Below are 133,477 nucleotides of genomic sequence, written 5' to 3'. Positions count from 1 at the left end.
CTTTGCTGTATTTCACGCTCTATATGATAGTACATGCTCGCCTGTGACGGTTGTGTCCTTGCACCTGCACGTTCGCATGAGTTCACAATAGATTGTGTTCCGTGACCTCACGGGTTCTGTTTTTTCTCTGAGATGGAAGACCACTCAGCTCACGTCACCACTGCAAGTTGTAATAAGTAATGTAACAGGCTATATAGTCATCCCATCAAACTAAGAGACATAGTCTACTGTCTAGCCAATACTCTTTCTGCTGCACGTCCAGTGTATCTCTCTCTGTGTTTAAACACAGGCGAAGCAACTGTCAAAATATTTACTCCACACACTGTTTACACATTGTACACAAATTGTAATGGTTGGTTATGTACCTATATCAATGTTCAGTGCAACACAGTTTATATTGCACCCATCTGACACAGATGTTCCCATCACAGCGAGGAGGCTGGCTAGAAATAACCTGCTGCTCTTCACTGATTAAAGAGAAAGGACTTCAATTTGACTTTTTATACTTGTCAGACTTTCTCTGGACTGGCAAGTGTCTGAGTAAGGACCAGGCTTAACCCATCCTTTGTTGTTAAAGGTCTCCTGTCTCAGGTCCTATAGCAAAGGGACCAGGGTCCGCATAAGCCCATTGATTTTCTGGACTGGTGGCTAGCCGTAATATTTGAAAAGATTCATTCTCAAAGATTCTCTGCTTCAGGTTTGAGAGAGGTCTTATACGACTGATAAGACCACATCACTCTTTCTTTGAATGTGTGTGTGTGCGCGTGCCAACCAGGTGAGGCACGTGTAACATCAGCGCTGCTAAGCAACGGAGTGACGGTGTTCCTGTTCTGAGACATAAGCCTAGATAATGACTTTGGATGAGGTGTTCCTCCAACTAGAATTTCTTGCTTGTCTACCTTAAAGAACCAGAGAGTTTACGTTCGAGCGGAACGAAAGATGGTTACCGGTTTTAACCGGATATGTGGAATAAGATGGCAGAGCAAACAGAGAGAGCTGTTAGAAGGGTAAAGAGGTTTTGAGCTTCTCATTCAGTTAATGAAGAGCTCCATTAGACCACATAAATGGTCCTGATTGACTGCCATGTTGCCAAGGCATATCAACATAGACGGTGCGAAAACCGTTGTCGTCAGAGCACTGACTGTATATTAACACATTTGACGAAGGCCCGTAGAGTGGACAGACAGCCTGGTGCTGATTGTTACATTTACATTTAGTCATTTAGTCATTTAGCAGACGCTCTTATCCAGAGCGACTTACAGTAAGTACAGGGACATTCCCCCCCGAGGCAAGTAGGGTGAAGTGCCTTGCCCAAGGACACAACGTCATTTGGTTGGCATAGCCGGGAATCGAACTAGCAACCTTCTGATTACTAGCCCGATTCCCTAACCGCTCAGCCATCTGACTCCATCAGACTTGAAGGACCAAGGTCAGTGGGGGGGGCTGAGGACAGTGATGCAGCAACAGAGGCACAATGTAATTGCTTAGTGTCCAGCTGTTCATCTTCACCCTCCTGGGATGATCGGTCTCTGGGAGATGATTAGCCCTGCAGAGAGGTAGGCTTCACTTCTACTGAGAACGACGACACGACGAGTTAGCTGCCCGTGTAAAACAGGATCCTTTTTTTTTTCCTGATCCTTCTTTCTCCGATTGGTTTCCCCCCCTCTGTGACAGATCGCAAGTTCCTGATTGCCAACGCACAGATGAAGAACTGCGGAATCATCTACTGCAACGAGGGCTTCTGCCAGCTCTTTGGATTCTCCCGAGCAGAGATCATGCAGCAGCCATGTACCTGCCAGTTCCTGGTAGGGCCTGGCACCATGAAAAGTGCCCTGGCACAGTTGGCACAGGCCCTGCTGGGATCTGAGGAGCGCAAGGTGGAGATTCTCTACTATGCCAAAGAAGGTATGGAAAGACAAAGGGAACAGAGGCAGACAGCAAATCATGGAGGGAGGTTGGAAGAATTAGAAAGAGGGGGGAGTCGGGAGAGGAAGTGGATGTGTTGCACGGTGACAAGGAGAGCAGTTGTGAATAGAGATGCATTCCGTTCATCTCGAGGTTGGGAAACCTCACTTCTACATTGTGACACATATAGATAATACACAGAATGTGTCCCCTGTGGCTTGATAGAAAGCATCTGAAGTATAGTATGTAAATTCACTATTTTGTCTTGGTCAATACATTTGTTGGGGGTAAAACAGAAAAAAGAAAGAAGCTCTATGGGTCAAACAGAATCTGCTGTTTACTTCTCTTAGTCCTCTTTGGTTCACATTTGAATGTAGTGATATCAGTGGCCTGCTGTGAAGCCAGCCGGAGACTCAGTGACCGCTGACCTCTCTGGATGTCAGCAGAGCCGACATGGTTGAGCTGTCTTGGCCTGCTCACCTGTGACGTGTTTATTCCTCCCTCGATCCTCTTCTGTCACAGACAGACAGACAGACAAGCAGGCAGGCAGGCAGGCAGGCAGGCAGGCAGGCAGGCAGGAAGACAGACAGACAGACAGACAGACAGACAAACATAACCAGGCAAGCTGGGCCACACACTCACCCCCGCAAACGCACACACACCCACGCAAACATGTACACACGCAAACACACCTCTGCTACTTTGGTCATGTGGGCACGAAAAGGACAGTCTCTGAGAGCCCGTTGTCATGGTAATGTTACCATTGTGCCAGCTCAAATCCACTGAACACCTATTTATTCTCTATCCCGCTGCTAAAACAAACACACACACACACAAGAGTGCACACACACACACACACACGCAGCACGCACGCACGCACACAGTTAAGAGGCACTGTTCAAACTCCGATTCTTGATTTGTGACTCTTAATGACTTGTATGATCCTCCTAACTCTACAATTCTATTAATAGACACCGGTATGACTTCACAAGGAGATTCAAGGGAGAGGGTAGAAGCTTCATCTAAAGAATGTCTCATAAATGTAATGGTAGTGATAGTAATGGCTTTTTACTATTGTTTGAAAGCTTTCCCCAAATATATCTGAAATAGGATACACCACTTTTCCATGGACCCCAGTAGTATGTCCTTGAAATGTATAACGATGGGTGTCGAGACAACAGAGAACCCATGACATGAAATAGAAAAACCATAAAATAGACATATAAATGGGTTAGGGTCAGACTGTTTGAGGACATTTCTAACTGAAAAACACGACCCCCCCTCTTCTTACTCCCCCCCCTAACCGCACCCCCCCTTTCTCTACCTCTGTCCACATGGCTGTATTGCAGGGACTTGCAGGCCATGTCTGATTGATGTGGTCCCTGTAAAGAATGAGGAAGGGCAGGTCATAATGTTCATCCTCAACTTCCAAGAGCTTATAGACCCCTCTCTGAAGAAAGGAGGCATCAGGCAGAGAATGGCTCAGGGTTGGGTATGGGCAGGTTAGTGAACTTCAATGTTTATTAGTCTGTATCTTTGAACACCCTATATAGTTTGCCAAAGTAATTTATTTGAATATATGTGTGCGTGTGTGTTGTGATACGTGCGTCAGGTCAGAGTCGCAGACTGAAGATGAGATTGCCTACGATGCGCGCCATGCGACAGGCCTCTCTCTCCAAAGACCAGTTCGAAGGGGTGGTGGTAGACTACCTGCAGGTGAGGTGGCTTGTCAGTTCTGTCAGTTCTGTGGCACCTTGCCTCTCCCTACGTCTCGTGAGCTAGTCGTGCATTGGAACTGTAGTGGTGCACAGTGTTTGGCCTTCAGTATTACATTTACATTTAGTCATTTAGCAGACACTCTTACCCAGAGCGACTTACAGTAAGTACAAGGCAAGTAGGTGAAGTGCCTTGCCCAAGGACACAACGTCATTTGGCACGGCCGGGAGTCAAATTGGCGACCTTCAGATTACTATCCCGACTCCCTAACCGCTCAGCCACCTGACCCCCCAGTCCTCCCCGGCTTTTTTCCTCCACAGCCCAACAGCGACGAGGTCCCGCTGAAAGAGTTCCGCATCCCCTCCAAAGAGAGCTGCATGCAGTCGGAGACGGAGGCCTTGATAGAGCAGGACCTGGAGCCGTCCTCTCCCGTCGGCCAGACCTCCCCCAAGCGTCTGTCCCTGCTGGTGGAGCGACTGGACCCTGGCGGCGTCTTCCTCAGCGGGGCTCTGCCCCACAGCCGCTCCCGGGAGAGTGTCCGCAGCCTGCGGCGGGCTTCTTCCCTGGACGACATAGACAGCATGAGGGCTGAGTGGACCGGTCGTCATGGAGACCCTCAGTCCAGCAGCAGTGAGTGTGTTTGTGTTTGTGTTTGTGTTCGACGTGTCGGGGGGGGGGGGGGGGGGGGCTGGGGCATGGGGATTGGGAAGTCATGTAGTGTGTGTGAGGGTATTCATCCAAGTGAACCTGCAGACTGTCGAGGAATGATTTAAAGCTGTCATAGGTAACATGAAAGCCAAAGGCGATTGGCTAGAACAGTGAGTGCTGGAACATGATTGGCTGGAAAGCAGTGGAATGCACAGCCACTGGCACTGAGCTTGTCTGTGTTGCTAAACAACTCTCAGAGGACCTCATTAGCTTACACAACATGTTTATAGGGGACAAACCTTTCTTTTTTTGACTGAAAAAATACTACATTTTCTACCTACATCTCATCTCCCCCACTAGAAAACTAAAATCTCTTTAGCTCTCAGAGGTTAGCATGAACACATTGTCAGAGCCCGCGTATGTGGCGATCCCTGTGCTTGTCCCTTACCCTCGTCCCCAAGCTCAGACTGAGCACGTGCAGCAGCCTGATGGGTATTTCAACAGGGACACGCTAATCAATTAAATTGCCCTACAGCCACTGTTGCGTGTGCCGAGTTTTGCTTTTGTGTGTTTGTTTGTGTGAGTGTGTGTGTGTGTGTGTGTCTGTGTGTGTGAGAAAGTGCATGGAAGGCTGTGAAAGCTCATTCGTGTCCCCCTTTTGCTTCCGCTGAGCTAAAGTGACGCTCTTACAGTAAGAGGAGGATGACATGCACCCACTCCACCACCCTGGCCTGATCACATCTCCCAGCGACTAGGTTGTGAATGTTTACAGTATATTCCACTGTCCGCGTCCGCAGCCCTGTAACATTCCCGCGGTTTGTTTGTCCCGTGTGCAGACCTGAAGCCCAGCACCCTGAACTCCACCTCCGACTCGGATCTGATGCGGCCCAGGACCATCAGCCGTATCCCCCAGGTCACTCTCACCTTGAGACCTCCGTCTCCCACGGAGATCGAGATCATCGCGCCCAGCAAGGTCAAAGACCGCGCCCAGAATGTGACAGAGAAGGTTACGCACGTCACGCAGGTACAACACCGGGGGAGGAGAGATGGGGGAGGAGAGGAGAGATGGGGGAGGAGGAGAGATGGGGGAGGAGAGGAGAGATGGGGGAGGAGAGGAGAGATGGGGGAGGAGAGATGGGGAGGAGAGGAGAGATGGGGAGGAGAGGAGATGGGGGAGGAGAGGAGAGATGGGGGAGGAGAGATGGGGGAGGAGAGGAGAGATGGGGGAGGAGAGATGGGGAGGAGAGGAGAGATGGGGGAGGAGAGATGGGGGAGGAGAGGAGAGATGGGGGAGGAGAGGAGAGATGGGGGAGGAGGAGAGATGGGGGAGGAGAGGATAGATGGGGGAGGAGAGATGGGGGAGGAGAGGAGAGATGGGGGAGGAGAGATGGGGAGGAGAGGAGAGATGGGGGAGGAGAGATGGGGAGGAGAGGAGAGATGGGGAGGAGAGGAGAGATGGGGGAGGAGAGAAGAGATGGGGGAGGAGAGGAGAGATGGGGGAAGAGGGCTCACGGTCCTGTCTTGCTGTCACACCACGATGCCCATCCTTCTCATTAGGATACAGACACCTGTCAGGTGAGGTGTCACACTGTCCCACACCATTTTGCAACATCTGGAATGTGTGATACTTTGCACCATGCATTATTTGACAAGTGTTTGACCCGATCTTTTACGCTTTTCAAAACGGGTGAGACAGAGCAGGAAAAGGACTAAAATAGCATTTTATTATTGTTTGCAAGCGTGTAGATGTGAAAGAAGGATCTCACCTCGGTTAGTGTGGTGTCACTGCAAACTCCGTCCCCCTCGCAATCCCAGCATGCCATAGCACGCCCGTCCAGCGTGAACCTGTCAGGTCATGGAAGCACGCCTGTGTGACCTACAGGGCTGCAGGACACTGGGGATAGATGTCTGTCCTCTCTGCTGCACGCCACACTGATCCAGATGTCTGGAGAGAGCTGATGTGGGCTGCGGTCAGAGGGCTTTTACCACGGTTTGACACAGGAAAGATCAATCAGAATATGGATGCGTGTCATAGCCTTTATTTATTTTTGTACCGTACATGTTATGTTGTTGGCTGTGTTGATATGTTGATGGTGACTCTTCTGGTGAGATATGAGTGTTCAAGGAATGTAATCTAAACCTAGTTCTAATAATTCAATCTTAGAATCTAGATGATAAGCGCTACCACTGATACATTCTTTAAAGGGCACAGTGGAACATGTTTTCATAGGGCCCAGCATTGCTGCCAAGCTTCAGCCGATGCACACACACACACGCAAACTCTTACACACTCTCACACACACACAAACACACACTCTTCAGTCCTGAGTTTCACACCATCAATGCCCTGTGCTAGGTAACGCCTGAAACAAAAAAATAAGAAGATGTAAATAAGATGTAAATAGAGTGAAGCATTGCGAGTTTATGTTGGGAATGAACTTTAATAATTAAGTTCAGCTCAGCATGAAATTATGATTTTATCCTGTCATCTCTTTGTAAATATCTAATGTCTGCACTGTTTGACATCTGTGTCTGTACTGCAAGAGGTGTAAAACATGCCCTCTGGTGGTCTGGCCGATGGTGTCCTGTACGGCGTTGTGTTGATGCTTTGCGGTGTGGTGGGGCCAGGAAGGAATAACTGGCAGTTAGGGCTGGATGTCAACTGAGTGTACATACATGTATGAGTATGTGTGTCTGGGGGGAGGGGAATTAAGGGAGGCATAGTTATGAAACATAGTGAAGCTGGGAGGGCAGGAGTTGGTTGGTGGTGGTGGGGGTATCGAGCGGGCCGCTCTGGGCCTTGACGCTGTCAATGACCTTGGCCTCTGGGGCTAATGGAAGTAGAGGGCAGTAGAGGACTGGACACGCTCTCTCTGTCAGCCTGTCTGCCACCGTCTCTGCCCTTTAACCACTTGTGTCGTTCCATCACTTCACTCGCCTTCCTTTTACCTTCTCACTTCCTGTCTCTCAATTGGTCGTCTGTGTTGGCGGCCTGCTGTTTCTCTGCACGTTCTACACATGATGAAGTTTCCTAGACAGGGCATCACAGAGCAGTGCGACACAAGGTGCTTTTCCAGGTCACACAGATCAGTACCCCCGAGGGAGCATAAAACTTAAGCCAACTGCACGACATCACAAGATCCAAACAAGTCCTACAGATATACTGTCTGTCAAAGTATTCATGGTAGTTAGTGTCAAATATGATTCATCACATATAGCCTAAATTATACGTACATTTTGGTTCGGTTTGCGTCCTATTACACAACTAATCTTCTCGGTTATCCACGCTTTATAATTGGATTTCGATTGGCGCCTTTGCAAAATGAGGGAGGGAAATGATCACTCCCATTGATCGATGTTTGTATTGATTAGACTGCGTAACATAGCAGATAACATGATTCTCTGTAGAGTGGTGTTCAGATGATAGTGAGACAGATCCCATACCACAAGTAGGGTGGGAGGTGGCTGCTTTGGTGAGGAGAGAGAGCTGATATGGCGCCCCCTGGCTCTGAATGAGCTAGTGCAACTGGCAGGTAGAACTATACCCTTCTGATACTTGATCTTTCTGCTGTGCATTCTATGGGCACTGTTTCTAAAGTCCGCTTTGGATAAAAGCGTCTGTTAAATGAATAAGACAAAACTGTATGGAAATGTAGCAGGCTGCCAAAATAATCACAAAAATGGCCACCTGGTGTGGAACCAGAGGGCTTAAACCAAAACGCCGTCCTCTGCTCTTTGTATTTACGGTTACGCTTGTTCGTGACAGGTGTGTCCAGGTGTAGATGTTTTCCCGCTGTGTAGATGTTATTGTATGGATGTACAGTGTGTGTGTGTGTGTGTGTGTGTGTGTGTGTGCTGGGGGAGGTGTATGGATGAGCATTTGCATGCCTTACTTCCTTATGTGAGGGCTGGGCTGAATGCTGCCAAGGGAGAGGGAGGGCAGTGGTCGCCTCCGGTAGCCTTCCCCTCGCTCAGTGCTCTCCCGCGCTCTCCCGGCAACACTCCTCACCATGAGCTTCAAAGATAAACTTAAACCAGTAAGTACTCAGCCCTGAACCCTTCCTCTTTCTCCTGTAATTTAGATCATTATCTGCATTTACTGTCATTACTCCGTCCCTGTCTCTTTACCTGTATCTCTCTCCTCTCTCTCTCTCTCTCTCTCTCTCTCTCTCTCTCTCTCTCTCTCTCTCTCTCTCTCTCTCTCTCTCTCTCTCTCTCTCTCTCTCTCTCTCTCTCTCTCTCTCTCTCTCTCTCTTTCCCTGGCCCACCTGTTAGACCTGGTGAGGTGGGGGCCCGAGTGGAATGACATATTTATTCATTGAATGCCATACTGTTCCATTTTATTCATGTGTAGTGTAACATCATTCTACATACATACATGTTTGTTGTATATATATATATATATACACACACAATATATTTATATATATACACAAACATATCTGTTTGTTTTCGTGTCAGAGCTCTGTTTGACCCACAAGGTGCTTTGAGTGTACCCAAACTGATGTTTAATATGACCCTAACTGGATTTTTTCTGGATTTGTTGTTGTTGTATTTTGTACCATATCACACTAAATTTAGTAGTTCCATGCGTATTAGTTCCATCTTATTATAAGCACAGTAGAGTTGGTGAAAGGCATTCCGTGCAGACAGTACACTGGGGCTTTCATTATGAAACCAGACCACAGATTATATCAATACCTTCACATTTCAGTTAGCATATCAGAGTTGCTTGCTTGTGCGCATATGTGATGTGTCTGTGTGTGGGTCGGGAGAAGAGGGAGTGGAGGGGGGGGGGGGGTGTTGTGATTGTGTGTAGATGACTGTATGTGCTAGGGTTGTGATCCTGCATGTGCTACAGTTGTGAACATGCTTGACATACAAACACGCATGTGTACATACACACTCCCTCCTATGTTGACCCCCCTCCCACATGATAATGTACTGCTGTGACCCTCAGGGCAAGTTTTTCTGCTGGGTCCTAGAGAGCATCTGTCAGAGAGAATACTCACATCCAGTATTGAACTTACAGAATTTACCAACAGCAAGCTCAGAAACGATTTCAGTAGCTTTAGACTAACTTGTGGTTCTAAAGTATTTTGCTTTAGCTTTGCATATCATTGATTTGATATCTGGTGTTCTTCTGGTTGAAAGGAGACTACTCTTTTTCCATTTAATTTATTTTTAATTCAGACATAGGTAAAGTAGTAGGGAGGGTTAGGGAATTCACATGTTGTACCCCCGTGTGACTATGGTCATGTATGTGTTTCCCTGTGTTTTGAGCACCAGTTTCAGGCAAACAACGTAGATGTTTCATCTTTGACTGTTTAACTAGTCAGCTTCACGGGTTCTTTGATAACAAATCAAGTTACCACAGACTCTCTTATTTCTGGGCCGGGAGAAAACAGGATCATGCAAATCCGAAGGGGTGTCGCCCACACAGTGCGTGCATGACCAGCCCATCCTGACTAAGGAAAGCCTGAGTAGAATGTGGCGTGAAACCAGATTAAATTGGGGAAAAGCACTGAGAGCATTCATTCATGACCAGCTAATGTGAGTGAGAGGCCAGAGTGGAATGTGGCACTGACACATGCTTTCAACTGTGTCAGAGAAGCCCTTTCAGAACAGGACCAACTCTTAGTGCTGCATCAACAGCACAGCGAGTATCGACAAGGTGTTGATCCCCCCCCATAATCACACTCTAGAAAGTGTTAATGAAAATTAACCAAAACCAACCAACCTTGGTTGACCGCTTTGTCGATACGTGTGTAAATAGGGGCACTTACCCCTCTCTGCCATTGGCAGAGAGGGGGCAGGGGGTGGTCACATGGTGTGGCAGGTGTGGATGCAGCGGGGGAGCTTTAAAAGCCCGGGGAGCTAGTTGGATGGTGGGAGACCTGTGGAGACAGACAGGGCTCGACCAGAGAGAGTTCCTATCAGCTAGTCAGTCAGTAGTCCACTAGGGCTTGGTCTGCTGGCCCTGGGCACAGTACAGGATAACCAGGGGAGGGATGCAGCGCGAGAGGAAGTGTATGTTCCGAGGAAAGCAGGACAGCTTCTTGATGCGGGCGATGAGGACCAGCGTTGGTCGTCCCAGCTGCTGCTGCTGCGCTCGGGCCCAGGATGAGCTGGAGCACCTGGACATGGAGGCTCTGATTGTCGTGCCGGTCAGTAGGCTCACTCTCCACTCACTACCATCCTCAGGCTCTCTCGACTGGGCTTCGGGGGGGGGGAGCATGATGGTTGTGGTTGGCTTGGTTCCTGTAGCTGCACAGGCAGTGCTGAATGTCGGTTATAATGTGTTCCATCAACCATATGGTCGAGGTTTTGGCTGGGTTACCAGGACTGGTGTACGCATCAAACGTTCCTCGAGGCAGCTGTCGTTTGAACTGAATCACAGAACTGTGTTTATAACAACTTGACATGATACATCTCTCAACAGATGACACACTCACACACACACACACACACAATCTCCTCCTCAATGGACTATAAATTAGAGCTTATTGATTTTTGAGCAGCTAATGGAGTTATTTTTGTAACCCCTATTCAATTCAGACTTGGGGGTGGGAGTGATGTGTTCCTGGATGTCAGTCTGGCCCTGGATGTCTGTCTGACACAGTCTGGCCCAGTGTGGGATGAAACAGATGCACTATGGAGCTGCTGCCTTTCCCCAGAGAGCCCGTCCAAGACAGGCTCAGGTCCTGTGTGGTCTCTGATAGGCCTGTGGTAGCAGGAGCAGTCCTCTACTTCAATCCACTGCCAGACTCATTAGCTGTGGGTTGTTCGTTAGTTACTTTTCTCTATTGTGACCCTTTATTTAGAGCCTTTATTGAATAATGTTTTTGGTCTGTACCCCTGTACCAGGTTCTGTACCACCACAGCTGATTTTTGCTGAAATGTTAAAACAATTCTCATCACTCCCAAAAAATTTTGGTGAGAGTGTTAGCACCACGACCGCTAGGCTTTTCCCCACGTGTTCATGTGTCGTTTCTGCTCCGTAGGTGTTGTCCCTGGGGGCAGATGTGCTCCCAGAGTATAAGCTCCAGGCTCCACGCATCCACAAGTGGACCATCCTCCACTACAGCCCCTTCAAGGCGGTGTGGGACTGGCTCATCCTGCTGCTGGTCATCTACACAGCCGTGTTCACCCCTTACTCCGCCGCCTTCCTGCTCAACGAGGTGGAGGACGAGCGCCGGCGTACCTGCGGCTACACCTGCAACCCGCTCAACGTGGTGGACCTGGTGGTGGACGTCATGTTCATCGTGGACATCCTCATCAACTTCCGCACCACCTACGTCAACCACAACGACGAGGTGGTGAGCCACCCTGGCCGGATCGCCCAGCACTACTTCAAAGGCTGGTTCCTCATCGACATCGTGGCGGCCATCCCCTTCGACCTGCTCATCTTCCGCTCTGGTTCTGAAGAGGTAAGGGGCCAGCAGGGAGACGAGGCGTAGGAAAAATGAGTTAGAGAGAAATCAAACAGGGTCATAGTTACTTAGACTTTTTTTTTTATCTGTCTATGAAGTCTGTTAATGTGGGTAAGTCCTTATAATGCAATGTCACAAACCCCTCTTCCTAGCCCCAGACAACCACTCTGATTGGCCTGCTCAAAACAGCACGGCTCCTGAGATTGGTACGAGTGGCCAGAAAGCTGGACCGCTACTCGGAGTACGGCGCCGCAGTCTTGTTCCTCCTCATGTGCACCTTCGCCCTCATCGCCCATTGGCTGGCCTGCATCTGGTATGCCATCGGCAACGTCGAGCGCACCGGCTCTGCCCGCATTGGAGAGATGAAAATCGGTTGGCTAGATAACTTGGCTGACCAGATAGGTAAACATTACAACGACAGCGACGCTGGCTCTGGTCCCAGCATTAAGGACAAATACGTCACAGCGCTCTACTTCACCTTCAGTAGTCTGACCAGTGTGGGCTTTGGCAATGTCTCCCCCAACACAAACCCTGAGAAGATCTTTTCCATCTGTGTCATGCTTATTGGCTGTAAGTAAGCTACTACATCTTTTCTGTGTGTGTGTGTGTGTGTGTGTGTGCATGTGTACGTGTGTAAGCGTTTTGTGTGTTTGAGCGAGCGAGAGAGGAACACAGAGCCCTAAAGTGCTTTAAGGGTTTGCTCTGATGAACGATTCCTCTTTGTTGTCCTCTGTAGCTCTGATGTATGCCAGTATCTTTGGAAACGTATCAGCCATCATCCAGAGGCTGTACTCTGGCACGGCACGCTACCACACCCAGATGCTCCGCGTCAAAGAGTTCATCCGCTTCCACCAGATCCCGGGGGGACTGCGCCAGCGGCTGGAGGAGTACTTTCAGCACGCCTGGTCCTACACCAACGGCATCGACATGAACGCTGTAAGTCATCCTCAGTCACGCACACACACAGAAAATATTCATCCATCAGCACAAAGAAACACAGACTTTTTCCATCGAGTCTGCAGCCATTTGTTTGGAAGATCTACCAGTGGAAATGTGCGTCATGTCCTGCCTGTTAGTAGACACATAGAAGAGAAAGCCTAGGGCTTTTCACAACCCAGGAACGTGACGTAGCAGAGAACACAGAGCTAGCCTGTCAATTCAATCTGAACAGAGTTCATCACATGTCTGAGTGAGTGAGTGTGTGTGTGTGTGTGTGTGTGTGTGCGCCCTAGGTCGATACTGAGCTACCGATGGATTGATTTTCTTTTCCTTATCTCGCTTTTCCCCTATTTAAGAATCAGAATTAGCTTTATTCTCCATGTAAGTTCACACAAACAAAGGAATTTACTGTGGCAGGAAGGTGCATACGATAAACATACACCAATCTTAAAATATAAAAAGTAGAAAATATTTCTGCTCCAAAAACACATTTTTATCCTTGTTTCTTCCTCTCTGTTTACCTTTCTCTATATTTTCCTCTCTCTGTCTCTAGGTGCTGAAAGGGTTTCCTGAGTGTTTGCAAGCGGATATCTGCCTGCACCTGAACCGCACCCTGCTCCAGAACTGCAAGGCGTTCCTGGGAGCCAACAAGGGCTGTCTGCGTGCGCTGGCTGTGCGCTTCAAGACCACCCACGCCCCACCAGGCGACACTCTGGTCCACAGCGGAGACGTCCTCTCAGCCCTGTACTTCATCTCACGAGGATCCATAGAGATATTGAGAGATGATGTGGTGGTGGCTATACTGGGTGAGGGTCCCATCTTCCTTCTCATGTGACTTTGTCTTTCCCTCTCTCTCTCTCTGTGTCTCTCTCTCTGTGTCTCTCTCTCTCTCTCTGTGTCTCTCTCTCTGTGTCTCCCTCTCTCTCTGTCTCTCTCTCTCTGTCTCTCTCTCTCTCTATGTCTCTCTCTCTGTCTCTCTCTCTGTGTCTCTTTCTCTATGTCTCTCTTTCTCTCTCTCTCTCTCTGTCTCTCTCTATGTCTCTCTCTCTCTCTCTGTCTCTCTGTCTCCTGCTTTCTTGAACATACAGACATGCACACACACACACACTGGCATGCTACACACACTACTGTGTGGTGGTGTGCTGTCTTGCCGGAGGTGTTTAGGCACAGCTCCACTTCCATTTCACAGTATCATTGATTGCCAATAGGCCAACCGCTCAGAACCAGGCTCTCTAAGCTTACCCGCCACTTTCTGATTGGTCTCTCAAATGCAGCTAAGTAGACATGAATTCAGACTTCATTTGATGATATTCTATAGTGTCACTGGCCTTCCATCTAAGATAACCAAGGTAACTAGGTTGATCCAAATCAACTGTCATTTAACTCCTCTTCCTCTTGCGGACTTGCTTCCAATTATTTTTATTTTTTTAATGAATGTTGAATGAATGAATTTCTTTATGATTATCATTCCTCAACCTCACCACTTTCTGCAGTAATTACGTTATACCCTCTTGTACTTACTCTATATCTTTCTCTCTCTCTCTCCCTCTTTCCCTCTCTCTCTCTTTCTCTCTCCCTCTCCCCCTCCCTCTGTCTCTCTCTCTTTCTCTCTCTCTGTCTCTCTCTCTGTCTCTCTCTCTTTCCCTCTCTCTCTCTTTCTCTCTCCCTCTCCCCCTCCCTCTGTCTCTCTCTCTTTGTCTCTCTCTGTCTCTCTCTCGTCTAAACGATGCAGGTAAGAATGACATCTTTGGGGAGCCCATCAGCCTGTACGGTCGGCCGGGCAAGTCCAGCGCAGACGTGAGGGCGTTGACCTACTGTGACCTCCACAGAATCCAGAGGGACGACCTGTTGGAGGTGCTGGACATGTACCCCGATTTCTCAGACACCTTCTGGAGCAACCTGGAGATCACCTTCAATCTGAGAGATGTAAGTGTCCCCCATCTGGAGGGTTAGACGAACTGCAGGGATGTTTTTAGCGTGGTGGCGTCCGGGGTCGTTTGTGTATTAGGTGTTGTGTGCGTGTCAGGGAATGTGTTGTGTGTAACTGAATGACTGAAGCTGCTGTGTCTCAGGTAGATAGAATAAACCAGGCAACCCCCAGCGAGGATTCTGAATGTGGATACCGTCGGCCACGACGCAGAAGAAACTCACTGCACAGACGCAACCGCCCAGGCAAGTGTTGGTGTATGTCTCTGTGTGTGTCTCTGTGTGTGTGTCTCTGTGTGTGTGTCTCTGTGTATGTCTCTGTGTGTGTCTCTGTGTGTGTGTCTGTGTATGTCTCTGTGTGTGTGTCTGTGTATGTCTCTGTGTGTGAACCTGTGTGTGTGTCTGTGTATGTCTCTGTGTGTGTCTCTGTGTATGTCTCTGTGTGTGTCTCTGTGTATGTCTCTCTGTGTGTGTCTGTGTATGTCTGTGTGTGTGTCTCTGTGTATGTCTCTGTGTGTGTGTCTCTGTGTGTGTCTTGGGGGGGGAGTTATAACTACATGTTCACACACTTTTAAACAACACATAAACACAAGGTGTGACTTAGTCCTGCTCCTCTGTCCATCCTGTCTAGACGGCATGGACCGCGAGGACTCATACCCGGACCAGTCCTGTCCGATGGGGAACCATCGAGACCCGAACTCCAGTTCCCAGTGGGACGACCTCTGCAGCAGCACCAGTGCCTGCTCCAGCGACGATGAGATTAAGCCCGTAGGACACAGCAAAGCTGAGTTGAGATGCGACACCCACGACTACCGCCCTGCCGCGGTGAGACTGCTGGGCTCCAGCGGGCCCTCAGCCAGCCTGGGAGGGGCCATGGAGCGAGGAGGACATCACTACACAGGTGAGAGACACGCCGCCCTGTCTCTGTCTCTGCTCCCTGGGCACTTCACTATCTGTACAAAGACGCTGCATACACTGTACAGAGCTGCACATGGTTGTCTTTTGTAAACAGCATTCACGCTGGCCGTGTGTCCTCTACTGTCTTCCCAGTGGCAGCCCCCGTCAACATGCCAGGGTACTACGGCATCTGGCCGGAACGGAGGCCCAGCCAGTTCTCAGAGAGCCAGCGACGCTCGTCCTCAGTGAGGGCCACGTACCACCCTCCCCCCTGCACAGAGAACAGGCCCAGCGAGCTGGAGTCCAGGCTGGAACTGCTGCAGTCTCAGCTCAACAGGTGTGTAGGTGTGTGTGTGTGTATGTGTGTGTGTGTGCGTGTATGTATGTGTTTGTGTGTGTGTGTGTGTGTGTGTGTCAGAAATAAAGAGATGCGTACGGATGTCAGGTCTGAAAAAGCACAGATGCAATTCATATCGTTCCCTCCCTCCTTCCTCCTCTGTCCAGACTGGAGACTCGGATGACTGCAGACATCAACGTGATACTGCAGCTTCTACAGAGGCAGATGGCCCCGGTACCTCCTGCGTACAGTGCTGTGTCGCCGAGTCCCCATCCGCCTCACCCTCCAACGCTGTACGGTACAGGAGCCCCCGTTATCCATAGCGTCCCCCCTATCCCACCAGTCGAGATTGACAGCATACCCTCCACACTGCCGGTGAGTTCACAATTTGCTATCGCAAACGATTGTCTTCAGTCATTGGTCGTTGATCCGAACCTACTAGTGAGCACGTGCACGAGTGTGATGTGGTTGTGTAGAGATCTGAAGAATTGAAGAGGGTCATGATCAGAGAAGCCGTTTTCCATCCTACCCAAACTCTCTGCCTCTATTTGTTTTCGCAGAGTTCGGATTCAGACAAGCACAGGTCCAAGGACTCCCTGTCCAGTGGAATCCACCTTACTGTGGCCTCTGATGACACCATGTCCATGTCCCCAGAGACTGAGCCTCATCCAGGCCCCCCAGTGGGCCTCCCCCAGCCCCCTGGCCCTTCCCAGGGGCCCCCCAGACTGCTGTGTGGCAGCCAGCGCTTCCCCTCCCTACCTGAGAACCTGGAGACCTCCACAGACAGCCAAGGGATCCATAGGCACGTGTCCGACCCGATCCTGCCAGGCAGCTAGACCCGCCCCCCCCTCCGCCCTCCACCGAGCATCCCCTGCCCCACCACAGGAGGGCAGCCATACTGTGCTCGAGACACCATGCTAATCTTCTTCTTCTTCTCCAGCCTTTTCCCATCCCTGACCCTGATCTGTAAAATGCTGCTGAAGAACTTGGATTGCCTTTCACACTGCAGAGGGGGAAGATCAGCAAAATGCCTCCTCTCTCTCTCCCAGACTCACAGGCCAGTACCACTGGCTCCTTTCCTCTCTCTCTCTCTCTCTCGCTCTCTCTCTCTCTCTCTCTCTCTCTCTCTCTCTCTCTCTCTCTCTGTCAAGGCCCAGTTTGGTTATTAGAGGGTCTGTGTGCTAAGCCTAGCCAGGCCAACCTCTTCCTGAGGAGAACTGATCTGGCACTGAGCTGACTATGATCATCCAGAAACAAAAACACGTCACACAAATACTCACAACACGCCCCACATACCTTTTAAGCTGTAGCAACAACATACCATCCTGATGTTTCTTTTAAGTGATGAGGTGAGATGACAAGCATGGCCGCTTCATGCTCCTCTTGTGGAGAGAGATACCTTTTTTGTCTGCCTGTGTGTAACAATCACACTGTAGAAGACATGCACAATTAGCCCGTCCATTTAGTTTTTTTCCCTTCTTAGAATTAAAAGAAAATATGAAAATGTGTTGAATTCAGAAAAAGGGATGAACAACTAACGTTTATGCACAAAATTAACAGTCACAACACTTTGGTTTTTGTTGATCTATAAAATATCGAGATGAATTGAGATGACAACTAAAATTAATTATTAACGGTTGGTTATTAGCCTCCCTGGGAAAGTCTATTCAGGGGTGCTGGAGAGGAGGGTCCGTCGGATTGTCGAACCTTGGATTCAGGAGGAGCAATGTGGTTTTCGTCCTGGCCGTGGAACTGTGGACCAGCTCTATACCCTCGGCAGGGTTCTGGAGGGTGCATGGGAGTTCGCCCAACCAGTCTACACATGTTTTGTGGATTTGGAAAAGGCGTTCGACCGTGTCCCTCGGGGGCTCATGTGGGGGGAGCTCCGGGAGTACGGGGTACCGGACTCCCTGATCGGGGCTGTTCGGTCCCTGTACGACCGGTGCCAGAGTTTGGTCCGCATTGCCGGTAGTAAGTCGAACTTGTTCCCGGTGAGGGTTGGACTCCACCAGGGCTGCCTTTTGTCACTGATTCTGTTCATAACTTATATGGACAGAATTTCTAGGCGCAGCCAGGGCGTTGAGGGGGTCCGTTTTGGGGACCTCAGGATCGGGTCGCTGCTTTTTGCGGATGATGTGGTCCTGTTGGCTTCATCGGGCCGTGACCTCCAGCTCTCACTGGAGCGGTTCGCAACCGAATGCGAAGCGGCTGGGATGGGAATCAGCACCTCCAAATCTGAGGCCATGGTTATTGACCGGAAAAAGGTGGAGTGCAATCTCCGGGTCGGGGAGGAGATCTTGTCCCAAGCGGAGGGGCTCAGAGTAGAACCGCTGCTCCTCCGCGTCGAGAGGGGCCAGTTGAGGTGGCTCGGGCATCTGATAAGGATGCCTCCTGGACGCCTCCCTGGTGAGGTGTTCTGGGCACGCCCCACTGGGAAGAGGCCCCGGGGAAGACCCAGGACACGCTGGAGGGACTATGTCTCTCGGCTGGCCTGGGAACGCCTCGGGGTCCCCCAGGAAGAGCTGGTGGAAGTGGCCGGGGAGAGTCTGGGCCTCCCTGCTTAGGTTGCTGCCCCCGCGACCCGACCCCTGGACAAGCGGAAGATGATGGATGGATGGTTATTAACCAGTTATTTGAGATGGAAGGTTGGTGTTGGTGTGACAACAAGTAGCTCAACATTTCTGATGAAGGACTACAAACCAACCTTAATGCGGCATGGTGTACAACACAACAAACGTTGCGGCCATTTTGTGCAAAGAAATATAGCTTTTTGTCATGACCAGATAATCTGATTTACAATGACATACTATATGCTAACATTAAAAGCCATCTTTGTAATCATGTAATTTGGCCATTGCCATGGTTCATGACAATGAATTGCCGTGTGAATCAAGCAAAAATGTATGTATTTTTCCTTTTAGTTATAGCAATTGTGTAAAGCATTATAAAAGTACTTTTTTTTTTATAATGCCAACTGCTTTGCCTGTTTCCCCTATGTGTGACTATGTATCTGTACTGTTGGACATGACTGTGGATACATCAAAGTTGTCATCCGTTTTTCAGGGGTGTGTGTGTGTGTGCAGTGTGTGTTGACTATGTTAACACTAAGTGATTATGATCACAGTTACATATTCAACATTGCACCAGTGATAAAGGAAAATATACCTAAATTGTGTGTAATGATGGTGCCAACATCCGTATGTGTGTTGGTGTCTATTGGGTTGAGTTGGGGGAGGTTTACTGTCGATGGAGACTTGGTACTGACTTGGGATAGTCTTCCTCTCTTGTGCTGGAAAGTTTCAAAATGAGGGTGAACGTAATTATTTTTGTAAGCCTTTGTCACTCTGTAAAGGTTTACTGAAGCACAAAATAACTTAGTATTATGTTTTTTAGACAAAATATTATTTATAACACAACGGAAAAAGTATCTCTTCATGGATTTTCCACTTCAGTGTGGTATTGATCTGAAATAAGCAGGGAACTTGATGCAGTGAAACAAAGATCTACATGGCATAGGACAGACATTCAGGTTTATTTGGGTAGAGCAAATTCGGTAATACAAACTTTCATGAAAAAAGGTACTACATGAACATTTGTCTTATCAATATCTTAGTTCATATATTTATATGTATGTACATTTTCCCTTGTATAGACATGCTACAAGAGTTTGACATTGGAGTAAAGAACATTAAAAAAATAAAGGGAGTGGTCTACAAGTACAGAGAAAGATTAGTACAAGGAAATCACTCTCCTTCAATAAACGGCATATCACAGTCATGACTCAAGATAGGAACTGCAAATCCTGGCACATCTCTATTTAAACTATAAAAACGTATGACATGGAAGATGAAATGACTGGTTCAGTCTGGCTCTGTTCTGGACGATGCTTCCCACACAGGTAGGAATGACCACTGACATTGAGAACATTTAATATTCTTCCTAGTCCCTTAACTGATATTACATTGCATCTGTCAACACAGACCACACCAATCTCAGTACTATCATGGGTAGCTGGCATTAAATACAGTGTACTAATCTTTTCTATGTGTATGGAAAAAAATGAAACACCAAGGGTATTTAAAATGGTTGTGACCCAAAATGATAAGTGCTGTGGCACTGGTTCATTGTCCATATTCACTCGCCATACGTTGTTATAATCAACCACAAGACCTCAACTGTCCCTTTATAATAATATATTGGTTGGCTTTTCTTTTTGACACGCAGAAGCAGATCAGTCTGAAATCTGTGTTTCCATTGACAACTGATCAGCAGTAACAGTTGCACCAAACTGGACACTGATGCATGTTAGAGCTCTACAGACACTGAACACCACTACAAACAAAACAAATAAATAGTGCACACTCGACTTGAAATAAAGGTGAGATCAATAAAAAACAGTAAACTAAGATGTTGTGGAGTAGAACAATGGAAACCCCCAAGAGCTAGGGAGATTTCCTAGATTCTCCATTCCAAAGGCGTGTCCATGTGGAGAGAGAATTGTGTTGAGGCAAAGAGTCTGACTATATTTCACTCTCAAAAAAACCCAAACAAGTCCAAGTTTTGTATACTTTCACCCCAGTCCACTGTGGTTGGGTTTACACACGCAAAATCTCTAGGCAGTTGTTGTAGCAGATGGCAATCCAGTCAGGCTGGGTAGAAGCCCACTGGACGTTGTTGATTTCCCCCTCAGCAGTATAGGCCAGGATGGGATCCTCGATGGCCCTAGGCATCTGCTGGATGTCCCAGATCAGTGCCTGGTGGTCATCCGCTAAAACAGGAAAAAACAGGAGCCATTAGGGCATTCAACTGAAGGTTAGAAGAGAGGCACTTTAGGATCCAGAGTTGATTTTTTTTATGCAGCAGTGTTGGTGTAACAGGGGGGAGGTCAGGAGTCAGTCCTTCCAATCTTTCCCCTCACTGGTCCTCGATCCCTGGACCTCTGACTCGCAAGTGCGACTCCTTACCAGCTATGCTGAAGAGAAGCTAGCTATTCGCTGGCGATGGTGGCCTGTAAACATACATAGAGGAGAGGGTTTACCAGCCACATGGGCTACACCTGTGCAGCCTTACCTGCAGTGCAGATGTGGCAGGAGGAGTGAGGGGCCCAGGCGATGCCGTTGACGCACGCCCGGTGGTTGTTGAGACGGGCTACAGGTGTGCACGGAACGCGTACGTCCAGGATAACCACCTGACAGACACAGAGGCAGAAAAAAAAAAAAAACATTATCACACAGGAAAAGACAACGAAAATATTAAAAAGACTGAATACTATACTGGGAAAATCACACAATACCAGAGGTGACAAGAAAAGCAATAGTGCTAAACATGCAGACCTCCATGCCATCCATCGCCATGGTAGCCAGGTAGTTGGGGTCCTGTTTATTCCAGCACAGACGTAGCAGTGGGTGGTGTTGGGGGTCTTCATAGATGATGGTGCTGTGTTCCAGATGACGAAGATCAAACATGCGCACAGAGCCATCAGCACCCACTGACGCAAACATGTCCCTCCCACCGCCGGCACGACTAAAAGCAATATCATACACCTGCAGATAGAGAGGAACCTCATCAGCACAACGTTTAATAGATATTTACATTTAGCAGACGCTCTTATCCAGAGCGACTTACAGTAAGTACAGGGACATTCCCCCTGAGGCAAGTAGGGTGAAGTGCCTTGCCCAAGGACACAACGTCATTTTAGCACGGCCGGGAATCGAACTGGCAACCTTCAGATTACTAGCCCGATTCCCTAACCGCTCAGCCACCTGACTCCCTAATAGGACTACAAATACAAAAACCTACAGCTACACAGATGTCCACAACCATGCAATTCCTTCAGTGAGATGCATTGGAAATCTTTTTTCCAATGACAAATTTAACAAACTCAGCACACAAAACAGGAACTTTGTTTCTTCACACAAACACCCCACACACCTCTTTGTCGTGAGCGATGAGCTGGGTTTTAACGTGACCAGACACCAGGTTGACACGACCTAACACCTGGCCAGTCTCCAAGCCCCAGATAGTGCAAGTTGTGTCAATACTGGAGGTGCCTGTGAAATAAACACACAACACAAAACACAAAACTTGTTTGTGTGGCCAGCCAGGTATTGGGTACCGTCCAAACATGTACAAGTCGACCCAAAGGTCGTAAAATCAAACATTGTTTCAAACTGGACCAAAAGCTGCAGTCTCTTACCAAGTAGATTCGGATCCACTTCGTTCCAGTCAAAAGAGGTGAGTGGGGCGCAGAAATCTGAGTTTTTATTGTTGTTCAGCAAGCATTCCAGGCGTGTCTCTGTGTCACTGACCTAAGAAGAAAGATCAAACAAGCTTGCAATTATAATGTATTGAACCCCCTTGTGATGATTTTGCTTTAAAACTTTACTCTGATTATGTGATCTTGTCTGGATCCAAGACTAACCCTCCAGATACGCAGGTAGTCGCCACTGGTGGCAAGCAGGTCTGGGTATACGCCTTTGGTGTCGGGAATCCACATAATCTTGGTGGTTGGGTAGGGGTGGTCAAAAGTATTTCTGCAGATGAACTCTGAACTCTCCTCTTCCAGGCCCACTAGCTGCACCTGAGGAAGGCAAAACGGCTAAATTTTAGACAGTAAAATAATTGATCGTGCTCTAATTTAACTGACCACGTAGGGATTCTGGATAGTCCTTCAGAGGTGCCGTCTTGATGGATCTTGCATGAGCTACTTGCTTTGCTCACCTTGTTGTTATATTCTTCAACGAAACTTCCAAGAGCCAGGCGAAATCGTTTGTCCGGTCGGACGCTCCAGTTCATTGCGTAAACCGTCCATGGCGCCTCGTATTTGTAGATCTCTTTTCGCTTGCCGTGGAGCGACATGGCAGCTTGGGTTTTAAATTGCTGAAGTGCCCGGGAATAAATATTTATAAATAGTAATTACTGTTATCCGAAAACGGCAACACGGTCTCAAGGCCTGCAATCAACGTACGACAATGCCTAAGACAATGCCACTAATACTTCCTTTCCTAATAGAGATCTGTGCAGATCAAACAACAAAAGCTGTAATTGCTAACGAATGCTAGCTACTGTGTTAGTTCTTGTAGTGGTAGCAGCTAGCCTTCTCGCTAGCGTCGCCACTACTTGGTCTGTCAAACAAAGAAACAACGTAGCATGTTAGCTAGCTCCAGTCCAAAACCAATATTTGCCGACCAATACGGGTTAAATTGCTTATACGGATTAAGTTTACGATACAAACTAAATATTTCTTAGGTCCACCCGGCTTGACACTTTTTAACTGATCCCAGCACAAGCTCACGCACTAGTGTCCTATTCTGCAAATTACCTACACTAGCTGTACTGGTACTGGAGCGCTGCAGCTACAGTGTGAAGTACGCAAGCAGTCTCCTCCTCCCGAAGAAAATGTCGGTGGACAGGCAACTCCCCAAATAGTTGCAGAATAATACTGAGAATAACTTTGTTCATTTAATTATTTAAGTATCACATAACACATTTTACTTACAGCGAGACAGAGATTGGGTTTCGGATATGCAATGACCGCGTAGCTTTGAGCAAGCCAGCTAGTTTAAGCTTGTTGTGTTGTGAGGGAAGGGGGAGGAGTGTGCAGGGCAGAAGCTGTCTTTATGAAACCAGGCTAGAAAGTTCAGGAGACTCGGAGCTGGGATGAGAATTAGGTGTTTATCTTATTATCTGTCTTTACGGTTTCTATGTTTATTTGAGTTAATGTAGACCGCCGGTGTTCCGGAGAATTCAGTTCCCCTGTTCCCCCTTCCTTGCGCGTGCGCGAAATCATGAAGACTGATGTGTAGATAGGATGGGGGAGCCTCTTTCCTCAGGCCTCCAGGTAAATCTGTTCCCCACATCATGATACATCACCAGCATCACTGTATCGCGTCCAAAATCATCACACTGTAATATACGGGGGAGACATTTTCCTCAGACCTTCTGGGAAATCGTTTCCCCACATGTGTTCTCAGTGTAAAAGACTGGTGTATAGATGAAACTTGTTGTACATAATGATCAAAGTAACATACATCACCAGCATCACTGTATTGCTTTATAAATGGCCAGACTGTATGGCACAGATCCCCCACATGATGGCAGGACAGACCCTTTGCATGTTAGGGGAGGGGGTACACATTATATCAGGTGAAAAAACGACCTGATATAATGTGTAGCCACTCTGTAACTTTAGCCAGAAAAGAGCAGACATCTCCATATTATCTCAGGTTGTTCATTGTGACCAAACGAACACACACATGATGGCAGGACAGACCCTTTGCATGTTAGCATAGGGGGTACACATTATATCAGGTGAAAAAACTGATATAATCTGTAACTCATATGGTAGACAGGTGAACAATGTGATTAATTAAAAAGCCATATTAAACTAAATTACATTAAAACAGAAGAGGGCAGGGAGGGACAGGTTAGCAAAGACGGGGCATCCTTGTCAGACCACACCCGCAGAGTATGGACAGATGGAGGTAGCCTAGATTAAAGGAAAAAATATTGTTCATAAACCTGCATGTGATGTCGAGTCACATAGATAGGCCTATCAGTCGGCCTATGTAGCTAAGGTGCATGGCAATATGGAATTTTGGAAAACACTGTGGATTAATCCACAATACTAAACAACGCATTAAACAATTCACACGTCGCCTTAATGTAACAGACAAATAAACTTATTCATGTAGATAAATGAGTTCCTTGTTACTATGGAAACCCTGTCCAGTCTTCCACGTCGCTATTTGTTTCATTTAAGAGGTGAATTCGAAGTGCAGCAGTTAACCTCCACTTCTCTTACTGCACGCGCGCTCCCGCGGCCAGGGGATACAAATCCTGGTGGGGATAAGTGCCTTGGCACGACACCTGTCCTCACACTTCCAAACAGTAGGTGGCGGTGATGCACCTCTTAACGTTGGTTGCAATCTGCCGTAATACCAAAAGAAGAAGAAGACTGCTCTGTCGAATACTGTCACCTGGCTAGCTCAGCGTAGTAGCCAGCTAGCTAGTTATATTTGGAACCACGGGACAGCGGGTGTGTGCTTCTCAACAGTTAGGCGAACGAAGGACCTGTCAGCGTATCCCCGAATATACTTCCTTCTAGCCATTCTTGCTAGAAAACACTCCAGAGGTATCGCTATCACTAAACTTGCTTGGTACTTTTGTTTGACTAGTTGGAAATGTATGGCAGTTTGGTCGCCGTCACCTATTGCCACATTTTGTTGAGAAAGGGATATGCTAATGAATTAGCGTAGCAAGCTAACGTTAGTAGTACTAGTAGAGTATGTGACTAGTGTGGGGGGATGGGAGTCAAACTCAAATCTGCAATCTAGCAAGTTACTTCATAATCTTTGCCTCCCGGGATGCTTAACAAATATTACATATTATTGTTTGAATTCATCGACCGTAGGTTAACAAGCATTACGGTAGTCATCAAACTATAGCCATAACTGTTTATTACGGTCAAACTGGTGAAATGTTTTGTGAGAGTTGTTGCTAGCTCTGTAATCTCAGCAAGCCGATTGAAGATGGAATAGCATTAACGTTAGCTACCTAGCTATCTTAGTATATGCCATGCGAGAGATTTGTTTTACCCACTTTGCTAAGATGGTTTCTCAGACAGGTCCTAACAAGCTTTATTAACTAGGCCGATGTTGTCTTTATGTGAAAAATTAACGGGGCTAGCAATGGTATTGGCTTTGGTAATTCTTGATCTGAACTTGAGATTCTCAAGGTGACGGATGATCCGGTTCTCTGACAGCAGTGCCTAACTAGACCTTTAAATGATTGACTGATTGTTCTAAAATCAGTTTTATCTGTCATTAAAATCATGTGTACTCTACTCTTGTATTAGTATTGGAAAGTTATTGTGGGCACATTCCAAGTAAGTAATTATACCATAAATGCCCCACTACCTTGAAATCTAGCTTTTGTTTGTTTACTCATTGACTCATCTCTCTCTTCCTACTAGTAGTAAGCCATGCAGCGTCTGTACCTACTCCTGCTGCCTGCACTGCTGTTGCTGCTGGTCCTGCCAGTCTCCAGGGGGCGCTACAACGACGACTTTGAGGATGGAGAGGACCAGGCAGAATTCGATGACAACGACTTTGCTGAGTTTGAGGATGCAAATGAGGACGCCACAATTGAGACGGAAACGGCTCCTCCGCTGCGGGCTTCCCCGTCTGCGCTTCCCGCTGAGGACGATGAAGACGAGGCCACGGTGGAGCTTGAGGATGGCCAGGACGGCTTTGAGGACTCAGAGATACAGGTGAATGAGGGTGTGATGATCAGATGGCTGAGCGGTTAGGGAATCGAGCTGTTAATCAGAAGGTTGCCGGTTCGATTCCAGGCCGTGCAAATGACATTGTGTCCCTGGGCAAGGCACTTCACCCTATTTGCCTTGGGGGGAATGTCCCTGTACTTACTGTAAGTCGCTCTGGATAAGAGCGTCTGTTACATGACTAAATGTAAACGTGTGAGTTTTATTAGTTGTTCCACTGTCATTCAAATTCAGGCATAGCCAAACTAATTCACATCAATGATGTCTTATTCTCTTATTCTGCCCCAGGACCAAGACATATATAGCAAATATGATCAAGAGGAGTTTGAGGGCATCGAGGACATGGAGAAGACCAGCCCTTCGTTCAAGGACCCCCTCATCATTCATACGGTGTGCTTGTTGTTGAAAGTAGACTTGACATACTTAACACACCGACCGCTATGCAAAGACAATCTACATTCATGTTCCTTTTAAAACAACTACATGCAGCGCTTTCTAAAGATAAGTACAATCGGAGTGTCATTGTTATGATCCCCCCCCGCGCGCAGGTTCCCGCCCATTTGCAGAACAGCTGGGAGAGCTACTACATGGAGATCCTGATGGTGACAGGCCTGCTGGCCTACATCATGAACTACATCATCGGCAAGAACAAGAACAGTCGTCTGGCCCAGGCCTGGTTCAACTCCCACAGAGAACTTCTAGAGAGCAACTTTGCCCTCGTGGGTGAGTCATCAAGGGTTCAGATGGCTGAGCGGTGAGGGAGTCGGGCTAGTAATCTGAAGGTTGCCAGTTTGATTCCCAGCCGTGCCAAATGACGTTGTGTCCTTGGCCAAGGCACTTCACCCTACTTGCCTCAGGGGGAATGTCCCTGTACTTACTGTAAGTCGCTCTGGATAAGAGCGTCTGCTAAATGACTAAATGTAAATGTTAATGTTTCCTTGCCTTGCTTTATAATATTATAACGTGGCTGTGCTGAAAATATGATCAGTCGATGTAAAGGAAATGAATCGTGATCTCTCATGTGATTGTAAAGGAAATGAATCATGATCTCTCTTGTGATTGTGTATGTGTGGTCAGGTGACGATGGTACCAACAAAGAGGCTGTGAGCACTGGGAAGCTCAACCAGGAAAACGAGCACATCTACAACCTGTGGTGCTCTGGACGCGTGTGCTGCGAGGGCATGCTCATCCAGCTCAAGGTATTCAGCTTTGATTGTCTAAGGGTCAGAGGGCTGAGCGGTTAGGGAGTCGGGCTATTAATCAGAAGGTTGCCGGTTCGATTCCGGCTGTGTCCTTGGGCAAGGCACTTCACCCTACTTGCCTCGGGGAGAATGTCCCTGTACTTACTGTAAGTCGCTCTGGATAAGAGCGTCTGCTAAATGACTAAATGTAAATGTAAGTACCTCAACAGTTTCTGTCCTGAATCGCCTTCTGCTAATGTTTCTGTTCTGTTGCAGTTCCTGAAGAGGCAGGACCTGCTTAATGTGCTGGCCAGAATGATGAGGCCAGTCTGTGATCAAGTGGTGAGTACAGCTGAGGTAGTGCTAGTATAGCAAAGTATCTTTCTGTGTGTCTAACTATTCCTGTTTGTTTTTATGGATTTGTCCCGCATTTTGTAGCAAATTAAAGTAACTCTGAATGACGAGGATATGGACACGTTTGTGTTCGCTGTGGGCACCAAGAAGGCCATGGCGAAGATGCAGAAGGATATGCAGGACCTGGTAAGGGGGTTAACCCTGACTGTCGAGTCTTCCAACATTTTGCAAGTTAGTCACCTATGCGTTTGTCTCCATGGGGTTTGTTTGCAAGTCCTGTGTCTTTCTATCCACAGAGTGAGTTCTGCAGTGACAAGCCCAAGTCAGGGTCTAAGTATGGCCTTCCTGAGTCCCTGGCCATTATTTCAGAGATGGGCGAAGTCACAGATGGTGTGATGGACAGCAAGGTGAGAAGACTTGATCTCTAGTGTCCCAATCATAGAATCAGGGAAACAAACGTTCACAGTGCGGGCATATGTTGTAAGTGGTGTTGCTATAATATACAATATTTTATTGATACAGTATTTACATACATATTTCAAATGGTTAACTTTGTATAAACCGTGGTGTAATTGTTGACGATGTATAAAGTGACCATTTCCTCCTGTTTCTCAGATGGTACACTATGTCACCAACCATGCTGACAAGATCGAGTCCATCCACTTCTCGGACCAATTTTCTGGTCCAAAAGTTATGCAAGAGTAAATATTCTGCCTAGAACTTTTTTTGGTCTTTTCCAAAGGTTTTATCTCAGATCACATGAATGAACATTGTCCTTATGTTGTGTTTCAGGGAGGGTCAACCCTTTAAACTGCCTGAAACAAAGAAGACTCTGCTGTTTACATTTAATGGTACGTTTTGGTTCATGCTTTCAAGCTGTAAGTACACTGTACAAAAAATATACCTTCCCACCACAATGACTACATTTCGATTGACATGGATTGTGTTTTGAATGTTTTCCTGTAGTGCCTGGCATGGGCAACACGTCTCCCAAAGACATGGACTCTCTGCTCCCACTCATGAACATGGTGATCTACAGCATTGACAAGGTCAAGAAGCTCCGCCTCAATAGGGAGGTGAGTGGGACTTAAACACAGACACACACACACACAAACACACACACGCACAGACACACACACGCACAGACACACACGCACACAGACACGCACACAGACACACACACGCACAGACACACAAATACACGCACAGACGCACACACAAACACACACGTATACTAGCCCTGTCTTCTCGTTACTCTTAATTTACATTTAGTCATTTAGCAGACGCTCTTATCCAGAGCGACTTAAAGTAAGTACAGGGACATTCCCCCGAGGCAAGTAGGGTGAAGTGCCTGGTGGTTACTAGCTCTTCTTCTGTCTCTAGGGCAAGCAGAAGGCTGACAAAAACCGTGCCCGTGTGGAGGAGAACTTCCTGAAGCAGACCCACACTCAGCGTCAAGAGGCGGCCCAGACTCGCCGGGAGGAGAAGAAGAGGGCGGAGAAGGAGCGCATCATGAATGAGGAGGACCCGGAGAGACAGCGCCGTTTGGAGGTCAGCCACACAGCAGGGAGCTCCTGTTTGAACCCCCCGGCAAGAATGCAAGCCATGTTTGTACTTCCTGGCCTGCAACTTCTCACCTTCGCCTGTCTTTGTTTTGTTTTTTCCCAGGAGGCTGCTCAGCGCCGTGAGCAGAAGAAAATAGAGAAGAAGCAGATGAAGATGAAGCAAATCAAAGTGAAAGCCATGTGAAGAGAACTAGCAGACACACACACACACAGACATGCAGATACAGGGATACAAGCACACACACACACACACACAGTGCTCAGCTCAGATGGTTTCTACAGCTTCTATACATCTCTCTCTCCAGCAGCCAGCTCTTCACTCTTCATGGGCGTGTCAGGCTGAATGGGTTATGTTCCCATGGAAACGCCTGTTCCAATCAGGGTAGATTGTTGTAGGTGTTGATTGAACTGCTGGGGTGGCATTGAAGATAAGTTATATTTCACATCTTTAGCCAGGACAATTAATGCCAACTTCCTATGCTTGATTTCATCTTCCTCCCAATTCTGCAAAGCAACACTGCTCAAGGAGCTTTTTTTAAATTGAATCTACAGGGATGGGATTCACCTTTTTGTGGTAATAAAACAAAAACATTATTTTACAGGAATGAATCCATGCCAGGCTTTTGTTTATTGAAAATGTATTTAACACTTTGCTGATCATGCTGAACATTTTGTGAACATTCAAACATGTTTTAATTTATATCTGAAGTGACTAGTTCCTAACAGTCTGTTTCTCTGCTGTTTTTTGAGAAAACATAATAAATGCACTAGAAACTTACAAAGTATTTTTCGTTATTTGATTATATAATTTTCATAATGTTTTAAGTGGTCTGATCATGATCTGGCAATGTCTTATGGTTGCGTCCAGACGAGGATATAATCGATGCGTTTAGGAGTCATACGTCGTTTGAGGAGATCGAGTTGGTGAAGATTGAACTCGGACACTGACCTTACTCTGACACGAATCAGAAAACCTTTTATTTATTTATATTTTTTACAGATACAACCGCGTATTTCCTTCGGGGAATTGCATAGCAGAAACATGTTTTTTCTCTTTCCTCGTAGATAAGTTGAAATCATGTATTCAAAGACCACTTTGTTTGCTCGTGAAGCTGTGACATGCTGCCGACTAGTGGTAATAATAAGCACTCCAAAAGCAGTCTACCTAAAATAAATGACTCGAATAAAAAAAATAGAAAATAACCCAAAAAAGCTTTACAGACACTCCGTTCATTGAGCATAATGACTGGGTAATATATATATATCGACGAAATACATAACTAGTAAGCTAGCTATGTAGCAGAAGTGTACAATAATAATATGGAACTCACATTGGTGGCAAAACCGATTAAGACCTAAATATTCCTCAAAAGAATCCCAAATTATCAAGTACAGTACACTCTCAAGTAGAACATTTACTGCGACTTTGTGACAGTTAGCCTAGCTAGCTCTACCTATTTACATTCGCTGTCAGCAGATTCGCTGCATTTATAGCAACGTCACATAGGAAAGCAGGTGCACACACGACATATTAAGTCACTAAACCTCAAAGAATACATTTGCTCACATCTAATCATTCCAATAAAATGAAACCTATATTTTTTAATGTTTTCTATTCAACAGTGGTGTGTTCAGTTTCGCAACCATAGTCTGATTGTGAAGAAAGTGCTGACCCTTAATGACTTTCTTTATTCGCCAAGACTGATGGAGAACAGGCGAGGCTTTCAGGTTGGTTACGCGATGGCCGCTCGATATACATTATTTTGATTTCAGATGTAAACAAAGAATTCGGTGAATTTTAGGGGGTCGTAACGGAAGTACTTGATACCCGAAAGCTAGCGACGCTGTTTTAATTTAGTTATTGTCCTCACAAAAATAAACGGAGATTCCTTTTATGTCGGGACTGTTTTTCCCGTCCGTCCTAGGCCTAGCTACACTTGAGCGGCGGGTTGGTAGTTTCGGATGCAGCGGGCAATTGGTAAGAAAGAGGCGGGTTCAGATGGACGAGTTGGAAGGAAGCATTGCAAGTGAAAGTCGCAGTATCGATCAGAGCAGTAAAGTACACAATGCTTGTTTACCAAATTATAGCATTGTTATCAAATTTGCTGGCCGGCTAGTTGAGGTTAAACAGTCTGTTAGCTTGCCAGCTAGTGAGCTACTTGCTAGCTAGCTAAACAACATGACTGCTAAGCGGCATGCATTACCAGGACCTAAATGGTATGCTAGCTCTGTTTAGCATCAGCTGTTGTTGCCAAGGCTGTCGATGTAAACACCAAGCTTTAACGGCAGATAAATTAGCCACGTCTCTGTACATCTAAAGTAACGTTGGCTAGTTAGTCAACGTCGACATAAATGTGAGCTAGTCATCTGTGTTAACTGAGCTACACAGTCTGGTGGTAGTTAGTCAAAAATGCAAACCACTCCGGCGTTAGTTTGATTGCAAACGAACCATTGTTTGTTTACTTTTGCTGTCATATCCGCTGCCATCCGTTTTTGCAGACAAAATGGTGTATAATTGAGTGGGCAAGTTTGTGGCCAAAATGTACCGTTTTGAACGGTCTGATTGTAATGGTAACATGGCTAATTAACTGTCAGCTAACATTGAGACGTGGTATCTTAGGACAGGCTCAGAGGTGACAGACTGTATGAGTAGAGGGCTTATCGCAGGGTTCTCACGTTTCAGTTGCTTTTTTCACAAAAATCACTTAAGGGGTGAGCCCAATGGTTTTTAACTGACAATTGTATTTCTCACTCTGCGTATCCGTAGTGATAGCATGGATCCAGAAAACGGAGGGGAAACACAACGAGCTCTCAGTTTGCAATGGAAAAGCTATAAGCTTGTCCAGGACCCTGCGATCCGAAGGGTTGCTCAGAAAATATACAGATATGATGGAGTGCATTTCAGTGTGCCGGTGAGTGTGGACTATATATTGTTATATTTGAATCCTGTCATTTGAATCACGGGTATCTGCTGTGGAGTCAGTGTGACATGTCAGTAACAGTAACCTGTGTTTTCACAGGACTCTGGGTCTCCCCCAGTGGGAGATCTGCGTGACCCAAGACCTCGAAGGATCTGGTCCAGGCACACAGAGCTATCCCTTCCAGTACCTAAGTTAAAGGTGATAAACCCTGCTTCCTGCTTTCAATTATGATATAAAACACTTTTACCACCATGGTTTGCACCAAAGAGGGATGGCCGAACTCCCAATCTGCAATGAGTGTTTCTTCCATCTCACCCGTTGTTCTTGATTTCCATCAGCTGGATGAGTTCTACGTGGGTCCTATCCCCCTCAAGGAGGTGACCTTTGCTCGTCTCAATGACAACATCAAGGAGCCCTTCCTCGCAGAGATGTGCTCCAAGTTTGGAGAGGTGGAGGAGATGGAGATACTGTTTCATCCCAAGACTCGGAAGCACCTGGGTCTGGCCCGAGTGCTTTTCACCAACACCAGAGGCGCAAAAGACACAGTGAAGCACCTACACAACACTTCTGTCATGGGCAACATAGTACATGCTCAGCTAGACATTCAAGGTATTGAAATACATGTATATTGTTACATTGTCAATAATGTACCTTAAATAATAAATGTATACAAGTGTTTCGAGGAGAGATTTAGAGGAGAGATTTCAAGCTGACCTTCCCCTGTACCTGTTGGCTCTGCTGTTTGTCTTCTTGACAACTGACACGGTGGTTGTGAATGTGTGTTCTTCAGGCCAGCAGAGGACAAAATATTACGACCTCATAGTGAGCGGATCCTACACGCCGCAGACTGTGCCTCTCGGAGGAAAGGCTCTGACAGAGAGACTCCAGCCCGCGGCCCCCCCCCAGCCTGACACGGTAAAACACCTCCAAAAGTGCTCGCATATAATCACGTGTCATCGACCTCCATCTTTTTTTCTTCTCTTACTTGAGTCTCTTCCTGATGTCTCTCTGCAGTCGTCGGACATCAGACGGAGGCTCTCCTCAGATCTTCCCGCCGTGACAGGTGCTCCAGCCCTCACCCCTGGCAGTGTCACTCCCTGCTCTGTCGACACTGGCTTTAGCGAGCAGCGCCTGGACACGCCCCCTTCCTCCATGGGCGGACCCTACACCCCTGGTTCCTCTGTGTCTTCCCAAGGCGGCGGAACGCCCTACACGCCACGCTCGGGGACGTCTTTCTCACAAGACTCAGGCTACGCTGTGTCCAGGTCTGTGATTGGTGTCTGACAGCCTGCAGCTGTCTATGGCCTGTATATAAGCATTCTAACTGCTCTGACTTAAAAAAAAAAAAATACAGTTAGGTCCATAAATATTTGGACGTTGACACAATTTTCATCATTTTGGCTCTGTATACCACCACAATGGATTTGAAATGAAACAATCAAGATGTGCTTTAAGTGCAGACTTTCAGCTTTAATTTCAGGGTATTTACATCCAAATCAGGTGAACGGTGTAGGAATTACAACACATTTTATATGTGGCCCCCCCCTTTTTAAGGGACCAAAAATAATTGGACAAACTAACATAATCATAAATCTAATTGTCACTTTTAATACTTGGTTGCAAATCCTTTGCAGTCAATGACAGCCTGAAGTCTGGAACCCATAGACATCACCAGACGCTGGGTTTCGTCCCTGGTGATGCTCTGCCAGGCCTCTACTGCAACTGTCTTCAGTTCCTGCTTGTTCTTGGGGCATTTTCCCTTCAGTTTTGTCTTTAGCAAGTGAAATGCATGCTCAATTGGATTTAGGTCAGGTGATTGACTTGGCCATTGCAGAACATTCCACTTCTTTGCCTTAAAAAACTCTTTGGTTGCTTTCGCAGTATGCTTCGGGTCATTGTCCATCTGCACTGTGAAGCGCCGTCCTATGAGTTCTGAAGCATTTGGCTGAATCTGAGCAGATAATATTGCCAGAAACACTTCAGAATTCATCCTACTGCTTTTGTCAGCAGTCACATCATCGATAAATACAAGGGAACCAGTTCCATTGGCAGCCATACATGCCCACGCCATAACACTACCTCCACCATGCTTCACTGATGAGGTGGTATGCTTTGGATCATGAGCAGTTCCTTCCCTTCTCCATACTCTTCTCTTCCCATCATTCTGGTACAAGTTGATCTTGGTCTCATCTGTCCATAGGATGTTGTTCCAGAACTGTACAGGGTCTTTTAGATGTTTTTTGGCAAACTCTAATCTGGTCTTCCTGTTTTTGAGACTCACCAATGGTTTACATCTTGTGGTGAACCCTCTGTATTTACTCTGGTGAAGTCTTCTCTTAATTTTTGACTTTGACACAGATACGCCTACCTCCTGGAGAGTGTTCTTGATCTGGCCAACTGTTGTGAAGGGGTTTTTCTTCACCAGGGAAAGAATTCTTCTGTCATCCACCACAGTTGTTTTCCGTGGTCTTCCGGGTCTTTTGGTGTTGCTGAGCTCACCAGTGCGTTCTTTCTTTTTAAGAATGTACCAAACAGTTGATTTGGCCACACCTAATGTTTTTGCTATCTCTCTGATAGGTTTGTTTTGATTTTTCAGCCTAACGATGGCTTGCTTCACTGATGGTGACAGCTCTTTGGACTTCATATTGAGAGTTGACAGCAACAGATTCCAAACACAAATACCATACTTGAAATGAACTCTAGACCTTTTATCTGCTCCTTGTCAATGAAATAACGAACTCCCATGAGGGAATAACATACACCTGGCCATGGAACAGCTGAGCAGCCAATTGTCCAATTACTTTTGGTCCCTTAAAAAGGGGGGGGGCACATATAAAATGTATTGTAATTCCTACACCGTTCACCTGATTTGGATGTAAATACCCTGAAATTAAAGCTGAAAGTCTGCACTTAAAGCACATCTTGATTGTTTCATTTCAAATCCATTGTGGTGGTATACAGAGCCAAAATGATGAAAATTGTGTCAATGTCCAAATATTTATGGACCTAACTGTATATATCGTTTTGCTTTCTCTCCTAGGCATGGCTATAATGCTGGCTATCCTTCCCAGGACATGTTACCCTCTTCCTCGTGTTCCTCCTCTGCAGTGTCCTCCTCAGTTGGGGGATACAAGGTGTCTCGTTACCCAGACGATCCTCAAGATCCCTCAGGGTACCACAAAGGTCGGTCCACGTACGCCCCCTTCCGTCCCAACGAGCCCCCGGGTTACTCCACGCACCCCAACGCTGGGGGGGTAGGACACTTGACTCACCATCTGTCGATGCCACCCCCGCCCTCTGGGCCGCAGTATGAGCAGCCCTCCCTGTCAGACAGGGAGAGGGACCGGGACAGAGACTCTGGGCGCTACGGCGCGGGCGGGATCAGTTCCAGAAGGTCGTCTTACCACGGCCACACGCAGGACGCCAACGCCTCGTCCAAGTCCTCGTACCATTCCCACCACTCCCACCACCACTCTGAGCGCAGGGAGGAGAGAGGCTACAGGCGGGACAGCCTGGGCTCCCGCTCCAGCGACCACGGCCACCAGAGACACCGCAACCACCACCACTCTCACAATCATCACAGCGGCAGCGGCGGCAGCAGCGGCAGCGGGGGGCGGCGGAGAAGCAGTCACGACAGGGACAGGGAGCGCGACCGAGACAGCGACTACTCTGGCAACTCGGACCCCAGGTTCAATTCCAATTCCCACCGATCCTCCTCAAACAGCATGTCCCCTCCTCCCTCCTCGTACCCCGCCCACTCCTCAGCCAAAGACCTCGCCCCTCCGCCCTCCCACGACCCCCCCGTCTCCTCCCGCCTGGGGGGCGCCAGCGCGGGGGAGAGGGCCTCCGGGCCGGGGGTGGGTGCCGACAAAGACTATCAGACACTACACCACACTCCTCTGCCGCCTCCCCCTCCGCCCCCGCCGCCTCCACTCCCCCCAGCCTCCGTCATCGCAGCGGCTGTAGCTGAGACACTTGGTGCCCTGGACTTTGGCCAAGAGAGCCCAGTCAGGGAGGAGCAGTGGACCAAGCCCAAACGCCGGCCCAGCACCCCACCCCCACCTCCTCAGACCCCTCCTCCGTCCTCTCCCCCCCATTCCTCCATCGCCTCCTCCTCAACCTCTCCCTCGTCCACCTCCCTCCCTCACCATCTTCCGGCCTCCTCCGTTTCCCTCTCTCCGCCCCCGGTGCAGCGGGACTCCTCCTCCCCGGAGCCAGACACTACCAACGAGAGCCTGCCGTTTGTCTACCACAGCAGCAGCCTCGACTCGCGTATCGAGATGCTCCTGAAAGAGCAGAAAGCCAAGTTCTCCTTCCTGGCGTCGGACGAGGACGAGGAGGAGGACAGGAAGGAGGAGCGGCAGAAAGAGAAAGCCGCGGCGAGAGAGGGAGGAGAGCGAAGGAAAGGGAAGGGAGAGGCGGCGGCGGGGGGGCAGAAGAAGAGCGGCGAGAGAGAGGTGGACGGTGATAAGGACAGGCGTCGGAGGCAGGGAGACTCCGAGGGAGGCCAGCGGAGGAGAGGAGAGCGAGACCGAGAAGGTCGCAGAGGGAGGAAACACGGAGCAGGGGCCGATGGGAGGAAGAGTCCTCCTGTAGTCGCGCCACCCACACCCTCCTCCTCAACCTACTCCCCTCGCCTCCCTGCCTCAGAAGACCCCCTGGCCCAGAACAGCCTGCCTGGGCCAGGCCAGCTGCAGGACCAGTCTCCACAGCCACTGTCAGGTGACCCACGCACCAGGCATGGGGCACGCACACCCCCCCACAACGGACAGGTAAGATGGCAAGACTCCACTGGTGTTATCATATTACTATCCTCATTTTTGTAGTGTATTATAGTTACTCACTGTCCAGGCATCCGCTGATATGTATAGATACCTGTCTTTGTTTGACTAGACAGGCGTGAACAGGTAAGGTCCTCACCTGTACACCTCTCTGTCTGTCTCTCTCTCTCGCTCTCTCTCTCTCGCTCTCCGTCTGTCTATCTCTCTGTCTGTCTCTCTCTCCGTCTCTCTCTCTGTCTCTCTCTCTCCGCACAGACGTCTCCACACTCCTCAGGAGAAGACATGGAGATTTCCGACGAGGAGGACGAGAACACCATCACAGCTGTGAGCACCCACCTCCCCACCCCCTCGTCCGCCTCCTCCCCGTCCTCGTCCCAGGGTGCCCTGCCCTCCAAAACGGCCGACCCCTCATCCTCCCCGCCGCCCATCTCCGACTCCACGCAGCACTTTGGCACCTCGATGCCCCCACCGCCCATCCCCTCCTACCTCCCCCCTCCCCCCGGGTTCTCCCTCCAGCCCCCGCCGCCACCGGGCATCCCCCCACCTCTCGCTCACATGGAGCTGCACTCGGAGTACCCCCCTCCCATGCCCCCGCACATGTATGACTACGCCAGCTCCATGGAGCTGATGAACCAGTACAGCGGTGGAACCCCCATGTCCTTCCAGATGCAGACCCAGATGCTCAGCCGACTGCACCGCATGTCCTCCGCCAACGGCACCGCCGCCCCGGGCGAGGCCCTCCCAACGGACTACTCCTCCTCCTACCACCTCCACGCCATGCCCCCTCCCCCACACCCGCACCACCCGTACATGGACCAAGAAGGAGGCGGGGCTGCTGGCCACTACGACCAGGATCACCGCTACATGCCTCCTCACATGCCCTACACCTACCCAGACCCCCACGGCTCTCAGATCCCACCCCCTCCCCACCACGGCATCCCCCCTCCGCCCACATCCTGGGCTCACCACTACCCGTACCCCTCCTACCTGCCCCCGCCCGGCTACGGGACAATGCCGCCCGGGGAGGGAGATGCACCCTATGGGGAGGCAGGTGACCAGATGCCTCTGCTGGCAGAGAGCCCCCACGAGGCTACTGTTCAGCTGGTGCTGGCCACTCTCATCCAGGAGATGAAGAACATCATGCAGAGGGACCTGAACCGAAAGATGGTGGAGAACATCGCCTTTGCCACCTTCGACGAGTGGTGGGAACGCAAAGAGACCAAGGCTAAGGTAAGGCAGGAGGTTGTGTGTCATGGTGCACGGTCGAGATCAAGCGCTTTTGAAAACGTATTTATTTTCCTTCTGAAAAGCCATCTTACAAACCTCCCTAAACTCTCTCGTGAACTCATCTCCTGTGTCTTGGTCCTCCAGCCCTTCCAGACGATGGTCAGGGGGGTGTCGGCTCTGCGGGACGATGAGAAGAAGGAGGAGAAGGACAAGGCGAGCAAGCCCCGCGAGCCTCTGCTGTCTCTGGTGGACTGGGCCAAGAGTGGAGGCATGGAGGGCTTCTCCCTGCGGGGGGCGCTACGGCTGCCCTCATTCAAGGTGCGGACACTCAGAACACCGGCAGCCTGGGCCCATTCTGTACCAGGTCGTACTTCTCCGGGAAGGTGTAAAATGTTATGTTTGTGTGTGTTTTTATTCTGTAGGTGAAGAGGAAAGAGCCTCAGGAGCTGGGAGACGGAGGAGAGATGAAGATGAAGAGGCCTTCCACCCCACCGGAGGATGACGACGAAGGTTTGCCAAGATTTCCTTTTCATTTAAAGCCACGGCAACGGTATTTTACCAGTGCTGTCTGCCTCTCTATCAGTGTTTTAATGCTGACCTTCCGGCGTCTTCCCTTTGTGTTCAGGCGCAGACTGCAGGAGGGCAGAGGGAGAGGGGCGCAGGACGGAGAGAGACCGCAGGAGGAGGAGGAAGAAGCACAGGAGCAGGAAGCCCTGGGACCTGGACAGTGAAGGAGAAGAGACCTCGGACGGATCCTCCTCAGAGAAGGTGTGTGTGAGAGAAGGACCAAGTGTTTCTGTGTGTGTTTCCCGTCTCCATGGGTGTTGTTGTGTTTCACCTCGGTGTTGGGTAGATGGCAGCATTTCACTGTGTTCCTGTACTTCAGGATTGTACTTACCAGTCAACATGAGTTGCGCAACATTTTGTGAAGCAAAAGACAAGTTGGTGTGGTTTTTAAACGCAATCCAAAATTTCACACTCACCAGCTGAGTGTGAAACTTAAACAATGACTCAAGATTGGAATTTTCACACAATTGTGTGTGACATTTTCTTTGTCATTGTTTCCCTTAAATCTTTTAATCAAAAATGTATATAATATAAACTTTTATGACAACATATTTCTTTCTTACAATTCATTGGTAACAGTCTAGGCTATCATTAGTGTCGTTTTAAATTGGACATTTTCATATGTTCATGTACTATTGGTTAGAAAACAACAGCTGCCTGCGGTTGCTAGGGAAATATAAAAATGCCTCCCACGGTCTAGACAATGACGTTGAAGTGCGTATAACCAGTTCTTCTTTTTTTTATTACTTTAAAGGTTCTGCTTCTCTGGGTTTTTTTTTTAATCTTGGGGAGTATTTAAACCAAGTTGGTTTAAAAATATCTAACTTGCTCACTGACGTGTTCACTATATCCTTCCGTTTCTCACTTCTCAGGACGATGAGAGCGGAAAAGAATCTGAAGGTACCTATGTCATTCTCACGTTTGGAACCAGCCCAACAAGTTTGCCAGTATCCACAATAATAATTACTTCTGTCTCCATCGTGTTCTCATGTTGCCTCTGACTTCATCTCACTGTCGGTTCTGACAGATGAGGCGCTGAGTGCAGACAGCGACGATGAGAGCCTCTCCTCCTCCTCTGGGAGTTCCTCTTCCTCCTCTTCCTCCTCTTCCTCCTCCTCTTCATCCGACGAGGAGGAGGATGGAGAGTTGGCCGGGGAAAGCGAGGGTTTGGACACCATGGATGAGTCGACGATGGACAGCACGGCCCTGGACGCAGAGAAAGAGCATTACAGGTATTTTATTCTTCCTTTTCATGAACACAACTTGACAATAATGAGCAAAATGGCAAACGAATATTCACTCCAGCCACTTGTGTTGTTCTCTGTAGAGAAAAGGGCCGCATCCGTTTACCACCCTCAAGTGCTGTTCTCAAGGATCCCCTCAGCGCACAAGTCAAAGCAGGTCAGTCAGGATCTCTGTTAGGAATCAAAATGTCATCAGAGCTTGGACTCGATACAACTTTTTTCTCTTCTCACAGGGGACAATTTGGACAAGACTGGAATAACAAAAGCAGCCAGCATTCTCCCTCCATCCCCTCCAGGACCGCGTCCTTCCTCCCCCATTGTTCTCCTGCCACCACTCAAGAAACGCAGGAAGACCGTGTCCTTCTCCACAGAGGACGGCGACTACAAAATGCCCATGCCAACAGCAGCCCCCCTCTCCCCATCACCCTCCGTGCCAGCTCAGTCTCCCCTCCTCTCCCCCATCAAGCCCCTGCCTCCAGACTCCATCCTCACTGCCTCTCCTCCGGCTCAGTCCTCCAAGTCCATCCGCCTTCTCCCCTTCGCCTCCAAACCGGGCGAAGGCAACGCCCTCTCCCCGTCCTCCCCTGCTTCTGTCCTCACTGTGTCCCCTTCCCTCTCCGTACGCTACGACGACTCCAAAAAGAGCCCCAAGTCCCCCTCCAGACGGGGGGCGGGCAAGGACTCGGCCAAGCCCTCTGCCCCTCCCGTTCTGGTGTGCCGCACAGTGCAGAACCTCCCCCTGGACCACGCCTCCATGGTCAGGATGGCCTTCGAGGAGCCCCCTCCCCCGCCCCCCGTCCAGAAAAGACCCAGAGGCCGTCCTCGGACAGTCAGCCTGTCGGCTCCCTCTTCCTCCTACCCTCACACCCTCAACGAGGAGGATGAGGATGAGGAGGAGCGGGAGCAGAGGCTGAGACTCAGGGAGCAGCTGGGGGTTTCCAGCCTGCTGCAGCTGGCCTCCGCCCCCACGGCGGACCTGGCCGTCCTGGCCAACGTGGCCCTGAAGCTGGACCCCGAGGCCGGCGACTCAGAGGAGACGGAAACATCCGACGAGGCTGAGGAGCAGAAGATGGAGGAGGACATGTTGCTCTTGTCCCCTGAGCCCTTCTCCCTGGTCATGGACCCAGAGGGCCTAACCGTCCTGCACGAGCACAACTACTCCAGAGGCCCCGCCCACCTGGCCCCTGCCCCGAGGAAGTCCTCCTCTGTGCTGCTGCCTGCAGACCTCAACCACCCCGCCATCTCCGGGGTGCTGGAGGCTCCAGAGGAAGTCATCGGAGAGGCCGTGGCCCCCAGGGGAGAGGCTGCAGAGCTGCTGTCTGGGATGGGTCTGCTGTGCGAGGCCGGGGACGCGGCCAAGGCCTCGGCTCTGGCCTCGGCTCTGGCCTCGCCGCACAAGAAGAAGGGCGTGGCCGCCCGGGAGCTCGACCTCGACAAGACGAAGAACAAGAAGCGGAAGAGGAAAGATAAAGAAAATGTTGAGCTGCAACCCACGAAAAAGCAGAAGGAACAGCAGGGCAAGAAACCGAGAAAGAGGAAACCAGAGGTGGGTTGTTTTGAGGCCGGCCTGTGTGTAGCAGGGTTACAAACAACCAGTTTGGTTACTCGTCCAAAGTTTACTGTAACCAAATGAGAAATGAGAAACCACATTGATTTGGCCAACTAGCACTGGCCTTTATTAGACCTCTAAGATCTCTAATGTCATCACATTTAGTCATTTAGCAGACGCTCTCATCATGACGCGTGAGCTTTGTGCCTGTGTTCTAATGTCAGTGGCCGTGTTTGGGTGTTGCTCAGGAGTCCGATCTGGAGGTAGACGTGGAGGAGTTAGAGCCAGGAGAGCTGTCCAGCACAGACGAGGAGGACGAGGACTTCGACGACCTGAGGAAGAGCGAGCGCCTCTTCCTCCAGGAGGCGGGCTTGACGTCGTCCCAGCGCTGGCCCAAACCCATCCCAGCGCCCCAGACCCCTCTCATCACCTTCGACCAGCGCAGTGAGTTTGAGCAGATGACCATCCTGTACGACATCTGGAACTCTGGCCTGGACATGGAGGACCTGAGCCTGCTCAAGACCACCTATGAGAAACTGCTGCAGGACGACCACAGCACGGACTGGCTCAACGACACCCATTGGGTCCACCACACTGATATCCTTTACTACTATCTCTGTTTGTGAACATATGTCAGGTTGGGTGGTGGTGGTGGTGGGGGGGGGGGGGGGGGGGGGTGCATGTAGTGGGAAGGTATCACACTGTTTCATGTCAGCAATATAGACTTAGGCTAGGAATCAGTACACTTAATTATGTGATACCCGTTACGACACAGTACGACTGTGCTCAGAGTTGTTGGCCTTGACCTTTGCCCTGCACTTACCAACCTCCCGAACCCTCGCCGTAAGAAGAAGAACCCTGACGGGCAGCTGCGTGAGCACGTGACGGGCTGTGCCAGGAGCGAGGGCTACTACGCCATCAGCCGCAAGGAGAAGGACGTGTACCTGGACCTGGACCTGCCAGAGCAGGCCATCCTGGAGGCCCAGGAGAACATGGACAGCTCTGTACGCACCCACCACACTGCCTCTGTTCTCTCTGCCTCTGTTCTCTCTGCCTCTGTTCTCACTGCCTCTGTTCTCTCTGGCTCTGTTCTCACTGCCTCTGTTCTCACTGCCTCTGGTCTCACTGCCTCTGTTCTCACTGCCTCTGTGCTCACTGCATCTGTTCTCTCTGCCTCTGGTCTCACTGCCTCTGTTCTCTTTGCCTCTGTTCTCACTGCCTCTGTTCTCTTTGCCTCTGTTCTCACTGCCTCTGTTCTCTTTGGGTGTCTGTTTTTTGTGGTTGTAGTTGACCTTAGGTCATCGTAAAAGCGTGACCAGATTATTCCTGAAACTGAATTTAACACCTTAACCCTTGTGCTGCCTTCGGGTCACATGACCCAAAGGTTCACAACGAACCATCGCTGTGTTTACTCAATTTTACCCAATACAAAAACAAATAAATAGCATTTTCTTTTAACCTTTGCAATGTGGGGGGTCTGAGACAGCCCGACAGTTAAAAGAAAATTCATCACTTTGTTTTTGTATGCGGTAAAGTTGTCGCAATACGACGGTGGGTCAGAATGACCCAAAGATAACACAAGAGTTAAAAGGGAAATGGGTTTTGTTTAGCTGAAACATGTCACATCCCTTCCAAACATAAAACAGCCATCAGTGCGTACAGGAAATGCTTCTGGTAGGCGTGAACACACTCACCCGTTGTGCTGTCCACTTAAGTTCATGTATTTTGGGGTGTTGTTTATTCATACCAAGTTGTTAGTCATCCCAGATAAAGTTGCTGTTGCTCATATAGGACAAAGAGCGCTTGTGCCTTATTTAGTTCAAGGCCGTAAGATAGTGTGAGTGTGTACAGGTGATTCACTGCTCCCTCCTGTTTTCTCAGGGTACTAACCGGCTGCTCTCTGAGAGGCGCTCTGAGCAGCGCCGTCTCCTCACAGTTATCGGCACGCCGGCGGTGATGGACTCCGACCTTCTGAAACTCAACCAGCTCAAGGTGAAACACAGTCCCCCCCCCCCCCCCCCCCCCCCGCAGCAGGCCTGCTCTGTCTGCCAACTGACGTTATCACCAACTCTCTAGATGTTATTTAACTGCCGGTTAAGGTCCAACCTGCCCCCTTCACCCTAATCACTGTCGGCAGCCAGATATTTATGTTCAGTGGAATTGGTAAGGTCACTGAAAGATGTAAATTCTGGAGAAGGCAGGCCGGAAGGAGTCACGACAAAGGAAAGGAGTTGACTTTGGTTTATTAGTCGAGCAGCCCGGATCAAACAATCAGTTCAAGACGAGCTGATGGCATGAGTGAGAACTCTGTCTCTCAATTGCGCTTAAATACATGAGTTGGACAGTACATATATAGAATGACACAGAATTGCTTCCGTAACGGTCTTCAGTGGTCAATGTATTGACACCCTAGAACGTTCAACAGGTGAAGTGGTCGTTAATCACATAAGCCTTATTTGTACATGATTTTCCTCACTGTCTCCCCACTGTCTGGACTGCATGCTATATTCTGCTCAGAGGGGGCCTCGCTGCATGACCTCTTGACCTTACAGAGACACACGCTGTGCATGTACCCAGAAACTCTGCCTTACAGTCACAGTGGACTGACTTCATTTTCCTTCACAGTTCCGTAAGAAGAAGCTTCGCTTTGGGCGCAGTCGGATTCACGAGTGGGGCCTGTTTGCCATGGAGCCCATCGCTGCTGATGAGATGGTGATCGAGTACGTGGGACAGAACATCAGACAGGTACTGGTCAGCGTGTGGGATTTACCGCTGCTATGGTTACCGGAGATGAACCTTAACATTCATCAGAATTCTGCCTGTTTTTATTGGCTTGCAAATTGGCATCGATGCTTATGCCTCATATATCCCATGTGCCTCATACCCCCTCCTGCCTCATACCCCCTCCTGCCTCATACCCCCTCCTGCCTCGTACCCCCCTCCTGCCTCATACCCCCCTCCTGCCTCATACCCCCTCCTGCCTCATACCCCCTCCTGCCTCATACCCCCCTCCTGCCTCATACCCCCTCCTGCCTCATACCCCCTCCTGCCTCATACCCCCTCCTGCCTCATACCTCCCTCTCTTTGCTAGATGGTGGCTGACAATCGAGAGAAGCGCTACGCCCAGCAGGGCATCGGAAGCAGCTACCTGTTCCGAGTGGATCACGACACCATCATCGACGCAACTAAATGCGGCAACTTGGCCCGCTTCATCAACCACTGCTGCACTGTAAGTCACTACTACCAGCCCACAGACACATGAGCAAATGCACACAAAGCAATGGTTTCAGTTGAATAAAATGTATTATATACATGGGGACAAACAATAAGTCTGTTTGTATAAAGGTTTGGTGTATGTGTAATTTTAACGTTTAGCTTGATCACTTAATTTTCGTCACCGCTCCTCTCCCAGCCTAATTGCTACGCGAAGGTGATCACCATCGAGTCCCAGAAGAAGATTGTGATCTACTCTAAGCAGGCCATTGGCGTCAACGAAGAGATTACTTACGACTACAAATTCCCCTTGGAGGAGAACAAGATCCCCTGCTTGTGTGGAACTGAGAACTGCCGTGGGACCCTCAACTAAAAGCGATAGCGTTCATCACTTGCACTCTTGCACCAATAGGATGCCAGCATTTCCACTCAGCCCCCCCCCCCCTCCCCACCCAAGGTTTCCAAACACCAATTCAGACAAAACTCATCACCACAACATCCTCCATCCGGCTGTCTTTATCATATCCAGGACAACGGACACAAACTCATTTGCACTGTTCTCACACATTCAATATACTGGCAGTTCGATGGGTCCGTTGTGTGAGGCCTTTGACAGTTTGGAGAGCTTTTATTTGTTCTAGGATGTAGGGTAGAGTAACTCATTCAAGACACCTGTTGTTTTTTTTCCATGCCGACCGCCTTTCCCAGAAGAGAATGCAGCCTACCAACGCTAGCATAGTGTCGACTTCGCCGGTGTCAACCAGCTGCCCACACAGAGCCGCACACAGACGCACAGTAAAACAAACATATTCAGGGTTTTTAAGGCGCTCGATCAAAGCGCAGTTTTAGTTATCACGCTCTGATCCATTCGGGACTTCAGTTATGCAAGATTTCCAAAAATGAATATTGTTTAACCTTTTTCATTTTATAGTATTATATATTATTATAATTGTTGTTCTTGTTATTTAGTTGTGTTAGCTGTAAGTATCTTACAGTACGGTGTGCTCGCCGTCATCAGTGGCTTTGTGATTCACCAACCCCTTACTGCATCCTACGTCATGTGACTCCCCCTCTCGCCAGATTCTGATTGGATGAGAGACCAAAGACCTTTGAGAGTTTGTTTTTCAGACCATGCTACATTTGGACAAATTATTTGGTGTCACCTTCTACCACGAGCACCGAGTGTTAAGTGTTCAGAACTCACGCAGTTTGGAAGTTATTTTACGTTCTCCCTCCCCTCTTGATGTTCTGTAATGAGCCTAGTTTTATCCAATAGGTCAGCAAAGAGTGGCTGTTTTTATAGGACTACGGTAGCTAAAGTTCACCTGCCGCCTTGTCACAAAAAGTGTGCATGTTTTATTTTTTTTAACCCCATGGTATGAATGTGCTCTGTACACTTGTGTTCTTGGGTCAACCAGCAAATTATGTTATGCTTCATTGGAAAGACATGGTCGGGACGTTTTCTATAAAATGGCTGTTCATTTGATTATCCTTCAACTTATTTTATGGGATATCCTACAACTTTCGAAACATGCCTCCCTGTACCACTGAATTCAATACATGTGAGTTAATCCAGTTTGTCACTGTATATCCTGCATGTTTTTAAGGCATATTTATTTGTATAGATCAGGTTTAATAAGCAGTTTGTATTTTTAGTCTCATTTTAGTCTACCTTTCACCCCCCCCCCCCCTCTCAAAAGTAGTTCATAAATCTATTGCTCATTGTATTTAAAGACAAATCAACAAGGAACATGGGAATTTGCGACGTTGAGCTCAGCCCATCCAATCAACTACTTTATATGATGAACTCCATAAGCTTAACTGTTTCCCTTACTGGCGGCTTCCTTAGTATGTCTGTGTGTCTGTGTGCGTGGCTGATAGCCAGGCGTCTGGATCAACAATGGATCGGTTAGTGTGGCCATTTTTCTCTGTGTCTTGTTCTTGGGTCACCAGCATTCGGATGTCCCAAGGTTTATCTTTGATTTTGTATTTGTCACGTTGTGTTCTGTTCCCGACGCAACAGGAAACTGTAAGATAATTCTTCTTGCAACTCATGCCTTTCAGTACAAACCAACCCTCTTAACTATAAGGCAGGAATACGGAAAGAAAAAAGTTCAAAGAAATTAATGTATATATTGTAGTAGTGTTTGTTTCTCGTAGAAACACACTGGTTCCAATCTGTAAATAAGTTGTTAATTTCCTTTTCCCCAAGAGGAGGATAACTGTACATACTTTCCCTTCAGTAATTTTTTTTATTATTGTTTTTCCTTCATTTGATGATTTATTATTTTAATATTATTTGCAATATTTCTCTTGTATTAATGCGTTGGACCCTTTATTAATGGTGCATTAAAATATTTTTTAAATAAGGTCAGGCTTTTTATTGTGTAGTCGGCTGAGATCCTTCGGTAGTTTTGTACACCTCATAATTAATCTTGAGGTCACAGGTCGCACACTAACGACAGCCACGTGCATACATTCCAACATTTCTTACTAATGGATTGGAAGAGGTGAAGGCTAGTGCTTACCATATTAAAGGTGTACTTCCGGGTTTGTCGTTTTCGACCTGAGATCAACCTTTTCTACCAACGCATTTTGGGTGCTGGTTCAGAGCCAGTGCTTAATCGAACCAGTTCTTTGCATTTCGACAGAAACATTTTTTTCTCCCAATTTAGCCGCAAATTACCCCTTTTCCATCAACGTGAACCGGCAGCTAGTTCGGGGCTGGTTTAACTTGCGAAAGTTAAGTCATCACAGAGCCACGTCATTAGCTACGTCAACCCAGAATCGTTAGTGGAAAAGGGGTAAAGGTGAGCGGGTGAGTGGGGTCGGTTCAGGGGCTGGAGTGTAGCGGCAAGGACAGCGGATGGTAAAACATAATTTAACTCTTGCCCAGGCTATAGAGCTAGCTATAAACTGTTTGCACTGCAATTACGCTGGCCAAAGGAGTGTAAAAGGGGAGGAGAGAATATAAGGGTTGTGTGAGGCTAGGAAGGCATTCTGTAGCACTGTTGGCTTACAAACTGTCCGTTCGGTCTTGTAAGCAGGCCTGTATTCTGATACAGTCCAGGGCAATGCACAGTAGTCTAGCCTAGCTCCACTGAAACGCTAATGCTAGTCTACAAGACAAGTAGGCTAGACTACACAAGCAAGGCAATTGATGAATTTAAACCAAAACTGTAGTTTTTATTATTATTCAATGGCTATCCCATAACAACAATGGGTGTTGTGTTTCCAAGGCTACGCACGTTTCCATTCAAGGCTACGCACGCTTCAAACCAAAGGCTACGCACGCTTCCATCCAATCACACGTTAGGGGGAGTTGCTGGATAATCTTTAACTGCAGCACAGCTGCCTGAACAGTTGCCCGCTAGCTATTCAACCGTTCCTTCTCTTCTCGAGAACAACCTACCTTCAGCAAAGATAAAAAGTAATAATTGTAAGAAAACCATACCTTACATGATCACGATGTCTGAGCAGAAGGATATCATATATTTCGTTACTGGAGGTTGCGGTTTTCTTGGTCGACACCTGTTACAAGTCCTACTTGAGAAGGAGGATACAATAACGGAAATCAGGTTGTTCGACAAACACATCGATTTAAGTTTACAAGATCAAAGCACAGGTAAGCCTAGTAATTTCCGTTGCAAAATTACAGCAGGGTAGTCTATAATAGATAGCCTATCGGCTAGACTACAAGTTAGGCTACTTGTTTGTGACCTAGATAGCTACAAGAAGTGTATTGGACAGTTAGCCTACTCTTGTTTATCTTTATTTAAAGTTTATTATCTTGAATTAATCCATAGGCTGTCACTGTAGGATGAGGGACCCCGCGACAGACGCTCTCAGTAGGTAGAGCTAGCTCTAAAAGTTAAACCGTCTGTCCTTCATATTGTAGGCTACCCATTTGATAATATGGGTACAATATTAATTTATACAGTCGTACAAAGTCTAAAAGTTCTTATTTGCTCCATAAATTGTAAAATTCTTATAATTACTGGTAAGAAAATGGTAATAATGGAATGAACACAAATGGGGTTACTATCGGCTACAGATGCGATGCTGGTTTTCGAACATGAAATGTGACATTTCGAGAATCCGTGACATTGTGGACGTCACTGAATGGAAGTAGCCTACTTAACCCCCAAAACGTTGCTTACTCTGGGTCAAGCAGATGCATCCTAACGCAGCATGAGGTCATGGCCGAAGACCAGACAATATCCAATTTTCCACACACCTCTCACATCTGTTACAGATGGTTTTGTGCAGATCCATAAGATTTAAATCAGGAAATAAAAATACCATATGATGTAACCCATGAGTCCCTGTGTTTATACGTAGCAACAGGCTGTTTAATATTTGGGCATTCAAGCACAGATTGATATAGCTCTTGGGTTGTAAGCAATCAGTGGACCAATATGGAAATATGGTCCAAATATTCCTTCACTTCAGAAGGAATCTCAAGAATGTGGGCTTTTTGGGTCTACTAACTAGTAGTAGTCAGGTGGTACTAGTTAGTGTGTCCTTATGTGCTTTTCATTTAATAAGAGTTGATAGTATCCGTTGATCAGACTGAACAGATCTCAGAAGGAAGTGACCCAGAGCCCAAAAGTGTCCACCTTGTAAACTTCCCGATCTCCAGATTGATAATACTTTATAAAATCCAGAACTTACTTAAATTTTGTAAATTGAAGAGACAGAGTACGTGTTTTTCATGCTCATTTTAAAAATACATTTGGATTCGGTCATCAACCCCAGTAGTTGCATTTAAGTAGACAACTGGAGTGCCTCAATTTGTGTAATACATGTCATTACACAGGTAATGACATGTACTCCACTATGGAATGTGTTATTTTCATCTAAGGCACTGTGAGCCAATGCAGAGCCAAATTACCAGGTCTGTGTCCTTGACAGGTTCCAAGGTCCACATAATGTTTGTGGTTATCTCAGGGCAGTTTGTGTACTCTTGACTCCCTGGATAATTACATTTGATAAATATGAAGGCCACAGCCTATGAAACAGCATACTAAGTTGCTTTATGTATAGTACACTATCATGCATGATGGGGCACAGTAAAAAATAAACGGAATGTGTTTTTTTTCTTTTTTTCCCTTGTCCCCATTCCCCCCCCCTCCCTGGTCTGTCGTCAGAGCGGATTAAGGTGGTGGTGGTCCAGGGGGACATCACAGATTACTCCAGTGTTGTGGAGGTGTCGCAAGGAGCAACGGTGGTCATCCACACAGCCAGCCTGGTGGACGTATGGCACAGAGTTCCAGAGTCTGTCATTGAGGCCGTCAATGTCAAAGGTATGGAAACGGGTAGACAGGATGGGAGGGGAGGAGGAAATGAAGTGGAGGACATTCTTGATGGTTGACGATTCTGCGTGAAATACATAACCACATGTATTTCACAATATTCAACAATATTCAGCCCATGGGTTTCAAATTGAACAAGGCACTGTTCTCGAAAACAAAGAACACTTTTCCCAAGAGTTGGATGTCCTTGAAAGATTTAAGTGAGGGTGTAACTCGTGGATGCCAACTCGATCCTGTCATTTGTTTCCCAAAACATTTCCTGGAATGTAGAATGTAGGCTTGATTTACCAGTTGGAGGACATATACATGTGGAGTCAGGTGGCTGAGCGGTGAGGGAGTCGGGCTAGTAATCTGACTGAAGGTTGCCAGTTTGATTCCCAACTGTGCAAAAATGACGTTGTGTCCTTGGGCAAGGCACTTCACCCTACTTGCTTTGGGGGGAATATCCCTGTACTTACTGTAAGTCGCTCTGGATAAGAGCGTCTGCTAAATGACTAAATGTAAATGTAATACATAAAAACCTTGTTCAGTGAATGTGGTTTAATCAAGTGTTCAGAACTTGTCTCCATTGTGTGTTCATATGTCAGGGAGTCGCTCTGGATAAGAGCATCTGCTAAATGACTAAATGTAATATGTGGAGAGTCTTGTGTAACGTCTGACATTTCATAACAAGGACTTGTTGCCTGTGTGACAGATGGCAGGTTTATATCCTACACACTCAAATAACTAAAACAACTTCAAGATCTGTTTTACAAAGCTGTTTGTAAAAGAATTGCTGTTGTTTTCATGAATCAAACATGGGTTGGAGGGTCTTAGGTGTCAGATGGCTGAGCGGTTAGGGAATCGGGCTATTAATCAGAAGGTTGCCGGTTTGATTCCCGGCCTGCCTAATGACGTTGTGTCCTTGGGAAAGGCACTTCACTTGCCTTGGGGGGAATGTGCCTGTAATTATTAAAGTCGCTCTGGATAAGCGCGTCTGCTACATGACTAAATGCAAATGTCTTAGGCAGGGTGATGCAAGCAAGACAGAATTGTTAAGACTTGCATTGGTGAGACATCTGCTGTTTAAAAATGATCTCATTGGCAAAACTTATCTGTGTGGAATCTGATACCAGCAGTCCTCCTGTGTTAATAATGTGTTCTGTTTTGTGTAAATTAGCATTTGGCTTCGTCCATCTAAAGATTAATATGAAAAATGGCATGCAGGGTGAATGCTAGCTCTATGCTGAATTCATCTCATGTTTATAGACTGTCCCAGATGTTTAGTTTGCAACATATTATACTTCCTTTGAACCTTATCTCTGTTTGCATTTTACCCTCCTTCCTCTACTGTAACTCTTGTTAATTAATATTGTCCACATAAAGGCTTCTCTGTTAAAGTTGTAACATTTTGCATCTCACTATTTGCTTTTTCCATCTTGATTTAACAGGAACTGTGAACGTCATCAATGCCTGTATAGAGAATGGCATTCAGCATCTTGTCTACACTAGCAGTATGGAAGTGATCGGCCCAAATGTCAAAGGGGACCCCTTTGTCAGGTAAACTTCTTTACTCAAAGTTTTAATCATCAGTTTCCCCCTCGAACCAGACATGTAAATCTCTGCTACATCTTCAGCTTCTCTGTTCTTTGTCTTCTGCTGTCTGATCTTCTTATTATTTTTCTCTCTTTGTCAGACCACAAATATGTATGAGATGTGCAGCATTCCTGCATGTTGACAGAGTTTGAGGTACACATGCAGTGGATATTAGGACACATGTTTTTAGTTGCTCCCTGCCATCCTTGATCCCTGGATACTTGTGAGAGGAACTACATAAAAACATCTGTCGTAATCTCCACTGCATCTTTTGCGTGCCTGACACATTATGTAATGTGTGCTCATGTCTTCTACGTGTTCATACTGACTGGGATTAGAATGTCCATTACCGTACTAACTGCTGTTTATATAAAAGGAACAAGTCAGTGCTATGCATGATCGAACAAAGATCTCCTGAAATTTGAGTCTTGCTCATCTAAATGCTGATGATTGAAGATAAAGTTGTGTAACCACAAATCTCTGTGTTAGTTAACAAGGGGTGAGGGAAGCTGCAAATAACTTAATGACATAATTATTTGGGGGTCAGATGGCTGAGCGGTTAGGGAATCGGGCTACCAGTCAGAAGGTTGCCGGTTCGATTCCCGAACCGCAAAAATGACGTTGTGTCCTTGGGCAAGGCACTTCACCCTACTTGCCTCAGGGGAATGTCACTGTACTTACTGTAAGTCGCTCTGGATAAGAGTGTCTGCTAAATGACTAAATGTAGATGTACATTTGGATTGAGGGCCTGTCTGACCTAAACTTTACCTAAACTATGGCATGTTGAGAGCTGTTTTGAGTTTCCTTGACATACGCTAGAAACTGTTTTTATGGAGGTACAGTTGGTTTTGCAGCTACATTCTTTTACGCTGTCAGTTTTAGCAGGAATGGAATTGGATGCACTTGGATTGGATTTGCCAAAATATTCCAAATATTTTACTGAAATCAAATCATCTGCACATGCATGTGTCCTGCTGTTCCAGAGTTGCTGCGTACATTTGTTACATTTCCCTTTATCCTCCTCTTCATCTCTACTTCCCTCTCTTTATCTTTCCCTTTTGGTTCTGCAGAGGCGATGAAGATACAGTCTATAATGTGTGTCATGAGATGCCATACCCCAAGAGCAAGTCTAAGGCTGAAAAACTTGTTATCGAGGCAAATGGCACGAAGGTACTGGTGATACTCATGTGTGCCTTGCTTAACGGCAAGATACACAAGTCAGCCATTTATCCGAATTCACATAGTTTATTGACGACTCACTCAGTGGTCTTATGAAACAGAAACACTCAGAAATGATCCATGAAAGAAGCATTCTAAAATATCACATCACACAACATAGAGTGAGGGGGGCTAATCAGGGGGTCAGAGGGGGACAGCTCTGCTGGAGGATCTCATGTTACAATGTGTAGTTGGTTGCCTCCTGGACATATTTGTGTTGATAAGACATGCTTTCAGCTGTTTTAGTCACAAGACAAAAATTGCATACACAACACGTTTGGCATTCTGAGTTTTTTTTTTTCTTCAAACCAATTTTCTCCTCCTCTTCCTTCTTAGCTTAAAGGAGGGGCATGTTTATACACATGTTCCCTGCGGCCCACGGGCATCTATGGAGAGCAGCACCAGCTGATGAAGGACTTCTATATGATGAGTGTACGAACGGGGGGGTTGGTGATTCGAGGTGTTCCCCAAAGCACAGAACACGGACGTGTCTATGCCGGTGAGCCCAGGCAACCCCTTTCAGTCACAGCTAGAAATAGTCATGGGAAATACATGCAGCAACTCTTCATCAAACTCTTTTGTAACGAATCTTTAGGAAACAAGTATAAGTAAACTAGTCAGTCTGGTGTCACATTTGGATCAAGAGTCCTTACAGTTTAGGATATCGATGTAGGTACATTTTAAACAATAATTGACTGTGTTTCCTTTTAGGAAACGTGGCCTGGATGCATGTTTTGGCAGCCCGAGCACTGCAAGAGCACCCCCGCAAACTTGCAGGGGAAGTGTATTTTTGCTACGACGACTCGCCGTACAAGAGCTATGAGGATTTCAACATGCAGTTCTTGTCGGCATTCAACTTCCGCCAGATCCGTATTCCCCTGCTGCTGTTGTGGTTTCTGGCATGCTTTAATGATCTGCTACGCTGGGTCCTGAAGCCTGTGCACAGCTACACGCCACTGCTTAACCGTTACACGTTGGCAGTTGCAAGCACGTCCTTCACTGTGCGCTCAGACAAGGCCCAGCGTCACTTCCAGTACCAGCCACTCTACAACTGGGACGAGTGCCGGGACCGCACTCAGAGATGGGTTGACACCTTTCCTGTAGACTGCATTAAAGATGCTGTAAAGAAGAACTGAAAATTAGTTTTAAGTTTCATCACACCACAGAAGAATGTGTTGGTAACAACCCATCCAAATTCGAAAAAAAAAAAAAGCTCTGACAAGTATGTTAAATGAGGCTTAGAAATCGTGCGAAAATCAGCAGTCTTCTCTGCTTGATACTGGGGGGGCGTGTCGCCTGAAGGAGCTGAAGCTCCGCCCCCTCGAGTTTATTGAATTTAGCAACAACAGCAACAACTAGCTAAATCAATTGCAGATATCAGAACAGACTTACCTGCAGTCTCTGATATGTTTTATGTGTTAATTACCTTGTCTTTTAAATAGTACCAGCTGAGTAACAGAATTCAGAATTCATACGTATATAGGTTGGGTTTTGCCCCGCCTAAACAAAACCTGAGCTGAAAACGGATGAGAAACTGTTCAACGATCCCACTCTACATTTTAGTGCAACTAAGTTTTAGAGCTTTGCACATGCTTTCAGCAACTAATTTCACACGTATAATGTACTGAGAAGCAAATCATGGAATTTGCTTTACAGCATCTTTAAAGACTCTTAATCTTGACTGATTCATTAATAACAGACCTCCAACTGTATAATATAGGACCTGAGATAGTTTTACTCTCAAAAGCAGTATTATCATTTTTACAGACATTTACAAACTGAAGACTACAGTACTATTTTCTATAATTGTGTCTTTGCCATGTAATACAACATGCTTCAGGTAGGCTATTTTATACAGTATAGTAAACGCTGAAGACACTTTCTTGTCTTTATAGGGAACATTGCAATATCCATCATGATTCAAGTATGGCAGAGACAAGTTAATTATGAGGATTGACATATTTTGTTAATTACACACCATGTGTGTGTGTGTGACTGAAATGTAGATTTGGCTACATAAAACAAAATTGATTAGAGAAATCATTTATTAGAATGATTAAAGTAATGGGCTCATTCAAGAAAACAATAGAACTAGCTTTGATTTGTTATCTAGAAATGCCATTACAGTATGTGCAATAACATTGTATGTTTACTTTTGAATAAATATATTAATATATTGAATACTTTTTTTTCCATTTGTTATTATATTTTGGAGACGATAATAAAATGGACGTAGCCATAGCAAACTACTAGTTCAGCGCTACCATGGAAACTCCAGATGTTGTCTTGCCAATGTTATGGAAACGTTGGTTCATCGGCATATGTGGGATTCCATTCGGTCACTCCGGATCATGTGTGTGGGTGTAGTTAAAGGGAACTCCCGTCTCTCTCTTTCTCTTTCTGACAAACTACTTTTTGATTACTTTTTCCAAAAACAATTAGGGATTACCACATGTTTGCGTGTTTCCTACTTGGTTGTAGTTCTCCATAGCAATCACAATATTTACAAATGCAGGTGAGTCAGGTGGCTGAGCGGTGAGGGAGTCGGGCTAGTAATCAGAAGGTTGCCAGTTCGATTCCCGGCCGTGCAAAATGATGTTGTGTCCTTGGGCAAGGCACTTCACCCTAATTGCCTCGGGGGAATGTCCCCTCGGGGGGAATGTCCCTGTACTTACTGTAAGATATCACAAATATCACAAATATCTTTAAAGACTCTTAATCTTGACTGATTCATTAATAACAGACCTCCAACTGTATAATATAGGACCTGAGATAGTTTTACTCTCAAAAGCAGTATTATCATTTTTACAGACATTTACAAACTGAAGACTACAGTACTATTTTCTATAATTGTGTCTTTGCCATGTAATACAACATGCTTCAGGTAGGCTATTTTATACAGTATAGTAAACGCTGAAGACACTTTCTTGTCTTTATAGGGAACATTGCAATATCCATCATGATTCAAGTATGGCAGAGACAAGTTAATTATGAGGATTGACATATTTTGTTAATTACACACCATGTGTGTGTGTGTGACTGAAATGTAGATTTGGCTACATAAAACAAAATTGATTAGAGAAATCATTTATTAGAATGATTAAAGTAATGGGCTCATTCAAGAAAACAATAGAACTAGCTTTGATTTGTTATCTAGAAATGCCATTACAGTATGTGCAATAACATTGTATGTTTACTTTTGAATAAATATATTAATATATTGAATACTTTTTTTTCCATTTGTTATTATATTTTGGAGACGATAATAAAATGGACGTAGCCATAGCAAACTACTAGTTCAGCGCTACCATGGAAACTCCAGATGTTGTCTTGCCAATGTTATGGAAACGTTGGTTCATCGGCATATGTGGGATTCCATTCGGTCACTCCGGATCATGTGTGTGGGTGTAGTTAAAGGGAACTCCCGTCTCTCTCTTTCTCTTTCTGACAAACTACTTTTTGATTACTTTTTCCAAAAACAATTAGGGATTACCACATGTTTGCGTGTTTCCTACTTGGTTGTAGTTCTCCATAGCAATCACAATATTTACAAATGCAGGTGAGTCAGGTGGCTGAGCGGTGAGGGAGTCGGGCTAGTAATCAGAAGGTTGCCAGTTCGATTCCCGGCCGTGCAAAATGATGTTGTGTCCTTGGGCAAGGCACTTCACCCTAATTGCCTCGGGGGAATGTCCCCTCGGGGGGAATGTCCCTGTACTTACTGTAAGATATCACAAATATCACAGTATGGAAATCACTAGGATGCTTCATGTGTGTCAAATCAAATGTTATTGTATAGCCCTTTTTACAAGCAATGTCTCTGGGGAGTTCCACAGATCAGAACCGAAAAGACAAAATCACAAACTCAGCTAGAGGTCACCTACACAGACGGTTGGTATGCAGAGAGCTGCAGTTCATAAGCAATTTTTTTCAATCCTTCAAAATGTTCTTTTCAAAACCTTTTTTGGAATGATTTTTTCAACATTTTCAACTTTTTTTTTCCACACGTAAAGGAGAGGAGGAGGAGAAGATGCCTAGAGCACAATAGAGTACAGTAGAGTCCTCGTCAAGTGGCTACACATCAATGATGCAAACTTTTTCTTCTACCCTTTTTTATAAACTTTAATTTTTCACACTCATACGTAGGTGTGTGAATGTGTTTCACGTGTGTCTGTGAGAGTATTTCATATGTACGTTTTCAGTAGTATGAATGCGTGTGAACATTTCACATGTGAATGTGGATGTGTTTCATATGTGTTTGTGTAAGGACAGTCTTAATTATAGAACTAATTATGGTTCTGATTCTGACATGTAAAAGTAACATCCAAGAGAATCATGCCACCTACTGGAACGCTAAACTAATAAATATACATAAGGCGAACAGTAGAGGGAAGTGTTGCACTAAATATCTTATTATTCAAGAAATTATCGTTCAAATGTTTTCAAGGTAAAATAATTATAACAAGGCCAACCAGAAACAAATTGTACTTGTGATTATCTTCCTATAGTGAAGTAACTAAGTTAGTTTTGATTGAATCAGATATCAATGCATATATTTGTGAACATTTATTACTGATGGATTTTTAAAATGTGAAATTACCAGTCGAAATGCCACGGACAGATATTTTGCAGGGTAGCACCCGAGGTAAAGATGCGCGTGCGTGCACACCCACTAACCTGTCACTGACGGGAGCGCGCACGTTGCTGTCACAGTAGGAAATGCAGGCTGTATTGGTGTTCCAGCGACACATCTATATTTATTGATTGAGGAATTTAATTTAAAATAAGGATATACTATTTAGAAATGAAAAAGTAGAACACAATTTAATGTCTGTTTCAGGTAAAACTGCTTCCTGTTACTATGTCTAAGAAGAGTAGTTAGCTAGCCAACTCAGACAGAAGCCAATTTGCTAGGCTAACAACACCATAGCTAAATTATTAGCCAGAAACCTAGCAAACGTTAGCTAGCAAGCTAGGCTAGTTTGGGGGACATTGTGCCTCCTAAACTGCTCGAACGCTTTCGTTATCCTTCTTTTCGCATATACGGTTTCGCCCACTTCCGATTTTTTTTACGGAGGAGTTGAAGGAACCGGAGCTGTGGGGGGGAAGCAAACAAGAACCCCATGGGCGTCCAGCCGGACCGATCACGACGTAGACACGCGGGCCGTGGGTGAGTTCATGCACTGAGTTGAGCTACAGTGAGGTATCGGAATGGATGGGCAAGGCCGTGGACCGTGGCATGGCCAGGGCCTGACACAGGGAGGGTTGGACCCTTAGCTGTTGAGAAACGATAGAATTTTCCTGTGTGTGTTTTACTGTTTTGAATCGGGAAGTTCTGTGTTTTTGAGTGAGGCCTCGAGAGGATATTAAGTTAGCTATCTACAGTTTAGCTATAGTGATGGTTTAAATGGATCCAACTCCTGCTGTATAACCGAAATACAGACAACAAAGCAGTCCAATTTTAAACAGATATTTTGAACTGTCTCTTATTCTGATTGCTGGGACAACGTCTGTGCCTGGAGTACTATTCCAGTGCAATAAACATGAAGCTGCTGTTAAAATTATTTCCGTATATTTAAAATGAAACTACTCTTTTCATGTGGTCTGTTGGTTCTCTTTTTCGTTGTATTATTATAACAATACCGAACCAAATATGGACACTGTAAGTTTAATGAATTATATATGTAAACAAAATTGCACACAGTTATTGTGCGGTGGGATAATAATCTTTTCGAAATATACTATTTACAGTACTAAGGAGGTATTTTACAAACGTTGTGTGCACTGTGATCATGTGTATTTTGAACAGACAATGTATTTGCTTGTAGTGTCGTAATACACCTATGTCTGTCTCTTCCATCTGTCAAGGTGAGATCAAAGAGACACCATGGCCGAAATCTCCACCCTAACCCCCTCACCTTCAGCTTTAGGAGATCCCCATGCCTCTGCACCCACCCCCCTGTCCTCCACTGCTCTCCCTGCCCCCAGCAGCCCTGCCCCAGAGTCCACCAAGGTTGCCCCCACCCCCAAATCATCTCTCTACGCCCTAATGGGTGCTCCCTCTGCATCTCCTATGGGACAGGCTCCAGAAACACATGCGCAAGAGACACCCCAAAAAGAACCCAAACCACTTCTACCAGACGTAGCTTTAGAGAGTCCTGCCTTACCACTCATAGATGAAGATGTGCCACAGAGGGATGGATTGAGAGGCATGGGAATAGAGAGAGAGGGGACCCCAGGGTTCGCTGCCCCGCGGGAGGGCAGTGACCCAGCGGGTTGGGAGATGATAAATGCCCCTACAGAGCCCTCTGTACTCGTCCCAAGTAAGCCAGTGGCCCAAGTGGCAGTAGAGCAGACGTCCCCTCCCCCTGATCTTAATCCTAGTCCTAATCTCTACCCGAGTGTTCACGTCACCCAGACCCTTAATCCAACTACTGGGGATGCTCAGTCTGTGTTGAGCCCACCTCCAGCCCCCGCAGCCCCCCCAGCCCCTCCAGCCCCCGCAGCCCCTGCTCCTACCCCTCCTCCCCCTGATCCCACCCAAACAATCGCAGCCCCAGCTTCAGCCACAGGTCCAGCCCCAGCTTCAGCCACAGGTCCAGCCCCAGCTTCAGCCACAGGTCCAGTCTCAGGTCCAGTCGCTGAAGACGAAAAGCCCCTGCCACCACAAGAAGGCGATAACCCTCAACCTCAATCCCCCATCCAGTGTCAGTTACCCAACACACCCACTCCATTCAAAGGCTCGGAGCCACCCAACAGCCCTTCCAGAGGGGTGCCTCCCAGTCCCCCAGTCCTGGTGATCCAGGAGCCAGCTCCCCCCTTCTCCCTGCCCAACTCTCAGCCCCGTCCAGCCCTTGACAGCCTCAGCTACCTAGAGTCAGCCAGCATGATGTCTGGCACCCTGGAGTCCCTCTCTGGGCTGGGGGAGGATGGCAGCTCCGTGGGCTCTGACTCGGAGGTCAACGGCCAGGCCGTCAGACGCACGGACAAGTATGGCTTCCTCGGCGGGAATCAGTACAGCGAGGACGGGTGGGTACGCCCCTGAAAGACACAAATGCTGTCTGGGGGGACGACTGGTTGGTCCTGCTTGATCACAAAAAACACTTTTATCATTCTATATTACAAGTGTGTATATATTTCCAACAGCATAGGGCCATGGTAAGACATGGCTGCTGTGTCTGACAGCGTTACGACATAAGTTAACAATTCTGACTCTTTTATTTGTGTGACGTTACCAGATCTGGATTGCACTTCCGTGAATCTAACTTCTTCTTTGGTTATCTGTTTAGCTTTTATGTTTAGGGTCCTCCCCTGAGTGATGCCTCTGTTCCTCCCTTTTTTCTCTGCCTGTGTCGTCTAGCCTGCCTAAACTCAATATCCTGTCCTTCCTCTCCCCTTGGTGTGAGTCAGATAGTGCTGAGAGGGCTTTAGTGACTCAGTATGTTCTGACTGTATGTCTCATTTCACCCCTCTGGCCTCTCCCTATTCCCATCTGGCTTCTTATATTAAGTGCCAAGTGCTCTTCCCCTGTTGTGAATTTGTAATCTGAATAAAAAGGGGGCTAGGGAAGTTTACTATATCGGTCAGCTTCAGTGTCCTGTTGAAGGAGCATGTGCAGAACAGACCGACTTTGAGCCGATCAGTCCCTGATATGTTTCATTCCACAGTGATCCTAATGTTTGGAGTCTGAATAAGCAAATATCTCTGTTACAGTGAAAAGGATCTTCGAATCGATGTGGCTCGCCAGCGAGAGATGAAGTGGCTTGATATGTTTAACAACTGGGACAAGTGGGTCTCCAGGCGCTTCCAGAAGGTATCCTCTCCTCTTGTCTTTGGGGTTTGGGCATGCACCCTAAGGACTAGACTGGGTGTTTTATAGAGCGTGTGTGTGTGTGTGTGTGTGTGTGTGTGTGTGCGACGTCCCTCCGCAGGTGAAGCTACGCTGTAGAAAGGGGATCCCCTCCTCTCTCAGGGCCAAAGCCTGGCAACTCCTCTCCAACAGCAAACAGCTTCTGGATGAAAACCCGGGCAAGTTCGAGGTACGGATGACAGCCCACACATTCTCTCTCACCAACACTTGAAACGGCGCAAAACACGACCGTTCTGGACCGAGCACTTCAAAGCAGACATGCGCGGATGGACAAGTTCACGTTGTCAGCACCTTCACAGCCATGAAATCACGGTTCTTTAACAGCTCTTGTTTCATATGGGAATGTCATTTCTGAAGAGAATTGTGTCTTTTTAAACTTGCAGTGATAAGGTAGCTGTGGATTATTAGGGAAATTAAAACTCCCAGGGGTGCGAAGGGGGGGGCTGGCATAAATGCATCCAGCTCTAAGCCTCTTATCTGGGCCTGTAATCCTGGCTGTCTTGGACTACCTTCACAACCAGGCTGGAGGTCTGGTCTGAGCGGGGCCTGGAGACAAGCTATCACAGTGTTTCCTACACATAGACTAATTTGTGGCGGTGCGCCACAGAATCAACACCGGCCGCCACATATTGAGTTTCGTTATCACATTTTTTTTTAACGCTATTTAAAACACGCAGCGTATTCGTTCAGCTGCATTTCCTTTCCCTGCTCTCCCTCCGTCTCTCTGTCACTCACGCGTCTCTCTCACATACACACACAGTCACAACGTCAGCACACGTTAGCAACGACGCTATGCGATATCAGCGAGCCTTCAGCATTAGTACCGTAGCTAAAAGTCTAGGAAAGTTGAGGACAAACAGGACGCGCAATATGCACCTGTCAGTACCAGAAATGACCATTGGAAAGTCTCTCGCTCGCTCTAAATACAAAATTCTTGATTTCCGGGAGAATGTATAGCATTTGCGGGCGTCAGGGAGCCGTTATTTAAATGCGGGACACTTCCGGGAGACTTGGGATGTCTGTGCTCAAGCAGAAAGACAGGGTCAGGGAGAGAAAGAGATAAATTTGTTAGGCATTGAAGAAAGAGTAGAAGAGGACAGCATCCAACATAATACATATATAGCCTATTTAATAAAAAAAAAACTTGTGTAACGAATTATTAACGAAGGAATAATTTTTGAACCCCCACCACCGCCACAAATTGCTTTCTAATCTGTGGGAAACACTGTATCATATCTGTTTGTTTGCATTCTGTTTAACACCCATACAACTCGGCCTGCCCTTCACTTAACCAGAGCTGGATCATCTTATATTTGATACTGCCCAACATAGTTCATTGCTTTACTGATCCGATTTACTGTATGTATCCCATGGCTGAGGAACAACAACAACAACAAAAAAACCTTGTGAATTCCAACTCTCTCTTTGCCTGTCTGTCTGTGTGTAGGAGTTGGAGAGGGAGCCGGGAGATCCGAAATGGTTGGATATCATAGAGAAGGACCTGCACAGACAGTTCCCCTTTCACGAGATGTTTGCGGCTCGTGGTGGACATGGGTAACAGACTAAACTTCCTCTGGGCACTGCGGTGGATGACACGCCTCGTAGCTAAGAACGTACAGAACCATTGACAGCGATCGTAATATCATGACCCGTGTTCCCCTTCTCTTTGCATCTCGTTGGGGCTCCAGACAGCAGGACCTGTACCGCATACTGAAGGCCTACACTGTCTACCGTCCTGACGAGGGCTACTGCCAGGCCCAGGCTCCAGTAGCGGCTGTGCTGCTGATGCACATGCCTGCCGAGGTGAGGGGCAGGCTGGGACAGCCGCACCCCCTAGGAGTGGGGGGACGTCACCACACATGGCTGTCTTGGCGCTGTTCTGTAGATGTTCATGGGACAGAGATGGGGGGGGGGTGCGGAGGTGTGATTTAGTCATTTGTGTATGTGTGTGTGTTGCAGCAAGCCTTCTGGTGTCTGGTGCAGATATGTGAGAAGTACCTTCCTGGTTACTACAGTGCCGGCCTGGTGAGTTCGTAGACACACACACACACACACGCTTTCCGGTTCTTCCAGCATCTCTGTCTGTCCCTCCACTTCTCTCTGTGTGTTATTTCTCATCGCCTCTCTTCTTCCATTCCTCCTCCTCATCCATTCTCCTCCGTATTGAAGGAAGCGATTCAGTTGGACGGAGAGATCTTCTTCTCCCTGTTGAGGCGAGTGTGCCCCATGGCCTACCGTCACCTCAAGAAGTTCAAGATCGATCCCATCCTGTACATGACCGAGTGGTTCATGTGTGTGTTCTCGCGCACCCTGCCGTGGGCCTGCGTGCTACGCGTGTGGGACATGTTCTTCTGCGAAGGTAAGCCGCGCGTGTCCTCACAGCTACTGGCCTCGCTGTTACAGTATTGTGTGTGTGTGTGTGTGTGTGTGTGTGTGTGTCTAACTCCCACTGTGGGTGCAGGGGTGAAGATCGTGTTCCGGGTGGGCCTGGTGCTGCTGAAACAGATGCTGGGGTCTGTGGACAAGCTAAGGGAGCTTCAGGGCATGTACGAGACCATGGAGCGCCTGAGGAACATCCCCCCCGAGTCTATCAGAGAGGATCTACTGGTGCATGAGGTGGGAGCTCTGGGATCCTGTTTTACACACAAACACACCCACACGCCCGGGCTCGTGTTCCCTAAACGCAGGCCTGCTCTTACTCACCGACACCAGCTAGGCGAGTCAGCCAGCTCGCGTGTGTGTGATGTCTGGATCTATTCTAATAACTTCCTGCGGACGCTTCTTCTCTTGTGTTTCCGTAGGTCGTCTCCATGGAGGTGACCGAGGCCCTGATAGAGAGGGAGTGCAGTGTCCAGGTCAGGAAGTGGAGGGAGTCCCGGGGGGAGCTGACCCACCAGCCTAGCCGCCGCCTTCACGGGACGAGGGCCATCCATGAGCACAAGCGTCGGGCTGCCTCCATCAGCTCAGGGGGCAGCTTCTCCTTCCTGGGGGCCTCCATCCCCCCTCCCGGCCCCCTCAGGGCCTCCTCCAGCCTGCTCTCTCTGCCCGGCTTCCGCAAGTCCAAGCTCCCCTTCCGCTCCCAGCCCAAAAAGGGCTCCTTCTCTGGGGGCTCAGGAATGGAGGCCTTACCTCCACAACACCCCTCTGTAGCGGCCTCCAGCCCTAGCCGGGCTCCCATCCACACACCACCACCACCCATGTCTGCGGCTGGAACCAAGGCACGGGCACCTCAAAGCCCTCTGGCGGTGCCCTCCCCCGGCTCCGCATCTGCTCCCGCCCAGGCCTTGCCAGCATCCTCAGCGCCGGCACAGCCTGGGGCTCCTGCTCTGACCCAGCAACCCCAGCCCCCCCGCCTCTCCCCCTCCTCCATGGTGGTCTCTGAGCAGATCACCCCCACCCTGCCCTCGCCCACCGCCAATAACGCGGTGCTGCCGCCCCGCCCGGACGGAGGAAGAGGAGCAGCAGCGGGAGAGGAAGAAGACGGGAAGAAGAAGAAAAGGAGCAAGGAGGACAAGAAGAAGGAGAAGGAGGAGGAGAAGCAGAAACTAAAGGAGAGGAAGGAGAAGGAGAAGTCCGAGAAGGAGAGACAGAGGAAGGAGAAAGAGAGGGCGGAGAAGGAGAAGAAGAAGGAGAAAGGGGGGAAGAAAAAGGACAAGGTGGGTGGAGGAGGAGGAGGGGGAGAGGCGGAGGAAAATAATGGAGGCGCTGCACCAAGAGATTCGGCCTAGTTTCTCGACCGCCGTTCCAGTTGAGTGAAAAAGGGGCGAGAAGAAAAGACCCCAAGAAGCGGAAAGAGGGGGGGGGGGGGTCGACGGGACGGTACTGCACCCTGAAGACTACTCAAAGGATTATTATGGAACAAACTGGATCGTGGTTTTATGAGCACTGAGGGGCTTAGGCCTCACCACCCCCACACTTTCTTAATCAACGAGTTGAATTAGTTAGAGGGGACATGTTTGGTTTGTGTAACTGGAAAACAGGCTGTATGGCTAACAGGATCCCACACAGTCATCATCTCAATTTTCTTTTAAAGTTTGAATTTAAATCTTGTTTTTATTTGGACTAATGGCTGTGGAGCGAGATCGCGGGTTAGAAGGAGTTGGACGGAGATTCGATGGTGCCATAAGTCGTGTAAATAGACCACCCTGTCCACGGTGGATCCTTGGTTCCCCACTTACAGTTTAATCTCTCACTTGTTGTCAGGTCAAGGCCTGGAAGAAAAAGAAGAAAACCGTTTAAATGTCTCCATTCCAGGCACTGACGACAGTGATGGTAGTAATATTGTAATTGGATGTTTGGGAGGATATATTTATTGTAGTGTTAAGTGTTCGTGTGTGAATGTGTGCCTTAGTAGTGTAGTGAAATGTGTTACTGTTCTGTGTTGTAGCCCTCTCTCCCTCTCTCCCCCTCTGCTCTCTCTCTCTCTGCTCTCTCCCTCTCTGCTCTCTCCCTCTCTGCTCTCTCTCTCTCTGCTCTCTCTCTCTCTGCTCTCTCCCTCTCTGCTCTCTCCCTCTCTGCTCTCTCTCTCTCTGTCTCGTCTGATCGCCCTCTGTTCCACCATCGTGTTCCCTCCCTCTCATTTCAGAATAGGAGGATGATAGTAGGTCAGGCTAACAGAGAGATCCACACTGGGATAAGTAGGGGAAGGCAATAGAGGTATTAACAACCAGAACCTGGAACCTTGCATGGATATTTCCTGACTATTGGTGAAATGTACTGTACTGTACGTGTGTATAGTGTCCCTGACAACAACCACACTGGGATAATTTCAATGGTTTCTCTTGTTGTAGCAGCCTTCTCTTAGATATTCTTGCAGTGATAGATGATTAGATTTGGCTTCTGGTAAGTGAACACTGGCCCACCAGTTAACATTACCGGTCTTAAATTGTACTCTCAGTGACTACCCTGAATTTGCCCTTTAGACCAAATGTCAAAACAGTATTTTCTTTTTTCTTTTCTTGCTTTTAGGGAAAGGAAATGTATATAAATTATATATTTTTAAATTAGCCAAATAATAAGGGTGATGATTTTATTAGCCCATTAGAATGTGATTTTTGATAGATTTTTTTGTTTTGTTTGTGTGTTTTTTTTGTTTTTCATTTATTTGTGAACGAAGGATTACAACGGTATTCTTTTTTTTTGTTGCACAACCCCATCACAAAGCACCACTAAAGTTGACCACTCCTGTTCTGGCATGTTATTGCAGATCTTGAGTCACTTCTGGTTAGCTAGTTTCATCTCCTGAATCTGCGCCTTTAGGACCCCTCTGTTTACTAGGGGTGTGCCAATGTACTGTAACTGACCCTTCAGGCTCCAATGTATTTATGTATAAAGTTGGTTAATTTAAGCAGATTACTATATATTATGTATTCTTTATTTTGGATTTGACTGCTATTTTTGTATGTGAGCAAGGGACACCTTATCGACTGGAATGGCTGCCTGTAGGGTATTAACGTCTAAGGTAAGATGATCGTAACAAAAATGACTACTCTTGTTTCTTCGGGACTGTTTTGTTTTCGGTATCATACACTTACACAACAAACCATGTGTTTATTTCATAAATCACATTTTGGGTCATAGATCTTGGTCATTTTAGGTTCACTAGTCATTTGTTGAACTCCAGTGTTAAACCCGTCTGTCTAGGGGAAGAATGGGGAATTGGCCACAAATGAAACAGTTTGGATTAGTATTGTAAGTGTATGCATTTGTGGATTCAAAGGTCGTAGATGTACTGTTGAAGGTATCAATCAGACTGTGTAGTGACTACATATAGCCACTAGGTGGTGCCCTCAGCTCTGGAAGGGTTTGTAGCTGAAGATCTGCACATGTAGGTTCTTTTCTCTACAGTATATTTTAACCATCGTAATGACTTATGGACTAACTCCCTAACTAATTCACACTCAGTGTTTTGTAACCTGTTTGTGCATACACCAGGTGGTACTGTCTGCAGTCTGTTTGAAGGACTGTGCTAGATAGTTACTGTAATGCCACTAGGTGAAATTGATACACTTTAGAGTGGTCTTCTGTACTGTTTTTGTGATCGAGGTGAAGAGGGACTTTTATGTAATCATAGGCAAAATGTCCTCCATATGGACTGCTAAGGTTGTCACTTACTACATGTTGTGTAACAACCCCAGACTTACGTTGCTATTTCACCCGCCTCTTTCACTTAACGTTTTTGCATCCAGTCCTTCCGGAATCGCCATTGGGCTGTAATCGCTCAGTGAAGTTGACGTGAACATGTCTATGCAAACTTACTTAAAGCACAGGACTTTGCAAAGCAACACTGATTTCATCTTTAGAGATGCAGCTTCTGGTGTCCACGCTGGCATCAGTGGAGATCGGGAAGGTTCCGGAGATCCGAGCACTCTTGAAAATTCAGGGGCCGATTAGGACATAGCAATATTTCTTCATGCAGGGCCTCAGTCTTCTAGAGATATGTCATAGGTTCTTGATTTCTTCACAAGGCTTCAAACATAATTGAAAGTTCTCTTGTTGAAGTAAGGCAGAACCAGCGGTGACATTTGGGTTCTGAAATCTGCATGCTTTATTGCTGTCAATCGGGAAGGTCCCAATGATTCATTTCTCTTTAAGTATTTTATTTCTTTAATGTATTTTCGTTTGTTTCCCCCCTGCTATATGTATGTCTTCTGTGTTTTTATGTTTACAAGAAACTGTTTTGGTGGCGAAAAAAAAAGAATAAAATCATAGATAATTGAGTTCAATCCCTAACTGCAGAATAAGATCTACATTATGTATTTAATAAATAATGATAATGACAGTTGTGATGACGAGTAATAAACCATAATATATTAAAGCATCATGCCTCCTCTCATTCTTGACAACAAGTAAATGTATCTTTATTATGTCTGTTTTCACATGCCCGAGGGAGTCTGTACTGCAAACTGGGTAATACAATAATCCCTTAAATCTTTCCTGACACTAGTGTGATGTCCACTAGGGGTCGCTAGTCGCCAGACTCATGGTGTATCTCACTCACAGAGCTTGTTCAATACACATGCTAAGGGCCAAGAGCATTTCGTTAAAACCCTTTCTCCCCAGAACAAGTGATATGAACAGAGACACTAGTATACAAAAAGGAAAGGGTGTTTTATTCACAGTTTGTCCCTTTTATTCTTACAGGGGAGTTTCAGGGAAGGTGGGGAAAGTAAGTCCAGTTCCAGGAAAACAGACAGCAAACAGAGAGGAAAGTCAGAATAGAGAGGAGGGAAACGATGCGAAGAAAGTATGTTTTCTTTCGGTCTCTTCCCTCCTCTCATTCGCGGCCTTTCTCACTTTGAGGAAAAAGTGGTCGTCGCTTTAAGGAGACCACGTTTTCCTCTACCCAATTCCTCCTTGAAATCCCGTCTCTCCTATTATCTTTTTTCTGCGGAAGAGAATCTCTTCTAATATGTGGAATGAGACTCTTCTGTTTGTCTCTCTCTGAGTGCGAGGAGGTGCATCATTCAACATCGGGTGAACACCCATGGTCTACCACGGCGGTGAGATAAAACTCGCTGTGTTTATGTAGCTCCTTAAGGCCAACGTACGGAGTTGGAAACGAGGCACATATTCACTCGCACACATCAAGCGCTTCACATGGTGAACCGTCTCTTGAGGAAAGACAGAAAGGTGATGGGAAAGAGGGTTCAAAAGGATGAGAAAGAGGATGAGAAAGAGGATGTATGGAGATAATGTTACAAGATCATTTTTATTGCAAATAATCCCATTTCCCCATAAACAAACATAGACTTCTCACGAGCGTCTGTCTCTCTCACATAAGTCTTTTGAGCAAATGTGTGAGCCTGAGAGCCGGAGCACGTGAGCACATGAAGGGTAGGAAGGATGGAAGGTTTTAAAGCCGGACAGGGGAGGATGTGAGGATCAGAATGGCGAGGGATGCTGTTTTTATATTCTCCAAACTTGTTTCTTTACTCCTCCTTCTCCTCTCCGTGTGTGATGACGTAGCAGATGTTCTTGTAGTCTACGTTGCCGGCCACATCTGGGGGGAACGCGGCCCACAGGTTCTTCATCTGAGGGAGACAGTAGCAGGAAGGGTTAACACTGACAAACTGGGTCCAAAAAATCGTGAGAAATCACCATGATCTCAACGTCCATTGTTGCCACTGTACCTCCTCTGCGGTAAACCTGTCGCACTGAGTGGTCAGGAGTTCCTCAAGGCTGGAAAGAAAGAAAAGAAGGGGCCTTCAGTCGTCTGAAGCCGTATGTCTAGATGTATGAATGCAACACACTTGAAACGATTGGGAATCTGTAAGGATTGAAGTGAGTAAAAGGTATACTCACAATTCCTTCTTGATGAATCCGGTTGCCTCGGGGTCGAGGACCTTGAAGGCGGAAACGATAACGTCTTCGGGGTCAGCACCTGAGGAGCAACAGAGAAGGTCAGGATTCTCAACTGACACTAACACACTGTCCTCAGTTCTGGCAGTGTGTCCTATGTAGCAGCCTGCAGTTCACGCTACAACCAAAAAGCAAGAAGTCTGACAAACTGACCCTTCAGCTTCTCTCCGAACATGGTAAGGAAGACTGTGAAGTTGATGGGACCGCTGGCTTCCTTTACCATAGCCTCCAGCTCCTCGTTCTTCACGTTCAACTGGCCTATGAAGCAGGAAGAGGGGGGGTTAGCACCTAGTATAACCCCCACACACACACACACACGTCCATGCTACGTTTGAGCACGTATTTGTCTGTTGGGGATGTGATGATGAATCAGTGCTCTCACCCATTGAGGCCAGCACGTCCCTCAGATCATCCTTGCTGATGATACCGTCTCTGTTCTGGTCAATGATTGTGAAAGCCTAGTGCGGAGACAGAAAGTGGGGTTAACTACAGCACATGATCACCTTGACTACAGCATATAATCACCTTGAACGTGGATGAAGAAAAGTTCGGGTTCAGTCACAGACTCGGTAGAACTGGTAGAACTCTTATTGTGTGAACTCATCTGGCAGCATATGACAAACTGTCGTGTTATTCGTGACCCTTTGGTATGCTAGGTTTAGATAAGCCTGAAGGGATCTAGGAGGGACTTTTTCTATCTTCTTATGTGTTAATTTAAGAAGCAAGCTTTGGAGCACAGCTGTCTCGTTCCTTTACGCTGCCTGTCTCGGTGTCTCAGGCTGGCTAGGAACCTCGTCTCTTGTGTCTATGAAACCTTAGATGACCCCCTCGGACTGGGTCTTACTCATCACCCACACTCGTCACGCTCACACTCTCATACACGTACACAGACTCCCAGCGCGACAATAGACACACACACATTCTCCCACTCCCGTCCCTCCATCTGCGGAAAGTGTTAAGACCATCCCAATGCTCATGTCAGACATTCCCTAAGTGGCACTTAAGAAGTCTGTATCAATTACAGCACCAAGAATTTCCTGTTCTACTCTGAGCCCATATCCCTTGACAACGCGTCACAAACAGACAGCCCATCATAATCCAATACTACTCCCAACCGCCCCCTCTGTGCAGTTACCCAACCCTTTTCGCCTCTCTTTTCATCTCCCACCATTTCTACATACAACTTGCCCACCCTCTTGCCTCACACACATCTACCCGAATCCCAAATTCCCAAACAAGAACCCAATCATAGACACAAAAAAAACATGGTTATGGATGATAGCCAATCATTCCAGAAAATATTTCCTTGAACAAATCAGTAATTTTCTTTGTTAAACGCTAGACGTGTTTTTAAAGCCGTTGCTTTTGCAAAGCGACTCCTCCCTTCTCTGACCCTCTGCTTTCCTCTGTCTAGGCCTCAGCATGCCAGTTGCTGTGCTGAACTGAAACATGCAGCCTTCAGCAGCAGGACATAAGAGGAGCGCTGAGTGACAGCTGCGGGGTCAGAGGAGAGGGAGGTTTGGCGCGCCGCAGAGGGTGACAGACATTACTATGTTTTTCATAATGACATTCTGACGTTTATTAAATTGGGAGAGCAAGAGAGAGAGAGAGAGAGAGAGAGAGAGAAAGAGAGAGAGAGGACAAACAGAATAGCAACTGCTGTGAAAATGCATCCTCTTAAACCAGCCCTTATTTGACCGACCTCTCATTAGACACTGATTTAAAGACGCAAAAGGTAAATAAAGAATGGTGATATCTCGTGCTCTGAGATGGGAGAATCCTCACCTCCTTGTACTCCTGGATCTGGCTCTGCTCAAACATAGAGAAGACATTGGAGGAGCCACCTTCGCCTGCTGCCTGCCTCCTCTTTGCCTTCTTTGGTGCCTGGGGAGTAAACACATGAAGAACTTAGCGGCAGCAGCAATAAATCACCCTCAAGATGCCCCTGCTTAAACTATAACCCTCAGTGTAAACTGGGGTCACATGGTGTGTGTGGGTTTCCTTTATGATGTTTACGTAGAGGTTTCATCCAGTTCTGACTACCGTGTTTATCTGCGATGATGCTTAAGCTGTGTTTTACGATAGGTGGGATATGATGCTAATCAGTTTTTCTTAACTGCATGGATAATGTCAACTACTAGATTACTTAATTTCACAACTAATGAATTCACAACCATCAAACTGTTTTACATCTTCCTGGTTACTAAACAAAAGTTACACTAATACTTCGGATAATAAACCATAAACTTGGCCAACACTGGCAATTTTTTTTATTTCTCCGATTGATGCTTTGCACACATCACAATTATTCTTATTTAAATGTATACTGTGGATGATGGATAATCTATGTCCAGGAACAAAGCCAAAAATCCAAAATATCAGATGAAAAATCTCAAAACGAACACGAACGTAAAGAACTGAGTGTGTTATTCCTGAGGGGTTGATTCAGTTTCCCCTGCAGGGGTGTTCCCAGTAGCAGCTACACAGGTACAACAGCAGAGACAAGCGTTGGTGATACTCACCATCTCGAGACGGTTTGTGTGGAGGTTTGGATGGTCAAGAAGAGAAGACTATGTGAAGCCGCATCAGACACCGATCTCACAAGGCTTATATACTCTGTATGCCAAGCTAACTTTAGCCACAACCTCAAGTTTGGATCGGGATGAGAAAAAGAGCGTGTGTGGGGGGGGGGAGAGAGAGAGAGAGAGAGAGAGAGAGAGAGAGAGAGAGAGAGAGAGAGAGAGAGAGAGAGAGAGAGAGGAGGGAGGGAGAGAGAGAGAGAGAGAGAGCGAGAGGGAGAGAGGGAAAGAGAGAGAGAGAGAGAGAGAGAGAGAGAGAGAGAGAGAGAGAGAGAGAGAGAGAGAGAGAGAGAGAGAGAGAGAGAGAGAGAGAGAGAGAGAGAGAGAGAGAGAGAGAGAGAGGGAGGGAGAGAGAGAGAGAGAGCGAGAGGGAGAGAGGGAAAGAGGGAGAGAGAGAGAGAGAGAGTAAGGCTAAGGATGAGTTGGTGGCAAAAGTGAAGGGACAGGCAGAATGAGGGACAAGCTATCACCTTACAGGAGATCAGAAATAGACAGGAGTCTTGGAATGAACTGAACCCGATGCCTCAGGGACCAGGCCATAGGTTCCATGTCTCTCGTGGACTAATATGGACATTCAGGACGTGGAGACTAGTTAGGCCACTGGACACAATCCTGCCACCCTCCCTTCCCTCCAAATCTTCTATCTCCATCACCCTGTTGGGTAGCACATAAGCCACTCACTGGCTTTATTTTTGGCATGTGATGTCCTGGTTGCAGATTAAAATACGCTCTTTTTTCGTAGTCTTGGCAACTTGGAAAGGCTTATTTTATCTTTCATTCAAATGTTTCTCCTTGGTTTTGTGTATCCACACCATTTAATTTTCTCATTTCGTGTTCTGTTTCTATTTGACTGAAAATAATGATTCCACATAGCATGAATGTTCTTCTGCATTATAATATTTACTGTATCATGGTGCACTCTGCATTTACACTTTCATCTTAGCTGTACGAGTCCAACATTTGCAATAAAGGATTCAGCTTATACTATAAGAGAAAGCTTTGCAAATCATTGGCGATTTTTTTTCTTTCAAATTTCACTTCAAATTTCACAATTTTTTTGGGGTGGCAATCAGCAACAGTCAAAAACACAATGCTCTATTAACCTCTGACCACGCTCATTTTTGACATATTTAGATTTTAAGAGTTCCTCTGTGGTTATGGCTTCAAACAAGCGAACATTGCCACCTGTTCCCTCTTACTTTCCCACTTACACGCACACGCACACACGCACACTCTCACTCTCTCCTACTCTGTTTCACCCTCTCTCTCTCAGATCCCCTACATGTACTTTCAACCTCAAGTGGAAGACGATTATCAGGGAGGGGAGGGGAGCAGGCTAAGGGCAGCAGACGTTCTGAAGTTAATATACATATATGATGAGGGACAGCTGAGGAAGACCGAAATAGCTCAAATAAACTTGTCTCTAACCCTTTTCTCACACAGAAAGAAACTAAAATAACTGTCATATAAAATGCCTCTAATCAGAAGGACTTCCCAAAGTAGTATCCTTTGTCCTTGTATTATGTCCGTGTCTTACAGTAATTAGATCAATCTGCATGACTCTGCCTCGTGTAGTTCTTGCAGGTGAGAAGCTTTCTCCATGTCAGAATGTGGAGGCTCGTCATGCGTCTGATCTTTACTGGTTTCCGGGGCACTGATCACTCGGATTAGTGAGACTTTGTTCTTCCTTTACCAGGCCTGTCACCCCGCTGCCTGCCTTTTGAGTTGTTCCCTCCATGTGTGACCTTAGCTCTTCCCTCATTAACGCTGCGCTGGTGCAAGAATGTTCCCTGTATCCCTCTTGTTGTCATGCCTGTGTTCCATTCCGGCTGAAGAAACTAAATGTATTACCGACTTATTTTTTCAAGACCAGTTGGCCAAAAAGGCTGTATTGACAGGAAATTGAGATGAGATGTAAACAAACGATCATTGTCATTGGTTGTTTGTTGAATTGTCTGAAGTAATCAATTGTGATTTAATTAACTGAACTGAGATTTGTGTCAGTCTCTCCAACGTAGCTCGAGTAGTATGCTCATTGTACCAACTTGGTTGTAAAATATATAGGCTTCACCTTGCCCTTTGTTGACATCCTGTCACTGTGAGGAGGTGTTAATATACAGATGACTGAATATAGGCTGCACATTCAGGGAAATTTGATACTTTTCGACACACTCCACAGGACCCATCTATCACATTTTGGATGATTGGAATGCAAGCCTGTCCATAGGGGACAGGGTGTGGAGGAGGCCTCTGCTTGAGCTATGGTTTGGGGATGCACTTCCACCAGCAGAAAGGTTAAAGATGAAATCCAATGCTCTGGGGAGAATCTGAGAGTCTAGAAATCTTAACTTGTTTCTTTTTCTTCTCACAACTCACTAGTATAGCTTACACTAGTGGACCTCATAAATCTACATTTTTTGTGAGCTCACTGTTGAACGGTTGCTTTCTAAATCTACAGCAGGGGAAGGGGGGGATTTGCTTGGTGTGTTTGTAGTGTGTGAGTGGGCTTCTGGTAATTTGGGAAATGTTTGAAATGTTTTTTTGTTACGTATAATAGTCAAACAGTATATTAAGTGTTCACTGTCCAGCAATATACAAATAAAGAGGTAACAGTGTCAATGGTGTTTGTTTGTGGAGCTGATGATGGGAAGTTGTAAATCACTTAACACAAACCCATTCAATCCATGTTTTATTTTTCACATCTTTCACATTCCTTTATAATTTAATATTTAAAACAAGTCAACATATACTAAAATACTTTAAAATGCAATTGTACTGTACATATCTCAATACTAGAGCTGGACTTGTGTGTGATTCAAACGTTTCAAACGAGATGTCACTTTTCATCCCAGACCAAAGAGATCGTCCTCAATCTGGCCCTTCTCCTCTTGCCTCCTCCTCCTCCATTCTTCCCTCAGCTGCCTCACCTCTTGGCCGTAGTAGTCGTGGAGCGTGCTGAACTCTTCCAGAGAATCCAGGCCAATCATAGGCCATTCCCCGTAGGCTGGAACTGGGCCATTTAGTGGCGTGACATGTGCATTTCTCTTTGGCCAAAGCTTTGGCGATCTCTTACTGGGCCCTTTAGCAGGCATTTTGTGTCCTTGCAACATCTGAGTGGCACTGAAACTCCTTCCCTCCCTCACCAGTGGCCCCGCCCCCTGCATGGGGAAGGATGAGCCTGAGTTGAGGGTGACCCTGGATTGGTTAAGACCCTTCGTGCCCAGACCACTCACAGTAGGGCGCTGGTGTGAATCTCCGGGTTCTGTTTCTCGTTTGGCCTCTGCTTGGCGACAGCGATAGGGGTGTATGAGAACCACTACTTCATGAGGCATAAACACAAGCACACCTATGATCAAATGTCCAGCACACCGCACACAAACAGACATGACTCACCTTCGTACTGCTTCCCCAGGTCCCTCACCAGCAGTGACAGGTAGCAGTGACTGACAGACAGCAGGGCTTTTACCCAGCTCTCCTGGCCCTGAGGGTCTTCTGCTGCTAGCCTGTAGGTCTTCAGGCCAGGTCCTCTGAACACCAGGGAGAAGGCAAACTGTCCATCAGACTCAAAGTGTCGGACTGCACAGCCCTCGAGGAAAATCACACCCAACAGATGTCGATCTGCTGGCCTCTCCTGGTAGAACAGCAGATTAGCCTTCAGGACAAACCAGCGTCTCTGGTAAGAAGCATTCCTCTCTTTCTGTGGAAAAACAGTGTAAAGGGAGAATACTAAACGGTTCTGTGAAAGAGACAGTATCAGAATATTGTTTTGGATGCCGTTCATTATGATATTAATATTATGACTGTTATTCAAATAAATCAGTACAGAGATAGTGATAGGTAGTTAATCCTTAGCTAAGGAGAAAGTCAAAGACAAAATTATTATTTGAGGGGAGATGTCTCGAGCCTGAAATTGTAACTGTTATATTTGGCAATACCTTTTTGTAGAGATATCCTTCTTTATCAACAGGTGAGGTGCAGGATAGGTAATGAGTTAAAATCTTCTTGTGGATCTTCATCTCAATTTCAGCTACAAAAGAAAATTGTTACGGAAGGTAGCCCTTATGACCTCATAACAGGTCATATTGCATCGCAAGACACAGCAGTACGTATTAATACACAATAAAATATAGAACATGTAACGCAAGAGTCAACAATTTAGAGACACACACAGACACGATACAGTTGCACATCATTAAGTCTCATTGAACTCCTTTGATTAGTGGATATAGAACAAGGCTCTTGATTCACAATCCGTAGAACATGATGATGACAAAAGTCTGTCTTATCCTCTCGTAGTTCCCTCTTTCTGCTATAAGCTCATTCAAAGGACTGAGCTGTCACCAAGTCACTGCAAGCTGTTCTGGAAAGGATCCATCCTAAACTGTTAGCAGTCTGCTATCCAAGCTTACCTGTGTACAAATGTTGCACGACTTACAATATCCTGCTGCATCCACGACAAGATGTAGATTTGATCATTTCTGCCATTAGGTAATAATTCATTTGATTCCTTTTCAATCTTGGGAGCACAGTGGTTGGTGCTCGTCTGGAACATAAGACAATGTTTAAACATAAAGTTTCAGGTTACGAACACTGGTCCTCCCATGGGTACTAGAGGACGAGTGTTGAAATATAAATAACTTGACCCACTTCCTGGTAACAAAACCTTGTCACTCTATATTCTCCATCCTGTATGCATGAGTCCACTCTGTGTTGATGGACAAAACTCATTCAGACCCAAATCTACTCACATTCCCACAGTACACCTGTCACTTGAGGTTGTCTCTTTAACTTCCCTATTCTCTAACAAAATATTTGAGCATTTACTTACAATTTGGGTTTTTCTTGTTTGTTCCAAGTATTTTAATTATATTCCGTCAATGTTTTTGACAGATTTTTTTTCAAGTGAAGTTAAAGGTTAAAACCATAGACTGTAAGGTTAAATCACACACAGACACACACCGTTACATCCGCTACGCCCCACATCTACCTAGCCGAATAGGCAGCGCATTATTACTTTGTAGATTTAGTTTCCTTTCAACTATTGTATTACCAGGGTTCGGGGATTCAATGATTTTGCTGAACATTTTACTCATTGGCAGATGATATCCAACATTTTTTGGTGGTCAGTCAATTAACGGTCTGTAACTATTTACCAGGCACACATGATGCATCTCAACTACAGTGCCTGGCACGGTGCAAAATAATACCTCAACTAGAGCGCAACAATATCTGCATTACAGTAGACTATTACATGACACAATATGTGCTGTTGCACACGCAGTTAGAAACGTTTTAGAACGTTGCAGATTTTGAATATGCTCTTACTCGTTACATCACTTCCCGGATCTGACCGAAACACTCACAGATGAATGGCGCCCGTTAAAGATTATGCGTCAGACAGATATCTTTCCGTCTAGTTAGTTAGGTAATCTTGGTTAATTGGCTGTTCTGCTGCTAACAACATGTATGTACATATTTAAGTTCAACATACTTGTATTAACATGCACGGCGGCCTTTGTGTACTTTCATTACTATACATGTTACCTGTCGTGCTATGAATGCAGCAAGACGTAGCTAGAGCTAGTTAGCCGTCCACGCTGTTCTTGTTTATCTGCAAACAAAACCAATTATATGTTTCTGTGAAAATTCCGATCTCGTATCACTTTATTTTTTGTGTATCTAAATTTGAAAGTGTGTGTGTGTTATATAAGATATATAGAACTAAACGGGAGCGTATTTATCTTCAACAGAATGTCGAAAAGGAAAGTTACGTTCGAGGATGACGAGGGGGGCGAGCTTGCTGAAGCTGATGAACTCCCAAAGAAAAAGGTGCTGCTTTGTAAACATATTTTTCCATCACTTTTTGGTCCCTTAATAACAGTGTGTCACGATATTTATCAAGCCTTTTTCCTGATGTATCTTAGATCAGAATGAGATTGTTTGAATAACTACATATTTTGTTGCCTGAGAGATGAAGTGACTGAAAGGAAATCCCAAAACAGACCGTTTTGGATATAATTAGTTAATATGCACTAATCTTTTAATGAAATCTTGACAGATCTGCGAGGATGTTAGTGGGCCTGGCTCCAGGTTTAAGGGTAAACACTCCCTGGACAGTGATGAAGAGGATGACGAAGAGGATAGTGAGAAGACCAGCAAATACAACATACTAGCCAGTGATGATGTAGAAGGTATATATTACCCATGTGACCTCAACTGTACATCTTATCTTCCTGACTGAATAATATATGCACCAACACACCTTTAGCTTTCAATAAAGCACATATTAAAGTTCTGTATTATGTTACATCAAAATGTTTTACTTTGGCCTCAGGTCAGGAGTCTGCAACAATTGATTGTGATGAAGGGGTTCCCATCACTCCCTTCAACTTGGATGAAGAGATGGAGGAAGGGTACTTTGACTCTGAGGGAAACTACTTCATTAAAAAAGATGAGGATATCAGGGACAACTGGCTTGACAACATTGATTGGGTGAGTAGATCTCATAGTCATTTTGCTAAACACTTTTAGAAATGTGAAAATACAAATCGGTGATTCGTTCGTTTTCGCTTTCGTAGGTCAAAATCAAAGAACAGCCTTTTAAGCGAAAGAAGGGCCTTTCAGCCAAGAGGAGGCGTCGAGTCGGGGATGAAGACGAAGCCGAAGAGGAAAAACAGCGGGAAGAGCAGCAGGCGAACACCGACGAAGAGGAAGAAGGGGAGAAGGAACCTGCCGAGGACCCGCTGGCTTCCTTCACGCAGTACCAGCTCACCGAGGCTCTGCTGGGAATGCTGTTACCGGGGGAAACCGTTGCCGCGGGACTCCGTCGACTCGGAGGTCTAGGGGTCCGCAAGAAGGGCAAGCTCAGGGAGATCGATGACAAGTTAGAAGTGGCCAACAGGGATGCAGAGAAGCTTGACAGACTCACTGCCCTCGCAGACAGACTGGTCGGGAGTGGCATGTTTGAAATATACCAGCAGACCTATGAAAAACTAGCCTACATACTGAAGGGGATGAACAAGAAGTCACAGAAGAGGGCTACTCTTGAGGGGAGCGAGGAGGAAGATGAGCTCGACATGTTTGCAGACAAAATTGACGAGAAGCGCAGTAGCAGATCACAGGACAAAGAAGAGGAAGATGAGAAAAGTCAGTAAAAATCTAACGTAGATGTGAGTTTTCCTGTGATATAATGAAAAGACTGGTGTAATTAAAATTGCAAATATTCTTTTCTTGCCAGTGAGTGATGAAGTAATGTGGGAGTACAAATGGGAGAACAAGGACAATTCTGAACTCTATGGCCCCTTCACCAGCCAACAGATGCAGGTATGACGGTTTATCTAACTTGGTGTACTAATGGCAAAGAAAGTATTCCAACAATGCAATGTAATCAACGTAAATGTATGTTTAGCTTGCCGGTCTTAACTCAGAAATATATCTGTATATGTGGCTGTGTGACCACCTTAATGTGTTCCGTCTGTTATTCAGGACTGGGTGGATGAAGGCTACTTCAAAGATGGTGTTTACTGCAGGAAGGTGGATGATGGAGGTTCTCAGTTCTATAATTCAAAGAGACTCGACTTTGAGCTTTATACATGAACTGTTGACATGCTTTGACATGCTAATACCTTACACGTGGTTTTCCCTCCATTACCTTTGAAAAGATGAAGTGTGCTGGTCCTTTACTGCACACTACCCCTCTTGGTTTTTTTAATAAACAAATTATATCTATCAATGATTTGACTGATTCCAGCATGATTAAGCTGTGTGTGTGTGTGTGTGTGTGTGTGTGTGTGTGTGGCAGGGGTGGGTTGGGTTGGGTGTGGCTGCAAAGTGTTAAATCTATGAATGTGAAAGTACTAAATTGTACTACTAATTTTAGCGCTTCTACTTAAATGTTTATGAGTATGACTCACATGCAGGATGGACACCTACCTAAACCAAGGGTCAATTATATATTCATCCTAGACCTAACTTAACATTTGAGTTCGTTTAAGGCCACAGGGGTTGACACGTATTAATTACAAAGTACGCACGACGGATGGAGCGGCTTCATAACGGGCCAACATTTCCCAATACTGTCGCGATGTGGCTGACCTCGAAGGACCCATAAACACAAAACATGTCTACGCGAAGTCTGCATGCTCAAATTTTCATTGGTCGACCGTACTGAGCACGGGTCTGTGTAGTTGTTTTGCGCATCCATTGGTTAGATTTCAGGACCACGGGGTATCCTGTCATGAAACTTAGCCCTGATTGGCTAATCGATATGTTAATTCTTTGGATTTCAAGAACGGATATCCAACGAAATGGCAGGGCGCCGTCCGGCGTCTATTTACAATACAAGTTCAGTGTACGTGCTACTGCTAGCCATCTACATGCTGCTTCTTCATAATAACCGGATTAGTATGGTGAGTTTCCGTTTTAATATTTTAATAGGACTTGCTGTTACTGTAATCAGCAAATTGGGAGTATATGTTGTTTTGAACTAGAGGTAAATACGTAGCCGGAATGTCTCGAAGTACTCTAGTAAGTTAGCCTAGCTTTCTACTAGCTAACGTTAATTACTGCGTAGTACGTCTACAGGTGACAGTACAATAGCATAGTAGAGTTCTCTTGTATGTAGCCATTTAGATATTTTTTTGTAGCGAACAGACATAATATAATCACTAGTATGATTTAACGAGCACGAAAAACATAGCCTACTTGACTCGGTGTGCGACATTGCAAGCTTTACAGTATCGGCATAGAGGCTAAAAGACCGCGCACGAAACTTCTTGCCTCTGCACCGCACAAACAGCATCATCGTTACTCAAACCGATTTACACGCTGCTGGGTTCGTTTCACCCCTGCCATTGCAATGTAATCGAGCGGGCAAGGCAGCTTGTTGATTCATAACGAGCTATACATTTTGCGAACAATGTTTCTTTGAAACAAACGCTTTGATTTGTTAATGCATCCCCATGACGACAAAAACGTGATGTGTTTGAAATTGTGTGAAGATGATCTGGAACAAAACGAAAGCAAAGCACACTATGCCACTTGTAACGGCTTTACCCGGTGCCTACTGATCTTTTAGTTTTATGGAGCTACAGGTAGCTTTTTGCATTATGGAATCCAGCAAGCGAGCTAATCTGTAGGCTATTGTCTTTAGTTGAGACACACGTTTGTTGTTAAGAGTTATGGTGTTGTGTCTGTACTTTCCATGACCATGTGTTTGTTTTGTTACAGACTCAACTGGAGGGTTAGCCTTGGTACAGTAAAGTTTAGTCTGTCCAATGGAGGGAGATCCTAAGAATCCTCCAACTCTTCCCAGTGGCGGTCCTCTCCTTCACAGTGCCCCCCAAACAAACCACCTCTCTCAATACACCAGGTATTTGGGTTCCTTATGCCGTATATCATTTGTACCCTTTTCAAATGCTTGTGATTTTGTATTTATTCACCTTTGCTGTTTGCATGTTCTGTGTCTTGAGGAATCAATGCAGCCCGCTTGAGCCCGTTTTGATAATCAAATGTTTAAATAGCCGCAATCATGATGGAAAATCTGCAAACCGAAGTGGATGTATTCAAGAGGTCAATGAGAAAACGCCAAAGACAAAGGAACCAGAAGGACTGAACCGCAGAACAGCAGCTCCGAGTTCTCTTCGGCGACACGTTTTCCCCACTAAGAGAGAGAGGGAGACCAGCATGGTACATTATGCATTTTGCAAAAAAGCATACATGCTTAAACTGGCTTGAACAGGGTAATGTTTACTCCTTTGTGATCCACAGGTTCAGGTATCTCAATCCCTGTCGGTAAAGTTGATGAAAGCTGATATGACTCATAAACCACAAAACCTCCAAAAGGTAACCACCCCCTTCCCCCTCTCCCCGTTAAGATTGTATTCATTTAGGGTTATAATACCCCCCCCCCCCCCCCCCCCACATGACCTTGTTACTGCATGTTTATGAAGACTATGGTGACCTAGACAGTGTTGTAGTGTTGGGGTTAATTGGGGGAAGTCATAATCCTCCTTCACGGTCTGTTGCATCTGACGCAGGCGCTCACTGACACTATTATGACTGTCTGCCTGTGACCTACTGAAGCCTGCACTGTATGATAAAATGCCACTCACGGTTCTATTCCTTTCCAATGGCTTATGCTTGCTTACATTTTCTACGATTTTAGTTTCTCAATGTTGACTATTGATATTGGTCGCGGCAGTTGTGTGTTCGTCAAATAATTGTGAGAATTGTGTTTACAGAGCACTTCAGACTTCAGCCTTGTGCCAGAGCATGATAATAAGTAAGTATGACAGCCAAACTGTATTATTATCACTGTCATTAGAGTATATGCATGCTTTGAATTTGTTATTTGATGGAAGCTACTCTTTTGGTCCCTGGCCAAAACAAGAAATTAAAGTTAATCAAAGAGAGAAGTACAATAGGTTGGTGCCTGATTGTTCTAACGGATGGAGGAAAAGGTAGATGAAACAAAATGGAGGGGCAGACATTGAGTGAACATTTACATTACATTTACATTTAGTCATTTAGCAGACGCTCTTATCCAGAGCGACTTACAGTAAGTACAGGGACATTCCCCCTGAGGCAAGTCGAAGTGCCTTGCCCAAGGACACAACGTCATTTTGCATGGCCGGGAATCGAACTGGCAACCTTCAGATTACTAACCCGCTTCCCTAACCGCTCAGCCACCTGACTCCCATATCAACAGTTGAAAATGGGGGGAAGGGTTCTCTGTCCTTTCCTACCGCGTCCTCCGTAGTCGAAGGTAGGGATTAAAGAGAATGTAGAGTTAGGCTAACTCAGTATCAATACACATGATGACCATGGTGCAGGTGAAGTGTTTGGAGAAATAAATACAGATGTACATAATCACATTCTCAACCTGTAGTGATATTACTTTCTTGGACCTTAAGGAGTTCTGTTCTTATGTGTTTTTTGTTTTGTCTGGCTTCATCTCTACTGCAGGAACGAGGATCAGGAATGCAGAATGAACAGAGCTGTTCCTTCCTGCTGTGCACAAAATGTAGATGAATCTAAAGCTGGAGAGGTTGCTTTGGACCCCGAAGCCATCCAATCAGATGGGGAGGAAGAGCGAGATATGGGTCCTATCCCTAAGAGTCCATCCCCAGTGAAAAGATGGGTGATTGGCCCATTGTTTCAGTCGTTCAAATCCAAGATGGCCAGTTTCACAGAGATTGTCATGAGTCCGGTCAAACTCTTCAAACCCACAAACATTCCGCAGTCAACTGTAAATATGGACTTCCCAGAGCGTCTGGATACTGACCAAGTCGTAAACAGTAAACGCTATGAAACTGTAAACTTAAAAGGTCATTTGGAGAAGCCGGATGAGAATGAATGCATTATAGCAGATACAGAGACAGGACTACTCCAGAACCAGGACCTGGATGACAAGGCTGGATCCTGTAAATCTCTGGACTCTAGCCAAGGTGGACTAGAAGCTCAAGGGAAGCACTTCCATAGGTCAAGAGGACGAAGGGGAGCACGGATTGCCGTCCAGAAACACCCTGTGGTTCAAAAACACCCTGCCGTCCAGAAACACCCTGTGGTTCAAAAACACCCTGCCGTCCAGAAACACCCTGTGGTTCAAAAACACCCTGCCGTCCAGAAACACCCTGTGGTTCAAAAATTAAGTTTAGACTTAAAAAGCCGCCACCTTCTAGGGGAAGATAAATGTGCCTTTGAGAGGAGACAGAGCATACTTGCATCAAATGAACCGAATGACTCGATGACTGAAAAGGAAACGAACAACAATGATTCTGTACCTTGTAAACGCAGTCGATTACTCCAAAGTAGCATCAATTCAGGCCCCGAATCAACAGAATTAAATTATCCTTCTCTGTCCTCGCAACCCTCTGACGACACAAGTGCCTCATGTGAATCCAAGCTGAAGCCAAATATTCAAATGGTGGAGCAGGTGGGTCTGGCGGGCGCTCAGCGGAAACCGTTGAGGAGAAAACGACACGTCAGTCACAAATCTACGACCAAGAGCGGCTCTTCTAAGATTGTGTCATCTGATATGCCTTGTATCTCTGCTGTTGCTGCAGAACTGCACTCTGCCAGCAGATCGCCTGAAATCGGTGGCGAACGGTTTGCTTTGAAATGTGACTCGCAGTCAACAATGAATGATTCTAAAGACGCTCAGAGTTCCGTCTTGTCCTCTGTGTATTACACCCCCCCTGACTCTATGTGTTCTCTGGATGACAGTAGGAAAAAACATACTGAGTTGCATGGAAACCACAACGTGTTGGTTTGTGTCGCACAGTCACACATATCTGTCAAAAATAGCCCTGAGAAAACGTCGACAGATAATGGAAAAGGCACTGCCCCGGATATGGGTCACTCTTTTAAGCCACTTCCACAGCAGGTAGAAGAGAGTGAGGGAAAGCGTGAAGTGGGAAGTACAAAGAGGGAAAGGAAATTGAAAGTCACTGCATTGACAGATGTTGAGAGAAATGTTGAGAAAAGGAAAAGAGTGAAGCTTGTGAGAGGAGAGGAATGCAAAGGGCAGTTGGAGAGGGAAGGGTTAGCTGGGGTTGAAAGTTGCACTCTGGCATCCTTAGACCACAAAGAGCATTTAGAATATTCCAGGCCAAGGATGTTAAGGAAACAAGGGAGTGCCAAATCTCAGTATCAAAAGTTGACTCCCAAAACGGCAAGTAGTACTACCGTGGATGTGGTAATTCAGGAACTTCCTGAGACGATCACAGCCGTGATAAAAAAAGACAAAGGAACTGGACGAAAGGGTAATGTGAAGCTAAATGTGTCTCTCCCAGCAAAAGCAACAACAAGTACAACTGATCTAGAGGATCCCACAGTTATGAAAAGCACTGACAGTTTGACAAGGGGTAACCCAAAGGGTAAAAGGAATATGATCAGTAAGGAGCAGGAATGCTTTTCAAGCACCAAAAGATTAAAGCAACAAAAGAACACTTGTTACAGTCACAGTGAGTCTGGCTCTATGGAGCCGAACACTACACCGATGGTAAAACCCACACTGAATGACCCAAGTTCTGGAGGCTTTGGCCAGGATACCAAGGCACGATCAGAGACATCCAGAACACTAGAAAATGTATATCCTAAGAACAGAAACTTGGCAACGGATGAAATGAAGCCCTCTCGGAATGGAAGGAAATGTTGCACAGCCATGCAGTCTGACCCATCGTCAGGGTACGATGAGAGGACATGGTCTTTACCTTGTGGTGCTTGTCCTCAACTGGCAGTCAAATTGAATAAGCATGCAGTGCAAAGGTTCATTGATGACGCAAGAAATGGCAGTAAGGAGAGCATGGAAGAGGTAGTGCTTCTTCACAGCCGGAAAGTGACAGTTGACGTGAAGCAGCATAAAAAAGAGGAAGAGGGTAGTGAACAACTTGGCAAAGCTGCTGCCGAACTAAGACGCCACGTGAGGGAGCACAGGAAGAAGCCAAGGAAAGCTTATAACCAAAGGAGAAGGCGTAGGGCTTTGTCCGTGAGCAAGGTTGAAGTAGAGGCGGGGGGAAAGGGGGAGGAGATGCATGGAGTGTCAGGTGACCAGTTGGATGCGGTCGGAGTAGGAGCATGTTCTTCAGATCCTGGCGTCCTGACCAGGCGTCTGCTGCGTCGCCACTCCTGTCCAGAGATCCTCTCCCTCCTTCACCACGACTCTCCCTGGAACGCTTCGTCGCTGTCGCCACACCGAGCCTGGACACTCCCCTTACACCGACACCCGTCTCCTCATGCCCCTCATCCTCTCAGATCCTCCAGGCGTGCCCGTAGACACACTGTCTGTAGTGTGGAAGTGGAGCGGGAGATCGCCCCTTTGTGTTTGCGAAAGGAGGTGTATCCCACAAGAAGATGCAGTCCCTACGGCAGCAAGGTTCACCTCCTGTCTCCCAGTGTACCTCTCTCCCCATCCATCTCCCTCTCAGCCCAGGCCTCACGTTTTCTGTCCAGCCCCCTGGCCTTCCTCTCCAGGAAAAGGGATAAAAGTGTTGTTGCTTCCTCTCTCCCCCCTAGTGTTTTCACCAGCTCTTCGCCTTCATGCTCCTCTCTGTGGCACCAGTTTCCTGGTTCGAATCTAACCACCCTCTCGAGGTCCACATCTTCAACTTCAGTTTCCTCCCTTTGCAAGTAAGAAACTGGATATCATTTTGATTTGTGTGCGGTTCTACAATGATGAGTGTTGAGTGATTTTTATTGAACAAATGGAGAATTCATGAATTCTTCCCTTTCTCCCAGTGCCTTGTCACAGATTCCCCTGGAGGGTGAGAGTGAGACAAGGCAGCAAAGTGATGATGATGATGGGGAGGACACAAGCTGCTCCAGTCAAGAGTTTGAATCAATGGGGATGAGGGAGGAGAAAGCTTTGTCTGATTCCGAAATCAAGGTATCTGCAGACCTTATGATAACTGAACAAGAAATAGATGAGTTGGCTAGAAAAATTATTTAAAACATTATCAAGTGAGAGGAATTTGTCGAATAGCTTTGTTTTATGTAATCATCGGAATCAACACCGGTGGTGTTCTTGTTTGACGATAATGAATCGTAACTTATTAATTACCCATAACAGATGGGGAGCTGCAAGAACGAGGAACGGGGAAAGGTGTCATCCATTAGAATTCGCAAAACGTTACCCAAACCCCAGAAGAACCTAACGCCCATGGGCTTACCCAGGCCTGTGAGGTACGTGTTTCACAGGAGGGACTGACTGGGAAGTGGTCCACCTCTGTACCCCCCAGGTGGGACGTTCTGTATTTATTGCTGTTCTTTTATCGTTGGATCTCGTTACAGGCTGAAAAAGAAGGAGTTCAGTTTAGAGGAGATCTACACCAACCAAAACTTCACCAAGCCCCCTGAGGGGTAAGAGTGTTAAAAGTGTTATTGCTCCTCCTTGCATATTATTATAAATGTACTTAACGATCATCGTACTCACTTTTGTCCAACTGTCTGTCATTTGTCTCTCTCTCTCTTGTATTTTTTTTATCTTAGCCGGTTGGAGACCATTTTTGAGTTGCCACTAAATCGTCGGAATGGTTCTCAGTCCCTCATTGGTCAGAAGCGTTTGAAGCGTTTTGTAGAGTTCCCAGAGGTAGGAGTGGCCAGAAAGCCCAGGAAGTCCCTTGTAGGTGCTGGGAAAGTTGGAATGACTTCTACTGTTGGTAGACCACGACGAGGAAATGTCCCCAACTCTAAAGATGATCCCCCCCTCAGTTTGCAAGACCTTGACTCACTACTTTGCTCTAAGCTTGACGAACTGGACTACTGGTTAGCTCTCAACCAGGAAACATCTTGACAATCGACAAGTATCAGGGAGAAGTCGTGGCAGACGGTGGCACATTCACATTTTCTTAAACAGGTGCTTTTCAACCAACATCAAGCTGCACTTCCATCTTGTTCAGTGTCTTTGTGACCTTGTTTACAATCAGTGCCGTTTTAGTGGATTATTGCTATTAAATGGATAATTGAAGAATTGCATTATTGCCCTGTGTACTGTAGCATTTGAGAAGGATTATGGAGTGAAGGAGTATTGGGCTGATGAGACTGTTAGTAGAAAATATGGTGCACAAGACACTGGGCCAATGCGCTAATGCAAATGGTATTGCCGGTTTAGGTCGTTTTATTATACGGCACATGCAGCGGTACACATTCATGTCTCATTATTGAGATGGATGCATGGGGGTTATACATCAGTATAAGTTCCTTTTCACCTAAATCACAGCTTGTGGATGTAAACTTTCTATAATCAATGAGCTCAATAGCTAAGCTGCACTGAATCTTCAGTCAAAACTCTGCCCTTGTGTCTTGGAGAACATGCTATGTTCACTTGTCTTGAGTGACATGCGTTTACTCCATTGACCCTGTAAAGTCATTTGCTGCTTTTTCGTGCTTTAAGATGACAGCTTTTTTTCAGCCTTAATATCTTTAACTGTGTTTTTTGATTGTATAAATAATAATTGAAGAAAGCCGTCCGTTCTCTAAATAATGGGTCATTCACCCATTGTCTCATCACTAGTTTGTCTTTCATAACTGCTTTTTTATATTTTATTGCCTTTGTATATTTGTCATTCGTGGTTTTCTAAGTGTGTGAGGTATTGTATTTCCAGAGACCTTTATGTTTGCTTGCTTTACCTATTTGTGATGCATGAAAGTGTTGTTTTTTTACCTTAAGGTTTACCATGATAATTCATGATGTGGTACACATTGGTTGTATTTCTTGTTGCAACCAGAGAAAGAACAAAAGAATGAATGTGTGTATATTAATGACCCCGACACAGAGCTTTCTACAAAAATCTTTGTAAGTAGACATTTCTGTTACAGTAGTTCTTTACCTTTTCTTAAACAACATGCAATGCAATTATCAAAAATAAAGCACATTTAGTTACATTATGTAATAAATTATGTAATAAAGTTGGTAACAATTTAACCGAAACAAATGCATTGTTTCAGCTTGTTTTCGTATGTCAAGATACGCTCAGTCTATTAGAGTCAACAAATATGACACAAGTGCCAGAAGTGGTGGTGTGAGACTCAGAACAAGAAGCCACAACACAATAGAAATGACCGCAAGCTTCTTTGCCCGATAGGAATAGTGCCGAGCTCTGTCTGTGTTTCCCTCAGCAGTTCTTGTTGTCTCAGCCTGTCATAGGAAAGAAGGAGATCATGATTCAAACGGACCGACACGACTGAAGACGTGCTACCTGTGCTTTATATGGTGTGTTAGGTGGCAGCAGATAATTGTGTCGATCGGCGTTTAGAAAAAAGAGGGCACTAATACCTTGACAGAGTTGATCAGCGCCACGATGCCAATGCAGGACAATCCACAAATGATACTGGCGATAGCTAGTATCCTGTGGTCCTTGTCTCTGGTGGAAGAAGCCTGACCCACTTCAATGCAGGTGCTGTCAATAGAAGCATTTGTCTTGTCTGAGGTCGGAAGTTTAGTTTTCAGAGCAATTTCCTCCATTTCTTTAAGATCCTTTTCTGAGGGAAGATAGTTGAAAGGCCCAGAGAGGCAGATTTTTACCACAGTACAAGTGGGTGATATGCAGCGATACGGGCCTGTCTGATTTAGGGCACAGGGATTTCCCTGGGACATGTAGTGATGTGGTAGGCTATGCATTGTGTCTGCTTTCTTGTTTACTGAGAGCCTGAATATGATTTCTCTGCCCAAGTGATAATACCATGATTTTTGCTCGCTCTTTTATTGTTGGCGTAGAACACGAACACGAATGAAATGGTGAAAGAATATTAAGCAACCTGATACAAATGATTAACAAGACGAAAGAAAAATGTAGTATGACAACTAATCCTTAGTTCCAGTCTGGTAACCGTGGTTTCCTTATTTTAGCCCCTTAGGCTGGTCATTGTTTTTCTTCGCAGCAGTCACTTTTTTTTCTCCTTACAATCAAGGGTTTGATCATTAGGCTTATTAGACATGTTAGAAGTTTTGAAGGCTTTCTCATTCTGAAAAACGAAATGGGACTGTCTAAATACCGATCAACTCTGTAACCGTCAAAGGTATTTTACTAACACTGTGCATGTCCAGACTAGATTTACAAAAGGATCAGGTGAATGCCTCAGTCCACCCTCAAACCTTATGTTACAGGTGTGAGTACATAAGCAGCTCTATTCACATGGCTGATATATGGAGTTGTACATACCCATAATCTTTCTCTGAGATGTGATTTGTTCTATAGTCACAGTGGCTTCTTTCTTAAGATATGAGTACTGTGGTTCAAGTTTAGTGCTATTTATCCAAAGACTGTTTCTCCTTTTCTCCCAGCAGATTCCATTATATTGTTTTCCTCAAGAAAGTTGTTTAATGGGTTTATCTGTGTTGTCCTTTGATTCTGTCCACTGAGAGTTGGTGAATGACGGAGTAGCAAATAGCGAAACTCGTTTGTGTGTGTAAGTTCCACGCCCTGCTACCGCACATTCACACTCCCACTACACTTTTTTTATTATTTTTTTGCCAGGTTTAGACAGTAGCTGACAACATTCTTATGCCGGGACGTCACAAACCGAATCAGTTTCACTCAGTGCAAGTTAACACAAATGCAAGTGGCAGAAACTGTGCCAAAGCGAAAACACATCACCATGCTAATTTTACAAACAGTTTTGTGAAATACTCGAAGGAACAGTTGATGGCGATAGAGAGATAAACAGACAAATACTCGAATAGCCTACAGTACTCTCTGTCTCTGTCTCTCTCTCTCTCTTGCGCTCGCATATTGCAACTCTGTTTTATAAGCCAGGGGAGCTGAGGTGGGTGGATTTCTCAATCGACAAGTACCGCAAACGTTAGTATCGGGCTGCCCAGGCTTATAAACGTCAAACATTTGTCAACCAATAGCAAAGCACAGCTGACGTGGCTAATATAAACACGGAAATGCAGCTCAGATTGAGAGAATACCCAAGCAAACCCCGAATATAATATCCATTCAATATTTGCTGAAACAATCATCGGACAGTTTATAGTTGTGGACACAATGGAGAGGGAGAAACCCATACTTCTGGCAACTGAAAAATATGCGTCTCTTGAGTCCTGGAATTATGAGTTGAATTGTGGAGCGTTGGAAAGGAAAAGAGACGGAAAAGGGATTGATGGGACTGTAGGCAATTCAATAACAGGCGTTTTCAAAGTGAGAAAGACCATCAAGCTATTAGCGTTGAATAAATGCATGTTTAAGGTGCATAGCAGCTACATTTTATCGCTAAATATAGCTCAAATAGATCATTTGTAATGATCCCATTCTCTTGGTTTTGCAGAGTGTCTTCCTGCCTCAGGGCTATCCAGACAGTGTCAGTCAGGATTACCTGCAGTATCAATTCTGGGACACCCTGCAGGTAAATCATGTCAAATACAAGTTGATTTTAAAGCCATACTTCACACTTGCACAACTCCTCAGGTTCTTACCAGACTAATACGTTTCAATAACCCCCACCTCTCCTTCCCATCTCTCACACACACACACACATACTTAACATCACAGGCATTTGCCAGTTCTCTCTCTGGTACACTTGCCACTCAAGCTTCCTTAAGAGGAATTGGTGTCGGAAACCAAGAAGCAACGGTAGCTGCTGCAACAATTACCTGGCTACTTCGAGGTGAGTGTCTTGAAAATGTAAAAATTACCAATTTTCCTACTTTTTTTTTGGTATATATATATTTTTTTGGAATTTGTTATTTGTCTCTTGTAGATGGCACTGGGATGTTAGGAAGAATACTCTTTGCTTGGCATAAAGGGTGGGTGTTATAGTATCTATATTACACATTACTGTTATCTTTTGCGCATCATATTTTAGTAATATGTCAATATCACATTTGTATTTCTAGGAACAAACTGGACTCTGAAGCCAAAAAATGGAGGTAGTGTTGGCAAGCACAGAACATTTAAAGGGCAGACTGATTTAGTAAATTTTGCTGGCTATTTAAGATGCTACTTGTTTTCTCCACCAGACTTTTTGCAGATGTTCTCAATGACATTGCCATGTTCATGGAAATTCTGGCTCCCATTTTCCCTCCTTGCTTCACTGTAATTGTGTGCACTGCAGGAGTGTTCAAGGTGTGTTTTGTTTCTATGATAATACAGCTCTGGAAAAAATTAAGAGCCCACTGCACCTCTCTTTCATAAAAAAAAAAAGTTGAGAAGGACAATTCTGAGTGAGGAACAGAAGGATAAAATTCAAGAGGCCACTGCAAATTTTACCCTTCTGTTGCTCACTCACAATTGTCCTTCTCAACTTGTTTTTGTAAACGAAAGAAAAAGGTGAAGTGGTCTCTTTAATTTTTTCTAGATAGGGATATATTACTCTTTAAGTACCAGGAAGACACATGATAACACACTGTTGATTATGACTTGTGTTTTCTTTCTCTTTACATTTTCAGTCGGTCGTGGGTGTGGCAGGAGGGGCTACACGAGCTGCTTTGACCATGCACCAAGCTCGCAGAGACAACATGGCCGACATCTCTGCCAAAGATGGCAGTCAGGCACGTCATATATTTTTCTCTTGTTGATATACAGGTAACATTTACATTTAGCAGACGCTCTTATCCAGAGCGACTTACAGTAAGTACAGGGACATTCCCCCGAGGCAAGTAGGGTGAAGTGCCTTGCCCAAGGACACAACGTCAGTTGGCATGACCGGGAATCGAACTGGCAACCTTCGGATTACTAGCCCGACTCCCTCACCGCTCAGCCAACTGACTCCCTAACATAACCATGGCTTTCTCTTTACTAACATGCTTGTCTTGCTGTGCTGTATGTTGTCTTCTGTGCAGGAGACTTTGGTGAATCTGGCAGGGCTGCTCATCAGTCTGGGTCTAATTCCTCTGGTCACTGATAATCCACTGTAAGTCTTAAATTAGTTACATTATGTTTAGGGTCAGTGCATTACGTGCATTTCAACCCAAGTGCTTTATAAAGCTACAAAATAAAGCTAATTCATAGTTGTTGTTTTTATGGACATCTTTTCACGATAATTGACATCTTGGGTTAAATGGGTGAAAGTATTTCCCGTCTCTGCTCCTTAGGCTGACATTCATCCTCTTCTCAGTTTTCACAATCCTACACTTGTTTGCCAATTACAAAGCTGTACGCTCAGTGGTCATGGAAACCCTCAACGAAGCTCGACTGGCCATTTTGCTCCGACAGTACCTGAGAGATGGACGGGTCCTAAGTCCACAAGAGGCTAACCACAGAGAACCTGTGTTTCTAGGTACGGCTGTCGTTCGCAATGCGGGATGCCAATACTGTTTTTTATATCGAAGTTGTGTACAGTGTTAGAAAATGATCTACAATAATGTATTCAATGGAGTAGAATGGTTTGTTTTACAGAGTTCACAAGCACTGCTCCCATCAGACTTGGGGTGAGACTTGGGGAACTTGTTAACAGGTAAAGGGAAAGGGCCGCTTTGTGTTGCATTGTTGTATATATATTATTTGTCCACAATTATATAAGTCATTCCCTTTGTTTAGCTTCGAGGACCTACAAGCGGCTATGAAAAACAGTAATAGACCTTTTCTCATAGGAGTCAAACATGGTATGTATAACTTTTCATGTCCTACATGTTTAAAACAATGTTAATAGTATATGTAGTTCATTCATTGGGGGGTCAAATGGCTGAGCGGTTAGGGAGTCGGGCTATTAATCAGAAGCTTGTTGGTTTGTGCCAAATGACGTTGTGTCTTTGGGCAAGGCACTTCAACCTACTTGCCTCGGGGGGAATGTCCCTGTACTTACTGTAAGTCGCGATAAGAGCGTCTGCTAAATGACTAAATGTAATGTAATGTAATTTACACCCTTACACAGGCTGCGTATGTGTTTGTTTGGGACCAGAGGCATCAGTGTGTGATGAGATCTGGGCCATGTGCCAAGCACTTTGTATCAGCACTGTGTTACGCCCTGTAGCACCACTAGAGGGGGCTCTCAAGCAACTCGCAATTTCACATGGGGAAAAAAAAGGTAAAGGTGTGCCCTATTCTGTTTTATCCATTCATCACATCAGGATATGTACATGGTACATTTCCAATACAGTAGCTTGGCATGTCAAACACTTCCTCTTCACAATCGTTTTATTTTTTTACCACTAGACCATTGGGATCTTGTCTATGAGAGTGACAAGCTAATGGACCAAATATTCCAGCCATTCCTTAAAGGTAAGCTATAAATTAAGTACAAATATTCAGCATGGTATACATTGGAAACCTGAAATACATATACAACTCAGAAATGTGATTGTGTAGTTGTCTTGCTAATTAGACCAGTAAGTTAAATATACATCCCAGAATGCATGGTGATGAAAATGTTTCATGTGCAAGACAAATGGCCAATTTACAAGACCTCAATGGGATTCTTCTTCATTGTAAAGTAAAAATTATACTAAATATTTGCTGATTCATGACACTTTACAGGCTTGGAAGAAGCTGGATGGCAAATCAGTAGAAACCTACTAGACTGGGACGAGTGGAGGGTTGAATGGAAAAAGAAGAGCAGTTGAAGTTGCTTTGGACATAGATAGTATTTTTTTTATCAACATTTGTCTCGTTGGTTCAATTTCACACAGAGAACTTATTTGTTTAATAAATGTAAGCATGTGCTGCTCTCTTAATATTATATCATTTCTGTTACCTATTCAGCAAATTAAGTAGCAACATTGGCAAGTTACCAGAAGCACAGGAAGCTTGTCCCAGACATGATCTATAACCATAGTGTTCACACCAGGTAACACTTAGGACCATTGTAAGTAGTTTACCTGAGACCATCTCTCAACATGTTAACCACACTACAACCCTTGTGGGTAAAGGTTTTCCCACCTGTAACCCATCCAAAGACAACTAATTAGAGGCCTCACCTGCTTTAAAACAGAAACCCACATAACCCATTATAGTTCATCTACAACAAGACAATTAATGGTGGGTACGCTATCACCAATTCTTAAGAAACCACAGATGAAACAAAATACAGCGTTTCCATTTTAAATTGATGAACAATGCAAAATAAATATTAAATATTAAAAATATTTATAAATCTAAAAAATAAAGTAGTGCATTGTGCGAAATGAGGTATCGGCAGGTAGAGTCTTAGGTCTGTTGTTCCAGTCCGAGTCAAGTGGGGCGCACGTGCAGTCAACAAAATCCCACATGCAAATTATAGTTCGTTGTACAGCATAACATCCGATGACGTGAGGTTGTCTTGCCAGTTTGTTTAAACTATTTAGAACAACTTAACTTGTATAGCTACAGTAGCTAGCTCGTATATTGAATCTGCTTGTAAATATGTCGGACCAGAAAAGATCTGTTCTGACCTAGAACAATTCCAAATACATTTGCTGGATCATTTGTGCTAGCTAGCGCAGGCTAAAATAAGCTATAGCTAAAATGGGTAAAGTAAAATGTTCTGCATACAATTGTGAAAATCGCACTAAAGCCGGCATGAAATTTGTAAGGTAAGGGTTTGTAGTCGTACGTTGACACGGACAAGCCGACCACATACAGGATAGCCTAGCGCCTGTATTTATCATGTACATGTACAGTATGCCAGCATGTCGAAAAGCATCAAGCAACACAAGAGGCTAAGGAAATCTATGAAGCCAAATATTTTGATGCCATGTTATTTACATTTAGTCATTTATGTTATGGCAATGTATGTCTTTTATTCTTGTCTTTACAGATTCCCACTCAAAGATCCTAAACGACTAAAGAAATGGCTTGTGAATTTGAGGTGGAAGGGCTGGACTCCTTCTCGATTTTCGGTCCTGTGTCTCAATCATTTTGAGTCTAAGTACATTATAGGTGGAGATATACGAGCACGAATCCGAGCGAACGCAGTTCCGACCATTTTCAACTTTTCAGGCAGCATGCAAAAGAAAAAGGTGCTCTTCAGAACAACACATTAGTTCAGCACAGCGATGAATAATTCGCTTGTATTTAGATGTCAGAGTTTTCAATAGCCTGCCACTTGTTGAATGTCCCAATCTGCCTTCTGACCAAAGCAAGTTTGTAATTTCCTATGTTATAAATTATGTCTTTATCTGTAATTCCAGGTGGTTCTAAGCCAAAAAAGCAAACAAGCAGTGGTAAGCAATAACTTTGAATTAAGAATTAGTAGTGTCATAAAGCGAATGTAGTGCCTTGGTGTCAAATCGTATGAAATGCATAGGCCTACTCCTCTCACAAATACAATTCTAATGAGTGATTATTACTCATGCCCTTAATTTTCATTATAACTGCAGAGTTCCATTGTTGAAATACCAACACAGTCAAGTCCTGCCCAACATGCCAAATCAGATAAATCAAAAAGACCAAAAAGGCAAGTTAATGAATACAGGAGAAATTTCTGCTCTTTGTATTAGCTCCTGGTGTTTAATGAGAGTGAGAATAAAAACGTGGCTAGTCCAAGCAGTTGTTTAGAACAAGCTGAATAAATATTTAGCATATAAAATGTAATTATTTCATTGTGTGTCAGATGCTCTGATGAGGGTGGCACCTGGGTAACTTTGATGGACGATTCAATCCAAACGATTGAGTCTTTTCCAGGTTTTTTCCACGGGGACTACTGTCTGCCACATGTAAGATGCTTGAGTTTATGTTTCGGTTTATTCAATTTACTTAATGCGAATGTTTGTTGTTGTATTCCATGGTTGCTGTAAAGTTCATAGTAAAGAAAATTGCTTAGGCCGAGAGATACAGATATTTTGTAATATCGCGCATGTTTTTTTTGCAGAGTATCCGATGGGCAGGTGTAAACTCTTCTCACGTGAGTAGTTCGGTATACCTCTAATGGCTCATTGGTTTCTCTGTCATCCTGATCAGACCCTAACCCTCATCTACAGGTGGAAACTGAAAACAAAGAACTCCAAAATGACCTACTTCTCAAGCACATAATAGAGGTAAGGAGTCCATATCGATCCTGCATGCATCACAAAGAGCTTGTAATCCTTGGCAGTCAACTCACTGTTTAGTTAATTGATACGTTTCTGTGTCCTGTCTTTGATCTAAATTATTGATTTAATTATGTTAATTATTTCTACTCAGGTGAAGGGTCCGTGGGAATGGCTGGGTTTGGATATTAGGGGACCAATGCCCACGACACTGAATGGAAGCGAGTATATTCTGACTGTGACTGACTACTACTCCAAATGGTTGGAAGCCTTCCCCCTCAGAGTAAACACCTCAGTGGAGGTTGCAAGCCATATCGTTGACATCATCTCCCACTTTGGTTTCCCATATAAAATACTATCTCGTCTGACCCAGAAGTTTATTAAAAAAGTGAGACACAACTCAAATCTCATACATAATATGACTTTGTTAGCTTTTGTTGTTTACATTTACATTCCCACAGGCCCCCATTTATTTGTAATATATGTTTGAAAGATCCTGAAAACAAAGAAAGTTCTAGTAAATAAATGTTTGGGGATGTATATTGTTTTCATAGATGGTTTAGTCTGTGATTCTACCTGTATCTTTACAGGTTGCTGGATGTCTATGTGAGAATCACTAAATATTTAGTGTGCTTTACGTTCTTCAAAACGTTGGGAGTTTAAATAATTTGGCGTAAATGTTTCAGATCAATGACGCATTGAAAAAACAACTAAAGGGGCTATGTGAGCCACTTGTAGTCTTTCATCGGCAAACTGGCATACTGGATCTGGACATGCAGGACGTGATTGACAGGTTAGTGATTTAACATTAACAACACACAAGATTTTTTAATTTTCTGTTAAAAGTATCTAGTAGTTTTCATACTCTGAAGACTGAGTCACCCTGTACTTCAACAGGATGGTGACTGATCTTTTGAAGGAACATGGACACAACTGGGATGTCTTCCTACCTGCCAAGGTTTTCAGTCTGTGCTTTCAAGAGCACTCCACAACAAAGGAGAGGCCTTTATCCCTCCTGCATTGTAAGAGGCTGCAGCCCAACACTGTACCCAGACAAGTGCCTGTACGTGAAAGGGGTTTGTTGCCTCATACAGTGATGCAATCAATAAAATGAACATGATGTGTTTGTTTATAGAGGGCTCTAAGGAATGCTGTTTATTCTTCTCCTCTACAGTTCTGTGTTGCAGAGATCCGAGAGAGCATCTTTGTAATCCAGTTTAATCAAAAACAAGACACTGATGTACATGGTGAGTTAGGAACACATGACATAAGCAGTTTTCTGGTAATGTGATGCTTTCAGGTGTTATTGCACACCTTCGATTGCCTACAAAAGACCTATGTTTTTGTCTTGAGTGGAACCTAAGCCTCAACACATACTTGGGTGAAATCTTATTGTTTTTTTTCGTCTTTTATGCTATGTATTTAATCGTTGAAATGATCTTTTGTAAAAAAAAAATGACTGACTGAAAATGTTGCAGGTATTGCTGGAAAGGAATGTGAAAAGGAAATATCTGAAAGTAACACTCTCATGCGGGTGGCCTTCATCGTTCAACAGTGAATGTTTTTTGTTTGTTTGAAACTGAAACACAGACTTTTGTCGAATGTTTTAACTTCACCCCCATGATCAAAACCTGGTTATGCAGGATTCATGCTTAGTTTTGATCTTGTCAAGAAAGTGAGAGGTAAGGGTAGTGTTAGTGACTTTAAGGAATTGTCACACGATTATATATTGTACCTGCATCTGCCTCAGTTGCATTGCATGAGCAGGAGGGGGGGGGGGGGGGAGATTATATGGTGAATCTATGGTGAAAGCCCAGTTTCAGAAAAAAATATTTTTTCATTCATTGCTTACGCGTTCTGGTAGTGGCGCTGGGGAAAAATGAAATTAAGTCAATAAAGAATTATTGGTTTAACAATTTCTCTGTTCCAAATCTGGAGTTTAATTCAGAACACTTAATGAGTACATGAAATGTATTATGACGGTGGGTGCAAGTTATTTGCAAAAAAAGGTAGTTGCCTGATCCCTGCCGGCACGCTTTCCGCATTCAGACAGCTGTTGTGATTGTCGCTGTGCAGCGTGGGATAGCGGAGGTGTAGGTGCAACCAAGCGCGAGAGAAATGGTGAGTGGAATATGGCTAGCTAATGTTAGCTTGCTATAAATGATCTATTTTATAACTGATTCGGTCATCGTGGCTCTCATGAATGTATTTGCTACCGAGACTAAATGTATACTTGCATGTAAGATCTTACATTTCGATCTGTGAGTGGGGGAAGCCAAATCTCTTTGTTTCGCCTCTATATCGTTAGCTAGCTAGCTGGCTAGGCTAAGTACCTTACTGTACTAGGCTAATCTTGCTAGCGTAGATGCTATAAGCAAGTGTCAGTACTGACGAACCAGATGAACGTATGTTTGTTATGGTCCAACTAGCAAGTTGGCTTTCTTGCTAACCGATGCTAGCAACAAATGCGGCTACCAAAACAGGCAGTGACTTTCTTGCCACTGTCATTAAATGTCTTAGCCGGAATAATGTCGCTAGTACAAGTAGGAGGATCGTTCGCTAATATAAAATCAAATACAAACTTGACCTCACCGGTTCATATAAAACAAGGCGGTCCACCACCTAGCTAGAAATGGACTTGAACGTACTTAACGTACTAGCTAGCTGGTGATATGGAGCTGAGTTAGCTATTTGTTGTTGGTTGGTTGTCTGGCTAGCTAGCCTAAATTGTTTTCACCAGCTAGTGCACAAAGCTACTAGAGCCCACCTAACTGATACAGCTTGGAGATCTGCTCATTTAATAGCAGTTAAATTCTACAGATGTCAAGTGTTGAATTGAATGACTAGCTTGGGCGTAAAACGAAGAGCGTTCCACATGCACGATAGAAAGAATGGCTCATTTCATATATTGGGTTCCATATATTTGTGTAGACTACATACAAGTTGCTATTATTATATACAACTAGAACTGAGTACCACAGAACTCAGAAAGCTATGCAATGAGGCTCTTATAGCTGTTGAATCTAGCATCCACCTCCACTTACTTGGTTCACAGCACAGTGCTTGATCGCTTTTGAAATAGATGGACGTTTTCACAATAAAACATGTCAGTCTACTGTATGTAAGAACATACAGTAAACTGTATATAAGAGCAGTGCTTTCTTTAGCAAACTCCTAAATGTCTTGACTTCTGTTGTTATAGGATGTGTTTCTGATGATCAGGCGTCACAAGACGACCATCTTCACTGACGCAAAAGAGTCCACCACTGTCTATGAACTGAAGCGCATTGTTGAGGGGATCTTAAAGAAGGCACCAGAGGAACAAAGACTTTATAAGGTACATTTATATTGGACCCTGTCACTGTGTAGGCCGCTAGCCGTTTAAGAATGTTATGTATTTGTGTAATAAAACTGATTCAAAACTTTCAAGATCTGTCTTACAATCAGTTTTGTAAGCTTGGTTTGATGAGTAAAACAGGGTCTTAATCTGTATCATTTCCAAATTCAATATCTCCGAGAAACTTCACCTCCCCTCTTTGTCTCTGTTTTCAGGATGACATGTTGCTTGAGGATAGCAAGACTCTTGGAGACTGTGGATTTACAAACCAGACAGCCAGACCTCAGGCCCCAGCAACAGTTGGACTAGCTTTCCGCCTCAGTGGTGAGTAACCGATAGGGACGCCCTAGTTTACATGCACCCATTGTGATTTTAAGATATTGTGTGACTGCACATTGTCTGTGACACATATTTTTTTTGAATATATCTCTTGATGACATTAGTCAGTAGCCTTTTGGTTTTCATACTGTACATGGACTCTTTATACCCACATGGCTTTTTTTCTAACTGCCACAACCCCCTTCGTCTCTTAGATGATGCTTTTGAACAGCTGAGGGTTGAGCCCTTTTCCAGCCCCCCTGAGCTCCCTGACGTCATGAAGCCCCAGGACTCTGGCAGCACAGCCAATGAGCAGGCCGTACAGTGAGGGGAAGGGGGCAACCAATAAGAGAGGGACAGGGATTTGGGAAGGGGTGAAATCCAGGAAGTCGTGCTTTGGTGGGCATATTTACTGACTAAGTGGTGTTACATGCAGATATACTTGTGAGATCTTCATTTTCTGCAGGAAAAACCCCCCTTGTTCACGAAGAGGGGAACGTTCTAAAACTTGTTGCCACATTTCTCCTCAGCTAAGCTCACGCACGTTTAAATCAGCTCTCAATATCCTTTATCAAAGATTTCTTACTGATTTGTTACACACCACTGTCTGTAAAAAAAAAAAAAAAAAAAAGGATTCGTTGAGAAGATGAGAATCGGATCTCTTATTTAATTTCAATATTTTTTTTGTGAGGAAAGGGGGTGGGTGATTGGCATTATGCAAAAGTAGTTGTTTGCTTGTTTTTGGGGGGATGGAGGTTTTGGGGTGCGTGTGCATTTCATTTTTAGAAATCCCTGTTGCTGAACGCAAATGTTAGTTTTTCTATTGAGTATTAATATTGATTTAGCATTTAAAATTTACTTTTGGATGGTTGCATTTGATGCAACAGCAGGGTTTGTGTGTTTGTATGTTAATAGCTTATCTAGAGAACATGTGCATGAAATAGGTCTCCAATAATAAAAAATAAATAAAAAAGAATAACCTGTTAATGGCAGATTGTAATGTAAAGTGTAGTGGAAAACACGCAAGATTTACAATTGGTATCATTTGTAGTTATGGTGTGAAGGTATTTAGTTTTCCACTGTTTTTTTACCTTTGCACTGGAGTTTGTCTGTTGTTTTCATTTGAGTCCTTGTCTTGTTTGTACATCCATTTGAGTAATACGCTTATTTTCCCCCCTAAAATGATATTCTTTTGTGTTCAAAAACCCAATCTCAAGTCTCCAGTTGAGGTCTATACTAAAAGGTATGTTTTTTTAAGTAGCGAAGATTTGGTATAATCCTGGAGTCCAGGACAAGACTTGATCTCTCAGTCTAATGAAACACAGAAGATATTGTAAAAGAGCAGGAATCTACTTAAATTTGAAAAGGTGTCAATCATAAAGACACGTTGAGATGGTGTACCATTAAGCCCTTTTTAATGTGGGACTTTATAAAGTTCCTGTATAAAACTTGAATTAATATTAAAAAATGTCTCTTTCAACCTTGTAAGTGTGGCCTTTTAGTGCACAACATTTATGTATTTTATACCCTAGGGTCGGTACTTCCGATTGAAGAGAAAGAAGATTTTGTGTGAACTACCGGTGTTGTGCCATCAGATGCACGGCTTCCATGAGAGGCACCCCCTCGTGGGAGTGTGCGCGAACCACTCGGAATCAAAAAGTGAAGGATTTAGTCTTGATATCGCAACCAAACGGAGGGGAGACAGATGTCTCACATTATACTTTGTTGTTTATAAAATTCAAGAGAAGAATGTCGGTTATCTGTGTAAATAACAGATGTTATTCTCAACACAAAATCCTTAAAACTCGTCATTCAAACCGTATAGTAAAGAACGCAAACCAACGTTGACCTACCATGGACTATTCTGTTTTCAGACCTGTCCAACCTATACATACACATTACACAGTATTGGTATTAAATGCATGCTTATTAAATGTACATGATGCTGGGGTAGAAGGGAAGAAAGTATGCGGGGGAGAGCATTTCATTGCAGGCCTTGTTTTCCTTTTGATGTAAATACAATGCACCCCCTGCTAACTCTGACTAGGAAAGTGTTACATTCCTGAAACTTACTCTGCTTACTCATACTAGTCCCCTCAGTGTACAGTAAGAATATTTTGATGCTGGGATATAGAGAACAGACAATAGAGGGGGGTGCATTTCACGACAGGCTTGTTGTATTCCTTCTTGCCATGAAATGCACCCCCTGCTAACTCTGACTAGGAAGGTGTCACATGCCTGAAACTTACTCTGGTTACTCATACTAGTTCTCTCAATGTACAGTAAGAATCATTTGGTGCTGGGATATACAGAACAGACAATAGAGGGGGGTGCATTTCATGGCAGGCTTGTTGTATTCCTTTTTGCCATGAAACGCACCCCCTACTAACTGTGTTACATGACTACATGACTGGTGTGTAATTGTTTTGGCTGATCGTTGTTTTGCAAGCTCTTGGAAATGCATGTCATTTAATACAAATGAGAGCATACATCCAGTGAAGTAGTATCATGCAAAATGTGTTATTTTACACTATCAGACTGTGGCATAGGCCTATTTTACACAGTGCCACAGGGAATTATATGAAGCTACTTAGATCCAACTCCAACACGAACATTATTTGAAAAATAATATAGGCTAACAATAGCCTGCATTAAATGTTAATAGTGCTTTTTAAAATACTCAAAAACGTTTCACGAGTGAACACACGGCAACATAATTTCATAGGGACAAAAAGACATTGAGCCACTTGATAGTTAAAAACTAGAGGCATCATAGAGGGGAAGGGAGAGATATGGAGGTGAATTGTTGAACAAAAACTTAAAGGTAGTTATTGAGGGCCTGTATGAATGATGTCAGGGTAGTTGCCTGTAGAATGTGATTGACTGGGGACGACGTTCCAGAGCGAGGGTGTAGCGACTGAGAAGGTCCCCCCGTCCGGAGCTTGGTCCCGGTGGCTTTAAGTGCGGTTGCGTCCTGCGGACAAATACAAAGCGCGCAGTCGCAGTGTGCGAACGTTAAACATGCGTTCACATTTTTGCTTGCTAGGTAGCTTTCTAGCCTATACATACTTTTCATCTAATTTTGTGGATTTCTGAAGAGTTTGTCGACTATTGGTGAACATCACTGACTGCTACCTGGACAACTTGGCTAGATGGATAGCCAACTAGGCTAGTACCAATATCAACGTTGTGCTTAGCTGGCTAGTTTTTCGTGGTACCTGACCTGTCAACTTGGACTGTAGCACCGAGCTAGCTACGTAGAAACGCTAGAATGAGAAAATAAGTAAATCTAACGGTAGCTGGTACCTACCTAGTTCTTTAAGGTCCGATTAGTTTCCATACATTGATTGTAACCAGCAGCACGTAATGTACAGTGGGTACGTAGAGTCTGCTGGCAGAGCAGTGCTGGAGATGATGCAGAGAGAATGGGAACCTCTTTCCCAAGGTGAACTTGAACAGAGCTTGGACCAGGCAGTTGAGAAAATCCTGGAAACAGAACTTTTATCCCAGGTTCGGGTCCAACCTGCCCCTGTGTGCCTACAGCGGGTAGAACCTCAAGTGCATGCTGAAACGGTCCTATCAACAGAATCGAGTACATTTCACCCTGAACAACAGGAGGGGTCCGAGACACAACAGTCGAGTGACTCTGTGGACAATATTGCAGTGAAGGTAAGCATAGTAGCTACTATATTTGAACCCAAAGATGTACATCTAATCTTTTTAGCCACAAGTTTATCTGCGTTAATTTGACAAGATGCAATGTTGTGCTGTTTTTGAGTGTGCGATCTTTTAGTGTATTACAGACCTCCTGCAGAATTCCAATTCAAGTTACAGCAGAAGCCGTTTGTCAGGCCGGGCTCGTCTCTCCTTATCCCACACTGTTGTCCTGTCCCTCACTCTCCTGTCTAAGCGCATCAGCTATCGCTCTGTATCTAGCAGTTTCCGTCTAGAGAAAGGAAACATCCATAGGATCTTCTTCTCTTTCTGTGAGCGTGTCAACATGCTTGAAGACCAACTCATCAAATGGCCTGTTGGTAGGTATAGGCTTATTGACGGTGAACTGATGAATTTACATTTAAAACAATGCTCAAGGTTTTTCTTACTCGTTGAAATATCTCAATGTTTTAGTCCGATTGGCCAATCCATCCCGTGTCGTTTTGACAGTAGAACGTGCATAAATGTAGGCTACAACCAATGTACACATCTTTTTGTATTTTCTTAGCAGGCTCTACTGAAAGAGGAAGTCACCAGCCCCTGTCCAGCCTGCTGGGGAAAGCCGTCCGACCGGAGGAGCAGGATATTCCCACGGTCCTGGGGGTCCTGGGCAACACCCGCATACCTATCCGCCTACCGATTGGGAAACAAGATTTTGACAGTGTGGTGACAGAGGTTAAAAAGATGAAAAAAGAGGTCCATCCTGACTCCTGGCTCAACCTGGAGCTGGTGTGTGACTTCAGAGGCAGATTTATACACTGTAGGATCAGTAAGGGATCAGACACCACCAGAGGCAGCTCTCTTAAAGACAAACTCAAACAGCACCCTGAAATGATGCCTCCTGGATCTTGCCTTGTTGCTCGAGTAGGATATCCTGTCTGTACACAGATTCTCACCCCGTTCACGATCACTCATGGTCCTAGAGAGAATCTCTATAACAGGACGTTGGGGGTTCATTTTTGTGCTTACGACCAGGCCATAGCTGACCTGAAAACGAGGTTTCAAAGGCTCCGGTATCTGGACATGGGTAACTTTGAGAGGGCCAAAGCAGTTGTCCTGACTGCCTGCATACTACACAATGTTTTCCTTGACATGGGTCAAGAGGTCAGAGGGGAGATCGAGGAGGAAGCAAGTGTGCAGGAGGGAGAGGGTGAAACCGATATTGAAGGTGTGGAGAGAAGAGAAGCCGTTGCAGGTTTACTCTATCAAGCTCTGGATTTCAGTAATGTGTGATGTTTTTTTGACCCATCCCTTCTGTTATAGTTTTCTTTTTATTAAAAGCAATTTACAATATTTTGACCACGTTAGGAACTATTTGTGTATTTCTTTATCTGTACATAAAACACACTTGGATCTTACAATAAAGTGAAGATCACTCAAGTTCTTTCTCATCATCTGAGTGACGAGATCCAGTCAATCGTTACAAATCAAAAGTATCTTTTTCTAGTCCTTCCCATGTGGTCACAAGTCAAGTTTACAATCAAGTCATTGGTTATCCATGCTCTGGATATTGCTGTTACTCTTTTGTCAGTGGAGTAGTGTTGTTTTGAGACAAACTTGAGATGGCACGAGCTAAGTTGTTTATCGCCTCTATCTTCCTCTCTTCCAAAGCCTTCTGCTGGGCCCACATGTTCATTTTCCTCTCCTGAAGCTCCATGTACAACTGTAGCACATCCTGTGGAGGCCGGGCCGGGCAGGGTGCAGCTGTAAGAGTAGGGGTTGGGAGGATGGGAGTGAACCTCTTGTTGGCGATAGCTTTGCCCAACTTTGTTCCGCATAGTTTAGCCCTGCGCTGTGCTTCGATCTCCTCACGGCTCTTACCGAGGACCTCGTGCATGGCCTTAAAGAACTCCCAGTGGACGCTGCCTACACCCAGTCTCTTGGCCCTCTCCGCGTTCTTCCTGTACGTGGCTAGCATGTTCCTCCACTTGAGGTCACACTCGTAAGCCTTGACCGTGACGTCAGGGTTCCCGGCGGCCCGCAGCTTGGTAGTCACCCTCTCTGCTACAGTCTCCCATAGTTTCTTTTTCTTGCACACTGGCTGGTCGAAAGCCTGGTCCATTTCCAGTCGGGTGTGGGCAAGTTGCCATGTAGCTTGCAAAGTCCAAACAAATTCTGAGAACAGTGACAATGGAAAAACATGAATAAACACAGGTCTTAAGTTTGACTGGGTCTGTTTTTTTAAATGAATGAAAAGTTCTTTTTTTGTTTCTTTTTTTTTCTGACATAGCCCTCTGGTATATTGCTTGTAAAAAGTGCTAAACAGTTACAACTTAAGTGTAATTTCAGAGAATGCATATAGTTTCCTCCAAATTGATGAGAAATCTGAACCTCGCATGTTCTGTTGATGAGCGCTGTACAGACTAAAAGAGTTGGACGAAGCACTGACCTGCATTTGGTTTTTCAGAATCCACACTGGACACTGTTGGATTTTCTTCTACTTCAACAGTCTCTGTTACAATTGTCTCGCCCTCCATAACCTCCATTGTATTACCCTGCGACAACAACAATGCTGTTGTTAATGTAAGTATTCATCAACCGATTCTATCGTAGACTTTAACAACTCCGTGTGGCACCGATGAATTTTCCGCATCAACAAAAACGATGAGTATAACAACCTTCACTTCATGACGACGTTAATGCAATCGTTCGAGCCTTTACTAATTTGGGAATTGTAGTTCAGAGAGGATTGATAAACGCTGGGCAGATTGGTTTTGTGAACTACAATCCCTGGACCTTAAGAACTACCCCTCAAAATGAGAAAACGTGCTATCATTATACGGGACATGTAGTTCTGTAGAGGACACATTTAACTTTACACATGGTAACAGTTATGTTTTAAATTTGACTGATGTCACAGAGTTACTGCTCGTGTTTTAAAAAGATAGAGAGAGAACATTAACGGCAAGAATCCAGCTCCGAAAAGGCATATAGATAAAGTATTCACACAATATTTACTACAGGACCCATGGTTAAATAAGCACACGTATCACCCCTTACATCCCTCCCCCTTTTCGTGACCGCCTCCCCGTTTGTTGCTCGGCTAAAGATGGCGTTAGTGGCTAACCGAGACGATTGTTTTTTGTTTGATTAAATTAATGCGGGTGAGAGGAAGAATGCAGCAGTAAGGGTAGTTATTCTTGAGACGAAAACTCAAAATATTTAGAATAAAGTTAGGCCTATTGCATTCACACCTTAAATAACTATATCGTTTGGTTGGCCTTCTCACATATGTAGGCCTGTTTTTTAGGGAGTGGACCAAAGCCACACGAACTCCAATTCCCAGCAGCATTGCTGAGGGGTTGTCAGTTTGTAATTCTTTCCCACTTGACATGACGGTATTTGTAGTTTTATTTTGATTACCTTTTTATTGGACTTACTAAAATCTTAAATAGATTACGGTTGATGTTTAAATATGTTTCATATTTAATTTCTTATGACTTGATCATAGGGAACTTTAAAAACAATTCAAATTTTGTCATCAACACCCCCTCTCATTCTCAATGAAATCCCAAGTCTCTGAACTGAAGTGACTTGAGTAAGGGGGTCAAGCCATTGTGGCATCACCACAACAATGGAAGCAACTGAAAAAAGCACCTTGAAAGAAGCATCTTCATCTTTGCCTGAATCGTCACTTACATGGTGCCTATCTCAACTCTCAAAACCTGGACCAGCAACTGAGGACCAAACAAAAGTAATGACTGGGAAAGACACAGGTGGTGGCGGCAGAGAAACGGACACCAAGACCAAAGCCAGGCAGTGGCGATCGCTGGTGGCCATCCGCACACAGCACATCAAAGGAAGTGGCAGTGGGATCACCCGATTTAGACTTAAAGGTGGACTCAAGCCCCTTCTAAACCTGATCAAGGATCCTAAATGTTCGAGGAAGACCCTGGACTTGGCGCTCAGTATCCTGGCCAACTGCTGCACGGAGAGGGAGACTCGGTTTGTGGTAAGCTTTAAAGATGAAAGATCTATACGTAAGCTTTGAATGTGAAAGAACTGAACAAGAAATGACTATGAATGAAAATGATTTCATTTGATATCTTATCCATTTAGTCATTTAGTCATTTAGCAGACGCTCTTATCCAGAGCGACTTACAGTAAGTACAGGGACATTCCCCCGAGGCAAGTAGGGTGAAGTGCCTTGCCCAAGGACACAACGTCAGTTGGCATGACCGGGAATCGAACTGGCAACCTTCGGATTACTAGCCCGATTCCCTCACTGCTCAGCCACCTGACTCCCTTATCCCTTCCAACTTTTCCACCTCTGCAGGTACGGAAGCTGGGTGGAATATCGGTTGTAGGTAAGTGACGGGTGATTATAATAACATTAATTATGACTAGTGATATGTCGTTCATTGCTGAAAATGTACTCTGTTCTTCGTAGTGGATATTTTGAAGAGAAATGTTGCTGTGGTAACGGTCCAGAACAGGGCGGCCAGAGCTTTGGGGAACCTGGCCATGGATCCAGAAAGCTCAACCCTCATCCATTCTGAAGGCAAGTCTCACGACAACTGTCTGTCTTGCTGCATTATTGTGTGGTGTTTATATTTTGGGGGCCTGTGTGCCACGTTTGACAGTTGATGTTATTGTACTGATGATACTATTAAGAGGAACACTCCGGAAGAGTTTTTATTTGTAATGAATGATATTTTCTCTCACACAGGTGGTGTTCCTCTTCTTCTACTCTGTGTGTCCCTGTCATCTGCCCCTTCCTCTCCCTCAGCTGATCCAAGCAAAGCCCCTTGCCCCAAAATGGAGTGCGCCCAATCTGCCGCCCGCACGCTTCTATATCTATCTGACACGCCCGCTAACCGCCTCCTGCTGCTCACCCAGGGCACCTTGTCTGCTCTTGCCCCGCTCATTGCCCCAGAATACCCCCTTGGGCTGAGGCGGGCAGTCCTCCGAGCCCTCCACGAGCTAACAAGGGGATGTGGGATGGAATGTGCCCGGGAGGTTTCACGTTCTGGGGTCCTTGCTCAACTTGGAGTCATGGCGTCAGGTGAGACTGGGAAACATTTTGAGGAGTTTGCTTTGAAAACCCTGGCCAACTTGTGCTCTCAAGGATGCCTACGTCCCCTAGTAGGGTCTCTCGGGGCCATTCAGAAGTTTACGGAGGAGGTGAAAAAGGATGCCTTGAAATCTGGAGTTTTCTTGAAAGCCCTCTGTCTGTGCTGCAAAGAGGCCGTGAACCGTGCCAAGGTGAAAGAAAGTGGTGGTTTGGAGGTGCTGATTGGCTTCATGGATGCCCACCGGAGTCACCCTCTTTCACGATTGACTATTTCGGCGCTTGTTGACTTTGTCTATGATGAATCTGCACTTGAACAGTTGCAGGAACTGGGACTGGTTCCTTTGCTTGTGGCCCGACTAGTAGAGCTGGCTAAAGGAGAAGAGTTTTCTGCTGGAAAGATGGATGTGAGCCTGACCTCCACTATGTCTGTATCAGAGCTTCTCTCTGCATCTTGTTTTGATTCATTTGACTTCCCACCAGAAGGAAACAGGAAAGAGGAAGCGGGGAAGGATCAGGGTCTTGGTTCATCCAGCTTTCTAAGTCTGAGGTACAGTAGAATATACTATTATTGTGTATTATCATATTGAGTCAAAGGTTTTTACATTTTTGTGGAAATGTGTTTTTATTTAATTTTTTACCACTACCCAAAGCTAAACCTTTATCATTTTTGTTTACCCAGGTCTTGGCTGGTGACTGAGGGTCTGATCTCATCCGAGGGGGATCTTCCTGAGTCCGCTGGGTGTGTGGAAGGGGACTGGGGAAGCCTTCATACCCCTTCCTCATCTTCCCCAAGCCCTTCCTCTGATGGTCCTTCCTCTTCTAAGTGCTCCTCGCCTTCCTTGTCTCTTCCATCTACCTCCCCCAGAGCTGCTACCCTGTTTAAAGTCACTTCCTCTACCTCGGTCAACCCTGCGGCTCCACTCCACCAGCCGTCTCCTTGTAAAGATGCAGCTCTCTCCGCCCCCAGTCACCAGCCCTCTTCTGTCTCTCTCTCTTCCCCTAGTAAGACACCTCACACCCTTCTCTCCCCATCCAAGTTCTCCTCTCCTCCAAGGAAGAGGCCTCGTGTTCAAACAGCTGTTTGCTCGAATGTGGTTCCTCTTGACGCCCCTCCCTCGGTACCACGCACGTTGGCATTCCACCACCCCTACCACCCTGAACCCTGGGCCCCTGAGTCCCCCATCCTGCTCCTGCTCTCACGCTTCTCCCACGCCACAGACCCCAGCTCTGCTCTGGTCAACTCAGGCATTATCTCTGGCCTGCTATTTTACCTCAGCCAACATCAGGACCCCAGTGGCAGGTGCTTCCGCTTGCTGTGCAGACTGAGCTGCAACCCAAACTGCCTGCAGGCGCTGGTCAGGACTGGGTCAGTGGCTCTGATTCGCCACTATCTCTGCCAAAGAGGCATGGAGAGAGAGGAAGACAAAGGAGAGAGGCAGACAGACAGAGTAAAAGCAAAGGTTAAACAGCTTGGTAAGTTTCATTTTTGTATGTTGCCATTGTTGTGATGTATTTGTTTTTGTGGTTGGATTTAGAGTGTACAATTATGTCTTTCTACAGGTCTGACTCTGCTCAGTAATATTCGTGTCCAGTGTGAGTCTGGGTTTGGGTCTGGAGTCCTCTCCCACGTAATGTTGTCTGGCTCCGAGTCAGACAAGTTGAACTGTGCTCTGTCTCTGCCTCTTATAAACAGGTGAGTCAGACAGTAAAGTTTCATACCTACTCCGGATCCACTGTAATGCTCTGAAACACAATTATTTTAAACAGGTATAAAAGAATAACGTTTTGTTCCTCCTCAGTAACAAGGTCCTATTGAAGAAGCTATTGCTGGACAACGGTGGTCTTATTCTGGCTCTGGAACCCATGGGGTGCCCAGAGGACAGTGGTGCAGAGGGGCACAGCCAAACCAACGAGTGCAAAAGATTTCTTTTAGATTGGCTCAATCCACCTCAAGAGTTCTCCGCCTCCAAGCTCAACTCCCTCTACTTTTCCTTGCTGACTGGTTGTCTCTCCAGCCTTATAATTTGCCCCAAACCAGATCGTCCCCAAACCACAACACACCAACAAACGACCCAGACCCCATCAGTCTACAAAACCGTCGAAAATTCACCCCCTCCTTTGAAAAAGCCCCGGTTAGCCAACCCGTGCCCTTATGAAGACTACGCCTTCGACCTTCTCTTCCTGCTTGACGACGGGACCCGGGTCTCAGCCAATCGCGAGGTGGTGTCCGGAGCCGAGGGAGCTGACGTGGGGTCCGAGTACTTCAGGGCTCTGCTGACGGGGGGCTTTGGGGAAGCAGCCAGCGGCTCCGCGGAGGCCATTCCTATCAAGGACGTCACCAGAGGGATGCTGCTTCCGGTGCTTCACTACCTGCACGGCTGCCGTCTGAACGCTGCCGTGGAGAACGCAGAGGAACGGGAGGGGAAGGCCTGGAGGGGACACTGCAGAGTTTTGGGATCGTTGGCCAGTGAGGGGATTGATATGTGGAGACAGGGGTCAGAGGGGAACTCGGTGGAGGAACTGGGTTTCCAGAAGACGCCTTTGGCAGAGGTGATGATTGGAGCGTGCCGTTTTTTAGTGACTGAGCTGCAGAGGGAGGTGGAGGATATGTGTGTCGCCGTGCTGCTGTCTCCTGGGCGCACTGCACCTGATCTCTCTGAAGAGGCTGGAAAGAAAGCGTCTTCTAATATGGACCAAAATGGACCAGAGGGGGAGTCCGCTGATAAGAGCCTGGCAGAACGCACATCTGGGCTGGATCTGAGTGGTTCTGAGGTCCACGCCAAGTCCCAGACCAAACCATGGACAGTCGGGCAGGTGGATAAGCTATATGTCTCAGGATTCTGTTCTCCTCTACAGACAGAGGGTGAACTGAAACCTGCCTCTGTACGAAGACCAAAGGCCAAAGTTATATCAAATATAATCTCAGACATAGAGACAGTCTCCTCAATCGTCAACCAAACCCCAAGATCAAACCCCAGGTCTATAATTGGCAAAACATCGCCCCCTACAGGATCGAAGCTCACATCAACGCCCTCTGAAGGACATCTGCAACATGACACAAATTCAACATTGGACTCTTCTTGTTCTAAAGCCGTCCATAGGCGCGGTGTCCTGGGAGCCCTCCTCCCTCAGATATACTGTTTCTCCCAGGTCTATAGTTACCCCAGGCTGGGCAGGGCCTGTCTGTCTGTGCTGCTGGGGTCCCAGAGCTCCATGCAGCCTTTCCCGTTCTCCTGGGCAGGAGACTGCCTCTGCAGACTGGCCAGAGAGGCAGACTGTACTGACCTTCTGAAACGAGACCTAGTAAGCCTGGTTACAACGGCACTGAGCTGAAGGAGGAGAGGAAGGAGGCCGTAAAGTTTGTTGACGGACGCAGTGGGGAAAGGGGGGGGAAGCTTGTTTTGGATGGAGAGGCTGAAAGAGACGGTGTGACGGGACTGAAAGAGAAACGCGTTAAAAACGTTACATTTTCGTTACTTTTTTTTCAGTCAAGCGATTTTGCATTGATAGCATTGATGTTTACAAATGAATTGGCCGTTAGAATCCAGCATTCACATGTAGATTTCAAAGGATCTAGCTGCCATGTAAAATGATAGTTGCCCAGTGAGCGCACAATGAAAAATTTAACAAATGGTTATATATTGCTATATTATAATTTATTGAAAGTATTTTCATGTAATATGCTAATGACATTTAATTTAGAAAATGTTTTCCGTTATAATTTTTCTTTAGAATTTGAAATGTAAATACATCATAAAGTAGTTAAGAAGACGAATAACAAGCTTGTATGACTGAAACAATCAGGGATGGACTGAGTGCCATTTTGTGAATGCTGTAAATAAAGGGTTCTAAAAGCTGCTAGCTATATAGATTTCACCCTAATGTGAATTCACACACCTGAATAAATGTTTGGGAACATTAATGCAGTTGCATTACCATAATACGTCTGTCTTTGATACTATCTGAACACCATCTGAATTTCTGCTACGATTTCTGCTACTATGAAAGCTAGTTTCATGTCACATTTAGTTACTTACTTCTGAGATGCTGATCCAAATCTAGACCTAGTCAATTTAAAGTGTATTTACCTTTTTTTTCTGTGGCAGGATATTTTACCAACACAGTGGTCATTGATTTCAGGTAATCAGACATGAACAAAGGAAATGGCACTCATAGCATCAAGTAGTAAGTAGGATAAACTCCATTTTATTACATCTGACAGGGAACACCACGCTGTAGGTGCTTATTGGCCCCAGGCTCAGTGTGATCAAGCAAGGCATGTTGCAAACAGTACAGGGAACACAGTCCTGTATAGGTCCTATTAGTGGTCGGAGCCCTCAAAACCAGTAGGAAGAGCATTTGTATGAGGGTTGTGGAATAGAGAGTGGTTTCCATCACCCCAGGGCCATGCCTAATGGAGAATAGACAAATAAATTGAGTCAACATTTCCAAGATAGTTTAACCAACAAAGGCATTTGACTCTCAACTGTAAAATGTACAGTTACTGAATGATAAACAGATGCAGTTAAGCTCTAGCCGTGGAATGACCCTTTGTGGCTTGTGTCTCACCTTGGTGCGGATGCGAAGGTGTGGGTAAGGGACAAACTCAGGATTATCGTGGGTGTGTGCCTGTGTCTTCATATAAACGTTGGCCATGCAAACAGCCACACCAGGCAAGGCCAACACAAAGCTCAGGATCTTCCAGGTCTTTGCTGCGGGATTTGACACTTTATCAGATCACAATGGTCACTCTGACCAATAGCTAGCGACAGAGATGCATTCTATATGACTGGGATTGAGGAAGACAGACCGACCTGCTTGCTCATGGCTTCCCTCTGATGCGGCTGCAATCACCCGGCGGGCCACCATTGCGGTAGGAGACAGAGCCATATCTTGAAAAAGAGCACATGAAAAATGAAGGGTGTTAGTTTGTCGTGTGTTTCAGTGAGAAAGAGATGCACAGTTGTCAGTTACATTTACCAGACACTCTTATCCAGAGCGACTTACAGTAAGTACAGGGACATTCCCCCCGAGGCAAGTAGGGTGAAGTGCCTTGCCCAAGGACACAATGTAATTTTTGCACGACCGGGAATTGAACCGGAAACCGTCTGATTAATAGCCGGATTCCCTAACCGCTCAGCCATCTGACCCCCATAATTTGTATTTTTTTGTCCCACTTGCAAAGCTGAAATTATTTGAAAAACTCTAACATCCTATTGCCATATCACACAGGCTAGGAGACTTAAATGATTTATGATCGCAAGCCCCTTCCTTATCTACATGTCGAGGGTGTCCACTCGGGCTGCTTCACCACGTCACGTACACCAGGTTCTTTATAAATAACAGGACGAGTCACCTTATTGCGATTTTAAAACTGGCTATGCATATCTCATTCAAACGTTTCAGACTGAAAAAATGGTCAAAACATGTCGAATGCATTATAATAAAAGAAATTTAAGCAAAAAAAACAGGCTGAGTTGGAGGCCTAGGTCTGTTAAAGGTGATATGCAAGAAAAGGCATGATATTGATTCAGTTCTCATAAAATGGTACGAAATAAAAGGCTTTCTTACCGTCCTAGATTCAAGCAGGTGTTTAATATGTAATAACCTTTGTTAATTTTTTTAGGCCTTTCCTGCTGTTGCTTTCTCTTTCTCCACCTTTCCGTGTGTTTGTCCTTCAGTCTGTCCTGAACTGAACTGCCCCGAGGCTCCTCCCCACTGTCTGTCGCTCTGCCAAGAATCATGAAGTTTATATTTGGTCAAGTGCAAAGGCAGGCGAAATGTGTTCGAGGAAAGCAGAGAAAGCGGAAGACTCGTTGATAATTCTGCTGTTTTAGTTTGGCCTGTGTGATTTTAGGAAAAGCTTTTGAGTGTGGTTGCTGTAAATGAAACAATTTTCTAAAACAAAGTGACCTTTAAGTTTTCTGAATCATAGGCTTGTATAAGCCAAAGCCATTGTAAAATATTTATCCTAGTTCTGTTTACTTAGTCACGGCTGATAAGTGTATCTGCTAGTGGACTGCTTGTCCCTTTAAATAACTGATGTCTCTGACTTGAATTAATTCCAGTTGGACTGTATTACTGTTCAGGAATAGCTCTTACTATGTCGCCATAACACGTGCTGTCGAGCTCCGTGTAACTGCCCCACTACACAAATCTCTCTCTCTCTCTCTCTCTCTCTCTCTCTCTCTCTCTCTCTCTCTCTCTTCTCTCTCTCTCTCACTGTATTTCTTTCTCTCTCTCTCATTAGGTCACAAACACTAGCCTTAACGGCTAGAAAAGTGCTGTGTAACACTGAAAAGAAAAAAAAAACGTTTTATTACAATTTACAGCAAAAGCCTATTTCGAACATGTCATGGTTTACTGTCATGTCATGGCATACTGACTGTAATGCGTGTGTGTATGTAATACATATCTGCTCTGTGTGTTTAGGACTGTTTTATTTGTAATTTCTTACGTGAATCCTGCATTTTCACACTATTTGTTGAGCGTGAACTGTCTGTGTCTGAGCAGCTTCCAGGTCCAATGCAAACATCAGCCATCGCCAGGCGTGAAGTCAGTGTGTCAGGGCCGGGGTTAGTCACTCAGCTGGGCAGGCAGTCGGGCTGTCAGGGCCGTCTGGGACCGTGTTATTATGGGCACAGCCCATGTCTTACTGTACGTGTGTGTAAACTCATCAAGGTTTAACAAAGACACACACACACCAGCTCATTACACATAAAGGTTGACTCATGCACACCATTTCCTACACATCTTGTACCACATACACCTGTTTATGTTAACCTGGCACGCAGCGCCCAGGTTCAGAGACATCTAGACTCAACACTGCTCAGTGCACATACACGGTGCACACACTTACACACTCACACTTACACACTCACATTTCTACTGCATGTCTTCCTAATGCCAAGACAAAGACGGAGATAGATAGATGGCTGTAGGTGCCACGTTGGCGTTGACACAAAGTTAGTGAGTGCGTGTGTCTGGTTGGATTGGGTCAAAGCAGGTCATGCTCCACTGAGAATGTCTGCTTCAGGATAGTTTGTAGACATTTTGGAGCTTCATTTCTCCTAATCCGTTGACATTACCTGTTTTTTCCCCCCATTAAATTAGTCTTCCCTCCCCCCAACTTTGCCATGGCAGCCTGCTTCAAGTTCTCAGTGACACGCTTAGAGCGGGGGCCGTTATTGCGAAATCCTATCTGTCGCAGTAACTTGGTACACTGTATATCCAAACATTACCACATGTTCAAAACATAGTATACTGACTGAGCATTTGATGAGGGCGCCTAATCTGTCAAATGGAGTGTCTGTTATTTATACAACCTTGAACTGAACTCAAACATCAGTCCGCATCAGTGCCTTGGATGGTACAAAACCATTCATTTCTTTCTGTGGTGCCAAATCAAGTTTAGGGCCTTAAAATAAGATCAGGCCGTAAAATAAGATCAGAAAGTAGTTTTAGCATTCAAAGGAGATCTTTTCTGTGCAAAATCTGCTCAAATCTGAGATTTCCTTTCTGTTTTGCCACCTCCTATCACTGAGTTGGAGCGGAGATAGAGAGGCTTTGTACAGCCACACCTTCATGTGAAATTCTAGGACAGCGGTGACTACAAACAGCATACGGGGTGGCTGTACTAACCCAGATGTGGCAGGGAGTCAGGTGGCTGAGCGGTGAGGGAATTGGGCTAGTAATCTGAAGGTTGACAGTTCGATTCCCGGCCGTGTCAAATGACATTTTGTCCTTGTCCTTGGGCAAGGCACTTCACCCTACTTGCCTCGGGGGAGAATGTCCCTGTACTTACTGTAAGTCGCTCTGGATAAGAGCGTCTTCTAAATGACTAAATGTAAATGTAGAGAGTACAGGTCGAGCTGTATAGGCAGGAGGAAACTATCGATTGATGGAAGGGGAATAAGATGACACAGGAAAGTCGCTGTGAGGATGCCTGCCAAAGCAGGTGAAAGAGGAAGGTTCTGGACCCAAATTATCCAGCAAAGCAACGCGTTGCACCTGGGTCGCTGAAGAACAAACGAAACTCTAATCAAAAAGCAACACTGCAGTGATTTTCTTCTTCTTCCAGGGCAACATTTGTCTTCATTGTCTATGATTTCTTTTTTTTCTTTTTTTTTTTATATACAGTATATATTTTTTTACTATCTAGTATCTGGACTAGAGGATCTCTCTCCCCTAAACGTTCCTGAAGTGGAAAATAAAGAAAGAAAGAAAGAAAGAAAGAAAGAAGAGTGCTGAAGACAACGGGCCTTCACTTTTGGAGTAAAGGGCAGCGAGGGCCGGGCCCTCCCACAAAAGCACATTCTGAAGGATATGATGTGTGTCTCTGCCTCTGTTTTTTATGTGTCTGTGCTGGACAGGGACTGGGCCTGTCTGGTTTGGGCTGGGTAACCCTGGCTGTAGACACTTGAACAAACCTTCAACACCGAGAATCCACCATCAATATTGTCACTGTCTGAGTCGGACAGCAGGGGATTGGGAGGAGAGACAGAGAAGTAATGCAAAAGGAAGGACATGTCTTTACAGTGGAATCTTCCATACTCCAGTCAACAGATTAACAGGGTCCATTGTCGATGGAAAGGCAGCGTAGTGTCAACTGTCTTTTTCGGTTTAATTTCTGTTTTGTTTCCATTTAAATTAATGACTATAATATGATGACCAAATTCAAAGCTAACAGAGCATAACGGATCTACACTTTGGTTGAGTTTTGCTGCCCAGTGCTTGGAAACTAACTAGACCAGTGTGGTCTACCTCTGAGGCTACCAGCATGGCTACTTTCACTGTACCGTGCAGGGCTCATATAGCATCCCCATACATTACAGCCTCAATCACATCAATACTCTGACATCCTCTGAGAGCAGTGGTATCCATTTAGGATCCGCCACATCTGAACAGTGATCCCACACGCAGACAAAAGGGTCTTAATCGTTAAGGGGTCTCAAGGCGCCAACCCCTTCCAGATAAACTGTCTCCATATGCCAATGATTTAGAGTTTCGGTACTTACCACGCTGATCGCTAGTGTCAGTGGACCTTAGCATTGCTGCTTGCCTGACCTGTGAGGCAGGAAACAATAGATCATCAGAGCAGCCAAGCCCCTCCCCGTTCTCTGTCTCTTCGGCAGTCATGGTGATTTGGCAGACTGCTCTGTTTGTAAATGTGGCCCTCTCTCATCTCTGTTTTTGTCAGTCTCGAGACCCCTGTGTCCTTGAAGAGCATGTCTTTATCGATTTTGTCAAGGGCTTCGTTCATCTCTGATACAAGCATTGATTTGGTGTCAGTTAGCGGGCGTCAGTCTTCGAAATATTGTGTTGGTACAGTTCCTCGTTCGTCCTGTCTCTTGCACCTGCCCAGACAAGCCGAGTCTGGGAGTCAGGTGGTCTTTGTGTTCTCAGTGGTCTGTGTGGTCTATCCTTTTGGACACGCTACACGGGGCAGCGCACTAATATTAGGACCTCCAGCTGTGCGACCAGAGCAACTCACAAGGTAGCAGCGGGTCGCCCGAAAAGAATGAGACAAGCACAAACATATTTCAGAACCTGGCTTTGTCTAGCGGTGCCAGGAATGTGATCCCGAGTTGGGATTATGTGACGCACTAGCGCACAGTATTCCCAGGTGTTTATCGCCAGGATCAAGGTGTCTAAGGAGACAGATTATTGGTATTCAGAGGAGGAGTTCCGCCTGTCTTCTGTAGAGGGCACAGGCTGCCCAGACTGTCAGACACAACCAGAGGGCATGGGGTGCTGTTAGCGAGATTGAAGTTGCCAGCAATTATTTATCTTTGCCACTGTTGTGGTGGCAGTGCCGCAGATGTAACATGTTTTGGTTTTCCCTGTCTGAAATGATGGTGTGTGTGTTCCCCTGTTTAAATGCATGTGAATTTCTCTGTGTGTGAGCGCATGATATGAACGGTTAAGGTTAACGATAAAGATTGCTTTGGCCTGTAGACCTTTGGGGATCTTAGCCACACTTGAATATGTAAGTTCAGTAGAGCAAAGTGTTTTCTGACCACACAGAAGCAGCTGTCCAGATGTCTGTCCACACGTTGTTCACACTTCCACTCAGTCATCGAGCCAACGCCGTCTGAACCACCACGCTCCTCCTCCCCTCACCTGTACGTTCTCTCTAAAGAATCTCAGAACCAAGACCACACACCAGAGTTGTTCAGTTTTCAACAAGGTGCATGCAGTGGTTGTGGTGTGGAGTTTTTAAGATTGACGCTACTCTGATGTTGATAGAAGACACTCAGAGGTAGAACTTGGGTGGTAAAGGTACATTTTATCACAGATGAGTCAGCCGTGGGGTTTGTTATTCCCTTTACAACTACTGAAGACTAAGCTATGTGGTGTGGGGGTGGTGAATAAAGAAGTCCCACATTGTATTTTAACGTTGACATTGCTGTAACAGTTGACTGAGCAACTTATAGCCATAGTTCTGGATAGCACCTTGTTATGATACAGAGAGCTGAGAAGAAGACGTTTCCAAGACGATGATAGTCATATTGTTTACTAAATGTTTTATGTGCGCTTAGATGTTTACTGTAGGTGGACAGTGAGCCTGAAGACCACCTGGAGAGGAAGCTAAAAGTTGGCTCCTGCTGGAAGGGCCACAGGTCCATGGACCAGCGTCTCTTGGTTAGGACTGAGATGGAAAACTTACGTTGAGCCTTACAAAGAGGCTGAAGAATAGCTCTCTGAGTATTTGGATGGACATGATTACAATGTCCCTCTGTTAGAGGCTGATGAAAAAGTCCCTGGGTTTTGTGAACAGATGAGGAATATTTCAAACCGGTAACATAAAATTCCACTTTAAACATTTATACTAGCGTGTTCTTTTCTCAGTCGCACAGCACCTGGCATAGGAGTCACCCCCAATGTGATGTCACTTTTATGCACACCCTTCTTCCCATTAGGCTGTTTGTGTGCATTTAGGACATTCTGTTTGCTTGTTCTTATTCTTTGACTGTTCTCATTTTTTACGAGGTGCAAAGTCATGCTTGTTTGGTCAAAACAAGACTGCCTTTATTTCTGTCTCACAGGTTCAGTGTTCCACTTGTTTTTTGTAACAGTTTTCTCATAAAACTGTCTCTCTCTCTCTACAAAAACATCCTCGTCCATCTATGCTTCACGCTGCAACCGTCAACTTGTCAACTCTCTTTTTTTTGGGCATCACGCGTTGGTCTACATGAGCATGTGTGTTTTGCGAAAGATACGTGAGTGCGAAGGACCGTGGACGCGTGTGTGTGTGTTGCGTTTGTATTTGTGTGTGTGTGTTGCGTTTGTATTTGTGTGTGTGTGTGTGTGTGTGTGTAAGTGCGGAAGAGGCCAGGTAGGCACATGGAGGGTGTTTGCTCTGGGCAACATCCTCAGCTTCGCTCCCTTGGGCAGGAATTTATTTCTCAACTTCCAGTCTCTCTCAGGCCTCGGCCTTGTCATAGTTCACCCTGGTCCTCTACGTCTGTCTGTCTCCATTGACCTTAAATCTGCTCCAAACCAGCCATACATTATACTGTGGTGACTGTAAATTGCCCTGTGTGCTGAGGTAATGTGACCATGTGACCTACACAAACATTGGGTGGGGTTTTAGAAGAGGGGTTCAGGGAGGTTGTTAGGAGGAAAAGGGGAATTCTGGGAAATGGGATTTGATCTATCAGGATGAAAAGTGGGGGCAGAGGAGTTTGGATGGGCAATCAATGTATACCCTCTCAAAAGGGAGTTTATGGAATGAAGATCATTTTCAAGTGGTTGCAAATTCATGATTGACTTAATGTGAATGCCAATGAAGGAAAAAATAGTATTGCAATGTATCACTATGATACATTGTATGATAATGTATCACTATGACAACTACGACGAGAATATATTTTGGCAACGCACCTCAAATGCCTATAAACCTTTCCCATCTAGCCAATGTTAACCGCTGTCTATAGTTACAATGGTTCTCTGTTTCTTTGCCCATACCTTGCCATGATGTCATCCATGTGTTCTTGAATCAAAGAGATGGTTCAAAGAAGTCATGTCCTCAACACACATTTATAACAGATCAGTGTAAATAGACTGGTTGACCTCTTCTTGATCAGCCGCTTTGTGTGTGTGTGCGTGTGTGTGTGTGTGTGTGTGTGTGAGAGAGAGAGAAAGAGAGAGAGAGAGAGAGAGAGAGAGAGAGAGAGAGAGAGAGAGAGAGAGAGAGAGAGAGAAAGAAGAGAGAGAGAGAGAGAGAGAGAGAGAGAGAGAGAGAGAGAGAGAGAGAGAGAGAGAGAGAGAGAAAGAGAGAGAGAGAAAGAGAGAGAGAGAGAGAGAGAGAGAGAGAGAGAGAGAGAGAGAGAGAGAGAGAGAGAGAGGTAAAAAGTTGAGTCTGACTGTTTGCAGATGTGGATGATGCCTTGATTCAGTGATGCCCAATTGCATGGTAGAGGGCAGGCCCGATCAGGGGGAGGGGGTGAGTGAGAGAAGCATATAAAAGACCGGGACAAACCCTGGGGCTGTCTAGTTGTGCTGTATCCCTATCCAGCCAGCCAGTCTTCCCCTTCCTGTCTCTTTCTGTCTCTTTTCTTGTCTCTTTGTCTGTCTGTCTGTTCATCTTTCTGTCTTTCCTCGGACCAGGTCTTCCCATCATGCTGGTACGAGCCTTCCTTCAGACCTCGCTGGTCCTTTGGCTGGCACAGCACACTCTGCAAGGAGGTAAGACAAACAGAACAATATGTGTGATGGAGTGACATAGCCATAAACGAGAGAAAAGCTAATTATTTTAATTACTGTAGGCCAAAAGCTGTACTAAGGCCGAGGGCAGAGACGAGACAGAAGACAGGAGTGAGGGGAGAGGGGAGGGGAGAGAGGAGAGAAAACTAACACTTGATTGATTAGACTAAGAATACTTTCCTGTCTAAAATGATGATGCATGTATATTTGCCATCTTTAAAAGGGGGCTCCAGAAATTAAGATAATTTGCACGTGGCTGCAAATTAATGATCTGATCTTTCCTACTCAGTGAAACGGTGTCAGAAGAAAAAAAGAAATCTTGAATTAATGGTTAATGTGTTCAAAAGGATTTTTTAAAATCACATAATGAATTAGCTTTTGCATCTAGAGTGCATGATTTCTTGATATTGATTGTGAATTATATCCTCAACAAATATTTTGAAATTACTAGCTCATTCCATTCTTAACATTGACCTACGTGTTCTGAAAAACTGTCTGAAAATGAATTACAATATTTTTTTACTGGATGATCCAGGTTTTCAGTGGGAGTTTGGTTAATCCCAAGTAAAGTAATAAAAGTAATAATCTGAAAGTCACTAAAACTACTATAACATTCCCAATCTTTTATTTGGCTTTGACAAGACATTATCCTGTACAAATTATCATGTTTAATTTATACTTATTCAACATAATTGAACATGTACTGTACTACATCAACTCTAGATGGCATGGCTTTCATATGGACATGCTGTGTGCAATGACTGATGTACAGTACATGATTTTACAATGTGTCTAAAGCTATTAAAAATCTATTTGAATATCAAGCTCCGACAGTTGGTATACTCTTCTGAATGTCTCCAATATAGCATTGATGTGTCAAATATTTGATGACTATGACAGATCAGGTATATGAAAAATAAGTACCTAGTTCCTAGAGCTCAGCTATGTGAACCTGGTCCTCCCAAGCCCAGCGTTCTTGGCAAGTCTCTGAAGTTAATATGGTCCGATAGTTTGGAATCAAAGCGTCGAATGGTGAAGTGGCAACGGCAGTCAAAATGTGACGACCCGCCGCGAGCAAAGTCTTTACAACTGACGCACAGTCTCTTCATTTTGTCTCTCTTTGCCCTCCATCAATGGCTGTCTGTTTCTCTCTCCTACTAAACAGCAAAAGCTGAGTCTAGAGAGATCGGAGCCACCCTTTGACGTCACCCAATATTTAATCAGATGTCAAGGTTTGAGATTTCCCATTAAATGTCATGAAGCAACTCTTGTCTGAATGACATTTTGCAGGCATTTCAAATTTTTAAATTTAAAATAATACATACATAGTAAATAATTTGGGTTTGTTAAGTAACAATGGTACAACCAATATGACTAAGAATTTCAGTACATATCAGTGCTGGTAGTTTGGGGCCAGAGGCATGCTATCCCAGGTACAAAATATTTTGGCCTATTATGTTGTACTTCTAAATTGAACAGAAAATTATTTCCTTACTTTTAACTATTTCAGTAATTTCATGAGACATAAAAATGTATGATAGGCGATGTTCAACCCTACACAGTCTGAGAGGGCCTTGCCTGTAAAAAAAACACACTTGTCCACACTTGTCTGAAACTCTACTTTAAAGAGTACTTTAATTTGTAAATTATTACAAGAAGAACATGTTTTAAATCTTTAACATGTGAATGTCAATTTCTGCATGATCACTGCAATGTATTTCTGCACTATCATGATACTGTAGCTTGTTGCATGGTTCAGATTTGAACTTTAAACAAGCTCTTAATTAAACATGTATAATATACATAGACAAACTATTAAATTGTTAAGAGATCTGACAGAGATACAGTTCTGTCCCAAGAGTGTTTGCAAGGGGATACACGTGAGTCATGCGCCATCGCATCGAGGAGTTTGACACCTTAGGATTAAGTTTCTGTCCTTTGTAGATGTGCTGTGGAGCAGCATTTCTATTGGTTGTCTTGGCTAGGGGTGCATGTGACAACCGTGTATGAGCAACATTTTGTCACTGACACATAAAGACATCCAGCTCAACATAAAGATTGTGTTTTCCTCCTCTTAGGAGTGAAACCTGGTGCAGGCATGGGAAGAATGATGCCAGGACGGGGTAGGAACCAACAATTAATCAAATCTTCCACAATAACTGACTTTGAGCGTGTTTGTGTTTGCATACATGTTTGTGGCTCATAACCACTCATCGCATCTCTGTTTCTCCTTACTCCTCAGGTGCCAGTCTTGGCCCAGGTGCAGGGATGGGAGGGGGCAGAGCTGGAGGTCAGTGGCTGGGAGCTACTCACATCCTGTGCTTCGCATCACCACACAGTTAATCAGAGCAACCAAATCTGTTTCAGTTCATTGTGGTAAGTCCTGGCGGTGTCTAACACTCTTTGCTTCATCGGTCTCTTAGGCACGGGCTCTCTGGGGATGCAAGGAGGTCGAGGTTACGGTGCCAAACCTGGGAAAACTGGTGGAGCCGGAGGTAAGCCGGACACGCCAACTACACACGTGTAAAACATTATCTGACGCTCTTGGATATCTTATCGTACTTGTGTTTTCTGGGGAATCTCAGGTCGTTATCCAGGAGCTCAGCTCGGTGGAGGTGAGTGGTGTGTGGAGTCTCACTGAAAGCATTCACTCTCGACACGCATGTATGTTGATGTCATGAGTTTGTGATTGCGTGTCTCTGCTGTTTCTCCCGCAGCGGGCTACAGAGGCCCAGTAGGAAGAGGAGGAGTGAAGCCAGGATATGGGCCCCAGGGAGGTGCAGGTGGGGGTAAGGACAGACCCTCTTCTGGGTATCTAAGACCAACTGAAGTCCGAATATTAATGCTTGAGTCTTGATTCACTCCTCGCGTAAAAAGCATCACATCTCTTAGAAGCATCCACTGCTATTTGTCTCAATGCAGGTGCCAGTCTTGGAGCTGGGATGGGAGCAGGCGTGGGGATGGGTGTGGGGATTGGGAACGGACTGGGAATGGGCCTGGGCACTCAGGGAGGGAAACGTGGAGGTGAGTAAAATGTGACCAACACCAGAATTTATTCATGTTCAGCAAAGTGGTTGATACGCTTGTGTGTGTGTGTTTTTGTCAGGTTATGGTGGCTATGGAACCCAGCCAGGTGAGTGTGTGCTTTGTGATTCTGCTGTTTGTTTGCACAGACCAGAATACACAATTAATTTGTGATCTCTTCAATTATAACCCTCCATCATATTTGTTTGTCAGATTTAATCTTAGCAACACTGAAGTTTGTCATTATCTGTAACCTTGGGATATCTTGTCAATTGGTTCTTAGTTGCCAAATCACAATGTGACCTTGAATTACCATGACAACAGTGCCAGGTTCCCTATGGTAGAACATGATTGTATGTTTTAGCTGAGATTTGCAGACATGTGTAGATGTCCTTTGACCTTGCTGCTGGTCTTGTTGCTAGGATACGGGGCTGGAGTGGGACCAGGAGCGGGCGCCAGACCTGGTAAGACCAATCACAGCTGACCAATCACAGCTGACCAATCACAGCTGACCAATCACAGCTGACCAATCACAGCTGACATGGCTCCCACTGCCTTGAAGTCCATACTGCTTTATCCAGGGGAGAGATTTCTCACACAGCTCAAACCCTTCAATTCATCCAAGAGACCACAAATTCTCACCCTTGGCTGTGTGCGTTGTGGATGGATTTAACATGAAATCTCCCCCACGACAGAGGTGACAAAGGAACTGCCAGAGTTTGGTCACTTAACCAATTTTGAGACCTTCTCAGAGTCCAGGTCACCTGCCCCTTTCCACCTGCCCCCTTCCAACCTGCCCAGGGGGTAGCAGGTTGCCTCCTGCTACCCCCTGCTTTAGCTGGCTCCAATGACCATGTCCCTCTCTGACTACACTAGGTGCTGGAGGTGGGTACCCCACTGGCCAGGAGGCTAAGGCTCCTAAACCGGGTAAACATTCCATCACTGCTGTCTACGTTCATGTATGTTTGTCATCGTCCACATCGGTCTGTCTGTGCCTGTGGGTTGACTCTGTACCAGTTACATCCATAATCTTTGCGCAATACATTGTGTTCCGCAAGAGCCATGAAACAAATGCATGTGGGTTGCACATGCATTTTACGCATGAAGGAGAGATCACCCATGTTATCATGTTAACACCTGCTGTGTCTGATAACAGGATTAGTGGACTGTATGTAAGCATAGCATGAGCACATACAGTCTAAATGAGTTTCCCGTGAGTTCTCCAAGCCCATAAGCATAGAGTAACCGGTATTTACTATGCAGGGTTAAGTAATATTAATGTTGTGGTCTGCAGGCAATGGTGCAGGAGCTGGTGGAACCAATGGACAGGGTGCTAGATCCAACGGTAAACCTGTACATCTCTGCCTGTTTCCCCACCCATTCTAACGGGAACGCAAAGTGCACAATGCATGCACTGTACTTTGATATTAATCTATGGGAATAGATTTGCCTGATATGGATCCTGGCGGGTATGATGGTGCGATATATAATTCATTCGCATGTGATGTTGACACAGCATGCCAAGATCTATCATATGAAATACTGTACATGTCACATCGCAACAACAGAAGACGTTTGTTGACGTTCACATGCGCGGTTCTGTTTCTAACTGGCCTGTCTGTATCACATGATTGGGTTCCCTTTAACAGCACGTGTTTGTGTTGGCATGTTGGACGAAGTAGTATTAAGTCATCATCAGTATGAAGTGTGTTAAGCTACTTTAATAAATGTTTGCGCTTCTCTGGATAATTTTAACAATGTTGTCGTCTGAAGTAAGCGATTGAGGTTTTCTTCCTGTCTCTGTTGGAGTAACTTATTTTAAATATGAGTGTTGTGGTCTCCAGGCTATGGTGGAGCTGCCGGTGGGCCTACTGGACAAGGCGTTAAACCACCCAAATCTGGTAAAGCCTTCTCTTCTCTAAACGTGTGCTGAGTTTCTGAGATATTTATATCTACTTAGAAGTTACATTTCAACTACTGTGTGTCCAGATAGATTTAAGCAATATCCATAAGGTTTAGGTGCAGGTGTTTGAGGGACTTGTCCCTTCAGGTCTCCTATTCCTCAATCTGTTTGTGGCGTTCCTGTCTCTCTGTTTCTCACCGTTCATCCCCTGGCTTTGTCAGTTAACGATGTTGGCTGAATGTCGTGTCTTTGTCCCACCAGGCCACACAGACTGTTGTCTTGTGTGTGCCAGATATGGTGGCAGTATCTTACATTTACATTTAGTCATTTAGCAGACGCTCTTATCCAGAGCGACTTACAGTAAGTACAGGGACATTCCCCCGAGGCAAGTAGGGTGAAGTGCCTTGCCCAAGGACACAACGTCATTTGGCACGGCCGGGAATCGAACTTGCAACCTTCAGATTACTAGCCCGACTCCCTCACCGCTCAACCACCTGACCCCCACCATCTTGTGTTTCAATGTTGCGTAAAACCTGTCGATGTTGCTTTGTCTCAGTCGCTGTGTGTGTTTCTGTGTTAGTGTCCGTGTGATTAATTGCCGCCCTCGCGGCTCAGCGGGTTGTCGTAGTCGTCTTTGCTGTTTGTCTGTGTCTCGATGGGATGTGGTGGTGAAGGGTCATGTGACCCAGGCCATCTTCAGCCCACGTTAAACCCTCGTTTCTCGTCTCGTCAGTGTTCCTTGTCTGCGTCTGCTCTTCCAGTCCTGTCTCTCTGAGGAGAGTTCATTACTTCTGAGGAGCTCTCCTCATTTAGTTTTTAATGAGTGCTTTGGGACCTGGAGACACAACGTCTGATTAAGTTTAATTGGATTTTAAGCTTTGCGAACGTTTTGAAGTTCTTACCCATTAGAATGTGCCAGAACAGAGGCCGTCTCCAGGTCCCTTGCAGTTCACCGGTGCATGGTGATGATGTCTCTCTGCCAGGTGTGTCTGCGGCAGATTTAGGAGGTCCTGGGAAAGGCAATCAGGGCGGACGTGTTCAGACACAGGATTTAAAATAAGCGAAAACCCAAGGAGTTGTCAAAGACGGTGCCAGCAGCTTTGGACCTGCAGTGCCAGGGGTCAAAGGGGCCAAAGGGGGCCTTGGATCCCCTGTTGCTCCTCCACCACAGGTTGGAAAGGGTCTGGGACCGGCAGCCCCACTCGGAAAGGAGTCCAAAAGCGTCGGTCCCGGAGTTCAGCAGCCATCCCAAAAGGTCAAAGGTTTTAGTAGTTTGGTCGTAGTCGAGATGGGAGTCAGGAGACTGGGGCCCCAGGGTTCAGCTAAGAAAGGGGGGGTTCGTCTCGGCCCGTTGGCTCAACCACCACAAGGAGCCCAAAACAGTGAACCCCCAACCACAGATGGTCAGGGAAGCAAAGGTCTAGGTTCTGTCGCTCATGATGGGCGGGGCTCTAAAGATGATGTCGCTGTTGGACAAGGTGCAAAAACTCTTACCCCTGTGCAGCAAGATCTCACAGGCTTCAAAGTAAGCGAGTCCACATTGCTTGCTGGGAAGAGCGTCCAGTCGAATAATAAGGGTAAAGTTTTCATTAGGGATGTGACGCCATTTTTCTGTCATGTGTTTGAGTAGAATATGTGTTGTTCCTTTAGTCTACTCCTCCAGTTTGACGTCTTCAATGAGTGGACCCCAGAGAAATGTTGTAGCTTCTTTCTTTGGTTCCAGACATGCACATCAGGGATCAAACTGGACATGTTCGAGGCAGATGATGCATGCGTTTCATGGTGTCAGTTGATGAATGAATGTGGACGTGACAAAGAGCCTGCACCCGCTATTGTTTCTGTGATTTCTTTGACTGAGATGGTTGCATGTGTCGTACCTGTTTATGTAGCAGATGTTTGATTACCGTATTTCTTCGTTTAAACTCCGCCCTCAAATAAACGCCTCCCTCGAATAAACGCCGCACCAAAAATGAACATTGTGTAATAAACGCTGTGGCGTTTAATCGAAGAAATACGGTATACGTGGATGGAATTATGGAATGGTGAAGCAGCAGACAGTCCACTTGAACGTTCTAATGGCTTCAAGGTTCTAATGGCAGTTTCAAGAACGACCATGTGTCTGTCTTTCTCCTTTCCGATGGATGCCCTCAGGTGCCTATGGTTTCAAAAAGTATTGTTTCACGATTGGAAGCGCTCAAGATCTAACAATGTCTGAATATAGGCCTCCCTTCCTGTTTTTTTGCTTTTGACTGATTTGGTTTTGAGTGTGGGACACAGATTTAAACATTGCTTGTGGCATGCTAGGAAAGCCATCTCAAAGTGCCATCTCAAAGTTCCTTTCCTGAGCATCTGGATTGCATGAGTAGTAATGCATTTATTGGGATTAGGTACAGGAACTCGAGGTCTCAGTAGTGTTAAAAACAACTGCCTCAGCATTCTCAAATGTGTTTACCTTTTCTGCTGAATTGCAAAGCTGATGATCTAGTCTGACGTTATGTGTAGTAACCAGATTTCAGTAAAGCTGTTGTGGTCTCCAGGATATGGTCCAGGAGCTGGGGTGCCCACTGGAGCTGGTGCTAAGAATGGTAAAGAATGTCTGTATGTCACGACCACCAGTTTCTCTCTGTTACACAGCATGTCGATGGTCTTTGGCACTCTTTATGTGTTTATTATGGGTGCAATCGAAAGCAGAAGTATCTTGATGCCATTGAAAACATAGATATATATAAACACTAGATGTCTTACGGCGGAGTCTAGAACATCCGCACGTGGCGGCCATCTTGCGACAGTCAACTCGCTCACCCATAACATTGTGTTGAATCTACATGTACTTTTTAAATGACCATAACTTGCTCAATTTTCAACCGATTTTGAAACGGTTTGGTTTGTTATCAACGTCAGAGATGTCGTTATGCCACTGCCTACTTTTATTCTTTTTAAATAACATAATTATTCATAAGTATGCAGTGGCATACCGACATCTCTGACGTTGATAACAAACCAAACCGTTTCAAAATCGACGAGACATCTAGTGTTTATATATATATCTATGATTGAAAAGGGTTGTGTGAACAAAAGTAACCACTGTTGTGATCTTCAGGATATGGACCAGCAGCTGGGGGTTCCAATGGTCAGGGAGCCAGAGGTAATGGTGGACCTCTCTGACCTCTGACCTTGTCTCTCTGCCTGTCTTAGTGCATCGATTAGTGGAAACCACTGAAGTTCCTGTGTTGCATGTATGGAGATGCTACTATGACATATTACAAGGAACAATGAAAAGCATGTCTTTACCATGTTGATTGGATGGAGCATGTTTGGCAATGTACTGCTGCCACTGAGAGTGTTGACAGAGATCCTGTTGGTCTCAAGAGTACATTCCTGGAGCAGAAGGGTCACCTGGTGCTAGAAGCAATGATTGTGACTACCGGTATTTGTTGCATGCGTCCAAGCCCCTGTTTGGAATGAGCATGTTTGAACGTGAGGCCTGAGTCTGTGACAGTGTCTCAGTTGTTGGCTAGTGGTGAACAAACGTTATGTTTGTTTGCCGGGTAAATGCCTGCTAACTTCTCTTTCTCTGCATTTCAAAGAGAACCTCTATGTATTTCCACCGAATGAGTTTTAGAAACATTATTGCATGTTGTTTTAAGCTGTGATTGGAATGAGCATCTCAACTCGTTACAGACTAGTTGCTGTCTTTGCTTTTGAATGGTCAAGATAAGATTAGTTGTGATCTTCAGCAAATAGTTTTGAAGCTGGAGGTCCTTCAGTTCTTAACAGCAATTGTAAGACTAGCTTGCATTTTAGTTTTTGACTGGTGTTTGCATGATAAAACAAAATGTTAGAACACAGCCGTTTATGCATCCCTGAGACAGTATTATATAACGGATGTTGTGGCCTTTACCAGGATATGATCAAGGAGCGGGTGTGCCTGCTGGAACTGGGGCTAAGAATGGTAAACTTATTTGGCTATTTTTGCTTCAATCTCAATGAGAGGGTAGTTCAAAAAGGTTGAGTGCGTTGACTTTTGTTGTGATCTCAAGGGTTCAGTCAATGGTAACCCTCAGCTAGTTCAGAGTTAAGCTTTGACTGTTTATGGATAACAGTTTGGTTCTGTTACTACGACACAAAATATTTGTCAAGAAACACCTGAACATCATGCAAGTTGGGACATGGTAAAACCAAAACTGTTTTGGTCTCTGTGATATATTCCAGGAGCTGCTCAGACAAATGGAGGTGGTGCCACAACTGGTAAATGCTTATAATCGTTGATTTTTCTGCTTCCATCTCTATGTAAGAATTCTGCAACCAATTGTATTGAGAAGTTGGCTAAGTAGGTTAAGTGTGTTGACAGCTGTTGTGACCTCTAGGATACGGTCCAGGCGCTGGTCTGGGAGCTCCTAATGGTCAGGGGGCCAAAAACAATGGTAAACCTTCACTGCCCTCTCTGTGTCTGTCTGCCTGTCTGTCAGCTTTTACCCTGTGGCTTATTTTCTGTCTTGATCTTCATGTAAGAATTTGGTTGAGAAGGTGGTTAAGTATGTACGGCTGTTGTGACCTCTAGGATACGGTCCAGGCGCTGGTCTGGGAGCTCCTAATGGTCAGGGGGCCAAAAACAATGGTAAACCTTTACTGGCATGTCTCTCTTTCTGCCTGTCATAGTGGAAGGGAAGCAGTTTCAAAGAGCATATTGTGAGTCATTGTTAGTCAGGCAGGTTGTGGTTAAACCAAACCATTGTGGTCTGCAAGATATTTTCCGAGAACTGGTGTGCCTATTGTAATTGTTGTTAAGAATCGCGAATTCAGTTTTCTTTTCGATGTGTCAATAGTCTGTAATCATAATCTGTCAAATTAATAATCTCTGAATGCACGTCTAGTGCTCTCATTGATTGATTGGTCGAAAGCATTCTGAAATAGATTATAAATGTCTGTAAAATGCTATGGTCTACAGGATATGGTCCAGGAAATGGAGGTCCCTCAGGTGCTAAAAGCAATGGTAAATGTCTGCTGGCTTAGTCTATATCTGTCACAGTTGAGTTCAGGAGTATCATGTAATTGTTTAGCTAAATAAAGTATTATTGCGGTCTTCAGGAAATGTTGCTGGAGCAGGAGGTCCCAATGGTCAGGGTGTTAAAGGCAATGGTAATCCTTTTCTGCCCTCTCTATGTGTCTGCCTGCCTGAATGTCTGTCTGTCTGTCTGTCTGTCTGACAGTCTGACAGTCTGAATGTGTGTCTGTCTGTCTGTATATGTGTCTGTCTGTCTGTCTGTCTGAATGTCTGTCTGTCTGTCTGTTTTTAATGTCTGTCTGTCTGTATGAATATGTGTCTGTCTGTCTGTGTATGTGCCTGCCTGCCTGTCTGTCTGTCTGACAGTCTGACAGTCTGACAGTCTGAATGTGTGTCTGTCTGTCTGTCTGTCTGTATATGTGTCTGCCTGTCTGTCTGTCTGTCTGTCTGAATGTCTGTCTGTCTGTTTTTAATGTCTGTCTGTCTGAATATGTGTCTGTCTGTGTATGTGTCTGCCTGCCTGTCTGTCTGAATGTCTGTCTGTCTGTCTGTCTGTCTATCTGTCTGTCTGACAGTCTGTCAGCCAGCTTATACTCTGTGGTTTATTTTCTTCATGTAAGAATTTGGTTGAGAAGGTGGTTAAGTATGTATGGCTGTTGTGACCTCTAGGATACGGTCCAGGCGCTGGTCTGGGAGCTCCTAATGGTCAGGGGGCCAAAAGCAATGGTAAACCTTTACTGGCATGTTTCTCTTTCTGCCTGTCATAGTGGAAGGGAAGCAGTTTCAAAGTGCATGCTAAGGTTTGATGCAGAATCTTATCGGTTTACTCTGTGTAGGATTCGCCAGCCCAAGCGCTCAGAACAGTAAACTTATTTTACAGTTGACTCATTCCGATTTTTTAACACAATGAAATGGACAAGGTGTAAATGAGTATTGCGGTCTTCAGGGAATGGTGCAGAAGCCGGAGGTCCCAGTGATCAGGGAGTCAAAAGCAACGGTAACTCCAACCTTCCATGGCCTACATCCATGCTTATAATTGCACGTCAAAGGTGATGATGCCCTTCATCGGATCTCTCCACCATTTTCGATGCGCTCGGTTATTTTTTCAAATCACTGTGAAAACTTTGCCGTAAATGTAACTTACTGTTGAGACGGTTTACTTTCACTTTTGGCTTGTTTTCAGTCTGGCTGAGTTTATTGCAAAAAACGTCTTTCTTCCTGGTCACAGCTATGTGTTGTGCATGAACGAGGTCTGTAACAGGCCACAGCCTAGTCACACGGATGTGTGTCAGGTGCATGGATGTTGTCTGTCCCTGTGGTGTGAACCAGCAGCAGCATTGTGTGATGAGCACTGCCTCCCACCCCACAGGATTCAGACTAGTGTTGGTGTAGTGCAATAGGCCAAGGGGTTGTGTTTCTCTGGCTCAAAGCCAATCAAAGGGGCACATGCTAACTTCTATTGACATGTTCCGCAGGCTACGGTGTTGGGGCTGGGAGCTACCCAGGCAACGCTGGCCTTGGCAATGGATACGGGGCAGGTAATGAAGAATGTTGGTATAAGAGACGTGAAGATGACCATCATGCCCATGTTAGCTGTTGCAGTAGAGGTTTACATGTCAGTTTGAGATGAATGGTTGGCTCTGTGCCTCAGGTCTTGGACAAGGGGTCTACCCACAAGGTGGAGCAGGGGTCTACCCACAAGGTGGAGCAGGGGTCTACCCACAAGGTGGAGCAGGGGTATACCCACAAGGTGGAGCAGGGGTCTACCCACAAGGTGGAGCAGGGGTCTACCCACAAGGTGGAGCAGGGGTCTACCCACAGGGTGGAGCAGGAAAATCTACTGGTGAGGCTTGTTTACCTCCAAGAAAATAAACGTATTTTCATGCTTGCTGTCTTCCATTTTCATCCTATTTTTGTACTCTTTTTTTCCGGCAGGTGCCAGTCTGGGACAAGGGGGCTACCCACAGGGGGTATACCCACAGGGGGGCTACCCACAAGGTGGAGCAGGGGTATACCCACAAGGTGGAGCAGGGGTATACCCACAAGGTGGAGCAGGAAAATCTACTGGTGAGGCTTGTTCACAACTAAAAAAGCTTATTTTCATGCCGTCTTCAGTCTTCCTCCGCTCTGTCATTTCCTCCTCTTTTTAAACTCTTTTTTCCCCGGCAGGTGCCAGTCTGGGACAGGGGGGCTACCCACAGGGGGTCTACCCACAGGGGGTCTACCCACAGGGTGGAGCAGGAAAACCTACAGGCAAGGCTTTAAGTCTCACCATGTTCTCTTGCATTCTGTATGTCTGTGTGTACGGTATTCATTCAATATGTCCGTCTTCTGGTCCTCCGAGTCTGTTTGTGTGTGTGAAGGCAAACTGGACTGTGTTTTGTTTAGGATCACCCCCACAGGTTATGGTGATTGGATGGGATGATATTCATGGCCTGAGGCCAAGGAAGAGATTGGGAGCGGCTGTAGAAA

The 133,477-nt window shown here is 45.5% G+C and overlaps 19 protein-coding genes and 1 long non-coding RNA gene across 25 annotated transcripts in view; 14 read left to right on the top strand and 6 right to left on the bottom strand.

The window, feature by feature from the left end:
- kcnh6a (potassium voltage-gated channel, subfamily H (eag-related), member 6a) overlaps window positions 1-17,449 on the top strand; it is an 18,406-nt gene extending 957 nt beyond the window's left edge. Inside the window, exons 2-16 of the mRNA XM_062487194.1 lie at window positions 1,675-1,905; window positions 3,255-3,407; window positions 3,518-3,621; window positions 3,942-4,251; window positions 5,106-5,293; window positions 11,274-11,699; window positions 11,855-12,272; window positions 12,439-12,638; window positions 13,195-13,447; window positions 14,374-14,567; window positions 14,714-14,813; window positions 15,199-15,468; window positions 15,618-15,801; window positions 15,969-16,176; window positions 16,362-17,449. Of these exons, the coding sequence (XP_062343178.1) occupies window positions 1,675-1,905; window positions 3,255-3,407; window positions 3,518-3,621; window positions 3,942-4,251; window positions 5,106-5,293; window positions 11,274-11,699; window positions 11,855-12,272; window positions 12,439-12,638; window positions 13,195-13,447; window positions 14,374-14,567; window positions 14,714-14,813; window positions 15,199-15,468; window positions 15,618-15,801; window positions 15,969-16,176; window positions 16,362-16,637 (3,515 nt within the window). The 3' untranslated portion in view covers window positions 16,638-17,449. The remainder of the gene's footprint in view (window positions 1-1,674; window positions 1,906-3,254; window positions 3,408-3,517; window positions 3,622-3,941; window positions 4,252-5,105; window positions 5,294-11,273; window positions 11,700-11,854; window positions 12,273-12,438; window positions 12,639-13,194; window positions 13,448-14,373; window positions 14,568-14,713; window positions 14,814-15,198; window positions 15,469-15,617; window positions 15,802-15,968; window positions 16,177-16,361) is intronic.
- A 1,864-nt stretch (window positions 17,450-19,313) lies between these two features.
- Window positions 19,314-23,436, bottom strand: dcaf7 (ddb1 and cul4 associated factor 7). The gene is made up of 8 exons (XM_062486451.1): window positions 23,300-23,436; window positions 22,522-22,680; window positions 22,223-22,381; window positions 21,998-22,109; window positions 21,733-21,851; window positions 21,135-21,344; window positions 20,872-20,989; window positions 19,314-20,569 (listed from the first exon to the last, which is right to left on the bottom strand). The coding sequence occupies exons 2-8, from the start codon at window positions 22,657-22,659 to the stop codon at window positions 20,397-20,399; spliced, it is 1,029 nt and encodes a 342-aa protein (XP_062342435.1). The 5' UTR covers window positions 22,660-22,680; window positions 23,300-23,436; the 3' UTR covers window positions 19,314-20,396.
- Window positions 23,437-24,739: 1,303 nt separating this feature from the next.
- On the top strand, window positions 24,740-29,792 carry ccdc47 (coiled-coil domain containing 47). 2 transcript variants are annotated; one of them, XM_062486312.1, is made up of 13 exons: window positions 24,740-24,934; window positions 25,778-26,071; window positions 26,372-26,473; window positions 26,632-26,806; window positions 27,161-27,282; window positions 27,541-27,606; window positions 27,703-27,804; window positions 27,915-28,025; window positions 28,234-28,319; window positions 28,411-28,469; window positions 28,585-28,694; window positions 29,002-29,169; window positions 29,287-29,792. In XM_062486312.1, exons 2-13 carry the CDS (start codon window positions 25,784-25,786, stop codon window positions 29,365-29,367), a joined length of 1,470 nt encoding a protein of 489 aa, XP_062342296.1. In that variant the 5' UTR covers window positions 24,740-24,934; window positions 25,778-25,783; the 3' UTR covers window positions 29,368-29,792. The 2 variants fall into 2 exon arrangements, with proteins under 2 accessions (XP_062342296.1, XP_062342289.1); XM_062486305.1 differs by having other exon boundaries at window positions 25,775-26,071.
- Window positions 29,793-30,771: 979 nt separating this feature from the next.
- On the top strand, window positions 30,772-46,171 carry setd1a (SET domain containing 1A, histone lysine methyltransferase). Of its 2 annotated transcripts, none has more exons than XM_062486056.1 (21): window positions 30,772-30,911; window positions 31,951-32,095; window positions 32,204-32,302; window positions 32,443-32,713; window positions 32,895-33,019; window positions 33,119-33,369; window positions 35,145-36,876; window positions 37,141-38,115; window positions 38,257-38,430; window positions 38,535-38,622; window positions 38,738-38,880; window positions 39,552-39,579; window positions 39,707-39,911; window positions 40,007-40,080; window positions 40,157-41,469; window positions 41,721-42,069; window positions 42,292-42,476; window positions 43,354-43,464; window positions 44,098-44,217; window positions 44,564-44,701; window positions 44,885-46,171. In XM_062486056.1, exons 2-21 carry the CDS (start codon window positions 31,958-31,960, stop codon window positions 45,056-45,058), a joined length of 6,693 nt encoding a protein of 2,230 aa, XP_062342040.1. In that variant the 5' UTR covers window positions 30,772-30,911; window positions 31,951-31,957; the 3' UTR covers window positions 45,059-46,171. The 2 variants fall into 2 exon arrangements, with proteins under 2 accessions (XP_062342040.1, XP_062342032.1); XM_062486048.1 differs by lacking the exon at window positions 30,772-30,911 and adding an exon at window positions 30,947-31,161.
- Window positions 46,172-48,025: 1,854 nt separating this feature from the next.
- On the top strand, window positions 48,026-54,974 carry hsd3b7 (hydroxy-delta-5-steroid dehydrogenase, 3 beta- and steroid delta-isomerase). The gene is made up of 6 exons (XM_062486421.1): window positions 48,026-48,310; window positions 49,836-49,991; window positions 51,431-51,539; window positions 52,646-52,745; window positions 53,130-53,292; window positions 53,505-54,974. The coding sequence occupies exons 1-6, from the start codon at window positions 48,145-48,147 to the stop codon at window positions 53,927-53,929; spliced, it is 1,119 nt and encodes a 372-aa protein (XP_062342405.1). The 5' UTR covers window positions 48,026-48,144; the 3' UTR covers window positions 53,930-54,974.
- A 2,508-nt stretch (window positions 54,975-57,482) lies between these two features.
- LOC134039927 (TBC1 domain family member 10B-like) lies at window positions 57,483-66,012 on the top strand. Its single transcript, XM_062486125.1, has 10 exons — window positions 57,483-57,960; window positions 58,659-59,819; window positions 60,504-60,603; window positions 60,722-60,829; window positions 62,108-62,214; window positions 62,349-62,463; window positions 62,620-62,685; window positions 62,830-63,019; window positions 63,122-63,276; window positions 63,462-66,012. Exons 2-10 carry the CDS (start codon window positions 58,678-58,680, stop codon window positions 64,386-64,388), a joined length of 2,910 nt encoding a protein of 969 aa, XP_062342109.1. The 5' UTR covers window positions 57,483-57,960; window positions 58,659-58,677; the 3' UTR covers window positions 64,389-66,012.
- A 1,739-nt stretch (window positions 66,013-67,751) lies between these two features.
- On the bottom strand, window positions 67,752-71,694 carry mylpfa (myosin light chain, phosphorylatable, fast skeletal muscle a). The gene is made up of 7 exons (XM_062486966.1): window positions 71,544-71,694; window positions 70,807-70,905; window positions 69,404-69,479; window positions 69,175-69,279; window positions 68,965-69,043; window positions 68,793-68,841; window positions 67,752-68,693 (listed from the first exon to the last, which is right to left on the bottom strand). The coding sequence occupies exons 1-7, from the start codon at window positions 71,544-71,546 to the stop codon at window positions 68,592-68,594; spliced, it is 513 nt and encodes a 170-aa protein (XP_062342950.1). The 5' UTR covers window positions 71,547-71,694; the 3' UTR covers window positions 67,752-68,591.
- A 2,584-nt stretch (window positions 71,695-74,278) lies between these two features.
- Window positions 74,279-76,231, bottom strand: pheta2 (PH domain containing endocytic trafficking adaptor 2). 2 transcript variants are annotated; one of them, XM_062486663.1, is made up of 4 exons: window positions 76,010-76,231; window positions 75,536-75,627; window positions 74,994-75,297; window positions 74,279-74,880 (listed from the first exon to the last, which is right to left on the bottom strand). In XM_062486663.1, the coding sequence occupies exons 2-4, from the start codon at window positions 75,614-75,616 to the stop codon at window positions 74,444-74,446; spliced, it is 822 nt and encodes a 273-aa protein (XP_062342647.1). In that variant the 5' UTR covers window positions 75,617-75,627; window positions 76,010-76,231; the 3' UTR covers window positions 74,279-74,443. The 2 variants fall into 2 exon arrangements, with proteins under 2 accessions (XP_062342647.1, XP_062342655.1); XM_062486671.1 differs by having other exon boundaries at window positions 76,036-76,231.
- A 672-nt stretch (window positions 76,232-76,903) lies between these two features.
- cd2bp2 (CD2 (cytoplasmic tail) binding protein 2) lies at window positions 76,904-79,337 on the top strand. Of its 2 annotated transcripts, none has more exons than XM_062486419.1 (7): window positions 76,904-77,025; window positions 77,351-77,429; window positions 77,659-77,791; window positions 77,935-78,092; window positions 78,179-78,746; window positions 78,838-78,923; window positions 79,086-79,337. In XM_062486419.1, exons 2-7 carry the CDS (start codon window positions 77,352-77,354, stop codon window positions 79,194-79,196), a joined length of 1,134 nt encoding a protein of 377 aa, XP_062342403.1. In that variant the 5' UTR covers window positions 76,904-77,025; window position 77,351; the 3' UTR covers window positions 79,197-79,337. The 2 variants fall into 2 exon arrangements, with proteins under 2 accessions (XP_062342403.1, XP_062342402.1); XM_062486418.1 differs by having other exon boundaries at window positions 76,911-77,064.
- Window positions 79,338-79,897: 560 nt separating this feature from the next.
- Window positions 79,898-88,029, top strand: prr14 (proline rich 14). Its single transcript, XM_062486096.1, has 10 exons — window positions 79,898-80,012; window positions 80,829-80,970; window positions 81,122-81,287; window positions 81,369-81,443; window positions 81,842-81,882; window positions 82,566-85,730; window positions 85,839-85,986; window positions 86,170-86,282; window positions 86,391-86,459; window positions 86,589-88,029. Exons 2-10 carry the CDS (start codon window positions 80,876-80,878, stop codon window positions 86,890-86,892), a joined length of 4,176 nt encoding a protein of 1,391 aa, XP_062342080.1. The 5' UTR covers window positions 79,898-80,012; window positions 80,829-80,875; the 3' UTR covers window positions 86,893-88,029.
- On the bottom strand, window positions 87,776-89,545 carry LOC134041036 (uncharacterized). The gene is made up of 3 exons (XR_009932940.1): window positions 89,261-89,545; window positions 88,375-88,580; window positions 87,776-88,236 (listed from the first exon to the last, which is right to left on the bottom strand). It is a non-coding gene; the product is annotated as an uncharacterized LOC134041036 (long non-coding RNA).
- Window positions 89,546-89,977: 432 nt separating this feature from the next.
- Window positions 89,978-94,009, top strand: rusf1 (RUS family member 1). The gene is made up of 14 exons (XM_062486399.1): window positions 89,978-90,241; window positions 90,369-90,446; window positions 90,593-90,707; window positions 90,801-90,846; window positions 90,937-90,969; window positions 91,060-91,165; window positions 91,489-91,590; window positions 91,882-91,952; window positions 92,134-92,318; window positions 92,438-92,495; window positions 92,579-92,643; window positions 92,913-93,065; window positions 93,194-93,259; window positions 93,515-94,009. Exons 1-14 carry the CDS (start codon window positions 90,089-90,091, stop codon window positions 93,598-93,600), a joined length of 1,317 nt encoding a protein of 438 aa, XP_062342383.1. The 5' UTR covers window positions 89,978-90,088; the 3' UTR covers window positions 93,601-94,009.
- Window positions 94,010-94,233: 224 nt separating this feature from the next.
- On the top strand, window positions 94,234-97,900 carry zgc:153292 (uncharacterized protein LOC100003014 homolog). Its single transcript, XM_062486411.1, has 12 exons — window positions 94,234-94,548; window positions 94,773-94,974; window positions 95,146-95,178; window positions 95,335-95,411; window positions 95,568-95,670; window positions 95,826-95,858; window positions 95,935-95,991; window positions 96,137-96,370; window positions 96,669-96,775; window positions 96,880-97,045; window positions 97,157-97,229; window positions 97,461-97,900. Exons 1-12 carry the CDS (start codon window positions 94,481-94,483, stop codon window positions 97,538-97,540), a joined length of 1,233 nt encoding a protein of 410 aa, XP_062342395.1. The 5' UTR covers window positions 94,234-94,480; the 3' UTR covers window positions 97,541-97,900.
- A 63-nt stretch (window positions 97,901-97,963) lies between these two features.
- Window positions 97,964-101,117, top strand: elob (elongin B). Its single transcript, XM_062487085.1, has 4 exons — window positions 97,964-98,103; window positions 99,185-99,319; window positions 99,535-99,643; window positions 99,853-101,117. Exons 1-4 carry the CDS (start codon window positions 98,101-98,103, stop codon window positions 99,963-99,965), a joined length of 360 nt encoding a protein of 119 aa, XP_062343069.1. The 5' UTR covers window positions 97,964-98,100; the 3' UTR covers window positions 99,966-101,117.
- Window positions 101,118-102,669: 1,552 nt separating this feature from the next.
- On the bottom strand, window positions 102,670-105,974 carry si:dkey-66i24.7 (uncharacterized). The gene is made up of 2 exons (XM_062486771.1): window positions 105,741-105,974; window positions 102,670-105,466 (listed from the first exon to the last, which is right to left on the bottom strand). The coding sequence occupies exons 1-2, from the start codon at window positions 105,835-105,837 to the stop codon at window positions 104,868-104,870; spliced, it is 696 nt and encodes a 231-aa protein (XP_062342755.1). The 5' UTR covers window positions 105,838-105,974; the 3' UTR covers window positions 102,670-104,867.
- LOC134040282 (uncharacterized) lies at window positions 103,004-104,643 on the top strand. 2 transcript variants are annotated; one of them, XM_062486410.1, is made up of 3 exons: window positions 103,004-103,306; window positions 103,431-103,671; window positions 103,863-104,643. In XM_062486410.1, exons 1-3 carry the CDS (start codon window positions 103,004-103,006, stop codon window positions 104,582-104,584), a joined length of 1,266 nt encoding a protein of 421 aa, XP_062342394.1. In that variant the 3' UTR covers window positions 104,585-104,643. The 2 variants fall into 2 exon arrangements, with proteins under 2 accessions (XP_062342394.1, XP_062342393.1); XM_062486409.1 differs by having other exon boundaries at window positions 103,860-104,643.
- A 404-nt stretch (window positions 105,975-106,378) lies between the features above and the next one.
- Window positions 106,379-112,223, top strand: armc5 (armadillo repeat containing 5). The gene is made up of 7 exons (XM_062487207.1): window positions 106,379-107,303; window positions 107,628-107,658; window positions 107,742-107,852; window positions 108,021-108,912; window positions 109,045-109,838; window positions 109,926-110,058; window positions 110,165-112,223. The coding sequence occupies exons 1-7, from the start codon at window positions 106,926-106,928 to the stop codon at window positions 111,696-111,698; spliced, it is 3,873 nt and encodes a 1,290-aa protein (XP_062343191.1). The 5' UTR covers window positions 106,379-106,925; the 3' UTR covers window positions 111,699-112,223.
- A 325-nt stretch (window positions 112,224-112,548) lies between these two features.
- Window positions 112,549-114,096, bottom strand: LOC134040935 (cytochrome c oxidase subunit 6A, mitochondrial). Its single transcript, XM_062487121.1, has 4 exons — window positions 113,937-114,096; window positions 113,180-113,257; window positions 112,935-113,077; window positions 112,549-112,776 (listed from the first exon to the last, which is right to left on the bottom strand). Exons 2-4 carry the CDS (start codon window positions 113,253-113,255, stop codon window positions 112,687-112,689), a joined length of 309 nt encoding a protein of 102 aa, XP_062343105.1. The 5' UTR covers window positions 113,256-113,257; window positions 113,937-114,096; the 3' UTR covers window positions 112,549-112,686.
- Window positions 114,097-120,874: 6,778 nt separating this feature from the next.
- LOC134034165 (uncharacterized) lies at window positions 120,875-124,105 on the top strand. Its single transcript, XM_062478540.1, has 7 exons — window positions 120,875-121,055; window positions 123,152-123,196; window positions 123,316-123,363; window positions 123,497-123,568; window positions 123,659-123,688; window positions 123,791-123,862; window positions 123,996-124,105. The coding sequence occupies exons 1-7, from the start codon at window positions 120,989-120,991 to the stop codon at window positions 124,103-124,105; spliced, it is 444 nt and encodes a 147-aa protein (XP_062334524.1). The 5' UTR covers window positions 120,875-120,988.
- A 1,314-nt stretch (window positions 124,106-125,419) lies between these two features.
- The window catches only part of LOC134039988 (uncharacterized), a 12,143-nt gene continuing 4,085 nt past the window's right edge, over window positions 125,420-133,477 (top strand). The window contains exons 1-15 of the mRNA XM_062486214.1: window positions 125,420-125,442; window positions 125,942-125,998; window positions 126,984-127,577; window positions 128,538-128,585; window positions 129,101-129,145; window positions 129,905-129,952; window positions 130,213-130,248; window positions 130,562-130,618; window positions 131,675-131,731; window positions 131,842-131,868; window positions 131,952-132,002; window positions 132,481-132,543; window positions 132,657-132,848; window positions 132,941-133,072; window positions 133,175-133,258. Coding sequence (XP_062342198.1) covers window positions 127,289-127,577; window positions 128,538-128,585; window positions 129,101-129,145; window positions 129,905-129,952; window positions 130,213-130,248; window positions 130,562-130,618; window positions 131,675-131,731; window positions 131,842-131,868; window positions 131,952-132,002; window positions 132,481-132,543; window positions 132,657-132,848; window positions 132,941-133,072; window positions 133,175-133,258 — 1,129 coding nt within the window. The 5' untranslated portion in view covers window positions 125,420-125,442; window positions 125,942-125,998; window positions 126,984-127,288. The remainder of the gene's footprint in view (window positions 125,443-125,941; window positions 125,999-126,983; window positions 127,578-128,537; window positions 128,586-129,100; window positions 129,146-129,904; window positions 129,953-130,212; window positions 130,249-130,561; window positions 130,619-131,674; window positions 131,732-131,841; window positions 131,869-131,951; window positions 132,003-132,480; window positions 132,544-132,656; window positions 132,849-132,940; window positions 133,073-133,174; window positions 133,259-133,477) is intronic.

Source organism: Osmerus eperlanus, chromosome 2 (genome assembly GCF_963692335.1).
Source record: "Osmerus eperlanus chromosome 2, fOsmEpe2.1, whole genome shotgun sequence".
Classification (NCBI taxonomy): Eukaryota; Metazoa; Chordata; class Actinopteri; order Osmeriformes; family Osmeridae; genus Osmerus; species Osmerus eperlanus.
The sequence above is the reverse complement of the archived record's forward strand: the minus strand, read 5'-3'. Positions and strand labels throughout refer to the sequence as shown.

Bases quoted from the DNA above. Each gene is read 5' to 3' on its own strand.
- cd2bp2 (XM_062486419.1), top strand. From the start codon at position 77,352: ATGTCGAAAAGGAAAGTTACGTTCGAGGATGACGAGGGGGGCGAGCTT. The intron at 77,792-77,934 runs GTATATATTACC...CTTTGGCCTCAG, and splicing joins AGCCAGTGATGATGTAGAAG to GTCAGGAGTCTGCAACAATT. The intron at 78,093-78,178 runs GTGAGTAGATCT...TCGCTTTCGTAG, and splicing joins GGCTTGACAACATTGATTGG to GTCAAAATCAAAGAACAGCC.
- ccdc47 (XM_062486312.1), top strand. From the start codon at position 25,784: ATGCAGCGTCTGTACCTACTCCTGCTGCCTGCACTGCTGTTGCTGCTG. The intron at 26,474-26,631 runs GTGTGCTTGTTG...CCCCGCGCGCAG, and splicing joins ACCCCCTCATCATTCATACG to GTTCCCGCCCATTTGCAGAA. The intron at 27,805-27,914 runs GTAAGGGGGTTA...TTCTATCCACAG, and splicing joins AGAAGGATATGCAGGACCTG to AGTGAGTTCTGCAGTGACAA.
- hsd3b7 (XM_062486421.1), top strand. From the start codon at position 48,145: ATGATCACGATGTCTGAGCAGAAGGATATCATATATTTCGTTACTGGA. The intron at 48,311-49,835 runs GTAAGCCTAGTA...GTCTGTCGTCAG, and splicing joins TTTACAAGATCAAAGCACAG to AGCGGATTAAGGTGGTGGTG. The intron at 49,992-51,430 runs GTATGGAAACGG...TTGATTTAACAG, and splicing joins TGAGGCCGTCAATGTCAAAG to GAACTGTGAACGTCATCAAT.
- prr14 (XM_062486096.1), top strand. From the start codon at position 80,876: ATGGAGGGAGATCCTAAGAATCCTCCAACTCTTCCCAGTGGCGGTCCT. The intron at 81,444-81,841 runs GTAACCACCCCC...TTGTGTTTACAG, and splicing joins AACCACAAAACCTCCAAAAG to AGCACTTCAGACTTCAGCCT. The intron at 85,987-86,169 runs GTATCTGCAGAC...TACCCATAACAG, and splicing joins TGTCTGATTCCGAAATCAAG to ATGGGGAGCTGCAAGAACGA.
- LOC134034165 (XM_062478540.1), top strand. From the start codon at position 120,989: ATGCTGGTACGAGCCTTCCTTCAGACCTCGCTGGTCCTTTGGCTGGCA. The intron at 123,364-123,496 runs GTCAGTGGCTGG...TCGGTCTCTTAG, and splicing joins GGGAGGGGGCAGAGCTGGAG to GCACGGGCTCTCTGGGGATG. The intron at 123,569-123,658 runs GTAAGCCGGACA...GGGGAATCTCAG, and splicing joins GAAAACTGGTGGAGCCGGAG to GTCGTTATCCAGGAGCTCAG.
- dcaf7 (XM_062486451.1), bottom strand. From the start codon at position 22,659: ATGTCGCTCCACGGCAAGCGAAAAGAGATCTACAAATACGAGGCGCCA. The intron at 22,110-22,222 runs GTTAGTCTTGGA...CTTTCTTCTTAG, and splicing joins ACTACCTGCGTATCTGGAGG to GTCAGTGACACAGAGACACG. The intron at 21,852-21,997 runs GTAAGAGACTGC...TTTATTTCACAG, and splicing joins AGTGGATCCGAATCTACTTG to GCACCTCCAGTATTGACACA.
- rusf1 (XM_062486399.1), top strand. From the start codon at position 90,089: ATGGAGAGGGAGAAACCCATACTTCTGGCAACTGAAAAATATGCGTCT. The intron at 90,242-90,368 runs GTGAGAAAGACC...TTGGTTTTGCAG, and splicing joins CAATAACAGGCGTTTTCAAA to AGTGTCTTCCTGCCTCAGGG. The intron at 93,066-93,193 runs GTAAAGGTGTGC...TTTTACCACTAG, and splicing joins TTCACATGGGGAAAAAAAAG to ACCATTGGGATCTTGTCTAT.
- mylpfa (XM_062486966.1), bottom strand. The intron at 69,044-69,174 runs GTCAGTTTGTCA...GTTGCTCCTCAG, and splicing joins GTTCGGAGAGAAGCTGAAGG to GTGCTGACCCCGAAGACGTT. The intron at 68,842-68,964 runs GTGAGTATACCT...CTTTCTTTCCAG, and splicing joins GGATTCATCAAGAAGGAATT to CCTTGAGGAACTCCTGACCA.
- setd1a (XM_062486056.1), top strand. From the start codon at position 31,958: ATGGATCCAGAAAACGGAGGGGAAACACAACGAGCTCTCAGTTTGCAA. The intron at 33,020-33,118 runs GTAAAACACCTC...GTCTCTCTGCAG, and splicing joins CCCCCCCCCAGCCTGACACG to TCGTCGGACATCAGACGGAG. The intron at 40,081-40,156 runs GTCAGTCAGGAT...CTCTTCTCACAG, and splicing joins CAGCGCACAAGTCAAAGCAG to GGGACAATTTGGACAAGACT.
- LOC134040935 (XM_062487121.1), bottom strand. From the start codon at position 113,255: ATGGCTCTGTCTCCTACCGCAATGGTGGCCCGCCGGGTGATTGCAGCC. The intron at 113,078-113,179 runs GTCGGTCTGTCT...CAAATCCCGCAG, and splicing joins GGGAAGCCATGAGCAAGCAG to CAAAGACCTGGAAGATCCTG. The intron at 112,777-112,934 runs GTGAGACACAAG...ATTCTCCATTAG, and splicing joins ACCTTCGCATCCGCACCAAG to GCATGGCCCTGGGGTGATGG.
- si:dkey-66i24.7 (XM_062486771.1), bottom strand. From the start codon at position 105,837: ATGGAGGTTATGGAGGGCGAGACAATTGTAACAGAGACTGTTGAAGTA. The intron at 105,467-105,740 runs GTCAGTGCTTCG...CACTGTTCTCAG, and splicing joins TTCTGAAAAACCAAATGCAG to AATTTGTTTGGACTTTGCAA.
- elob (XM_062487085.1), top strand. The intron at 99,320-99,534 runs GTACATTTATAT...CTCTGTTTTCAG, and splicing joins AGGAACAAAGACTTTATAAG to GATGACATGTTGCTTGAGGA. The intron at 99,644-99,852 runs GTGAGTAACCGA...TTCGTCTCTTAG, and splicing joins ACTAGCTTTCCGCCTCAGTG to ATGATGCTTTTGAACAGCTG.
- armc5 (XM_062487207.1), top strand. From the start codon at position 106,926: ATGGAAGCAACTGAAAAAAGCACCTTGAAAGAAGCATCTTCATCTTTG. The intron at 107,659-107,741 runs GTAAGTGACGGG...TGTTCTTCGTAG, and splicing joins GGGTGGAATATCGGTTGTAG to TGGATATTTTGAAGAGAAAT. The intron at 110,059-110,164 runs GTGAGTCAGACA...GTTCCTCCTCAG, and splicing joins TCTCTGCCTCTTATAAACAG to TAACAAGGTCCTATTGAAGA.
- pheta2 (XM_062486663.1), bottom strand. From the start codon at position 75,616: ATGAAGATCCACAAGAAGATTTTAACTCATTACCTATCCTGCACCTCA. The intron at 75,298-75,535 runs GTATTGCCAAAT...GTTTTTCCACAG, and splicing joins AAGGATATCTCTACAAAAAG to AAAGAGAGGAATGCTTCTTA. The intron at 74,881-74,993 runs GTGAGTCATGTC...GTCGCCAAGCAG, and splicing joins CCTGGGGAAGCAGTACGAAG to AGGCCAAACGAGAAACAGAA.
- LOC134039927 (XM_062486125.1), top strand. From the start codon at position 58,678: ATGGCCGAAATCTCCACCCTAACCCCCTCACCTTCAGCTTTAGGAGAT. The intron at 60,830-62,107 runs GTACGGATGACA...GTCTGTGTGTAG, and splicing joins AAAACCCGGGCAAGTTCGAG to GAGTTGGAGAGGGAGCCGGG. The intron at 63,277-63,461 runs GTGGGAGCTCTG...GTGTTTCCGTAG, and splicing joins AGGATCTACTGGTGCATGAG to GTCGTCTCCATGGAGGTGAC.
- zgc:153292 (XM_062486411.1), top strand. From the start codon at position 94,481: ATGGGTAAAGTAAAATGTTCTGCATACAATTGTGAAAATCGCACTAAA. The intron at 94,975-95,145 runs GTGCTCTTCAGA...CTGTAATTCCAG, and splicing joins GCAGCATGCAAAAGAAAAAG to GTGGTTCTAAGCCAAAAAAG. The intron at 95,859-95,934 runs GTGAGTAGTTCG...CCTCATCTACAG, and splicing joins CAGGTGTAAACTCTTCTCAC to GTGGAAACTGAAAACAAAGA.
- LOC134040282 (XM_062486409.1), top strand. From the start codon at position 103,004: ATGTACAGTGGGTACGTAGAGTCTGCTGGCAGAGCAGTGCTGGAGATG. The intron at 103,307-103,430 runs GTAAGCATAGTA...GCGATCTTTTAG, and splicing joins TGGACAATATTGCAGTGAAG to TGTATTACAGACCTCCTGCA. The intron at 103,672-103,859 runs GTAGGTATAGGC...GTATTTTCTTAG, and splicing joins ACTCATCAAATGGCCTGTTG to CAGGCTCTACTGAAAGAGGA.